The sequence below is a fragment of the Loxodonta africana genome, chromosome 3 (assembly GCF_030014295.1).
Source record: "Loxodonta africana isolate mLoxAfr1 chromosome 3, mLoxAfr1.hap2, whole genome shotgun sequence".
In the NCBI taxonomy this organism is placed as follows: Eukaryota; Metazoa; Chordata; class Mammalia; order Proboscidea; family Elephantidae; genus Loxodonta; species Loxodonta africana.
This window is the reverse complement of record NC_087344.1, coordinates 180,413,271-180,518,687: the sequence shown is the minus strand read 5'-3', so window position 1 is coordinate 180,518,687 and position 105,417 is coordinate 180,413,271. Positions and strand designations below refer to the sequence as shown.

The 105,417-nt window shown below is 46.9% G+C and overlaps 5 protein-coding genes and 1 long non-coding RNA gene across 30 annotated transcripts; 2 read left to right on the top strand and 4 right to left on the bottom strand.

Moving 5' to 3' along the window:
* Positions 1 to 17,261: 17,261 nt before the first annotated feature.
* MCL1 (MCL1 apoptosis regulator, BCL2 family member) lies at positions 17,262 to 21,269 on the top strand. 2 transcript variants are annotated; one of them, XM_003409494.4, is made up of 3 exons: positions 17,270 to 18,017; positions 18,372 to 18,619; positions 19,638 to 21,269. In XM_003409494.4, the coding sequence occupies exons 1-3, from the start codon at positions 17,357 to 17,359 to the stop codon at positions 19,752 to 19,754; spliced, it is 1,026 nt and encodes a 341-aa protein (XP_003409542.1). In that variant the 5' UTR covers positions 17,270 to 17,356; the 3' UTR covers positions 19,755 to 21,269. The 2 variants fall into 2 exon arrangements, with proteins under 2 accessions (XP_064138608.1, XP_003409542.1); XM_064282538.1 differs by lacking the exon at positions 18,372 to 18,619 and having other exon boundaries at positions 17,262 to 18,017.
* A 12,908-nt stretch (positions 21,270 to 34,177) lies between these two features.
* Positions 34,178 to 45,955, bottom strand: ADAMTSL4 (ADAMTS like 4). 10 transcript variants are annotated; one of them, XM_064282524.1, is made up of 18 exons: positions 45,842 to 45,955; positions 43,079 to 43,246; positions 42,815 to 42,872; positions 41,975 to 42,330; positions 41,134 to 41,830; positions 40,795 to 40,897; positions 39,712 to 39,860; positions 39,181 to 39,385; positions 38,760 to 38,932; positions 38,487 to 38,598; positions 38,200 to 38,385; positions 37,876 to 38,005; positions 37,163 to 37,367; positions 36,654 to 36,830; positions 36,102 to 36,308; positions 35,825 to 36,004; positions 35,392 to 35,536; positions 34,178 to 35,240 (listed from the first exon to the last, which is right to left on the bottom strand). In XM_064282524.1, the coding sequence occupies exons 2-18, from the start codon at positions 43,096 to 43,098 to the stop codon at positions 35,104 to 35,106; spliced, it is 3,240 nt and encodes a 1,079-aa protein (XP_064138594.1). In that variant the 5' UTR covers positions 43,099 to 43,246; positions 45,842 to 45,955; the 3' UTR covers positions 34,178 to 35,103. The 10 variants fall into 10 exon arrangements, with proteins under 10 accessions (XP_064138594.1, XP_064138593.1, XP_064138595.1 ...); XM_064282523.1 differs by having other exon boundaries at positions 43,079 to 43,301; positions 45,842 to 45,947; XM_064282525.1 differs by having other exon boundaries at positions 43,079 to 43,213; positions 45,842 to 45,944.
* LOC104845870 (uncharacterized) lies at positions 44,144 to 45,531 on the bottom strand. Its single transcript, XM_064279978.1, is given in 5 exon segments — positions 44,144 to 44,404; positions 44,406 to 44,453; positions 44,456 to 44,624; positions 44,750 to 45,054; positions 45,439 to 45,531. Coding segments are annotated over 5 exon segments (876 nt in total).
* A 14,886-nt stretch (positions 45,956 to 60,841) lies between the features above and the next one.
* LOC135230797 (uncharacterized) lies at positions 60,842 to 78,865 on the top strand. Its single transcript, XR_010321538.1, has 3 exons — positions 60,842 to 61,723; positions 74,801 to 75,021; positions 78,452 to 78,865. It is a non-coding gene; the product is annotated as an uncharacterized LOC135230797 (long non-coding RNA).
* A 961-nt stretch (positions 78,866 to 79,826) lies between these two features.
* Positions 79,827 to 86,838, bottom strand: ECM1 (extracellular matrix protein 1). 9 transcript variants are annotated; one of them, XM_064282535.1, is made up of 11 exons: positions 86,655 to 86,837; positions 84,427 to 84,489; positions 84,339 to 84,350; positions 84,161 to 84,250; positions 83,924 to 84,079; positions 83,745 to 83,822; positions 82,519 to 82,841; positions 81,884 to 82,258; positions 80,965 to 81,185; positions 80,723 to 80,810; positions 79,827 to 80,311 (listed from the first exon to the last, which is right to left on the bottom strand). In XM_064282535.1, exons 1-11 carry the CDS (start codon positions 86,722 to 86,724, stop codon positions 80,081 to 80,083), a joined length of 1,707 nt encoding a protein of 568 aa, XP_064138605.1. In that variant the 5' UTR covers positions 86,725 to 86,837; the 3' UTR covers positions 79,827 to 80,080. The 9 variants fall into 9 exon arrangements, with proteins under 9 accessions (XP_064138605.1, XP_064138606.1, XP_023403142.1 ...); XM_064282536.1 differs by lacking the exon at positions 81,884 to 82,258 and having other exon boundaries at positions 83,924 to 84,004; XM_023547374.2 differs by lacking the exons at positions 84,161 to 84,250; positions 84,339 to 84,350; positions 84,427 to 84,489 and adding an exon at positions 83,349 to 83,405 and having other exon boundaries at positions 79,994 to 80,311; positions 83,924 to 84,004.
* A 510-nt stretch (positions 86,839 to 87,348) lies between these two features.
* Positions 87,349 to 100,968, bottom strand: TARS2 (threonyl-tRNA synthetase 2, mitochondrial). 7 transcript variants are annotated; one of them, XM_064282526.1, is made up of 18 exons: positions 100,759 to 100,960; positions 100,268 to 100,464; positions 99,838 to 99,961; positions 98,039 to 98,163; positions 97,266 to 97,383; positions 97,071 to 97,135; positions 96,743 to 96,821; positions 95,415 to 95,561; positions 95,135 to 95,233; positions 94,602 to 94,822; positions 93,807 to 93,969; positions 93,102 to 93,239; positions 92,840 to 92,917; positions 89,892 to 89,992; positions 89,589 to 89,732; positions 89,333 to 89,405; positions 88,596 to 88,710; positions 87,349 to 87,675 (listed from the first exon to the last, which is right to left on the bottom strand). In XM_064282526.1, the coding sequence occupies exons 1-18, from the start codon at positions 100,831 to 100,833 to the stop codon at positions 87,527 to 87,529; spliced, it is 2,211 nt and encodes a 736-aa protein (XP_064138596.1). In that variant the 5' UTR covers positions 100,834 to 100,960; the 3' UTR covers positions 87,349 to 87,526. The 7 variants fall into 7 exon arrangements, 6 of the variants coding, with proteins under 6 accessions (XP_064138596.1, XP_010587775.1, XP_064138597.1 ...); XM_010589473.3 differs by having other exon boundaries at positions 89,589 to 89,690; positions 100,759 to 100,888; XM_064282527.1 differs by lacking the exon at positions 93,102 to 93,239 and having other exon boundaries at positions 100,759 to 100,964.
* Between the last annotated feature and the right edge of the window lie 4,449 nt (positions 100,969 to 105,417).

Below are 105,417 nucleotides of genomic sequence, written 5' to 3'. Positions count from 1 at the left end.
TTAAACAGTAAGCTGCTAACCAAATGGCTGCTGGTTCGAATCCACCAGCGGCTCTACAGGAAAAAAGTGGCAGTCTGCTCCCATAAAGATTACAGCCTGTGAAACCCTATAGGGCAGTTCTGCTTGGTCACATTGGTTCACTGTGAGGTGGAATCGACTCAACAGTACACAACAACATAGAACATCCCCAGGGTAAATGACCAGTAGGGTATTGGATTTATGAGACTCGAGGTTGGAGAAGTGAAGTAGGAAATACAGATTTTTGTGGACTTCAAGATATACTAGTAAAGCCATGGAAGTGAAAGCACATAAAGCAGGATTACTAGAGAGCTGACCCTTTTGAAGGTTAATATCTGAAAGGAATAGAGAAAAGGGCCCAACACAACAGGAGAATGAGGAAGATGTGGTGCCCAAGGACAGAGATTAAAGGTGGAACTGCATCAGTCAATAATGCAATATACTGTAGAGCGGTTACAGGAGATCGAGTGAAATTGTCTCAACTATGTAATAAAAAGCACCAAAAATAAAAAGACGGAAATGTACCAGAATGGTAGATGCTGCTAGTTAGCAGGATTATGGTTTGAGGTGTGGGTGTGGGTAGGTGTGAGTGTGGGTGTGAGTATGAATGTGGGTATGCACTTACGCACATATACCTTCTGTACTTTCCAAATTTTGATAGCACATATTATTTGATAATCAGAGATAATTTTAATTCTAAAAACAATAATAAAATCACAAGGTGTAAAAAAATAGGACTGAAGAGCATTCGATTTGGCAATTAGTGATGTTTTTAAGACCAGTTTTAATGGGTTGGTAGAAGTTGAATCTGACTTGTAGAGCCATTGTTGAACTGAATAATGTAGGAAGGTTGTTGACGTTTTAGGATGGGAAAGATTTAGGCACATTTATTAGCAGAGTAAAAGGAGCAAGTAAAAGCTGTAGCTCTAGAGAATGATAACCAAAAAGAAGAGTTCTGAAGAGAAGGGAGGGGATGGAAACAAGAGCACAGGTGAATGTGGTTCAAGAAGTCAACGGTCCAGTTCAGCAGGTATTTTCTGAGCACTTACTATGAGCCAGTTACTGTATTAGGTGCTGAGGGTTGTCTAGTTGGAAAGCCAGCTGAGTAAGAAGAGATTGTCTCAAGCAGGAGAATGTGTAGCTCATCCTGCTTGAAATTCAAGGTGAAGCTATAACAATGAGTAAACTCACAGCTAGTTGGGATTGGGGTAGATAACTGATAGAGTGCTTGTCTGGTAGCTTTATTGTTCTTTGTGAAGGACGATATGGGGTTGCTAGTTGAAAGGAAGGTGAGAGGCAGAGGGCTTAAGAAGAGTGACCATGGTTTGGAAGAGGGAGCTGACCAAAGATCCTAAGTGAAAGGGTTAGGGAACGGTGCTGAGGGCCTAACACTTTGGAAACCATTAATTAATGTGTAGGGGCATCAATCCATATATTTGTGCTATTTTCTGTTGCAGCACCCAGCAGAGTACAAGAGCAGAGAAGACTTACTGTGTAGATTCTGGGTCACGGTTTGTAGACACACGAAGTACTTTGGCAAGGGAGCAAGACAGAAGGTTCAGATGATAGTTCAAGGGATCCACCTGGTAAAGGGCGAGTAAGAAGGTAGTCTAAGAAAGGTGTGATAAATTCTGGTCAAGAAAAGGTCAAAGAGCAGGTCAATTAGAAGTAAAAGAAGTGATTAAGCTGGACATAGTAGTCACAGAATGATGTTAGAGTTTTAATATTTCAGAGTTGGAACTCTTCCAGGTAAAAGGTCATTGGAGTGTTAAAGAACTAAGGGAGTTCCCACATCCAGCTGTGAAGGTGGGGTGGCTTATGTATTTGAAACTGTGGGACTTGGAAAAAATCAAGGTGTGTAAATAAGTCAGGAGTTTTGCAGGACTAAGGAGGAGAAGATGAAGCCAAGTGCCACTCCTGGTATAGAAGTGACCAGGAATAGCTAAGGATATGAAGGAGAGTTTAGCCTGATGGAATGAACTCCAAAGCAGGAGAGATTGCACGCAAATATTTTGGAAGAATAAAGGTCTGGAATTTAAACTAGGGAGCTAGGAGTATCTCAGTTCCCCTACTTTTTGATATTTAAAAAAAAAAAAAAAACAACTCATTGCCGTCAAGTCGATTCTGACTCATAGTGACCCTATAGGACAGAGTAGAACTGCCCCATAGAGCTTCTAAGGAGCGCCTGGTGGATTTGAACTGCCGACCTCTTGGCTAGCAGCTGTAGCACTTAACCACTACGCCACTGGGTTTCCGCTTTCTTATAAAGGAGGGGGAAAGAATCCTCTAGGGCTGCAAATAAAGCAGTGTACTGGGAGAAACCTAGACATAATTTGAATGAGTTGGTTGATGGGTATTGTCTAAAGGGGAATTTCTATATGAGAGAAAGAGGCAGGGAGAAGCCATCAGAAAAATAAGGAGACCAGGAATAAAAGGTTAAGTGAGTAGGAGAGTCCTGCATTTGGGGGAGGGCCCGAAGATGGCAGATATGGGAACCATGTGTGCCGTAAGTTAGCCTTAAGGTTCCCAACTTTGGTTTAAAAGTTGTTTGGTACCAGTCTTGACTGAAGGCCCCAGATGATTATGAAGCCCAGACTCCTCTGGGTGCTGAGTGGTAGGTTAAGTGTTCCACTTCTGAGAAGACTTTCTAGGAAAAAGGGAATGGAACAATAGTTTGAGCAATGGTTACAAAGAAGACCAAGTAAGCTAGGCTAAAATAACAGGAAGAGAGACCTTCTTCATTCACTCATTTAACAAATATTTACTGAGCTCCTACTCTATACCAGGCCCTTGCTAGATTCAATGCTGAACAACATAAAGCCTCAAAACTAACAAAACAACAAATAGGGTGTAAGGAAAATCATTTTGGATGGCTTCAGCAGGCCTTGGCTTCTGTGCTGTTGGGTTCAGCATCTGCCCTCACACTCAGATCCAATCCTGGACCAAATTGTCTTCAATGGCTTCTGAGCTCTCTGTTCACCCCTACCCCCATTAAGAACCAATGCCCTTTGCTACATCTTTCCTCTTAAGGAGATGACCAGCCCAGGATTGCTTTTGTGGAGGTGGTATCCCCATAGGCAGGTTCTCCAGGCTTGAATTTTTTCTTCAGGTCTTTCAGCTTGGGAAATGCTGAGCGTATTCTTCCCTTTTGGTTATGTCATCATAATACTTTGCCTTCTTGAGCCGGCCTTTGAAATCTTCTTTTCAGCTCTTTTACTTCATCATTTTTTCCTTTTGCTTTAGCTACTCGATGTTCAAGTGTCTCTTAGAGTTGTACACAGTAGGTGGCTCTTGGCCTACTTTGAACTGTCATAAAGAATCAAATCGACTAAGGTGCGAAGGCTTGGTGAACTACCCTTTCTTAAACAAATTATTGTATCTCAGCCTTCCCTATTTTTATCAATGTCACTACCATTCACTCTGTTTTTCTGCAGGCATTCTTGACCTCTTTCTTGTCCTCACATGCAGTATCCAAACCTTAATCCCAATTATATCTGCTTCTCGCTATCTCCATGCTCCTGTCAACCTCTCACTTCAATCATAGCAGTAACCTCCTAACTGGCCTTTTGTTGCACCTCTACAGTTTATTCTCTATCCAACTGCCAGTGCACTTTTAAAAATATACATCAGATCACATCACTCCCCTGATCAAAACCAAACTTGTTACCATAGCCTCCAAGGTCCTTGGTGCTCTGGCCTGTCTTCCTCCTCTGGCCTTATTTCCTACCAGTTTTCCTTATTCTGCTCTAGCTGCACTGGCCTTCTTGCTCTTCAACCACAGTAAACTTATCCCTAGTTCAATGACTTTACTCTTGGCTTTCCCTTTACCTGGAATGTGCTTCCTCTAGATTCTTGCTCCTCTACATCAATCAGACTCTGCTTCAATATCCCTTCCTCAGAAAGGCCATTCCATCTATCTTATCAAATCACCCTACCATCATCCCTTTCTCTGTCCTTAGTCTGTTTACTTTTCATAACATTTAAATCACTACCTGAAATTATATTGTTTTCCTGTTTATTGTCTCTCTTCCAGGAGGACAGAGGTTTTTCTCACTCACTGCTATATACCTAGCATCAGGACTGGTGCTCAGAACATCACAAGTGCTCAATAAATATTTGTTGACTGAAGGAATGAACTGTTCACCATATTCAAATAAATCTGTAAATATTAAGGGGCAGGGGAGGGGAGTTTGACCTCCAAAAGTCTCTGAATGGCAGGAGCAATAGATAAGCAGGGAAATGAAACCTCTAATGAGAGAATATTATTGGAAAGTCACTCTCCAGACAAAGATATGTCTCCATTTTGGAAACTTAGATGACTAATAATAGGTAAAAGCCAAGTACTCAGATTATTGACCAAGGATGGCTTTTTTTTCTGTAAGAAATTTCAATTTCCTCTTAATAGGAAAAGAGACAGAACTAAATACTGATAACCATATTACAGTTTGGTATAAACTGAAATTTAGTGCCTAATGTACTTAGTGTATTTAGGTGGACTTTTTTTAAACCTTGTTCTAACTTATATATTGTACCACGGGTGGTGTGATGCTACCTGTGCAAACTACTACAGAAGGGGCACAGTGGACAAGCCCTACCTTCATCACAAACTGCGTGGTAAGCATCTCCATAAATCCAGTTCCCACCTGGAAATGAATCCAGGCGTTACCTTTCCGCATCTCCATTCCTTGCCACAGGCCACTTGCATGGCACTTCCTTCCTCTGACCCTAACCATTCAGACTTAGGTCAGACTTTATCCCTAGGTCAAAACATCTCTGGCCACTGGGGGCCAGGTCATCAGGGACCAGCCATGGGCTGAGAAGTCTGCACAACCCTCTGCACTTAGACTAGCCAGCCTCTTTCTCTTTCTCTCTCTTCCTCCTATACTACAGGGCTAGTTCACAAGCTAGAAGGATAACTCAGCACTGAGTCTTCACAGATCAACTGACTGTACAACCCTTTCTCTGAATTAGCCACTGTGAGCTAAGTCAGTTTCACTTTTTTTTTTTTTTTTTTGCCCCTGAGGGTTCATTAATTTTTTATAATGGCTTATAAAATTCACGTAAACTATTACCTATACTACAGTTACCCATTTATTACAACCAGAAAGGACACAAGTAAAGAGACAATCAGGCAAGGCCTGGGAGGGGTGCCAGCACAGGGCCTCCATTGTCCCTAGAGAAGTGCCACACCCTCACCCGTATATGGATGTTCTCAACAATCCCGGAAGCACCAAAAGAGGAAGCCATAAAGTCCAGGGTTCCTTAGTCACTGTGGCCTTGATAGATAAGCTTGGCTGCATCATGCACCTCTCCCTTTCTGACATTAGTTCCCAGGTTTAGTTTTTGGGCTCCCATCTGATTTGCACACATTTAAGTGTTGTCTGGCTATTTTAAAGAAAAACAAAAGCACCCTGATTGCTTGAGAAATTCCAAGGGCTATTTTTAGGAACCAGAGACAAAAGGCCATTTTGAGTTCTTTGTCCTACATGGGTAGATACCAGTGATTAATGCAAAATATGAACCCAGTTATTAAGTCTTTATTGTAATATTGAGATTGAAAAGCAAAACTGAATGGAATTTATGTGGTACACAAACTTTTCTCAAATTATTCACACAAACTGCCTAGGACTGCATTCCTACCAATAAGGATCATTCTCTGTCTAGTGCCAGCTGCCTACCTTACATTCCCAAACCTAATTAGTCATGCCAAACTGATACCTATTCAATATTTCCATTTTTAACTGAAGACAAAACTCTCATAGCAGAAATCAAAACATCAGCAGACCTATGGGGAAATTTTTTTAGCAGAGGCAACTTATTGCTAAAATTACCCTCTGTGGTGGATACCACCTAGTCACATATACAAAGGAAAGCCCTGGCATCATTCAGTGATCATGAGGGGCCTAGTTTGACATTAAGGTATGCGTCTGAAGTGCGTTTTATACTTAGGGAAGTCTGAGTCACCCCAGGTGGCCTCCATTGCATTTCTGTCTCATTTCCGTTTCCTTGACCTACACTAGGTACAACTACTTAAAGGAAAATTTTCATTCAAAAATGAAAATTGAACCAAACAAAAACTCAAAATTACAGAATTTTGGAACTAAAGGGATGTTAGAGATCATTGAGTTCATATCCTCATTTTACAAATGATGAAATTAAGGCCAAGAGATTGTGCATTTTGCCTTGTTGCACAGACCATGTCAGACAACTTTTCCTATACCGAAGGGCCCTCTTCTCCAGAAGCCAGTTTCACAGCAAATTTGGACTCCAGCTTAGATTTATTTTTGTTAGAAATAAACAGACTAAATTGGGCTGGAAATCTGAGAGGAATCTCAAGGCCCAGGGGGACTAGATGGCATCAGTGGTATCCCCTCCAAGTAATTTGACCTATCACTGGTGCTTCTGCAGTGGACCAACTAGAAGCTTCACATAGGACCAGCGTCTCTTAACTCACTCAGGGTTTCTCTGCCTCGGCACTATTGACATTTGACCAGATAATTCTTTGTTATGGGGTCTGTCCTGTGCATCTTAGGATGTTTAACAGCATCCCTGTCCTCTACCCACTAGATGCTACTAGCACCTTCTTGATAGGGACAATCAAAATTCAAGTCTCCAGACATTGCCCAACGTCCCTGGGTTTGGGGGGGTGGGGGGGGAGGCGGGATTTTCCCAATTGAAAACCACTGTGCTGATCTAGGAAGGGGTTCTCATAACTGAGGCTGGGGTCTGTTTAGTCTTCACACCAGTGCCTCTCCTTTTTCCTGCACCCCTGTGCCTGGCTCCTCTGCCACCTCTTCCCTCAGGGGCTACTGCCCCTTCATCAGATGGGGTCCTCCAACCTCTCTCTACCCTCAGTACTCCCGAAAGTGGCACCTGGGGTGAAAATGGGAAGCAAGAGCTTCTACTCTTCCCCTCTTACACCACGGGGATCCCCTGATTGACTAGGAATTTACATAATTGGTAAAAATAAGACACAATGTGTGCAGAGCTCAGCTCTTAACTGACTGCTTTGAATCCAGAAAAGATCAGGGCCATAAGCCCTCTCATACCTTGGGGATAGGCTGAGGGTGAGAGTGGAGGACACACCAGAGGAATGTGTTTTTCTGCATAATTTTCCCCTTGACTCAGCGGTCCCACTTCCCCTCCTCAGCCCACACCCACCCTCCGCATTGCGCATATTTAGCTGTGTTGTCAGAAACCAGATGATTGCTATGGAGACGTGTTTAAATGCACGCACTGCACGCACAGAACTAGGATGTGGCCCGGGCTGAGTGATGGGGTGAATGAAACTTCTTGCCAATGCCTTTCCCTCCTAATTTGATACTACCTTACCTCTTCTCTTCCTCCACATTTTCACGTGTCTCACTCCTGCTTCTGGGTGCCATTTCCCACTCATCAGCACTGTTCTTAAACATCTTCTGTGCCACAGGAAGCCACTGTTTTAATGACAAAATTATTTAACCTTTTTGAACCTCAGCCCCTTCATCTGTAATATGAGTATAATGATAATATAAGCTTTATATGGCTTTTATTAGAATTAAATTAGATAATGGGTAAGAAACTTGTATCATCACCAGCAAAGTAGATGCTCAATAAATGGAGTTTGCTCTTAGGTTACAATAAAATCTTTTTTCAGGGCACCTGGGAACCAACCACTGGTGCCTTTGGAAATCTTGGTTTGTACTTCCTTTCTGGCAGTTGAAAAAGCTACTTTGGGAGTGTCACTTGTCCTGTGGAGTGATGGAAGAGCCTAATTGTGGGGAAGCTTTCTCTTTTTTTTGAACTCAGCTAGAAAGCTGTTTTGGGGGGCAATCTGGGTATATGATCTTCTGCAATTTGAAATGAAAGCCGCAGGGAAGAGAAGACACAAGACTCAAAAAAATCATTCTTTCCTGGCTAAAAGGGCAAAGGATTAAGGAGGCAGAATGCTCTCTGGGCCTTTGGATCGTGCTGTCCTCGGCTTCACGGCAACGGTTCGGGTTTTTTTTGGTATACATACGTACGTACACGTATATATATGTATATACATTGACACACACATCTATACATGCATATATGTTTATATAGGTATATGTGTATAGATACCATTTGTATGTCCTGTGTTTTAATTGCCTACTTTGACCATATTTCTGTTGGGTCTCCTAGGTCATTTTCGAAACATTATGCTATATCTTCCATGTCATGTATGGTTTTGGGCTCCCCCCCCCCACACACACACCCCCTTTAATCTTTAGGCTGGCTTAACCCATTTAAAGTAAATATTATTAGATTTGGCCCGGCCTGCCAAAATCTTTGTGTTCTGATCCTGTTATCCAACATATTCATTATCCCTCTCATGTTCTTGACAGCTACAAATGTGATCGTCTGTCAGCAATGTTCTTAACTAAACCATTTGTACAAACCTTGAACAGGACAGCACCCAGGTCAGATTTTGGTGGAAGGCTCCAGAGCTCTAATTTGGTATTAATCCATTATCAGTTAATAGGATTCTGGGTATCACTCACATTGCCTGCTCAGCCAGCACCAATTAGTAGTCTGGTTCAGTTGGAACTTGCAGCTGCAGGCCCCATTGCCAGACTTCACAAGAGAGAAGTGAGTTCCATGTCCCAGGCCAAAAGGAGAAAAACTGAAACTGAGTAAGAAAGTAAGTTTTCAACACAACCGCTTTCCTGGACTTCTGTCACCTGGGTCAGTCAGCTCCTCTGTGGATCTGCTTTTCCCATTTCAAAACCCACAGGTTTTCTAAAAAATTATAAATTGGTATTTGTCATTCATTCTTCAATTTTCTTATCACCTAGTTTGGGCCAGTTACAGTTCTAGTCTACAAGATCTTTGTGGCTTTACTTCTTTCCCTATCCACTTTAGATTGCATGGGCAATGACTCAAAGACACTCCCACTACACCTCAGCTACCTTTGTTTCTTGTTTTTTGATCCCATCTGCCCCACCACTCCCCAGTTCTAGATCAGTCTAACTTTTATGTTCATTTATTCATCCAGGAAATATTTATTGAGTGCCTACAGATGTGTCAAGAGTTGTTCTAGTACTAGGTATACAATTGTGTCTCCACTTCTGAGTGTCGGCTGCTGCTTTATGGAGAAGGTTAGTCAAACACCAGTCAGAGCTGGTGGTTTCCAGCCTTAGCTTCGCAGTCCTCACGGGGAGCCAGATGCCGTTTGAATTTCCCATAGCTGCTCTCCTCCAGAAAGGAGCCCTGGTATCATAGTGGTTGAACACTCGGCTGCTAGCCAAAAGGTCAGCGGTTTCAACCCATCAGCTGCTCCGTGGGAGAAAGATGTGGCAGTCTGTTTCTGTAAAAATTAAAGCCTTGGAAGCCCTGTGGGGCAGTTCTTCTGTGTCCTGTAGGGTCACTGTGGGGCAATGGATCACTTTTATATAGCCTTTCTCACCATGGTCTTATAACACCCACCAAATGATTGGGTGGGACTATGCAAATTAGGTGCTCTTGGCCCACCAAGAGGACTGGATAGCTTGTTAATAATGTAAATAAGGTACGTGACACCGTTGTGGGGATGAGACCATGCAAATAAGGTACATGGAACCCTAAGAAGGGGATTAGTCAGTTTTGCCATCCCACCAGGCTTAAAAGAGCAGTCAGTCCCAAAGCAGGGGGACCTACTGCCACCAAGAAAGAAGAGCTAGGAGTGGAGCACATCCACAGGACCCGGGATCCCTGCACTGAGACCTCCTAGGCCCAGGAGACAGAGAGAGAGGAACTATAACACAGAAAACAGAGAGAGGCAGCAGAGGCTGCAGAACCAGAACAGAGAGAGAGCTGTAAAATGGGAGGCAACGAGAAGCAGTGACAGAGAAATGGTGGCAGCAGAACCAGGAGAGCGGCAGGATATGTAGTGGGCTTCCTGGCCCACGGGGAGAGAAAGCTGAGCACTTTTGGGAAGGAGGCTTCCTGGTGGAGTGGGGCACCCCCAGGCACTTACTGTTGGAGCTAAAGAGCTTTGTAACAGTTGCCCGAGCTGGGCAGAGGCAGTGCCAAGGGGCTGAGGGCCAGAGAGAGACCTGCCTGCGAACAGCTGAGAAGAGGCTGTCCTGATAGAAGAACTGTATCTTGAGTATTTCCTGATCCTGAATTGTATGTAACCTGTTACTTCCCTAATAAACCCCATCATCGTGAATATGGTCTGTGAGTTCTGTGTGGCCATTACAATAAATTACTGAACCCAGCAGAAAAGTAGAGAGTGCCATGGAGGAGGTCAGATAGTGTCAGAAGTGGAAGAAAGATTGGAGGATGCAGGAATGTTTAAACTCTGCCTCATCGGAGTCAGCTTTGGGCTGTTGATCTTGATTCTCCTTCCCCTTTTTGAAGTTAGAGGAGGTCAGACGCCCCGCCACATCATTTTTATAGTCACTATGAGTCGGAATCAACTATATGGCAATGGATTTGTTTTTGTTTTTGGCTGTCCTTAAGCACCGTCTCTAGTCCCAGCCTCTTGTAGACTGCCTTGCATTCCATCGGAAGAGGAAAGGAGACCCTTGAGCACTGCACTCTTTTTAAGAATTATCTATACGAGGTTAAACGGACAACAGTAACTCTAAACTACAGATGAGAACTTTAAGGGGCAGAGGGTCTAAGTAACAGTGGTGTGAAACAATATGGGCAGAGAGAGAGAGAATGCTGACACCCTGTAAAATACGTAACATTGTCAACGAACATGTAAATATTGTTGAACAGGTGTATGTTTTGTTGTGTATATTTTCATGGGGGAAAAAAACAGGAAAGGAGACAAGTACCAAATCCCCCAACATTCCTCTTGACTTCTAAACTGACCTGTGAGGACACCCATCTGTATGTTCCTGCCTAGCGAAAGAGGAGGCACCTTCTTACAGAGGCTTTAACTTGAACCTCTCTCTGCCCTTCCATCTGTCTCTTCTGGATTACTATGCCCTATCACTTACCGCTTCTCTTGCCCCAAATATCCTTCACTCCACAAGACCATTCTCCTTAACCTACAAATAATTTGACTCCCTCATTTTAAAAAATCTTTCTTCAACCCAACTACTCTTCCTCTGCTTTCTCTTCACTCTCAAATTTCTTGAAAAAGGAGCTACACTTTGTCCTCACTTCTTTAACTCCTATTTACTCTTCAACCCACTGAATTTCATCTTTTTCCCTCATTTTTTTTTTTAGATTTTTTTTTATTGTACTTTAGATGAATGTTACAGAACTAGGTTCTCATTAAACACTACCCATTGGTTAACAACCCCACAACATGTCAAGACTCTCCCTTCTCAGCCTTGGGTTCCCTATTACCAGCTTTTCTGTTCCCTCCTGCCTTCTAGTCCCTGCCCCAGGGCTGGTATGCCCCTTTAGTCTCGTTTGCCCTCTTTTTTTTTTTTAATAAATCTATTATCAAAATAGCCTAATTGCCAAGTTCTAAAAACCAAACCAAACCAGTTGCTGTCAAGTTGATTCCGACTCATGACGACCCCATCTGTTAGAGTAGAACTGTGCCCATAGGGTTTACACGCTGTGACCTTTCAGAAGCAAACCGGCAGGCCTTTTTACTGAGACACCTCTGAGTGGGTTTGAACTGGCAACCTTACGGTTTTTAGCTGAACACTTAACCATTTGTGCCACCCAGAGACTCCTGCTTTGCCAAATACAGTGATGTATTTTCAGTCTTTGTCTTGATTTTTTTTACTTTCTTGCCTTCCTGGGACCGCCTGACTTTCTTCCTACCTTCATACAGTGAACAAATATTTATTGATCTATTGATCTGTCTTGCATTTTGAATGCATCTTTTACCCAAGCATGATTTTGAAATAATGCATCAGTCATTTGAAAAATATTGGTTCACTCAGTTATGAAGAAATTCCAAATGTTGGCACATTTCATTATCCAATAAAAAAAAAATCTTACTAATATTAAAACTAATCCCGTCAGAAAAGTCCATAAGTGTTGGGAAGCTGTGAAACAAATTTTCCAAAATTAAAATTTTCACCTATCTCAAATTTTATTATTGGCAATAGATACACAAAGTTGTTTTCCTTAAAGTGACAGGCTCATGTTGTTCATTTTTCAGGAAATGTCAGCCCAATACCCAAGTCTAAATAACCATACCTTGATTGTCAATTGTTTTGGTTTTCCATGAAATGGAAAATGGTTTTCCATGAAAAAAGCATCCAGTTCAGCTCACAATTCAAAAATTGTTCAATTGCTTTTCTTGGAGACACCATCATACTTTGATAGAAAGCAGAAGTGCCTTGTATGTGCTTCTTATTCTGTCAAACAGAATATTAAAAAGCCATGTACTTGAGGGTTGAGATTTAATAAAATAATATTTACTGCTTCATCAAGGTCATTCTTAAGTGAAATTGGCTTTTTTTTTTTTAACTGAAAATGTATAGCAATAAAGAATACAATGATTACTAGTACAGTTTTGTGCCACTGCCTGGATTTGTGCTAAGATGGCAACAGTTTTACTTGATTACTTTTGCACAATCAGTGCAAATGTCAACACAGTGAAAAAGGCAAGTATCTTAGTATTATTGTGAAAATGGTTTTGACCTAACGAACCCAGAGCTTCAAGGATTCCAGGAGTCTGCAGACCATGCCTTGAGAACTGCTTTCTTAGATCCTTACAGCTTCATAAGGAAGGAATATTAATTACTCTTACTTTATAGACGGGCAAACAGACTCAGAGACTAAAATAATTTGCGCGTGGTCACTGAGCTGGTAAGTGGAAGTGCTGGGTTGATTTGCTGTGTAGAGCAGGGATGACAGAATTGGAAAACTGGTGTTCTCTTGCAGCTCCTCTATTGTACATCTGACTGCTTGTAGTTCCTTGAATACACCACACTGCTTTGGCTCTGTAGCTTTGCAAATGTTCTGCCCTCTGCTTAGAATGTTTTGTCCCTTGTTCTTCTGATGAACATTTACACACAGTTCAGTACCCAGCTCAAAATCACTTTTTCCCAAGGCAGAGTTCATTGTTCCCTCCATTGTGTGCACATGCATTTTGCTCATACATCTAATTTTGTCACTGAACATGTTTTCATTTAAATGTTGTCTCATTTGTCAGTATTTTCCTCTATGGTTATTGCTTTTTAAATCTTGTTTAAGAAATTGCTGTAGGTTTTTGGGGGTTCTTGTTAGCTGCCCTTGAGCTCCAATTCATGATGACCCCACATATAACAAAATAAAACACTGCCTAGCCCTGCACCATAATCATAGCCACCGGCATGTTTAAATCCATCATTGTGGCCACTGTGTCAATCCACTGCACTGTGTCAATCCCTCACCCCTGCCATCACCAAACATGTTCTTCTCCAGCAATTGATCCCTTCTGATGACGTGTCTAAAGCAATCAAGTCAGACAATGTTCTGTTGTGATCCATAAGGATTTCATTAGCTAATTTTTGGAAGTAGATTGCTAAGTCTTTCTTCCTAGCCTGTCTTAGTCTAGAAGGTCCACTGAAACCTGTTCACTACGGGTGACCCTGCTAGTATTTGAAATACCGTGGCATAGCTCCCAGCATCATAGCAACACACAAGCTGTCACAGTAGGACAAAGAGATGAGTGGCTGAGGTTCTTGGTGACATTCTTTAATTAGGTTAAAGAGGTCCTCTACTAAAAGTTTTTTTGTGTTGTTTTATATCATAAATGAATGTTGAATTTTACTGAATACCATATCGAATTATATTGTTTTATAATTATTAATTTATTTACCATTATGCTTGGTAAAATGGATTGACACAGTGGCTGCAACAGTGGGCTCAAACATAGCAATGATTATGAGGGTGGCAAGGACCAGGCACAGGGATCGATTACCCAATAAGCAAGGTACACTCAGATTTAATTGTGCTTACTTACTAATCTGTAGTGCACCAAAGATGTGGTGAAAACCAGGTGAAATTGTACACTACAGATTAGTAAGTAAACACAAGCCCATGCTACATTGCTTACTATAAGCCAGTACATACTGTGCTTACTGGTTAATCCGCCCCTGACCGGGCAGTGTTTTGTTCTGTTGTACAGAGGGTCACTATGAGTTGGAAACCAACTCGACAGCACCTAACAACAACAGTTTATGTACCTGAGAGACAAGGAAGCATGTCTTGTTCACCTTTTTTATCCTCAGCTTAATAACTGCCAAATGAATAAATGACATTTACTCCTGCTTCTCTCCAAACCACGACGTCACGTCAGTAAAAAGAAGTTTATCAACATTTTCAGGATGGCAAGGGAGCTCTGGAAAGCTGAGCACATGGTAACTCAAAAAAAAAATTTTGTCAGAAAGAAGGGAAGGGAAGGATGAATATTGGCTAAGGTAATTAGCAATACCTGTCACATCTTTTAAGTGGCTGCTGAACCCTAGTTATATGCTAGTGTTACCCGTGGAGACAAGGGCCTGAAATTATGATTTTGTGGGCAAAGATGATGGATCATAATATTGTGCTGGGAGGGAAGGAAGATGCTGATGCTGGAGGCACAGCACAAAAGAGTATGGTATGAAGAGGCCTTGGAAAGAGCTTAAAGGCAAAAAAAGATTAGCCTCAGTTTAGAGGAGGAAAACAGGGTACTCCAGTAGTTCTGGAAATTTCTATCAGCAAAGTTGAGAATCACTACTGTACTTATGGAGCTCAAAATTGGTCCCTAACCAGCAGCATTAGCATCGCCTGGGATCCTGTTAGAAATGCAAACAGGGATTCGAATCTGAACGAACCAGTTTGAAGCCCGATTTTTAAAGATATGAGATAGAATGTCAAGTTTTATGCTGATGGGAATGATTTGACAGAGGGGGAGAAATTAATGGTGCAAGAGTGTAAACAGATAACTGCAAGTACTTGAGTAGGCAAAGGAGATGTGATCCAATGCACATTATGATATTAGATGGCAATGAAGATTCATTTATTTTAACCATATTGGAAAGGCAAAGGGAGTGGAAATAGAAACATTAAATTAGCAGATTTAATGGTGGAACATGAGGCTATTCTCTTCTGATTGCTTCCATTTTTCAGTGAAACAAGTCGTCAGCTGAGAGTGATGAGGAAGGAGAGGATATTAGAGGTTTGAGGACAGGACAGAAGGTGTGCAACAGTCATCTTGGAGCATAAGAGTGAAATGACTAAGGAAATGCAATAGGATGGCTGAGCACTTGAGCTTTCTGACTATAAATTAAAACTTGCAATGCAGTTCCTTTTTCAGAGGCTGAATGCCTTTGCTCTTACCTCAATCCCTCTCCCTCCACTACCTGATAAAATTGTATTTTAGAAACCCAGCAAAAAAGCTACTTCTTCCATAAAGCCTTCCTTTAGCTCTCTCAGCTCAAAGTGAATTTTCCAACCTCTCAGCACCAATATTACTAAATTACTGAGGCCTGGTATACAACATACATTCCATCTCACATTATGGTTAGTTGCTGTGCCAGAAGTTCCTTGAGTAAAGAAACCGTTTATCTTATTCATGAATGCTTTTCTCCATCCTCTCTTGTCTGCTACATATTATAGATTTCTATGGTTCTGTTGTTGTTGTTAGGTGCCGTCGAGTCGGTTCCAAGTCATAGCGACCCTATGTACTACCAAATGAAACACTGCCCGGTCCTGGTCCTGTGCCATCCTTACAACCGTTGTTATGCTTGAGCTCATTGTTGCAGCCACTCTGTAAATCCGTCTCGTTGAGGGTCTTCCCCTTTTCCGCTGACCCTGTACTTTGGCAAGCATGATGTCCTTCTCCAGGGACTGATCCCTCCTGACATGTCCAAAGTAGATAAGATGCAGACTCGCCATCCGTGCTTCTAAGGAGCATTCTGGTTGTACTTCTTCCGAGACAGATTTGTTTGTTGTTTTGGCAGTCCCCGGTATATTCAGTATTCTTCGCCAACACCACAATTCAAAGGCGTCAATTCTTCTTCAGTCTTCCTTATTCATTGTCCAGCTTTCGCATGCCCATGATACGACTGAAAATACCATGGCTTGGGTCAGGTGCACCTTAGTTTTCAGGGTGACATCTTTGGTTCTAGGTCCTGCTCTTTTTTCCTGAATATGTCCCTCAAATACTTTGCTCTTCAATTTTAGCTATTATTTTTACAAACCTTTTTGCAGAAAGGGAGTCCCTGGATGGTGAACATGGTTAAGCCACTTGGCTGCTAACCAAAAGGTTGGAGATTCGAGTCCACCTAGAAACACCTCAGAAGAAAGGCCTGGTGATCTCCTTCCAAAAAAATCAAGTCATTGAAAACCCTATAGAGCACATTTCTCTGACATATACGGGGTATGACACACATGGGATCACCATGACTTGGAACTGTCAATTTTTTTTAACAGAAAGAGCTTGCTTCAATTAACAATCGAACGCTAACTGACTAACTGACATATATGGCAGGATCTTGGGAAACCCTGGTGGCATAGTGGCTAAGTGCTACGGCTGCTAACCAAAGGGTCTGCAGTTCAAATCCACCAGGCACTCCTTGGAAACTCTATGGGGTAGTTCTACTCTGTCCTATAGGGTCGGTATGGGTCGGAATCGACTGGATGGCCCTGGGTTTGGTTTTTTTTTTAACAGGATCCTTTCCCGCAAATGGATTACACCTCAAATCAAATGTGCCTTATCATCAATAGACAAAAATAAGGCTCAAGAAGAGGTGCTGAGGGAGAAAGGTTTATATGTAAATAGAGCCAGGGACTGTGTGTCAAAGATGGCGGATGGGAAAAGGCAAGCAGGGTGACATGAATGGTTTAGCTAGGGCAGAACTATTTCATTTAGTCAACTTACATATAGGTTTTCTAGAGCAGCCCATGGAGCAACCTCATTTTCTAACGTTGTTGGAATGGAAGTAGACACCTGATGATGTGCAAAATAACCATTGGCCACAAGAGTACCCTCTTACTTGCCTCTAATACCTAAAGCTTCCCATCCATAATGTAACCTTCTCATTCATTCTCCTCCATCTGGGTGATTCAATAGTTCAGACTTTGGTGTGGGGAAATAAAACCCTGGCACAAAGGCAACAGAATGGGTTTGCAAATCAGGGATCAGGGAAGCCACGAGACAGCACGAAGGAGCTCCGAACCTGGCACAGGGCCAGAGCCCGACACTACGCGCGGAGGCGCAGTTACGTAACCGAGCGCGGCGAATCAGCCGGAACTAGCTGGTAAGTGCCGTGTGCAAGGCTCCAGAAGCCCCGCCCCTTTCTCGTTTTGGGGCTGGCGACGTCATGACGCCACCGCGTAAGCCGGGCCCTAATATTGCGGTCTAGGAGGGCCTCACCCACTGCTCACTTCCGCTTCTTTCGGATCAGGAGCCGGTGGCCCCCCCCCAACTTCTGGTCACCCTAGGCGACTGCAGCAGGGGCTCGCGATGTTCGGCTTCAAGAGAAACGCAGTAATCGGACTCAACCTTTACTGTGGGGGGGCCGGCTTGGGGGCCGGCGGCTGCGCCACCCCTCCGGGAGGGCGACTTCCAGCTCCTGGAAAGGAGGCCACGGCCCGGCAAGAGGTAGGGGGAGGGGACGCCGGCGCGAGCCCCCCGGCCGCTGTCGCTCCGGACGGCCGGAGGGTCGTGCGGCCGGCGCCCATTGGCGCCGAGGGCCCCGACGTCACTGCGATTCCCGCGAGGCCGACGTTCTTTGCGCCCACCCGCCGCGCGTCGCCGCCTGTGGAGATGGAGGCTCTAGCCGCCGACGCCATCATGTCGCCCGAAGAGGAGCTGGACGGGTACGAGCCGGAGCCGCTCGGGAAGCGGCCGGCTGTTTTTCCCCGGCTGGGGCTGGTCGGGGAGGCCAGTAATGGCCCCGGTACCGACGGGTCACTACCCTCGACGCCGCCCCTAGCAGAGGAGGAGGAGGACGAGTTGTACCGGCAGTCGCTAGAGATTATCTCTCGGTACCTTCAGGAGCAGGCAACCGGCGCCAAGGACACCAAGCCAATGGGCGGGTCTGGGGCGGCCAGCAGGAAGGCGTTAGAGACCCTCCGGCGAGTCGCGGACGGGGTGCAGCGCAACCACGAGACGGCCTTCCAAGGTAAGGGGGTTAGTCACGAAGTCCGCGGTGTCCTTTTTTCCGTGTTTCCCTGGATTCAGTCGCCAAGGGAGGGTGGAAACCAAAACGAGTCAGCGTTGAAACGAGTCTGATCCTATTTCTGAGACCAGAATATTCTGACCATTAGTCATTGTTTCCGCCCATCTTTATTCTTTGGGAAATGGCAGCGCTGTTCCAAAGCCCGGAAAGGGTGGGGTGTAGGTTTTCAAACGGGGTCGCCCTGAGATCTTTTGAGCCCAAACTAGCGATTTCCCCCGCGGTGGGTGGGCTAGGAGCATCGTGCCCTCGTTTAGACAAAGGAGACCGTGAGAACCTGCGTGCATTTCTTCCTCTCAGGAATGCTTCGGAAACTGGACATCAAAAACGAAGATGATGTCAAATCTTTATCTCGAGTAATGGCCCATGTTTTCAGTGACGGGATAACAAACTGGGGCAGAATTGTGACTCTCATATCTTTTGGTGCCTTTGTGGCCAAACACTTGAAGAGCGTAAACCAAGAAAGCCGCATCGAACCATTAGCAGAAAGTATCACAGATGTTCTCGTAAGGACGAAAAGGGACTGGTTAGTCAAACAAAGAGGCTGGGTAAGTTTGCCTTAAGGTATTAAGGGTGAGGGGCTTGGAGTGGAAATGGAATGGAGAACTTTGTAGATACGGTGGGAGAGTTAGGTTGTTGTTTTTTTTTTTAAATAATGCACAACTCAAGTTTTCAGTCACTGGTGAGATTGTCAGTTTTCAGCTCTTCCAAGTTGCTTGCTGTTGGTTTAGGTAGTGGTAGGAAAGTCTTGAATTGCTGCATCAAAAATCCTGGGTTTTTGTAACCTGTATTGCTGATTGTTGAGCTTTTTGCTTTTGATATTTTGATGTAGTTTATCTGGATACTGTTTACACAAGTGGATTCAAACTATGAAAAAATAAGAGTCAAGTGGGGATGATAGATAAAATACTTTCCTAATCAGTCCTTCCTTAATGATTTTGATTGATAGGGTGGGACCCAGGAATCTGCATTTTAAACATACACCCAGGTGATATAAAAATTACAGTGACACTGCCTCTCTGCAGTAAATAAATTAGACGATGGGAATTTGAGGCCGAGAACTCTCAAAGACCCGTTTTAGGTTATCCTAATATGACCGAGATTCTAGTGCCCTGGTGGCGCAGTGGTTAAAGCGCTTGGCTGCTAAACCAAAGGTTGGTGGTTTGAACTCACCAGCCAATCCACAGCGAGAAAGATGTGGCAGTCTGTTTCCATAAAGATTTTAGCCTTGGAAACCCTAGTGGGGCAGTTCTGCTCTGCCCTGTAGGGTCATTATGAGTCAGAATCAACTGACAGTGGCAGTGAGTTTGATTTGGTTTGGAAAATGACCAAGATTCTACTGTAAAAGCAAGTTTAACTATTAGAGGTGGCCCACTTATGAACTGTTGTAATGAACTGAAGAACTAGGGAAATGTCTCTTTTTGTAGCCCAAGAGTGAATAATAGTAAATTTCATCATTGTGTTTGTTTAGGGGGACCTTAGCTGTTTTAATTCTTTTCTCCAAAAATTGCTTTTAAGCCAGTGGAAACCCATACTTGAAAAATGTGTGTCTTCTTTGTTTTCTAGGATGGGTTTGTGGAGTTCTTCCATGTAGAGGACCTAGAAGGTGGCATCAGAAATGTGCTGCTGGCTTTTGCAGGTGTTGCTGGAGTAGGAGCTGGTTTGGCATATCTAATAAGATAGCCTCGTAAGTGCAATAATTGACTCTTAACCAACTCCAGCCACCAAAACCACACACTTCTGCTGTGAAATCCGATGTATTTATGAAGACGGACATCAAGCTGCCCAGGCTATAACCTCCAAGAGTCCTACTCTAGCAACCAAGCCAGAAAAGCAAGTGGCAAGAGGATTATAGCTAACAGGAGTAAATACATGGGAAAAGCAGTCTTGCTTCCTTGAAGAGTCATTGTCTGAAAGGAGTAAAGTTCAGTTTCAACAGCAAACTTTGGGAGGCCACGGAGGAGGACTTTTAGGTTTAGTGAAAATGGTGGGGTGGAAAGGCTTAATTTGCTTGTCTAGAAAAGTGGCCAGTAGCCCCAGGCTAGTCATAGAATTCAATTAACGTGCCCACTGAGTTCAGTAACTTGCTATAGTGTTGAAAATCATTAACGATGTCAGTGACTTGTGTAAAATGGATTTAAGCTACAAGTAGTAAGAACTATGACTAGAAGTCTCAGTACTGTACAACAGAGTGTGCAGGGAAGGTTTTTTCCTCTCTTTGATTAGCTTTCCCAAGTATACTTCTTGATGAATAGAAAGTCTAAATATTCAGGACTATTTTACCTGTTCCACTTTGGCTTGGGTTGAGTTTATTAGCCTAGTTATGGCCAAGAATACTTGACTTTAGGCTCACTAATTGCAGTTAACAAAAATGGAATGTACTTGGTTTTTTTAAGAAAACAACCTGTAAATGTATTTGTCTGTAAAAATTGTATATATTTTTACAGGAAATTTTATTTCTTGGAACGGAGAGAAGTCTCAAATTTACATTACCAGAGGTTTTTTTTTTTTTTTTCCCATTTTTGAGATTTGCGCTTCTGGAGTTAGGAATTCTTTCTTACAGTTTTTCTATTCTAAACTTTTACCTGGTCAGTTCTAGAGTGTATACAAAACAGTGATGTAATTGTATGCAACTCTTTTGTGGTGGAACAATTCTGATTCATGACTATGCAGGTTTTAATTTTCCTATCTGATCTTGGTAAGTATTCCTTAGATAAATTTTTTTGTTTTGCTTTTTTGAGAAAACCTGGGATTGAGAGGTTGAGGAATGGGAATTAATTCTTTACTTCATGGATATGTAGGTTTTCAATAATTGAGTCAAAGTGGAGTTTTAAAGGTTTTTTTTGGGGGGGGTGTTGATGGCTTAGTGGGCTCTGATTGGGCAACTGTTCTGTGAGTTCTGTGTATTTGACCTAATTTAACTAGTGAAGTTTAAACTGAGTTCATGAGCTCATCTTTAACGCTTTTGCTAAAAGATTTTCAGCTGTTGCAAATGGGACTTACTAACAATATGTGTATAAGAAGATTCCATCAAGTGGATGAGATAAATCTGAACACTTGTTTGTTTAATGAATTGTAAAATGATGGCTTGGAAAACCAGGCTAAAGTCGAACCATGGTGCTATTATTAGGCTTACTTGTTAAATACAGGTCTAGGCCTAATATGTCAATAAAACAAATGCTTATTGTTTAATTTCTATTAATGATTCCCAGATTTTATTTGAATATTTTACATTTCTTTGAATTTCAGACCTGATGTTCTGTCGAACTTGCGTTTTATTTCTGTCAGTTTCTCCATCTTTGCTATCCTTGGACTCTTACTAGCCCTTTTAGTTCTGGCATTATGAACCCCTCCTGGGAACCTAAGTGAATCCCCCCTAGAAGTCCTCAGACCTTCTTTCACAAATTTCATCCTTTTGGGAAGTCCTGGCACTGTGGGTGTTATGACAGTAGCTATCCTGGGGGGGGGGGTTCCTTTTCCCTTGGTTCCTTTTATCCTATCTTTGGAAAAAAATTTCAAACTCCCCCTAGGAATTTTCAGAGGAGGAAACAATAATGAAAGTTTTTTTTTTTTTTTTGCATTTTGTTATGCCCACTTAAAACTTATTGAAAGGGGTGGGCACTGTTAAGCCTCAGAGAAGTTACATAAAACCTACTGGTAAACCAGAGAATACTTCTATAGTGGAACTAGGGTTGTTTTGAAAGCTTCAGCCTCAGAAAGTGACCTTTAGTCTATGGACTCCAGATAAAGATAGGCATGAATAAAATGACTAAGAATGTAATAGGGAAGAATTGCCCCACCTGCCCATCTCCGAGCCATAACATCCTGCTACAGCTATTTTTACCTAGGCATTTATCATTCTTGCCCATAAACCACTTATTTATATCATGTCGGTTTCTAAGGACCTGAAAGCACTTTATGTAGTTTTTATAATTAATCTTAAGACCTGAGTAAGGTGACTAAAAGGCTGGTTTCCCCACATCCAGTCCTGGAAATAAGTGTGTAGATGTAAATTGGTGGAGTTTAGGGTGCCCCACTCCTAGATGTGACTGTTGAAATATAGGTGAGGATCTTAGCTGATATTTTGGGTTGGGGCAGTGAGGGCATAAGGAGGCCAAGTACTTTAGGAAGGGATATTGATTTATGGGGGTAGGCACTAGGTCTCTGTGCTGACTAGCTGCATAGTTCAGGCAAATCCTCCAGTGGAAATGGAGGGGCTACTTAGAAAGATGGCTCTCTCAATGACTTCTGTTTGTCTTATGCTTGCTTCTCTCAGGGAGAAACATGAGTCCTCTAGTGTCATTCATGTGCATTCTGTAGGGAGTAAACACCTTGGTCCTGGTTAAACAGCTAGTGTTTTTGACAGCTGTACTGGGAAGGGTTAGGACCAACTACAATTTAATGTGGGTTGTAAAATGTAGTGTGTTACGCTAACTTCCTGTTTTTCCTGAGAAGAGAATAATAAACCTTTTTATTCAAATACAAGGTGTGGTATGGGTCTTTTCTAATTAACGCTTGTCTTCCCCCTTAGGCAAGCCTTGTAGGGAAGTCAGCCGAGCCCCAATATTCGAATTCACAGTGATCCTATAGGATAGAGTAGAGCTGCCCCATAGAGTTTCCAAGAAGCGCCTGGTGGATTTGAACTGCAGACCTTTTGGTTAGCGGCTGTAGCTCTCAGTCACTACACCACCAAGGTTTCCACAATACGTATAGGTTAAATTCAAAGCCCAAGTTCCGTAAAACTGCTTTGCCTTAGAGCGACAGTTCCCTTCAGAATACGTTTCATTAAAATTAGAATTGTTGGGTTTTCATTTAAATACATTACTACTGTTTAGAGTAATTCCAGTATATTTTAATAGTGAAGTCCCTGTACTGATTTTTCTCTTAGGCACTGAGTGTGGTATAACTTTGAGGTAAAAAGGTTCACTATAGCATCGTTATATTTCTTGGTACTAATGTTTCAGTGCTTTCAGCCTGCATTTATTTCAGCTACCTTGAAAGAACAGCATTCACCATGGAAATGTGCAAATGTGAGGTTTGCATATTGGTTTTAAGCCCTAAGCACCAGCTACTAATCATGCAAACAGGGTTCTGTACATTGCCAAGAAAGTTGTGAGTGTTATAAGCACACTCCCAAGCAGAGGATTGGAAGGGATGGGTAGCACAGGACACAAGGCCCCATGTCTTACTCTTGGTCAAGTTCTGTGCAGAGTTGTTGCTCCCACTGATGTGCTGTGAAGCCATTTCTCTGGCAGAATTTCATAGTTTAACACCTTAAAAACTTAGGTAGAATGGTAAACGAGTAACATGAATCACTTACAGAAGTCAATAATTAACAGCCTCCATTTGATCAAACCAGGCTCTCTCTTTCAGTTCCTGTTCGTGACTTAAGAGTCAGCTCTTACGTTATGCTATTTCAGAGAACAGTTGGGACAGCTGAGAGTTTCACGAAAATTAAGTGAAATACCTTGCACAACTGGTGTGTACAGTGGCTCCAGCCAGATGCTCAGAGCATGGTACATTAGTTCCTTGAGTTCAGGGTGATCAGCTGAGTTTCTCTGTTTACCTAGTTCTTTTTGTTCCGCTTGTTCAGTGATTGGTGATTACAGAACTTTGTCTTGAAGCCTCCTACACTGTTGAAAAGCTTTTCAGTTTAAGATTTGAGAACTGTCCCTCTTTGTTAGTTTCTAAGTTGTATTACCTTAGTTATGTGACGCATGTGGGTAGTTGGGAGTTGGGTACTGGAGGCAGATCTAACACCTCCAAGAATTCAGTGGTCTTTACTGATAATTTTTGTGAGGTATGAGAAAACAGCATTTCGTTTCCACACTATACCTGGTTTCTGTTTTGCACTATACTGACCATTGTAAAATATATTAGGGCCAAGAATATTTCTCCGTATTTTACTCCAACAAGTTTCCATGGCTAGTTTCTGCCCTTGGCTTCTGTATTCCTCGTTTTACCTTCTCCCCTTGTCCCCGGTCCAGGGATTCCCTTTAGAATAAGAACTCTTTGAACACTGCAGTGAGTTGGGACATTTGACCAGTCTTCTAGGCAGCCAGATGTTTTCAAAAGTCCATTCATATATTACACGGCAGTGGACTGCTTACTATGTACTGTGCACTGTTGGATGCTGGAATTTTAAAGACAGAATAGGCCTTCCCCTGAAGCAACTCTCTCAAAAAAGGCTGGCGAACAGTTCTAAAAAAAACGGTGACTAAAAACAATGTGACTTTTTTTTTCTTAATTGGATTCTGGATGCAAAGGCTATAAAGGACATTATGGGGCTATTTCACAAAATTTGAGTATGAACTATAAGACAGCACTGAAGAATTTATGCATAATGAATTTATAGAGTGAAAAAGCAAATCCGGTAAAATATTAAAAGCTCAAACTAGGAGTGCAGACATGGACAAAAATAACGCTACACAAAGTGCTATAACAAGAGTATTCTAAGATATGGTGTAGGACAAAGCAAGGTGATAACTTAGGGAAGTACAGAGTAGTCAACGTCACAAGAAACATTTGAGGTTGGACATTAAAGGATGTTAGGTGCCCTGGAATTGGTCCTGACTCATAGCAACAGAATGAAACAATACCAGTCGTACGCCATCCCCGCGATCCCCACTGTATTTGAGCTAATCATTGCAGCCATTGTGTCAGTCCCTGTCCTTGAAGGTCGTTGTCTTTTTCCCTGACCCTCTACCAAGCATCACATCTTTCAGGGACTGGTCCCTCCTGATAACATGTCCAAAATACATAAGACAGGGTCTCGCCGTACTTGTTTCTAAGGAGCATTCTGGCTGTACTTCCGAAACAGATTTTGTTCTTTTGGCAGTCCATGGTGTATTCAGTATTTGCCAACACCATAATCCAAAGGCATCAGTTCTTCAGTCATCCTTATTCATTATCTAGCTTTTGCATGCATATGAGGTGACTGAAAATATCATGGCTTGGATCAGGCACACCTTAGTTTTCAAAGGGACATATTTGCTTTAACACTTGAAATCTTCTGCAGCAAATTTGCCCAATGCAGTACATCTTTTTTTTTTTAGTTTAACTTTTTGTGCGTGTGTACTTTAAGTGAAAGTTTATAAATTAAGTCAGTTCTCATACAAAAACTTATACATGCCTTGCTGTGTACTTCTAGCTGCTCTCCTCCTAATGAATACCCTGTATTCCCTGTGTCCATTCAACCAGCTCCTGTCCCCCTCTGCCTTCTCACCTCGCCTCCAGATAGAAGTTGCGCACATAGTCCATAGTCTTATGTCTACTTGAGCCAAGAAGCTCACTCCTCACCAGTATTATCATTTTCTGTTTTACAGTGCAATCCAATCCCTGTCTGGAGAGTTGACTTCAGGAATGGTTCCAGTCTTGGGCTAACAAAGGGTCCAGGGACCATGACTTCCCAGGTCCCTCTAGACCATTAAGTTTGGTCTTTTTATGAGAATTTGAGGCCAGCATCACACTGTTCTGCTCCATCAGGAATTCTCTGTTGTGTTCCCTGTCAGGACAGTGATCGGTGGTAGCCGGGCACCATCTAGTTCTTCTGGTCTCAGGCTGATGTAGTCTCTGGTTTATGTGGCCCTTTCTGTCTCTTGGGCCTTTGATTTCTTGACTCCTGCTTCCATGGGCATCAATTGTGGATCCAAGTAAAATAAAATCCTTGACAACTAACATTTTCTGTGTTTATCATGATGCTGCTTATTGGTCCAGTTGTGAAGATTTCTGTTTATGTTGAGGTGTAATCTGGGCACCATCTAGTTCTTCTGGTCTCAGGCTGATGTAGTCTCTGGTTTATGTGGCCCTTTCTGTCTCTTGGGCCTTTGATTTCTTGACTACTGCTTCCATGGGCATCAATTGTGGATCCAAGTAAAATGAAATCCTTGACAACTTTAACATTTTCTCTGTTTATCATGATGCTGCTTATTAGTCCAGTTGTGAAGATTTCTGTTAATGTTGAGGTGTAATCCATACTGAATGCTGTAGTCTTTGATCTTCATCAGTAATTGCTTCAAGTCCTCGCAGCTTTCTGCAAGCAAAGTTGTGTCATCTGGATATCAGAGGTTGTTAATGAGTCTTCCTCCAATCCTGATCTTGTATTCTCTGCTTTCAGCCAAGATCCATCTGACATCCGCAATGATATTCTCTTTTTCCAAGGCTGCTTCTGAATCAAGCTTGAATTTCTGGCAGTTCTCTGTTGATGTACCACTGCAACCATTTTTTAATTACCTTCAGCAAAATTTTAACTTGGGTGTGATATTAATGATACTGTTCAATGATTTCCACATTCTGTTGGATCACCTTTATTTGGAATGGACACAAATAATGGATCTCTTCTAGTAGGTTGGCCAGGTAGCTGTCTTCCAATTTTCAGTTCTTTCAGCATGAGAAATGCTGAGCATGTTCTTTCCTTTCGGTTTTCTAACTCCAGGTCTTTGCACGTTTCATTATAACTTTACTTTGTCTTCTCTTCTGACATTTTGGTCCTTGATGTCATCACACAACTCGTCTGGTTATTAGTGTTCAATCTGTTCTTGAGATGGTCTCTAAATTCAGGTGAGATATACTCAAGGTCGTATTTGGCTTTCCTGGATGAGTAGGAACAAACATAACCAAAAGTATGGCTTTGAAATAACTGGGAGTGTATGTGGACATGTGATATGTAGATAATTTTTTCTTTACATTTTGTCTTCTCTCCCTGCCTTCTTTCCCCCAAACCAGACTTGGCCAGTGAACATAGTATCTCCTCTCCAATTTCTCCCATTGTGAGGCCGAATATAAAAAAATATTGGGAAACATGTTGGAAAAGAGATGATTGTCTGGTCTAAGTCTGAATTGGGCATATATGACACTGGGGTGGATGGGTTGTGTTTATTTAGGAAATAAAGGTAAACTCCATGGATTGCCTCCTTTATCGTGTTAAAAGTGGTGACCCAGAACATGGCTTGAATAAAGTTGCTCTTACTGATATGTTGGAAGGAGCCTTTGTGGTGCAGTGCTTAAGCACTTGGCTGCTAACCAAAAGGGTCAGCAATTTGAACCCACCAGCCTTTCCATAGGAGAAAGATGTGGCAGTATGCTTCTGTAAAGATGGCAGCCTTGGAAACCCTATGGGTTGTTTCCAAGGACAGAGTAGAAACCCTACGGTTCTACTCTGTCCCATAGGATTGCTGTGAGTCCAAATTGACTTGATTGTATTGATACATTAAGAGCAGTACACATCTCACCAGCCATCTTGTTCACCCACCCAAGTTCACATAGCCAAGAAAGAACCAATTTTTGAATATAGGCCTAGAAGTCCTATCCTCTCTGCGGAACAGAATTTTAGTAAGGGATAGCCTCCAAAAGTTATTTAATTGGACCCCAAGATGCTGAATGGTAGCTCCCACTCTCCCTAATCCTGTTCCCATGGGAGACTGGATTATTGCTATTCCCATCCTGATTTAAAAACCAGTTTGCTCTGACCGCCCAGACTTCCCCATGGGCTGCATTCTTGCCCATGAGCTCATTGTTTTGGCTTCTCGGTTGTATAAATTCACAGCCAGTGCCAGAGGTCCCAGCCCAAGCCCCCTAACTAGCTGGGGCTGCATTCCATTCAGAATTTCACCACCCCCACTTCATGTTCTTCCCACCCTCAGTGGTCACATGTGTATGTTTATTCAAGTTAGCCTGGGACAAGGTGTGCTGGGAAAGAGCCAAGGAAGCAGACAAGGAAAAAAGAATGTTTAACTGTTGGATTTCATCCCAGATGAGTTTTCCACCTTATTGAGATTAAGAAACACTTTCAAAGCTGTACCCCTAAAAAAAAGTCAGTTTTACTGTCTAGTGGGAAGAGCTGGTTTTGGAAGTTTTGCTACATTTCTTAGTCTTCCCTACAGGGTTGGCTATGACTCAGGTATTCAGATTTAGTGGGGGGACCTCCTTAGGAAACATTGCTTTCATAGCATTTTATTGCTGAAATCTCTTGTCTTCAGACCTATCATGCATTCCTTCCTTCTCTCCTACCTCCATGCCTTAGGTTGCCAGGAGCAATTCCCACCCATTTTCTGTCCTTGGTGGGGTTGGGGGCAGGGGAGACAGCTGGGTTGCTGCCAAGGAGTGGCTGTTAGGTTTCACCGCTTTTGTTACTGAAATTTCCTGAGGGGAAGATACTTCCTTTTGACCCTGAAAGCCAGGATTTAATGAAAGGTGGGGCACCCTAGAGGTAAAGAGTACACTTTTAGTGGCAATGAATCTTAAATTTTAGAAGCATAGCCTTTAAAATTTTGGGTTAAGACTATATTCTTAAGCAATATACTCTTTTCCTCTTACCCCCTCCATTAAAACAAAAAGCACAGGCTATGAGGTTCCATTTTCGTTTTCTCAGAAAAACCGTCATGAGGCAAACAAACAGGAAATAACTCCGTGTCGAAATGAATGTGTGTGTTGGCAGTGAGGTCTTTTTCAGTTCTAAGGAACAATGAAAAGCTCTGCAGAGGAGCTTGATGCTGGTGAGGAGTGGTGGGTTATCGACTTCCTTGCCCCTTCCCCCCACTTCGAAGCTTGGTAGTTGGGGCTGGTCTGAAGCCCAATGGAAGTCTCTGTATCTTTCTCGTTCTGAATTCAGTGTTATGAATGAAAGAAAAACTAATACAGGATAAGGAGTTGCTAAGAAGTCCCAGACAAATTATTTCAAAAAGAAATGCCCTTGCATTGCTCTTAAATAAAAAACGTATTACCATAACACACAATTCTGATTGCTAATAAAGTTTGTCTTAGAAAAAAAAATCTGACTCAGTAATGCTTGTTGTATGACCTATGTTTGTATGGCAGTGTACTTTAAAGATAATGTACACTGTATGGTATTATTTTCTGGACCCAAATATTGAATGCATTTGAAATAATTTTTTAACTTCTTCAATCTTTAGGTTGAAAAATAAAAGAGAGGATTTTCCTAAAATGCCAAAAAGTCAGGAAAGACATTTGAAAACAACAAAAAACACTTGCAGCCATCCAAGTTCTGGATCACTGTGGCCTAAATTTCTGAGTATTTTCATAGCAGGGTGCCAGAAAGGACTGAAAGTAAATAGTGGGACAAAGGAATTTACCCATTGATGTCAAGTCAATTCCAACTCATAGCAACCCTATAGGACACAGTAGAATTGCCCCACATGGTTTCCAAGGAGCAGCTGGTGGATTCGAACGGCCGACCTTTATGGTTAGCAGCTGTAGGTAGTTCTTAACCAGTATGCCACCAGGGTTTCCAAACTGAATAGACAGGTCTTAGGCCTTAATTTTCTCCCCTGTAAACTGAATTTAACAATACTGTTTTCCCTATCTTGTGAAGCTGTAGAGGTTATTTTATACACACACACACACACACACGTAAGTCCTTAAAACATTACAAGAAGTTAAGGGATTTCAGGAAATACCCATTAAGGATATTTTCAAGTTGTTAAATTCCCTGGGAGGAGTAACTAAGAACCAGTCATCAGTAGACAGTATGTTGAATTAAAGGTGCTACAGGTATATTTTGAGGCCCAAAGGAGACACAAACAGGACCTTCCATGGGTGGACAGAGTAGTACAGTCAGATGGGAAAAATCCTGGGGGTTGGCAGACTACCTACTGGCCAAATCTGTCCCACCACCTGTTTTTATATGGCCAATAAGCTAAGGATAGTTTTTATATTTTGAAATGGTTGGAAAAAGAAAAATCTAAAGAATAGTATTTGTGACATGAAAATTATATGAAACTCAAATTTCCCTGTCATAAAGTTTTATTCGAACTCAGCCACACCCATTTGTTTACATATTGCCTATGGCTGCTGCCAGAGACTGTACGGCCTACAAAACCGAAAATATTTACTATCTGGCTCTTTAGAGAAAAAAGTTGCCCGCCCCTGTACTAGAACTAAAAAGAAGTTTCATTACGTGATGAAAGAGGCAGGCAACATGATGAAAGAGGCAGGCAACAGAGAATCAATGGTAGGGAGGGGAGGGAGCTAGAGATGAAAGAGAGAAGGGGTGCTCTGGTTCCTGGGGCAGGTTAACTCTGAGACCTCCAGGTCAAGGGGGAGGAACTTAGGGATACAGCCTGTTCTTTTTCTGAGTAACAATGCCCTCTTCCCCAAGTTTGTTTTTTTTTTTTTGTCACTCAAAGTTCTGTAGGGGTGTCTCCTAAGACATTCAGGCAAGGCTTAGGTGAGTGTACCACACCCTTCCCCCAAGCTGGGACCTTCCTGATATTGAACCCATCCCTCCCCTAACAACTGAGGTTGTTTCCCAGTGCTCTGGGTGCTCTGGTCTGTCTTGTTCCCAGGCACCATCCTACCTCCCCTTCAGCTGATGTGGCTGATGGTTCCCTAGGATCTGACCACACCATGTCTCATGCTGGAGTCCCCTTCCTTTCACCTTGTGTTCAGTCTTCATTCCTCCCTCAAATCCTTTCTACCTTCAGACTTTAGCCCTGAAAGGCCCTCCTATTGAGTTTTTCCCAATTTCCTATGTCAAGGAACCCAAAATCAGATTCAGGATTTGTTCTGGCCAGCTTAAGTTTAACTCAGACTGTTTATCTTTCTTGTTGACAGACTTAGACTTAGGTACTTTCCTGAGTCTACTTCCTGTAAAGGTGCCTTCTTGGTGCCCTTTAAAGTTAACACTTCTTCCTTTAAAGTTCACACCTTCTTCACCTGCCTGTGACAAATAAGCCCCCTCTGCTGTAATTTTCTAATTTACCCATCCAGACTGTACTACAGATGGATTCTAGCTGTGTTGGTAGATTGTGGGAATTCCCCTCCCCCACACACTCCTCCCAAACCAAAACCTCTACTCTCCATGATTCTCCAGGGTTCAAGGAGAGGAAAGTTCTCCTTATTCATTTACTTTGGCAGGGAAGGGTGTTAAATTAAAATGAAGCCTTCCTATATGAACCATAACCTCATCTAGTCTGAGAGCAAAATAACTAGATGGTGCCGGGCTACCACTACCAACTGTTCTGAATAGAGACACAATAGAAGGTCCTGGACAAATAGGGAGAAAAATGTAGAGTAAAACTGAAACTCCTAAAAAAGACCAGACTTACCAGACCAGTAGAGACTAGAGGAATCCCCAAGACTGTGGCCCTAGATACCCTTTAAAACTGGAATTGTAGCTACTCCCAGTGGTCACCTTTCATCCAGACAACAGATTGGCTTATATAATAATATCACCATGTATATTGTGCTCTTTAAATAACTATGAGACCAAATGGTCAACATTTCCCCTAAAACAAAGCTGAGAAGCCAAGGAGAGGCAGGGAAGCTAGATTAATGGAAACAGAACAAAAAGAATGGGAATAATGAGAATGTTGATACATCGCAGAAAAATGTAACCAATGTCATGGAACAAGTTGTATAAAAATTGTTAAATGGGAACCTAATTTGCTGTGTAAACTTTCCCCTAAAACACAACAAAATATTTAAAAATAAATGGAGCCTCTCTTTGTAAAACCGGGGAGGAGGGGAAAGCAAGCAACGAAAGAGGATCTGGTTGGAGATAATCAGGAGGGGAGTTTCTCCTTGCATTTTGCTCTCAAAGTTTCCTCTATCTCCCACTTCCCTCATGTCTGTCTAGATCTTCCAAGTGAATTCTTACAGGTCTCCTGAGAGAGGGTGGTTTAAGGGTGAGACACTTATGCACTGGACCAGCAAATGGGTTCCTGGGCTCTGCTTCACTCCTAGTTACCAGAGGTCTAATCTAGACAAGTTGAGGGGAAGGATATTTAAAACTCTCCACCAGACCCACCCCTGCAGCTGTTCACAGCTGCTTACAGGGAGGCCCAGGGGGTTGGGGCAGTCTAGGAGCTAAATTTAGTCTGAATACTATAGTTTAAACGGGTGGGTATTTACCCTGGGGAAGCTAGGCATGGGGGAGGGGAGAGGGAGGAATCCTCACCAGCTGGACTGAGACTCACAAACCTGCCCTTGAGAACACTGATACTGGAGCTACAAGCCCTCCATGCCCTCCACCAAGCCCTCAGAAACTAGGAGCCTTCAGCAACTTTGCTGGCCTTTTGCCCACTTGATCTCTCTCGGGCATACCGAGATTGTTCCTTTCCCACCTTCCCCCTTCTCAATTCTTAGGGGTCCAGTTCCTCTGAGTCCTTCCCCAAATTTCCCTCTGTACACCAAACCTAGGAGCCCCTCCACCACATCTCCTTGCCAGTGGGCTATAGCTTCCTCTCTCCCAGGTCCCTCCAGAAGGTTTCAGAGGTCAGTAAAAAGGTGTCTGGCCAGATTACTTTTTTTAAGGGGCCAGGAAAGGGGGTTGCTTAGGGTCAGGTTCCCTTTCCTGTGAACTTTCACATTGACCCCATACAACCTCAGTGACCAGAGGAAAGAGTCCTTAGGGGCTGCACTGAACGCTAGTTTTAATGGGGAGGAAAAAGAGGGGCAAACCCCCAGGTTAAGAGCCCATGTCGTGTGAAGTCAGAGACTAGAGGCTGTTAGAGGCTGGGGGGTAGAAGTGGAAAAGATACTGAACCTGGGGAGCCATAAGAGTGGCTGTGCTCCATTCCCCACCTGTGATTGGCTCTCAGGCTGAGGCCTAAACTGCAAACCTGCCCAGCAACAGCCCAGAGAGGCAGTGTGCGGGGGAGGACACTGTGGGGAAGTCAGCTGAGCCCGGCAGGCTGCCCAGCAGAAGCTTCCAGGAATAGCTGGGAGGATCCCTGCTATTCACCACCACCCCTTCCTGGGCCGAAGGACACCCCCTTCAGTCTTCAGTATCTACACGGCTGGAGCACGTCCCCCATGTCTGATTTCCCTATAGGTTCACCAGAGCGAGGAGCACACTGTCTGACGTCCTCTCCTTAGGCTGCGCAGAGACACTGAGGCTGGGCTTTGGTTGTATCACCTTTCCTCAGGCCCTGCTCTAAGCTAGTCAGTTTTTTTTTTTTTTCCCCTCCCTTTCATTTGCACCCTTCCTCACACTCTCTCCCAAGATGTTTTCCAGTTTATTCTCAGCCACTTTCAACCAAAGGAGAAAGCCTGAGTCTCGAGACAAGAAACAGTATGAGTAGCGAAGACTGCTAGAGTGGAGAAGTCCGGTCTCCTAAGGCAAAGTCAATGTCCTTCACAGGGACTAAGTGTACTCAGGAAATAGTAGTCACTGAGTTAAACTACAGGCCCTTTATTAGTGGTCTTATTTTTTTTTTACTCAGCTGGACCTGGGCAGGTACAGAGAAGCAGGAAAGGATACTTTCGATGGGAAGGGGCGTCTGATTCTGTTGCACCCTCTCCCCTCCCTAGGCACGGGGAACCTTGGAAAGTGCAGCTTCCGGAAGCAGCAACTCAGACCTCAGATTTGGAGGAATCACGGTGAGGATACGTCACACCACCTCTAGCAAGTTATTTACCTTGGGAGACCAGATGGGCGGGGGCGGGGTGCAGGAGGGAGGAGACCGGGTGAGACGGCTCTGAGGAATGTCTTTGGCAGGACATCCAGTACTGCCTTAGCCCCTCCCTCCACCCGCACCAAGACCTCGGGAGCCAGGCCAGGTTCCAGCTCCTCCAGCCGTTTCCGCTGAGGGAAGGAATGGCGGGGGTGGGGGTGGGGGTGGGGGTGAGGGGGTAGTTGGGGATAACTTTTTCCCGTACCCCAAGAAAAGTAATAAACCAAGCTTAATAAGGAAACAGTAGCAGAAAGAATGGGGAAGGCAGGAAAGCAGGGCCAAAGAAATGGAAAAGAAGACAAGACCCTTGAAAAGCCAGTGGCCATTCAGCTCAGGCCCCAACAGAAAGGACTGCTAGATTCCAAGAGTGTTTACAGAAGGATTCCACCTACCAAGAAACCCACTACAGGCCCTGCATTTCTTTTTGCTGAGCTCTGGACCCAACTCCCAACTCCATACTTAAATTGGGAGAAGTAGTGACCTCTAGTGGTCAATGACTAACTTGCAAGGCCTAGGGTCTGCCAGGATCCTCTCCCTCTGACCAAGGTTCTTGATCTCACTCCATGGCCCTTCTGGGCCCAAACTCTCTCCTCTTGGCCTCTAAATGCTGTTCCCCTTCCCAGTTTTACATTGAGCTCATGCTGCTTTGGTGGTCCCTATGGCTGGGTTCCCATGAAGACAATGAAGAGCCTGTTTCTGATTCGTCATAATCATCTTTAATAGAAAATAAATTAGTTCTGGGTGGGAACCATTTTAGAAGGTGGGGGTGGGAGCAGGGCATAGGGTGTCTTATTGTAACATTTTTCATTTCCATCCTCTGTCCAGCTGGTCCCTGCTCTGGGGAGGCAGTCTCTCTTCTTGGGGAAAGGCAGGATTGGCAGTGGCCAAACACCCCCACCTCCAAAAAAAACCAAAACTGTTGCCTTCAAGTCGATTCTGACTCATGGTGACCCCATATGTTACAGAGTAAAACTGCTTTATGGAAGCAGGTCACCAGGCCTTTTCTTCTGCGGCGCTGCTGAATGGGTTCAAATTGCTAACCTTTAGTAGTTGAGCACAAACTGTGCCACCCAGGACCTTCAGTTGACCTCCCTCCGTAGCCAATTATGAGAGGTCAGGGTAGACTAGGTAAGGGCACAAGGGGTCTGAGGGCAAAGGGTGGATTAGAAGATGTGAGGCCTGGGATATGAGAAGTGAGGTTTAGGACACAAAGGTCGGGATTGACAGGGAGTGCACGCTCTAAGTAGCTCAGAATAGCAAGAAGCTGCAAACCTGCTTTCCTCCCAGCCTAGAAAAGTCTCAGGGAACAGGCATTGTCCTGTCCCCATTCCTGCTCAGTCTGTAACTCTGTTTTGATAAGTTATGCACATGTATGAGCACACACATCCATGCTGCCCCGATACACATTTGGGGGCATATGTGCACACACACCATGACACCACCACTCAGACCTAACAAACATCTTGAGAGTCACTGTCAGTCATCTCTTCACCCTCGGGGACAGACATCCCTGGTAAGACTGGGGCAGTTGGAGAGCCAGGGGGTACAGAGTGGGCTGATGGATGAGTGGCCACTGGTGGCATAAGAAAACCACGAGGAGAGGGTCTCCCGGGCCCATTTCAGGCAGGTTCCGGTGGGGACCGCTCCAGGACGTGGGTGCAAGAGCGGCAACAGGTGGCTGTGTAGTAGGGGTAGACGCAGAGCCGGGCCTGTACCACCAGGGGGCAATGTGGAGAGCTATCCTTACATTGGTCATCTGAGGAAAGAGGAGGCCAGTGGGCACAAGAGGGTTGTTATCAAGCTTCTCCAGAGGTACGCTGTTCACTCACGCTGATCTCTTCCCCTCTCCACCCACATTTCAACCTACTCCACTCTGTGGGGGGAGGGGATGGGGAAACGATTGTTACCAGGGCGCTGGCTGCACGGTTGGCTGTTACAGGGTTGTTTCCTGGAGGGCCGCAGGTGAGGAGGGCATCGGGTGCTGAGAGTCTGGTTGGTGGTCAGGCACTGGACCTCCCTTGTCTGTATCCCCCCCTGGCAGGAGCGAGAACACTGGGGAAAACCAGCTGTCATGTCAGACCCTTGCTGTGCCCCAGGCGCCTCCCTAACCCCAGGCCTCCACTTCCCTCCATGAAAGGGGGAGGGCTAGGACTCTCCTGGATCATTACGAAATCCCAACTGGAGGGGGCCCACTTGTCCTCCAAGTCCACAGGATATGGGATAGTGTTAAGCCTCAGCTGGACTTATCCCTGGGCACAGAGACCTGGAGGGGGATGCAGTGAGAGGCAACTCCCCTTCCCTGGAGGTCCAGGTGAGCAGGGCAAGGAGCCAGACACTCACCGGACTCCAGGGTGTAGAAAACCATCGGTCCTGGCAGCCCCGGCCCTGACAGGGCTGCAGGGCAGGGGGCCTGGGCAGGTGGGAACAGTTGCTAGGAGAAGTCACGTTGAACTCAGCCCCCAGTTTTGACACACAGATGATGTCTCTACGCTGTGTGCCAGGCCCACATTCTGAGGAGCACTGATGAAGGGGAGGGGTAGGGATATATGAGGGGAATGGGGGCCAATTCCCCACTGGGACCAGCACCCTCCGGCCCCCCTCCCAGCTTTCCACTCACCTCGCCCCAGGGCCCTGTGTACCAGCACCACGTCACCTCACAGGGCCTCAAGCTGCAGGCACGCATGTCAGAAGGGCGGCTTCCTGGTGGGCAGCTCTGCTCACTGGTTCCAGCCCCAGCTTCCTCCTGGCCAGCCCCGCGGGCCTCCCCGCTTCCAAGGCAGACCACAGAACGTCGCTGGATTCCCGTCCCACACTCAGCTGAGCACTGTCGACAAGCAGAGGGGACTGTGTGATGGGAGGCAGATGGTGACTGGGGAGGCATGGAGGGACTGGAAGTGTCATTGGTCCTTATCCTAGTACTCAGAGAAAGCCCCAGGGGTCTGGGATTCAAGGATACCAGCCAGGTAAGGGAACCTTTGCAGGGGGGTCCAAAGACCAGGACCCTAATATAAGTTTTCCTCACTTAGTCCAAGTTCCCAGTGCCAGCAGTGTCCAGCACAGTAGGTGCTTGCTCAGCAAATGTTTATTGGACTGGGTTGGAAAAGGCCCGAGAGGGTGCCTGGGGGTGCACCAGGGACCTGGTACTTGGTGAAGAGGGTGTGGGGCCCACCTTGGAGCTCCAGTCGCTGTGGAACCAGGCTGTGGTACAGGGCCCCATGTCACAGGCCTCTCTGCTGGGGGGCCGTGGGGGACCCGACATGCACTCCCGCTCACTCACTTCATCACCATTGTTTCCAACACAGCGCACCTGCCGGCTCCGCTGGCCCCGCCCGCACCGCACAGAGCACTGAGGGGATGAGGAGGAATTCGGGGAGCTAGGCTTCCCAAGCCTTCCCACCCAACCTCCAGCATCATGGTTCTGAGCTGGGATCCACCTTAGATCCCCAGCTCAGGGGTTACATGGCTTTGGGGGCTGAAGAGGAGGCTAGCATGGGGCCTGGGGCCCGCAACCCCTAGTGCAGTCTTTCATCTGACTTACTGGGGTTCCATATGAAATCTAGTCTGTAAAAACCCATCTGATTAAAATTAAAATTGGAAAACCCAGCTCTAGTTGGCTGGTGCCCCCTCCCACGTGGCCCTCCTTGGCCTCTGAAGGCCTTCTTGCCTGGTCCTGCTTACCTGGCTCCAGGGAGAGCGGACCTCCCAATGGCCACAGAGCCGCAGCTGGCAGGGTTGGGTGATGTTGGGCCGGGGGAGATGTCCACAGCGCTCTGGAGGCACTGAGGAGCCACCCCCACCAAACTCCTGCCGGCAGCGCAGCTGACGTTGCTGGGTGCCAGGGCCACAGGAGCGGCTGCAGGACGTCCACTCGCCGGCCTCCCAGCTGTGGGCATGGACAGGGCAGAGGCAGAGGTATGGAGGGCAAGACAGAGCAGATGTCTGAGGCTGCTGTGTGTGGGGAGGGGTACAATGGGGGGACAGCGACCCTTCAGAGGAAAGTGGGCATATTTAACACTTGGAGTCTGGATCCCAGGCTTCTCTTGCTGTTTATAGAATGTCAGCCTCTCTAATCTGACACTGTTTTTCTGCAGCCAGGAAAATCTCGTGTTGAGGGCAGAGTCCAGGTGACATCTTGTGAGCAGTGAGGGTGTGTTTGCCCCAGGGGCAACTGTTGTGTTTCTGGTATTTTAACCCCTCCTGTGGGTCATAGAAAGGCTGGTGGTGTGGTGGTTAAGTGCTACAGCTGTTAACCAAGAGGCTGGCAGTTCAAATCTGCCAGGTGCTCCTTGGAAACTCTTTATCAGGCAGTTCTACTCTGACCTATAGGGTCACTATGAGTCGGAATCGACACAACGGCAACAGGTTTTTAGTGGGTTATGGGTCATACTCACTATGGGGGACAGGGAGGGCCATGGCAGGGCTCTGGGGAGGCCGGGGGTCTAGCGCCCGTGGCACAGCTGTGGTCATCCAGTTCCTCTCCGGACTCCCGAGAAACGCAGAGGAAAATGGGGCGCCAAACACCTGAAGGGGGTGAGAGGGAAGCCAGGGGAGGTGGGATGGCCTGGGAGGCCAGTTTCAGCAGGGTCCCAGGCCCTGGAGTTTGAGTTTGGCACACAGTCAAGGTGTGGGCCAGCAGTTGCCAGGACTGCAGCTAAGATTCAGGGTGTGGATGAGGAGGCCGAAGGTGCGGGAATAAGGCGGTACGGAAGTCACACCTTTCCCACAGGATGCTGAGCACTCCGAGTGTCCCACTCGTTTCCAGTATCCAGCTGGAGACCCCAAGGGTGTCCTGGGGTGGGGCGGGGCAGGCATCTGGGGGATCCGCACCTGACGCTGGAGGGTGCCTGGGGTCCGGGCAGGGCGGGGCACTGAGGCGGGCTGGGACTCCACCCTCAGAATCTCTGTGCGGGGTGTCAAGCAGGCAGATCAGTTGCTGTGTCCCACAGCCTGGGAGCTCCCCTCTCAGTGCTCCTCCTCCTCTAGGTCCAGGAATTAGACTTACCAGGCTGAAGCTGGGGGTTAGAGGCTTCTGGGGTGGGGCTCTCATGGTTTGGAGGAGGTGAAGAGATGACATACTGATAAAAAACCCCTGGGTTTTCTTCCTGAAAGATCATCTGGAAGGAAAAGAGTAAGGGAATTTTGGAGTAACGTAAGGTTTGGGAGTGGCACAGGGGCATACCACCAGCCTGCTTGGCCATCTTGAGACCCACAGCTTTGCTCTTAGAGGGAACAGCTTCCCTCCCACCACACCAGCTCCCTTGGACCCCAAGCTCACATAGACATCCACAGGCTGGGTTGTGGGGCCTTCAGCTGACAGACTCTCTGCTGTGCCCTCCTCCCGGGGAGGGCGGTTGTACCGGAAGATTGTTCCACCGGCTGTGTAGGACCCAGGGGGATCCACAGCCCAGTTCCCATTGATGATGGACCGGCCTCCAGGGCCTCGAAGTGCTGGAGGTGGGAGATGAGGAACCACAAGGTTAGTCATACTGTCCTCCTCTCCCAAGGCCTTCTTAACCTAAATAGGTGCATCCCACCCAGAGCCCAAGCTCTCTCGGGTTCTTCGCTATCTGCACAAAGGAAGGAGCCCCTCAACGTCTCCCCGTTTGGCCTGTTTGTTGAGTGGGGTGGTAGGGAAGAGAGCCAAGAGACCAGGAATGGAAGCGGGATCTAAGACTTAGGGAAGCTGGGGTGCTCACCAAGGTAATTGGCGCTGGGCTGGAGCTGGGCAATGTGCAGCCGGGAGGCTCCAGCAGGAATCAAGAGGATCTTCTGATAGCCCAGGGGGCCCCCCCGGTCAGTGAGGTTCCCCGAAATGACACGACAGGTAGACTCATCACCCCCACAGACGCCACAACCATCTGGATGCCGGCCAGAGCCGAGGATCCCATCACAGCCGGGGCTCTGGGGGACAGTGAGGTGAGGCAGGGCCATAGGAAAGACAAACACCACCTCAAACCCACCCTGGTCCACCTGGGACTCTACAGCTCACCTCATGTCTTGCTCTTCACACTACAAGTGAGAACATGTTTCTCTCTCAGCCCCACCATCCCCAGCCCGCCTCAGGCAAGCTTATATGTGCCTGAGAGGAAGGTCCTTCTTGCAGTTCGCCTCTTGGCTCTGCTCAGCCCAGCTTGGCAGGTGAGAACTTTGCCCTTTGCGAACTCTTTTTGGCGTTTTTTTGTTGTGATGATGAGTGAGAAAGAGAGAGAGACTGTGTGCATGCATACCCCAGCCCTCACCAGACAGCGGCCGGCCACACAGATGTCTAGGGCGCCAGGCTGACAGAGAGTCCCATCCTGGACTTTTTCCGTGTGACGGACATAAAACCGGAAGCCACGGGGGCGGCAGTTCAGTTCGCAGCGTTGGGAGCCCTGAACTAGGAGAGAGGGTAGATGGGTGGTTAGCTGGGGTCCCTGGTGGTAGGTCAATTGGGAAAAGCCCCAGGACCCTGACTGCAGCTTTGCTAATGTTCACTATGGACCATCCTGAGGCTGCCTAGGTCACTGTGGATCAAGGAAACACGACAGTTCCATACTCCGAAAGGTTGGTTAGAGGGTCACACAAGAGTTGGGTCAGGTCAATTGAGGTCACTGAGACCAGCAAGGGGGTTACAAACTCTGAAAGAGAAGAAATCCTTGAAATCTATGTTTATATGAGTTCAGAGCTCATGAAGGCTTATCTCAATGTCAGATTGATCTTGGTGTCAGATCGATGTAGGCCTAAAATTAAGTAGATGGGAACCGGGGAGCAATTGGCAAGATACCACTCAGGATCCATGGCACACCTCTACCCTGTTGTTACTACTGGACAGGATCTCTCTGACCAGGGCCCTCTCATGCCACATCCAGTTCACACCTGGGACGGCCTTCTTCCCAGAGGAAGCCAGCCAAAAGGCTGCTTCTAGGCACACCCCTCCTCCAGCCCAGGCCCTCTGCTGATCTACCATCTGACAGTTCAGGCCTCTGACCCCCTCGCCTTTCCAGACTTGTGCTAATTCTCTTACCCCAGCCTTGGGGAGTGGGAAAGAAGATATGACACCGAGGAGAAACAGCAGCAACAGAAAAAACCCAGTCACCATCAAGTTGCTTCTGACTCATAGCAACCTTACAGGACAGAGGAGAACTGCCCCACAGGGTTTCCAAGCAGCAGCTGGTGGATTCAAACTGCAGACCTTTTGGTTAACAGCCTCTTAACCAAAACAGAGGGGCTGGAAATCTCTCAGGGCTGGGAGTGAGCAGAATTTTCCCTCTCCTTCTCCTGCCCAATCCTGAGCCCTTCATGGGTGGAGCTTGGGGGGCTGGAAACCTTACCTTCAGTGAAGGGCTCCCATTGGTACAGCTGGCCCATGAATTCCTGGGAGTCAAAGGCTGCACACTGCAGGGCCCGGGGGTCTGGCTGCTCAGGGGGGCAGGGCTGAGGTAGGGGAATACAGAGGAGTCAGAGCTGGGGAGGAAAATGGGTTTTGGCTCAGGGCTGGATTTGGGGAGGAGGAAGGGTCAGGTCTATGGGAGAGCTCCCAGGCTCCTACCCTGAGGAGCTCAGAGGTCGAGTCCCTTCTCCCCCACGTCCAGATGGGGCAAGCCAAGGATGCAGGGTCAGGGAGGCTGAACTGAAGTCTGGGGTGACAGGGTGGTCCAGGGAAAACTCACCGCCTGGCTGCAGGCTCGCAGCTGCTCATTCTCTCCAGAACATCTTGGGACAGGGCTACTGGGAGCAAAGAGGCTCCAGCGGGAGCTGGAGTGAGGGCCAGCACTCAGGAGAGGCAGCCAGCCGTTCGGGTGGTGAGGGGCAGGCTCCATATGAAACCCAGGAAGACTCCCCCCGGGTCTCCAATGCTCCCAGCTCTGCTGGCCTCGGCCCCGAGGGACAGTGGTTAAAGGATTAGGGCGTCTCCCTACTACCTGGGGACTGGCCTGCCTCTGGGGATTTGGCACTCTTGGCTGAGGGGACACATGAAAGGAGATACTTCCTCCTGGAAAGGGGGTGGGCAAGAGGGGCTCTGTGTCAGAGGCCTGGTTTCTGGGGTGTGGTCCTGAGGCGGCAGGCCTGGCTCGGGATGGCACCTCTGTCTGAGAAATCGTGGAATTTGGGGGCTCTGCTGGGGGGGACTGGGTATGGGCAGACAGTTCTATAGTGGGGAGCTGAGTTTGAGGGGTCTGGTTTGGGGAGGATGTTTCTGCTCCTGGAGTCAGGGATGGAAGGGGAGCTTCTCCTCTAAAAGAGGTCTGGGGAAGCTCAGATCTGGGTGGTCTCTGGGGGTGCCTGCGGTTCCGATGCAATGGCAAGGCAAAGGGCACTCTCCCGTAACCAAACATCCCTGGCTTGATGGGGTCTCGAACCCGGGACCTGAGAAGGGGTTGCAGACACAGGGTTACAGCTCTGGCCATCTCTGATCCTACCTCCCCAGTATCGTCCTGGTATCAAAGATAACCCTCTGTTAACCTCAGGGCTTTTGCTCCCCTTTCCTTCCTACCAAGCCCCGCCCCTCACCTCCGGGCTCCTTGACTCTCTTGGGTCTCCTCTCTCCCAAGCTGGGAAGCTGGACTTTGAAGTGGGCCACCTCTTCCCCGAGGCTCTGGTCTGTACAAGGGGAGGGTTTTTCGGGAAGCCTGGGGCCTGGGGCCCTGACCCCGAGGAGGTTGGGGTTCTGGATGTCTTGGGGGCCGGGGTGGGAGGGGCAGGCCTGGGTGGAGTTGAGCTGTGGGGAGCTGACATATCCTGCTCCTGCGCTGCACCCCCACCCCACAGGGCTGGGAACAAGAGGCCCACTGGTCCCAAGGTCCCCAGACGCCCTCAGGGCCCTGGCCTTCCTCTGGGGGTGTATGAAGAGAGTGTCCAGACAACACCTACGTAGAGAAAAAGACCAGAGAGAACGAGTTTAGAGAGAACTAAGAATAGTATGGCGCCCTGGTGGCATAGCGGCTAAGAGCTCGGCTGCTAACCAAAAGGTCTGTAGTTTGAGTCGACCAGCCGTTCCTTGGAAACACATGGGGCAGTTCTACTCTCTTCTATAGGGTTGCTACACATTGGAATGGACCCCACGGCAACGGTTTTGTTTTGTTTTTTAAATGAAAAGTAGCTATCTAGGCCAATGCCCAAGGCTCAGAGAGGTTAAGTTACCAGCCCCAGGTCACATTCAGGAGTAGGAGATAGGACTGGAACTCAGCCAACTTGATGTTACTGACAGGCAGTTAGCCAGGGAAGTCTAGGACAAGTGTGAGTGAAAGGGGTCGGGGGTCAGCAGAGGCTGAGGGAAATGGAGGCATGGGCCTAGAGAAGTGGGTGGGAGGTCAGGGGGAGATGGCAAGCAACCTCTTGTCCCTCGCTCACCTCCTGATCCAGGCAGAGCTGAGGGAGGGACAGAAGCAGCATCAGACAGAGCCAGGGCCTGCACACCAAAGGCAGGAGAGGGTAGGTCAGACAGGAGCCGAGGTGTTACACCACCACGCCTACCCACAGCAGCTCCCCACATCCTGACCATCAGCCTCTCAGAAAGCACAAGTTACTCATCACTTCCCCTGCCTCTCCCTGTGCTGTCCCCTCCCTCATGTCCAGGGACAGAGCTCCCCCCACCCTGGCAGTCCCACCTCTTACCTGCCGGCCCACTTCTCCATCACTTCTCCCTGATTGCCCAGGGCTAGGGAGAAGGGGACTGGAGGTAAATGCACTACTCAGGCATCTGGGCGTGGAGGGGAGGGAAGCCTCGTGGTTACTTCAGTCTTCAGAGAGCTGGGGCGTCGGGATGGATGAGCCCTCAGAAGGCTGTCTCAGAGTGAAGATGGAGGGGTGGGAGAGACTGGCCCACCTTTTTATGATTCTAAGGGTGGGAGCAGGGAGTCATACTGCCTTTGTCCATCTGCTGAAGCTAGAGGGTGGGGGTCTGACCTCAGCCTCCCAAGTATTGGCTCAGTCCCCTCCCCCTGGCCCTGTAGGAACCTCTGACTCCTCCCTAGACCCAACTTGGGTGTTTCTAGGCCAGCACAGAGTTTTCTTAATATGGGTTTCATCTGGGTCTCCCTCCTGCCCCCTAGGGGTACCTGGAAAGTTGAGGAAGGAGGCTCAGGTGAGGATATGCCAGACGTCCCCTCTGAGGATCTGACAAGGAGCCCCTTGGGTTTTCCAGAAACAAGAGCCTCCCCAGCCATCTCTGTTTCCTACCTCCCAGCTTTTTCTTTCCTTCTTAGCTAAGCTCCTTATGGAACAGTCAGGCACATCTCTGCCTGCCTCAAAAACTTTCGAGCCAAGGGATAAACTAAGTGGGTTGATGGTTTAATCTCAAGAGAAACAGATGATTTTCCCACTGCGATTTACGCTCCACTCTGGCCAGAGGTCCCTGAATGGCACAAACGGTCTGTGCCTGACTACAAACCTCAGAGTTGACAGTCTGAACCCACCCAGCAGCACTGTGGAAGAAAGTCCTGGTCATCTGCTTCCATAAAGATGACAGCCAAGAAAACCCTATGGAACAGTTCTGCTCTAACATACGAGGTTGCCATGAGTTGAAATTGACTCAATGGCAATGAGTTAATGGACTGGGTGCCAGGATCCTGGACTGGTTCAATGAGGGCTTGTTTCATGTGCAACTGTGACAGGCTAGGAGAACCTGAGGAGAGAGGCTGCCAGGGCTGCCCTTGCTCCCCAATCACAGGCCTATCATTCTCAAGATTCAGGAAGTTCTCCCTGAAGTCTAGCTTTGAGGGTTGGGGAAGTGGGGGTTGGAACCCTCCCCACCTTAAAGCCTGACTCTGCCCACCCCTCCTTGCCCTCCAGCCCCCTCCTTCTTCCTTTGAGCCCTTCCCATCCCCAGCCCACCATTTTGCTTCTAGTTCTGCTTTCCAGGAAAAAAAAAGTGTGTTTCTGTTGGAGCTGAAAGGCACCCAAAGAGGAGTCCAAGGAGCCAGTGCTGAGGTGGGCCAGCTCCAGGGCAGGAAAATGACAGAGAGGAGGGCAGGAATGTGCCTGGGGGTAGCAACACCCAGACCCACTCCCCTCTCTAAGACCCCAGGACTTGCGAATTTGAGGGAGAGACCAGAGTGGTCAAGCAGGGTCACCTCTGCTGCTCAGGGTTGGGAGGGGGGAGATAGGCCGATGGCAGCTCCTTCCCCTGGCTAGGCCAGCCACTGAGGTCAGAGACTACACCCTGATGGGCGGGACGCTGGGGGCTCCCGAGAAGGGCCTACGTTCCACCCAAATCTCCATATCTCTGCCTGACTCTTGAAAACCCTAACTTGAGGTCGAAGCGAAGGAGAGATGGAGGAAGACCCTCACTGCCCTTCTCTGCTGCCAGGTCCCCTCTGTACTCCCTCTGTCTGTGCTTCTGTTACCAGAGGTTTGTATCTCGCTGTCTCTCTCCATGGGTCTACCCAGGACACATAATCCCGTCCTGAGCTGGGTTTGGCTTTGGCATATCCCTAGAGAAGTGAAGGGTGGGGGGTGGAGTGACGTGAGCTCCTGGGGCCCAGGCCAGGCCTGGCTCCCTCTCTGGAAAAGTCCCACCTCCCCCACCCCCCTGCACAGCTGGGCAGGGGGCAGATATCCCCTTCTCTCTGGAAACAGGCACACACCCCTTTTCACGTCCCTCATCTGGTGTCTCTCAATGCCCAGGGTGAGGAAAGGAGACGTCAGAAGTGGACACTCTGGTGCCAGGCTGGACGCTGCTCTCGACAACCTGGGCTCCTCCTGGCCACACCTCCTCACACTGGCCAGTGAAGATCAAGGAGCAAGACCTGGGCAGGGCTAACTCCTCAACACCCAGAGGGACCCACCTCTGGGAAATAGGGAGCCGCTGAACAGTATGTTTCTGGGCTGGTGGTGGAGAGTCCCTGTCCTGTGTCAGAACTCTTCGGTCCTCATCATGTCCTCCACTCTTGGGTCCTGGAGGACTGTACCAACAGGTGTCCTTCCTTTGGTCGACCTCTTCTGCCCTCAGGCTAAGCTGGATCAAGGGCACCCACCTGCATGCCTCCCAGCGCCCCATTCCCCTCAAAAAGTAAAAGGCGGAGTGGGGGGCACACATTCTCGGAGGAGGGGAGGCGGCGTCGGCGCATGCCGGGAGGTCCTGGGTATGTTTTCCAATTTTACTATGTGACTGAGTAGGAATTTTGGCTTATTCCCCGCCCGAGTGATGGGGCCAGAGTTCTACAGGATCAGACTGCGCACCCCCCCCCCCCGCCCCAGGGAATTCGACCCCAGGGTCTGGAAGATCTTCCGAGGCTCTAAGTGCCGGGGTCGGGGTCGTGGCGGGGGCGCGACCAAGGAGCGCGAGGCGCGGGGGCGGTGCGCGCGTTCGGGGCGGCCGGTCTAACGGGACCGGGAAGAGGGGGCGGCCGTGGCCGGGGTCCCAGGGAGGGTCTGTACCTGCTCTCCGCGCCCCCAGGGGCCGGTTAACCCTTCTGCGCCCGGGCGCTCTCTCGAGACAGCCTTGCTCCGCGGCGGCCACTGTGGCCCCAGAACAGGGCTCGGGACACTGCCGCCTCCAGCTGCGGCTCCGCCCCTGCGCCCCGCCCCGCCGCCGCCCCGCCCCGCCGCCGCCACGCGCCCCTCGGCCGCCCGGGGTGGGGACGGCCGACCTCCGGCTGCCTGTCGACCGGCCGGGGCCACCCACCCGGGGCCGCTGGCCACGGCGACCCCTGAGTGTCGGGCACCCTCCGACGGTTCGAGGAGCGAAGCCAAGGCAGTCGCAGCCTGGGCTGGAGGCAGCCGTCTCTCCCGGGCACTGTCGCCGGCCCGCGCGCTGGGCTCGGCTGGGGCTCGCGGACTCGCGGACCCCCGGCCCAGGGCCGGCTCTGGGTGGGCGGTGCGAGCGCGGCACCTGCCCAGGCGGGGCAGCCTGGAGGGGCGCCAAGGGTCCAGCTGGGTGGCGTAGGCGAACCAGCCCCGGGCCCCAGATGGAGGCTGTGCACCGGGCCGAGATGGCCCCGTCCAACCCCAGGTCCGTGTCGGTCAAAGCTCCTTTCTCCACGCAGCCAACGGTGCCACCCAGTCACTTCTGCCTCTCCGAAGTTGGGTGGTGAATCATAGTGGTTCTGACGGCTCGGGGACCTCTAAGAGCCTCGGTTTCTTCATCCATAAAATTTTACACACTGGGCGTAGCGGAAGGAATGCGCTGACTTAGGAGTCACACTGACCTGGATTTGAATCTCAGCCCCCAGCACTTGTTAGCTGTCTGGACTCGGGGTGAATACTTTAACTTCTCAATGCTGCGGTTTCCTCATCTATAAAACGGGGCTAATTTGATATCTATGATAGGCTCGGAGATACATCTATCTATTAATTATAGCTGGAAGAATGCACCCCAAACTTGTAGGGGTGGTGACATCTGAGGAGGGGTTTGGGATTAGAGAAGGGATGGAGACTTTTTGCTTTTTACTCTGTATGCTTATATGTTGTTTGAATTTTTTTTTAACTACAAATTTTATCCGTATATTGTTGTTATTATTTACCATCCAGTAGATTTGGACTCGGACTCATGGCGACCCCATGCGTGCAGAGTAGAACCGCTTCATAGGGTTTTCAAGGCTGTGACCTTTCCGAAGCAGATCACCCGGACTGTCTTCCGAGGTGCCTCTGGGTGAGTACAGACTGCCAGCCTTTGGCCTAGTAGTGGAGTGCTTAACCATTTGCACCATCCGGGGACTCCATCCATATATTAGTTATGTTAAAAATGAATAATATTTGTAAAATGGCTGATGGGAATAGATAATAAGTTGTCACTACTATTTTTTTTTTTTTTTTGCCATTTACTTATGATGTACGGTTATGTTTTGTTGGGTCTACTTGGTGTTTTGAAGGTTTTTTTTTTTTTTCCAGTGACTTGTCAGTATTTTAAAAGCAAGATATTTTATAGCTTCTCTTGACAAACAAAAACGCAAAAATAGACGCTCTAGCAACATTGCTGTGCATCCCCACAAAGAAACAGGGATCTCGAGTGCCCCCACCTAGCCCTGAGCACCTTTTGCCCTTGGTGCTGAGAACACAGTTAGAGGACAATCTCTTGCCTCAAGAGTTGGTCCAATGGTGGACAGATGCTGCGAGCCGGCGGGGATAAGTGCTGGGCTCAGCAAAAGCAACCATTATCTCGAAGACTATGCAAGTGAAACTATAAAATGCTTTTAAAATGCAAGGATTGTATCCTTATTTGAGTCACCATGCACATTTTGTTTTCTCAATAAAACCGTTCTTTCAGGACAGAGTCTATTGATGGTGCTTCGAATCATCTATATTTCTTCATATTTTGTATTTGTGTCTGTAGGGTTACAAGAAATATCTGAATTGCAGTGTTATGGAACAGGCAAATGAGTCCCAGGTGCCCAGGCCTGCCCTCCTGACTTTTCCCCCTGAACTCAGAGGCCCCGGGACAGGCAGGTGGGCTGGCTGGGGCACCAGAGACCCCGGTTACTGAGTCGGGGTGTAGGACGGTGTTGCTAAGGCTCCTATTTTTGTTTTTGCTTTTCCAAGAGCAGCTGTATTCTGGTTTTAAAAGTCAGTGAAAACGAACTTGTAAACACCAAGTTGTTGTTAGCTGTCATCGAGCTGGCCCCTACTCATGGTGACCCCATGCACAACAGAACAAACTACTGCCCAGTCTATCATAGTCTGGAAGGTTCCCCGAAATCTGTTCAGCATCATAGCAACATGCAAGCCCCCCCAGGTCTCCCACATGGAAAGCAAGAATTCTACCACTGTTCCACCATTGCCTCAGAACTCCAAGCGGACCCAACAAAACACACCTGTGGGTCAGATTTGCCTGCAGGCTTTTGGATTTGTGCCTCTGCATAAAACCTCCTCTGTCCATCTTCCTAAAGGGTTTAGGCAGATAATAGGTTAACAGCTCCCTCCCAGGAGTGGTGTTTTATCTGGAGACTCCTGATGACACAGGGTCCTAACCCAGAGGCTTATATATAGATGCAGATTTGGAGCGGGAAGCCCCTTTGCTCAGACCTCAGAGTATAATGCCTATGATGAACCACCCTGCTTATGGGGGAAGACGAAGATGTTTTAGGCCCGGGACCTTTTAGCGTCCCCCAGATCACACTCCATCAGCATCCACTTATCTACAAGGAGGTGAGCTGTGGGAAAGGAAGGTGGGAAGGAAGGCAGGAGAGTGAGAAGGGAATTTCGGAGGGGGGAAAATGTCCACCTTTGACATTTGTAGCTGCCATGAACTGAAGGTCAGAAATAGTCTTTTCTGTTAAGAAATGGCTGCAGACCAAAGAGCTCACAAGATTTACTACAGCGTCACCTCTCATGGCTTGATGTTCTGAAAATATTGTATAAAGAAAATAATTTCCTATGCCTCAGCAACTTGTGAAGTACCAGATTAAATTTGTGGACATTGTCTCAACGATAAAAAGAAGTTTCCTAAAAGATTAGGTAATAAGTAGAGGGAGAGAACAGATAAAGGACAGAGGGAGGGGGACAGGCTGAGTATTGGTCTGCCTTTTAGCTCCACATAGTGATTTAATAATAACAACATAGCTAAGGTGAACACAGTGCTTCCTCCGTGCCCGGGGCTGTTAGAAGAACTTTATACCCATTGCCTACTCGGTCCTCCTAGTAATCCTGTGAGGTGGGGACTGTTGAGCCATTTTATAGATTTGGAAACAAAGACACAAAGAGAAGTTCAGTAACTTGCCGCAAATCTCACAGCTAGAAAGTATGAGAGCCAGGATTCTAAATTTAGGCACCATCTGTATATGTTTTGTGCAAGTGAAATTTTCGAGAAAAGTTAGTTGAGCTCAATTAAAAAAAAAAAAATTTTTTTTTCAGGCAGTAGAGTAAGGAAGTTGTATTTGTGCTGAATGAAATAACATTTTTAAAAAATGTATCGTTAAACACTTATTAAAAGTTGGGGTAAATATATAGGTAACAAACATTTGCCATTTCAACAATTGTCACACGTACAATGCAGTGACCTTAAATATGTTCGTTATGTTGTAAATAACGTTTTTAACTATGACTTTCATGTTTCACGTGAGACGTTGCTCCTATTCCAAGATAATGCGGATGCTAAAACTGATGTGTAAGGGGGGGTCCAGAAGCTAATGTGAAACTGTCTTTTGGTTAATAGTTATAACAACCATTTTCCAAAAGCCTGATGTTTGCCTTTCTGCCTCAGAATCATGGTTTGCTCAACTCCTTTGTTCCAGAAGAGCCACTCCATTCCCAGTTGCTAAACGCCAGGCTGGTCCCCGGGCGTTGATTCCCAGTGGCCTGTCACGTTATCTCACACTGTTTTTCGTTCTTTCAACTGATGCAGCTCTTCGGATCATTTGACTTTGGTTTGCCCCCGTTAGCCCACTCCCCACAGCAGTTACGAGAAGGGCATATTGTTACCTGTTCTCTACAAGGAACCTGGAGGTCAGGGAAGCACCTTCCATGTTTAGCTTTGTTTCCACCACTCTGCCGTGCACATACCAAAACCAAAAAAAAACCCAAACCGACTGCCTTCGAGTCGATTCCGATTCATAGCCGCCCTGTAGGACAGAGTAGAACTGCCTCATTGGGTTTCACAGGCTGTAATCTTTGCTGAAGCAGACTGCCACCTCTTTCTCCCCTGGAGCAGCTGGTGGTTTAACCTGCTGACCTTTTGGTTAGCAACTGAGTGCTTAACCACTGTGCTACCACGGCTCCTTTGCCTCGCATATAGTAGGCATTTAATAAATGTTTGTGGGATAAGAAGTGGTGAGTACTGCCTCAGCTCTGGCCACATTCCAGCACTGTCTGGTTGTCATGGCTGGGGTGGCTCTTGGGTGATGAATGATGAAGAAACAGGATGTGAGCCATTTGGTAACATGAGTACTGGGATGTGGACGGGCTGTTCTAGCCTCCCAACCACCGTTCTGTAGACTAAATTTGGTCAGAAATTCCCGAAGTTGGAATTCTTCTTGATTGGATTTCTACATTTCAATCTACCAGTGCCTCGCATGTGGGTCCTGGGATCCATGGTGACAGACTTGGCCTTGGTACTGCCCTGAGCAGTGTGTTTGATCAGTGTTCTGGAAACGAGAAGTGCTCAGTAATTGTGTATGGAACTGAGTGAACTGATGGGACATGACCTTGGAAGCTGTTGAGTTTACCAAACCCTCAGCACTTCAACAACAATGTTAAGTGGTTTGAACTCATGTGTACATCTCCCTGCATATGTGCTTGGGAAATATGGCCATAAACTAGAGCTTCCAGACTAGGTCTGTACAGCATTTGAGGATGTTCATTGTCTAGTGAGTTGGAAAGGCTTCTCAGATGATGTTATTGACTCTACGTAAGTGTTTTACAGAGTTAATGAAATGGTGGGTAACGGTTAACCAGGACTTCATCCTTTTGACACAAGCCACCACTCAGTCCTATCCTTAGGGCCTTAGGGAACATTTCAGAGTAGCCACACTCTCTCATGGCTTCCAGGGCAGAGGGGAGTCCAGGGTGGTACGTGCTGTTGCTGCTGCTGCAAGGTGGTGAGATCCAGCACTGGGGCCCTGAAGGGACCAGAGTGGGAGAGCCAGCACTGATCCAGGTGGCAGTCCCAGCCTTGCAATTTGGGGGCTGTGTGACCTTGGGCACACTAAGCCTCTGTGTCTTCATCTGTAAAATTGGAGTAGTAATAATAGCCACTTTATCTACTTCATAGGTTATTGTTAAGACCAAAATAAAAATGAGAACATGTGTGCGAAGGCTGTAGAGTCATACACAAAAATAAAGTGGTGTTATTACTAATGATGGAGTCCTGGTGGTGCAGTGGTTAAGAGCTCAGCTGCTAACCAAAAGGTCAGCACTTCAAATCCACCAGGCGCTCCTTGGAAACCCTATGGAGCAGTTCTGCTCTGTCCTGTAGGGTTGCTATGAATTGGAATTGACCCGATGGCAATAGGTTTATTACTTAATGATGTTGTTCGACAATTTTTTTTTTTTTAGCTGATGTGCCGTGAACATCAAGACCCTGGATTGTGTCGAGATATAAAGCTGCAGTAGAACAAAATTCAAATTCATAAAAAGACCAGACTTACTGGTCTGATAGAGCCTGATGGAACCCCGGAGACTATAGCCCTTAGACACCCTTCAAACCTGGTACTGAACCCACTCCCAGATATCACCTTTCAGCCAGACAAGACACAGGCCAATAAAGTGAACAATAACACCCATGAGGAACATGCTGATCAGAACAGTCAACCATAAGTGACCAAAAGGGCAGCATTTGCCCAAAAACAAATGTCAGAAGTCAGGAAGGGGCAGGGAAGATGAGCGAATGGAAACAGGTAACCCAGGGAGAAAGGGGGTAGTGCTGTCCCATTGAGGGGCTTGCAGTTAATGTCACGAAACAAAATGTGTATACATTGTTAAATGGGAAGCTAATTTGCTCTGTAAACTTTGACCCAAACCGTAATAAAATGTTCAAAAAAAAAAAAAATGTAAAGCTGCCCCATGGTGATGCCAAGAGTTTATTGCTGAGAACATTCTCTCAGATGCCAGCAGGACTCAGGTCAGGGTTTGCTAGCGATAGAGAGTACACGAGTATGTTTTCAAAGCAGATTGGCGATAATGGCCTAGTGTCTGTGCAAGGGCTGGGAGGATAAATTATGTTGCTGTCTGGGCAGAGCCTATTTTCCTTACTGAGAAATCTGGCAGCAGATCGGCCACCAGGACTGAGTTCTGTGATGTCTCCCCAGCTTGGCAGGCTCCTTGTGTCTTGGGTTCCTGGACCAGAATGTGAGGTGTCTGCGGACGGGCGGAAGCTCAGCAGCTGCCGAGGGCAAAGGTGCTTGGGAAGATGCTCACGGCAAGAGGGGCAGGCGCTGCCTAGCGTGGGGGAGGGCATTTGAGAAAACAGAGCAACCTATTGTTTCTTTCTTGGGTCTGGAATTGTACTTAATATACTGACCACACGTGGTGCTGTGACCAACTCTGAGATGAATTACAGATGCTGAATTAAGAGCAGGAAATCATACATTTTGTCCCAAGTAAGGAAGGTGACAGAAATTCATCCTGCCTCCCCTAAGAGGCTCCTGTGAGAGCACAAAGGTCCGTGTGATAGTTGGGCCCAATTTCCAACCTTTTGTCTTGTTCCAGAAGCAGATTAAGAGTTTTCCAAAGCAGAGCAGAGGCATACAGGAAGCAAGCTTTAGAGCTGCCATGGGCCGGCCCTATTTGTGGTTGAGGAAAGGGTGTCTCTTTCAGAGTGACGGTACAGAGCAGGTAGGGTCGGGTGGAATGTCACGTTGCATTGGACAGAATCGGAGCACGTTATTCTACCACCTGAGCCTCAAGAAACGACTGCTTTCTCCAGTGGGCCGTCGCTGGCAGTGAAACAGACGACTGTACTGCTGGGATTGCCTTAAGAAAGGAAGGGGTCGTGGTAATTTTCCCCAGACGAAACTCGCTCTTGTGCCTAGAGGTTTCCTTGCAATTCTGAGAAAGCCAGTTTGATGTCAAACTAATCTTGACAGATTGTGCTGAAGGCCTAAGAAAGGCAGACATAAAAGGGTAGGAATAGGGTACAGAGCGTCGTAACTGTGGCCAGGGAGGCGGGCAGGGCAGCCAAAGGAGAGGCAAGAATTTCATACATACCAAGGCCTTGAAGTCAGAAACAGAAGAGCTGGGGCCTGCTGTGAAGGAAACACAAGTTGAGGCAGGAGGTGATGTGTGTGCATCCCTCTGACCACAGGCACAGGCTCATCTCAGGCACCCCGAGGGTGCCTGGGGACAAAGACGGCAACCTCATCAGTACCTGGGGCTGGAAAAGATCTCCCTTCTCCGCTCCTAGCAGCTTCAGGATCCAGTCCAGCTCTTAGCTCGCCATTCAAAGCCGTTGCCCTCGGGCTTCGGCCTGCCTCTCTAGCTTTATCCACCCTTACAGGCCGGCACCCCCAGCCTGTGGGCTTCCCCTGCCTTGAATATCCTCCCTGTCCCTGAGTTCAGAGTCCCAGCTCCGTCTCTCTCTAAGTGAGTCCACAGCCACCTGGGATCACCTCTGCCTGTGCCTCCCTGGCCTGAACCCCTCTGGGAGGTCTGACCACACCGGAGTAGCTCTCCCTATGGGGTGCCTGATAGTCATTTGCCGAGATTATTAAAATACAGGTGCCAGGTTCCCACCTCTGGGTATCCTAGTTCGAGAGCTTCACAGAGGTTCTTACGCACGCGCAAAGGTCAGGCCCCTGCTCTAAACCACTCATTGGGAAGTTTGCCTGGGAACCAGGTACTAATTTGGGTCCTCAAACACAGGTATGCAAGAACTGCACCGTTAATTATTTCTCAGTAACAATCCAATTTCTATTTCAAGTGCCGATTCCCTTGGGGTGATGGAAACGTAATTGTCGATTTTGGGAATTCCACGCCACTGACGAGCACTCGGGCGCTAGGCAGTGCTGCAGGATTCGTAGCCAGGTTGTGTTGTTGATGAGAAGGTGTATCCTCCCTCACTGAGCGGGAAGCTGACAGGCCATCATCTGGGGCAGAGGTCCCCTCCTGGTCATTGCTTTGGCCTTGATGCAGCTAGATCCACGCCACCGACCGGAGGAGAGGAACAGCGAGTGCCCCGAGCAGCCTCAGAACAGATAGTCTGAGACCATGGTGACCAGAACCCAGGGGAAGGAAGGGTCATGAAGGGGTCCACTCAACTGATCTAAAACTGAATCCTCATCCCCAGCCCTGCTCCTCTCCTGACTTCTCACCCCATTATTGGTACTGTTCTTCAGAATTCTACCATCATCTTTTCTCCTTTCTCTCTTTATTCCAGAACAGTGAGGAACTTTAGAGGTCATTGTGCCCAGTCCCCTTATTTTACAGATAAAGAAACTAGCTCAGGGAAGGAATGTGACTTGCCTTGGGTTTAGAGGCAAACCCAGAATTGGACTCCAGATGGTCATAGATGTGAAGACCTGGCCTCAGCCCAAAGACTTCCTCTCCTTCACATACTTATGTGTCCTTGTTTATTCCAGGGTCACCACCTGACTAAGCTCTCCTCACCTCCTACCTGGATGACAGTGACACTGATCAAAGAAAATGCATGACCTTCTTCCATGGCATCTGTAGAATACCTTCTTCCCATCCCTCACATTCTACTCATCCTTCATGGTTGCCTCAAATGCCACGTCTCCCAGATTCCAGCTCCTCTCCTCTTCCAACTCCTCCAGCACTTGTAATCCACATGCTCATGGCACGAGGTGGTTGTAGACAGGCTACACCTTTTAATGTCTTTAATTTTTCGATAATTAGATCATAAACTCCTAAGACTTGGGGGCTTGTCTTACTCTCCTGTTTCCCCGGTAAGGCCTGGGCGTTCATTCCCCCTATAGTCCATTGAGGACGACATGGTAAATTTCAGTCAGTGCTTGGGTAGTGGCTCTTAGAGGGGAACTTTAGCAACATGCTTAGAAATGTCCACTGAGCCACTGGCCCTACTGAAATGGGGACCCAAACTGAGAAGGAAATGTTAAATTTCCAGGTTAGCAAGCTCCCAAGACTGGCTGAAAGGTAAAGGAAAGAACTGGTACATCAGTCCAGCAGGCGTTTTGTTCCAGACCAAGGGGAAAGACACTGAAAGGACCTGGAGTCAGAAGGTGGGGAGGGTTGGGGCTTGCTACAGCAGAGATGCAGGTTGGGGCAGGAGGCCAGACGAATTCACCCCTCCAACCACAGGCACAGACTTCTCCTCGTCCACAGATCCTGCGGGCGGACGTGGCTCTCTGGCTGTCCACAGGGGCCCCTAATGGGGTTTCTGGTGCTATAAGCTGACGCTAGTCTTCCTGGGGTTAAGAAATGTGTCCATCCCGTTCCACATCCTTCCCTGGCCCCTGTGGCCCTGTGTTCAGTCCAGGAGCTTACCTGGCTCCCTCGCCCAGCTTTGGCACACCTCTCCAACTCCTTTCTCTTTACCACTCGTGTTCCCAGATAGGTCACAACGTTCCCTTAATCCCGCTGGCTCAGTCAGGGCCCTACCCAGCTCCTACACTCAGTGTCAGGGGTTCTAGACTGGGCACTGTGGAGCTTTTTGTTTTCAGGTGCCTGACACGGAATAAGTGCTCAGTAACATTAACAAATGACTCTTCCTGTCTGGGATCAACTCCCCAAGGAGGCATTTCTTTGGAAGCCTTGATGAGCCAGCCCAGGGCCAACATCAGAAGGAGAAATTCTGCTTCTGAGCTCTTGGGTGCCTTCTTGCCACACCTCAGGCACCTTAAGGCAGTGTAATCCATTGTTTCTTCCCTCCCACCCACTGGGAAGGGCCTGGTAGCACAGGAGGGGCAGCCTGGATACAGATGGGTGGATTGTTCCAGAAGGAGTGAGGAGGGATGGTTTTGCTCAAAACGCCTACTGTTTTCTCTCACTTCAGGTCCTGCCTTTATCTCAGAAACTGGGAAACACCAGTGGGAGAGGCTAACAGATGGCGGGGCTGAGAATACCTCAGCTTTTCACAGTCTGCAAGGGTTTTTAGTTCATCGCATTTGATCCTCCCAGAAAACCTTCTGAGATGGCAGTGGGCTGGTGGACATTCCTTCCACTGTCAGATGAGAAAAAACGAGGCATTACCTGACAAGTGCTGGACTTTGGAGGCAGAACCGGAACCAGAAGCCAGGTCTCTGGTCTCCTAGTCCAGCTCCTTTCCATCATGCTGGGGCGGGGGGAGGGCTTGAGAGGCCCAATCTAGGTTTCATATAACTACTGTCCCAGCAGGAGGAAGTTTATGATCTTCTCCCAAGTAATTTGTAGCATTTCAGAGCTGGAAGGAACCACACAGAGTGCAGCCCAGCCCTTTTTTACAGAGGAAATGAGCCCAGGAGGTTGTGAGCTGCCCAAGGCCACATGGTCAGTGGGTGATAGAGCGGGTAGAGGAGCCCAGCGCCCCTGATTTCAGCTTCCCAGGCCCCCACTGTGTGCCCTAAGCCCCAAGTGCAGAACAAACTGCCAGCACTTGGACTTCGGTTCTCCAGTTGCTGGGCTGCAGATCAGGTCCCATTTGGTGCAAGATTCTGGGGCTTTCTGTAAATCATTTGGTTTTTATTCATGAGCAGCTATGAGCATAATGTTTCCAGACTGCCTGGGCTCACATCCCAGCTCCCTCTCTGACTGGCTGGGTGAAAGGCAGATTTCAGTGATACCACCCCCATCAGGGTTCTGTGGGATTTAAATGAGATGATAACACAAAGCGCAGAACTGAACAGTGCCTGGCCCACAGTACCAGTTATCAGTTGCCATTGAGTTGACTTCAACTCATGGCTACCCATGTGTGTCAGAGTAGACTTGTGCGCCATAGGGTTTACAATGGCTGATTTTTCAGAAGTAGATTGCCAGGTCTTTCTTCCACGGGTGGACTTCAACTTCCAACCTCTCAGTGAGTACCACCCAGGGACTCAGGCCCACCATGAGAGCCTCACAAATAGTGGCTGGTATTATTATTTAATTCAGAATTAGATCCAGTGTTAAAATTCTATTTGTCTATGCATGTCGTGTGTGTGGAACTGCTCTGACACCACAAAGGAGGCCATGCTACAGCCTTCTTCCCAGGAAGAAGCTGTGTCTTGAAAGGTCTGAATTGTTGTGCAGCAGGCGAGCAGCTTTTCAGTCTTATTGACCTGCTGAGAGCCGCCCTGTGCCCTCCCCGAGTGCAGGGCCAGGACGTTTGATCTGCGTTCTGCCAGGGACCTGTCATCAGCAGATGACTATATTCCCCGACTCATGGCCCCAGATTACTGGGGATCTAAACACCCTGCCCACTGGCTGATGGCTGAGAACAGGTGGGTTCTGAAGCCAGGCCAGAGCCTATTTGTGGGGAGGTGAAGCAAATCTAAGCCAAGATTCTGGAAAGAATTAGAGAAAACAGTCCCATCTTGGCTTCCTGCTGCCTGGGCAGGGCCAGGCAGGGATACCAGGCAGAGCAAGGTGAGCTCTTTGCTCAAAGCCAAATGGCCAACGAAGGTGTTGGGAAAAGCAACTTGAGACTAGTTCAGATCTGAACTAAGAGCCCCCGGTGGGGCCCGCAGGTGCTGTGCTCAGGGAGGCCTGGGCTTCTCTCCGTCAACATGTGGGCTCTAAGGGGACTGGAAGGAATGTCCAGGGGACCTGTTGGGCCACTCACCCGAGCAGGGCAATTTGTACTTGCTAGACTGCCCACCCCTGGGGGGCTCAGGGTGGGAAGCTGCCTGCACCCTGCCTCTCCGGGCAAATTCTTGAGCATGGAGGCATGTGAACACAGGTTAGGGGTGGGGTGAAGCAAACATCGAGTTAGGACCAGCAGGTTTGTCACTGCCCCACCCTGGCCTCAGAAGGCTGGATTAAGAAGAGCTGGGAAGGGATATTTTCCCCAGGTTCCCCCAGCCCCAGATCTGAGCACTTTCTTCCCTCAGCTCACATCCACTCTTCTCAGGCTTGAGCTCCTTTACAGGAAACCAGTTTACCTTTTTTAAACTGGTAAAGCATGCACGGGGTACCGATGAAAGGTGAATCTCCTTCTCCCCCAGCCACCCATCTATCTGCTCTCCTCAGAGGCAATTCCTGTATCCTTACCAAGGCGGTCTCGGCGTGTGCAAGCACATATTAATACACCTTTTACATCGAGGGTAGTATGCTGTACACATTGCTGCTCATATGCTCGTTGCTTGCTCTTTTGGTCATAGGGACTCCTTTTAGAAGCTGATAAAAGCTCTGAGATCTGGGTTCTCTCCCTGAAATAAGGTACACACAAAAATTTCAGTGTGTAATCTCAGGTGTTTACATACTCTGTGTAACCCACTTTGCCTTGAAATTAAAAATCCATGCTCACCAGAAGACATGGCCCCCGGACTCTCTGTTAACCCAGAACAAAAATTACTTCTGAAGCAACTCTTCAGACAAAGATTAGACTGGACTGTAAGACCTAAAATGATACTCGTGAAGAGAGTGCTTCTTAGTTCAAGTAGACACATGACACTAGATGGGAGGCTCCTGTCTGGAGGCAGGATGAGAAGGGAGAAAGGGACAGGAGCTGGTTGAATGGATGTGGGAAACTCGGGGTGGAAAGGGGGAGTGTGCTGTCACATTATAGGGATTGCAACTATTGTCACATAACAATAGGTGTATAAATTTCTGTATGAGAAATTAACTCAAGCCATAAACTTTCACCTAAAGCACAATTAAAAAAAAAAAAAGATAAAGGAGTGGTGGAAACTTGAAAATGTTTATCCTTGTGTACAACGCTTATTCCCATTCTGTGTCCATATTCAGCCCCTATAATATACTTTTGGTACATATTAATGTATTTGTTTGTTGTAATAGAAATTAAAGGATAGATGATAGAGTCTCTTTTTAGGATGTCAGGCTCTATTAAAAAAAAAAAAAACAAAAAACCCTGCTCAACAAGGAGACCCTTCCGGCTGTACATGGCTGTGGCTTATAGCAACTGGGTCTCAGCTACACTCTAGCTGCTTAATGCCCTCACCCATATACACGCATCACCTAACTGCCTGAGTCTGGACAAGATCTCAACAAGTAGCTCCTCAAAGGCCTTGACAAGATGGCCAAGGCAGGCCAGTCATTCAGTGTCTTTTTTTCCTATTTATAAAAATTTATACATACATATATACCCACTGCTGTGGAGTCAATTCCGACTCATAGCGACCCTATAGGACAGAGTAGAACTGCCCGATAGGGTTTCCAAGGAGCGCCTGGTGGATTCAAACTGCCAACATCTTGGTTAGCAGCCATAGCACTTAACCACCATGCCACAGGGTTTCCTTTTCCTATTTAGAGTAAAATAAAATCTAAACTCTTAAATGGTTTCTAAAGCCCTTCTTGGTGTTGGCGGAGAATATTGAATATACCATAGACTGCCAGAAGAATAAACAAATCTGTCTTGGAGGAAGTACATCCAGAACGCTCCTTAGAAGGCAAGGATGGCAAGACTTTGTCTCACATACATTGGACATGTTATCAGGAGGGAGCAGTCCCTGAAGAAGGACATCAGGCTTGGTAAAGTGAAGGGGCAGTGAAAAAGAGGATGACCCTCAAGGAGATGGATTGACACTGTGGATGCAATAGTGGGCTCAAACATAGCAATGATTTTGAGGACAGTGCAGGTAACATTTTGTTCTGTCGTACACAGGATCGCTATGAGATGGAGCTGACTCAATGGCACCTAACAACAAAAAGGCCTTTCATGCGTGGTCTGGTCCAAGCCCAGTCCCACCATTATCCTTTGCTCACTCTGCTGTAGCCACATTGACCTTTGTACTGTCTTAATTGAACGTATCAAACTTGGTCCTACCTCAGGGCATTTGCTTAATTTGTTCCCTCTGCCTGGAAAACTCCTCTCTTGCTAGTGGCATTGCTGGCTCCCTCTGGCCATTTGGGTGGCAGCTCAGATGTCATTCCTCCTTCCTTCCCTGGCCGCCCTTCTACTGCTGTGCCCCATCCCTGCACCTCTTCTCTCTTACACTATCCTATTTTATATTGCTCATTTTATTTCCTCATTCTCCATTTTCCTTATTGTTAGCTGCTGTCTAGTTGGCCCCCAACTCATGGCAACCCCATGTACAATGAAATGACAAGGTGCCTGGTCCCGTGCCATTCCCATGATGAGTCCTGGATCTCACCATTGTGATCCATAGGGGTTTCATTGGCTGATTTTTGGAAATAGATCACCAGGCCTTTCTTCCTAGTCTCAGTTTGGAAGCTCCCCACCGAAACCTGTTCAGCATCATGGGAACATAAGCCCCCACTGACAGACGGGTGATGGCTACGCATGAGGTACATTGGCTGGGAATCAAACCGGGGTCTCCTGCATGGAAAGCAAGAATTCTACCACTGAACCACCTGTTCAGAGCACTTAAAAAAAAAAAAAAAAAACCTGTTGCTATCGAGTTGATTCTGACTCAGAACAACTGTACAGGATGGAGTAGAACTGCTCCATAGAGTTTCCAAGGAGCAGCTGGTGGATTTGAACTGCCGACATTTTGGCTAACAGCCAAACACTTAACCACTCCACCACTGGGACCCTGCTCAGGACACTTACCTCTTCTGAAATGACCTTATTTTTTGTCATTTACTCTGTCTTTCCCAGCACCTCGCCTGTCTTCTATCCAGCACCTAGAACAGTGCCTGGCACACACTGTGTGGACTAAATAAATACATGTGGAATGAGTAAAGACTCTTAGTGGAGGTTAGATAAGAATCTAGACTCAGTTTTCCAGCCCTCGAGGCAGCCGCAGGCATCCTTGGCCCTTGTTCTAGGCAAGGTTCCTGCCTTTCCCTCATTTCTCTATTCCCGGCTGTCCTACTCCTTTCCCAGGTCTCTGGAGCCCCTCCCTCCCAATCAGCAACTAACAAAAACTCTTTTGTGATTTTATGCCGGAGGTGGGGCGGGGGTGGGGGGGGGGACTTAATCTGAGTCAGTTGGCTTCTCCAGCTCTAGCTCAACTGAGTCCAAAGGTCTGATCAGCGTTTCCAGTGACACAAGCCAGCAACTCTGACGTCTGCGAGCTGGAGCTCCACCCCAGGCAGGAGGCGGGAACTGACCAGTCTCTGCTCCAGGCGTTTTCGTTGCTGGGGCTTCCTTCCTTCCCTTAAACTTCAAATGCCTTGAAATAGTAGAAACGTCTGTTTATTTAGTAGCTCTTTACTGAAAGGCATTCTCTGCAGAACATAGGCTATGTCACTCAATTGGTCCAGGACAGGGAAAGACAATTTCTGATTAGGGGTATTAGGAAGGCTTTCTGGACTGCAACGGAGTCCCCCTGGGTGGGGTAAATGGTTAAGCTCTATGAGTCAAAATAGACTGGACAAAAAAACAAATCCATTGCTGAGGAGTCAGTTCTGACTCATGGCAATCCATGTGTTACCAAGTGGACCTGCACTCCACAGGGCGTTCAAGGCTGTGACCTTTTGGCAGCAGATTGGCAGGTCTTTTTTCCGTGATACTACTGGTTGGTAGTGACGTGCAAAGCATTTGCACCACCTAGGGACCTACTGACTTGACAGCAACTGGTTTTTTGGTTTTCTGGATGGTGTGGTTTCAGAGTTTTGCTTTGAATGACAAAGGGGATTTCTATAGGTGGAAACTGGGGAGGGGGAGAGAGGGGGTCTTCTTGGAAGGGGATACTATGAGGGAAGGTGGTGGGGCCTCGGTTTAGCCGTTTACTCTCTTTGGGTCTCAATTTCTTCACCTGCAGAACTGCTGTGAGACAGGCGTGATATGTGTGAAGGTGCCTTGTGAATTGTGAAGGTTTCAGTGTGAGGGAAGGTCAAGAAGAGGAGTCTGGACACCACCCTGTGGACGGGGTAATAATAATATCAGCATTTGGTGAGAGCAAGTCACTGCTCTGAGGCCGTACAGACCCCTGCGGCAGAGCTGGGAAGGGACTGGCCTAGGATAACACACTAAGCATCAGAGGGGAGACAGCAGATAGATCTTGTGCTTTGCATTACTTTGCTGCAACTGTGTTCCCCTCAAGTGCTGCCTCTCTGATTCAGCATCTTGGGCCTTGACTGTGTATCCTGCCACGCCAGTTCCCATTACTCATAATACAGAGCAGCCCTAATTAAGTGACAGGCATGGTCCGGTCCTAACCATTTGCATGTGTTAACTCATTTACCCTTTACAACAGCCCTCTGAGCTAAGAGCTGCGATTAACATCCCCATTTTATAGAAGAAAAAAATGAGGAGCTAAGTAACTTCCCCAAGGTCGCATAGCCCAGGTCCCTGGCCCTGGAGTCCCACATCTACCGCTGTGCCAGGTCCCTGCTTGACAGTCAGCCATGATCCTCAGCAGTGTATCCATACTGTGACCCATGGCAGGGGCCAACCCCAAGTCAGTGGTTCTTGATTTTTTGGATCAGAGACCCCTTTAAGAATTCAATGAAAGCTGTAGACACTCTCCCTCAGAAAAATAAATGCACACCCATACACTGAATTTTGTACACACTTGAGGAAATTCACAGACCCCTCCTATAAAGCCTTTCCCTGGACACCTGGTTAGGAAGGCCTATGGAGCTCATAAGCTCCGCCCCTTACCCACTAAGCAAGCGGGTGATGGGGGAAGACTTTTGGGGTGAGTGCTTCAGCCAAGAGGATTTTCTCCAGTCTGGAGCCAACAGGCAAGCCTTTCTGAGCCCTAAAAGGTTTCATTTATGGAGAAGACGAAAACAAAATTCCACATCTACTTTCATTTAATTTGTCTGAGAAAATAGAAAGCAGCCTGCCCTGCAAGTCCCCGTCTTTGGATCAATCTCATTATCCAGCTTCTTCCATACCCAGACAGCTGCACCCTGCTGGAGGAAATCTCCTTCTGCAGACAGACGTCAAAGCACATATATGGTTTCTAATCCCAGCTGGGTCTTTAACGCCACTTGGCAGCTCTGACTTGTACCGGATAAACACGCACATCCAGTTCCGACAGTGGCCATTCTAACTCTTCTTTACCAGTTCTTTGAGCTTTCAAAGTTTTCCTCTATAGGAAGCATATTTGTACAAACTTTAATTAATGCTCTCCACGATTTTTATCCTGTTTCTCCCTCCACCTGTGCCCTCGCTCTTTTATCTTTCTTTGGTTGTTACTTAGAGGTTACTGTGTCGGCACTGGAGTCCCTAGGTGGTGCAAATGGTTAACACACTCAGCTGCTAACCAAAAGGTTCATGGTTTCAATGCTTCCAGAGGTGCCTTGGAAGAAAGGCCTGGAGGTATATTTATATTTTTTTGGAGATCGACTTTTAAAAGCCTTATGGAACACAGTTTCTACTCTGACGCACGTGAGTCCCCGTGAGTTGGAATAGACTCGACAGCACCCGGTTTTACTGGGTGCCTGGCATTGGTCTAGGCTTTAGGATACCTATCACAGTTTCTGTTTTCATGGAGTTGACAGTCTGGAGAGTAAAACATCATTCAACAAAAAATCACAAGTATAATGAAGGGTGCTAAAGGGAGAGTAGAGGGTATCCTAAAATGTGTTGATTTAGAGGCTTCAGGAAGGCCTCCCTGAGGAAATGACACTTAAAGCTGAGTCTTCAGGATGAAAGGAAATGAGGAACCTAGGACGGAAATGAGGAGAGTGCTGACACATTGTGGGGAATGAAACCAATGTCAGCGAACACTTTAGGTACAAACTATTGAGTGGGAAACTAATTTGCCCTGTTAACTTTCACCTAACGCACAATAAAAATTAAAAAAAAAAAAAGTTGAGACTCAAAGGATGATATGTCAGTTAAGAATGCATTGGGCTGCACATAACAGGAAACTAACAGTGAAAACATAAGGATGTTTATTGTTTTCTTAAGAAGCCCGCTGCAGATGTATGTTTGCATTCCATCACAGAGTGAAACTGCTACGTTATCTGGTAAATGCGTGTTTAACTTTTTGAGAAACTGGCAAGCTGTTTTCCAATGTGACTGCACCAATTTTTATTTCCACCAGCAACATATATAGAAGCTTCTTGTTTCTATACAATGTTAACCACATTTGTTATTGCCTGTCTTTTTTTATTATAGTCTTTTTAGGGGGTATGATGTAGTACCTCACCATAGTTTGTATTTCCCTAGTGACTAATGATATTGACCATCTTTTCATGTGCTTATTAGCAATTTCTATATCTTCTAAGTGAAATGTCTATTCAAATCTTTTGCCCATTTTTTCATTAAGTTGTTTGTCTTCTGCTAATGACTGAGGTATAATAGTTCTGGATAGTCTCTTCTGAATATACACTGTCTTAGTTATCTAGTGCTGCTATAACAGAAATAACACAAATAGATGGCTTTAAAAAACAGAAATTTGTTCTCTCACAATTTAGGAGGCTAGAAGTCTGAATTCAGGGTGCTAGTTCCAAGGGAAGGCTTTCTCTCTCTATTCTGGGGAAAGGTTCTTGTCATCAATCTCCCCGTGGGTCTAGGACTTTTTCAGCAAAGGGACTCCAGATCCAAAGGACACGCTGCACTCCTGGACCGTCTTTCTTCATGGTATGAGGTCCTATTCCTCCCTGCTCACTTCTCTCTTTTATATCTCAAAAGAGATTGACTCAATGAAGAAAACCAAAGACACAAGGTAATTATGAGCCCAAGAGACAGAAAGAGCTACATAATCAGAGATTACATCAACCTGAGACCAGAAGAACTAGATGGTGCCTGACTATAACCGATGACTGCCCTGACAGGGACCACAACAGAGAACCCCTGAAGGAGCAGGAGAGCAGTGGGATGCAGACCCCAAATTCTCATAAAAAGACCAGACTTAATGGTCTGACTGAGACTAGAGGGACCCCAGAGGTCATGGTCCCCAGACCTTCTGTTAGCCCAAGACAGGAACCATTCCCGAAGCCAACTCTTCAGACAGGGATTGACTGGACTACAGGATAGGAAATGATACTGGTGAGGAATGAGCTTCTTGGATCAAGTAGACACATGAGACTGTGTAGGTAGCTCCTGTCTGGAGGTGAGATGAGAAGGCAGAAGGAGACAGAAGCTGGCTAAATGGACACGGAAATACAGGGTGGAGATAAAGAGTGTGCTGTCTCATTAGGAGGAGAGCAACTAGGGGTATATAGCAAGGTGTATATAAATTTTTGTATGAGAGACTGACTTGATTTGTAAACTTTCACTTAAAGCACAATAAAAATAAAAAAAAAAAAAAGCGGATTAGGCATAGACGCAAGCACAGATGGGAGAAGACAGATGCCATGTGAAGATCTCCAAGGAACCGAGGACCAGAAGCTGAAAGAGACAAGGACCTGCCCCCAGAACTGACAGAGAGAGAGCCTTCCCCTAGAGCTGGTGCCCTGAGTTCAGACTTTTAGTCTCTGGAAGGGTGAGGAAATAAATTTGTTAAAAAAAAAAAAGAGAGTTGACTCAAAATACAGCCTAATCCTGTAGATTGTGTCCTGTCTCATTAGCATCAGTGCCTCTAATCCTGCCTCATTACCACCATATTGTTGTTGTTAGGTGCCATCCAGCCAGTTCTGACTCATAGTGACCCCATGCACAACAGAATGAAACACTTCCCCAGTCCTAAACCAGCCTTACAATCCTTGTTATGCTTGAGCCCACTGTTGCAGCCACTGTGTCAATCCAGCTCCTTGAGGGTCTTCCTCTTTTTCACTGACCCTCTACTTTACCAAGTATGATGTCCTTCTCTAGGGACTGGTCCTGCGTAATACCATGTCCAAATTACGTGAGACAAAGTCTGGCAATCCTTGCTTCTAAGGAGCATTCTGGATGTACTTCTTTCAAGACAGATTTGTTCATTCTTCTGGGAGTCCATGGTGTATATTCAATATTCTTTGCCAACACCATAATTCAAAGGCATCAGTTCTTCGGTCTTCCTTATTCATTGTCCAGCTTTCACACGCATATGAGGCAATTGACAGACATATGGTGGGTTAACATCATAGGGGTTAGGATTGATAACATGTAGGATAATCACATCAGATCACAAAATGGAAGACAACCACACAATACTGGGAATCATGGCCTAGCCAAGTTGACACATTTTGGGGGGACACAATTCAGTCCATAATATATATCCATGTTGTTTTCAGTTTAATTTTCTCTTAAACACAGCTGTTCAGAATTACCACAAGGGGATGGCATTAACAAACAGAAACTTAATTCCCTCACAGTTTAGGAGGCTAGAAGTCCTAATTCAGGGCTCTGGCTCTTGGATCTCCCTATCAGAATGATGTTTTGTCATTGCCATCTTTGGTAGTGGTAATCTAGTTTTCCCCAACAACTTTGATAATGTGCAGTAACCCCCTGGAAATTTTTATTGAGTATGTGGGGTGTATAATATTAATTTTTAAAAAATTTTAGATTAACACCGAGTATATTAATTTCCTGTGGCTGCTGTAAAAAATTGCCACAAATTTAGTAACTTTAAACAACACAAATTTATTCTCTTACAATTCTGGAGGCCAGAAGTCCAAAATGAGTCTAAGGAGCTAGAATCAAGGCGTTGACAGGGCTGCTTCCTTCTGGAGGCTCCAGAGAGAATCTGTTGCTTGCCTCCTCCAGCTTCTGGTAGCAGCCAGCATCAACCCCTCCAATCTCTGCTTCCATAGCCTTTTCCTCTTCTGCTGTCAACTCTCCTCTGCTGCCTTTTTTTTTTAAGGTTTTCCTGTTGCTTCTCTTTAATTGCTTTAGGGTTCCTGGTAGACATTCCTTTCTCACTCCTGTCTTCATTCCGCCCTTTCTCATCAATGTTGCACCCGGCAGCCATCTAAAATTCAATGTGTAATTGTATAGCGTCTTCCCTGAAGTCACTGGAGCAGCTGCACAGGCCCTCTGTGAGTAAGCTCAGACTGTCGCCGGCAGGGCTTTGGATCCAGCCGCCTGCTCACCCTATGGCCTGCACTGTCTCACTTTCGTGAGGTCAGCCTCCATTTTATAAGGACCTTTGTGATTACATCTAGGGCCCACCCAGATAATCCAGGATAACCTTTCCACTTCAAGGCCATAACCTTAATCACATCTGCAAAGTCCCTTTTGCCACATAAAGTAACATTCACAGGTCCAGGGGTTCGGGCCCTTGTTCAGCCCACCACACTATTCAGCTATCGGCTGCAGTCCAGTTAGTTCGGACTCACGGCGACCCTATGTGCATCAGAGTAGAAGTGTGCCCCACAGGGTTTTCAACGGCTGACTTTTCAGAAGTAGATCACCAGGCTTTTCTTCCCAGGCACCCTAGAGTGGACTTGAACCTTCAGCCTTTGGGTTAACAGCTGAGCAGGTTAACAATTGTACCAACCAGGACTTCTACACTGTCCAGTAGAAATACAATGTGAGCCACAAATGCAGGCTTCATATTTAATTTAAAAATTTTTAGAAGCTACAGTAAAAAAAATAAATGGAGACAGGTGAACTTAATTTTAATAATAGATTTCATTTAAGCCAATACATCTATCTTAGTCATCTAGTGCTGCTATAATAGAAATGTGACAGGTGAGTGACTTTAACAAAGATGAATTGATTTTCTCACAGTCTAGTAGGCTAGAAGTCCAAATTCAGGGCATAAACTCCAGGGGAAGGCTTTCTCCGTCAGCTCTGGAGGAAGGTCTTTTTGATCAATCCCCCCACCCCGGACTAGGAGCTTCTCTGCGCAGGAATCTCAGGTCTAAAAAACACACTGTGCTCCCGGTGTTGCTTTCTTGGTGGTATGAGGTCCCTGGTCTCTCTGCCGGCTTCTCTCTTCTGTATCTCAAAAGAGATTGGCATAAGACACTATTCGACCCTGTAGATCTCATCAGTGTAACTGCCAGTAGTCCATCTCATTACATCGTAGTGATAGGATTTACAACACATTGGGAAATCACATCAGACGACAAAATGGAGGACAACTACACAATACTGGGAATTTTGGCCTAGCCAAGTTGACAGATATTTTAGGGGGGACACAATTCAATCTGTGACAACATCTAAAATATTCTCATATCAAAATATACCAAACCCAAAAACCAAACCCATTGCTATCAAGTCAATTCCGACTCATAGCGACCCCACAGGACAAAGTAGAACTGCCCCATAGGTTTTCCAAGGATTCCAACTTTTTGGTTAGCAGCCAAATGCTTAACCACTGTGCTACCAGGGCACTGTCAAAATGTAAGCAACACAAAAATTACTATTGTTACTTTTTAATAATTTATTTTTATTTTGTCGTTGAGAATAGACAGAACATACACCAATTCAACAATTTCTACATGTACAATTCAGTGACATTGATCACATTCTTCAAATTGTGCAACCATTCTCACCCCTTTTCTGAGTTGTCCCTCCCCCATTAACATAAACTCACTGCCCCCTAAGTTTCCTATCTAATCTTTCGAGTTACTGTTTTTAGTTTGATTCCATATAGTTCTTTAAAAGAACGCAATGCTCAAGGCAGACATTCTTTACTAACTAAGCTAAACTATTGTTTAACTTAACTAATAAAGGGATATTCTCAGGGCAATAGTTTCGGGGTTTTATCCAGACTCAATGGCTCCAGAAATGCTGGATTCCATGCGAATTTGAAATTCTCTTCTGCGTTTTCCTCCTTTTGATCAGGATTCTTCTATAGAATCTCTGATCAAAGTGTTTAGAAATGACAGTCAGGCACCATCCAGTTCTGGTCTCGTGACAAAGGAGGCAGTTGTTCATGGAGTCAATTAGCTAAGCATTCCATTTCCTCCTTCTCTTCCTGACTCTCCTTCTTCCTCTGTTGTTCCAGGCAAAAAGAGACCAATTGTTGTACCTCGAATGGACATTTGCAGGCTTTTAAGACCCCAGGCATTTCTCAAGGAGCTAGGAGGTAGAACAGAAGCTCTAAACACAATACTAGGCCAAGTAACTGGGATGTCCCATGAAACCATGACCTTAACCTCCCAACCAAGAAACAAACTGCATGAGGTGTTTGGTTGTACGTACACAGCCTCAGCGGCTGCTCACTTATTTTTCTTCTCTTGTGTTTTTTTTAAACATCTGTCTTAGTCATCTAGTGCTACTACAACAGAATTAAGAAAGAGAAATTTATTTTCTCATAGTCTAATAGGCTAGAAGTCCAAATTCAGGGAATAGGCTCCAGGGGAGGACTTTCTCTCTCTGTTGGCTCTGAAGGAAGGTTCTTGTCATCAATCTCCCCCTGGACTAGGAGATTCTCCGCACAGGAACCCCGGGTCCAAAGGATGCGATCTGTAACCAGCACTGCTTTCTTGGTGGTATGAAGTCCCCAACTCGCTGCTTGCTTCCCTTTCATCTCTTGTAAGATAAAGGGTGGTGCAGGCCACACTCCAGGGAAACTCCCTTTACATTGGATCAGGGATGTGACCTGAGCAAGGGTGTTACAATCCCACCCTAATCCTCTTTAACCACAGGCAGAGATTATGATTCATAACACATAGAAAAATCACAAAATGGAGGACCACACAATACTGGGAATCATGGCCTAACACGTATTTTGGCCTAACACAATTCAATCCACGACAGTATCTATCAGGCAGCATTTATCAGCTTTTACAGGTATACAACTTACTGACATCAATCATATTAATTGGCTGTGCGATGTTTATTTTTAAAATTTTTATTGTACTTTAAGTGAAAGTTTACAAATCAAGTCAGTCTCTCATACAAAAACTTATATACACCTTGCTACATAATCCCAATTGCTCTCCCCCTAATGAGACAGCCCGCTCCCTCCCTCCATTCCCTCTTTTCCTGTCCATTTTGCCAGGTTCTAACCCCCTCTACCCTCTCATCTCCCCTCTGGCAGGAGATGCCAACAAAGCCCCAAGTGTCCACCTGATCCAAGAAGCTCACTCCTCACCAGCATCCCTCTCCAACTCATTGTCCAGTCCAATACCTGTCTGAAGAGTTGTCTTTGGGGCTTTGGGAATGGTTCCTGTCCTGGGACAAAAGAAGGTCTAGGGGCCATGACCACCAGGGTCTTTCTAGTCTCAGTCAGACCATTAAGCCTGGTCTTTTTATGAGAATCTGGGGTCTGCATCCCACTGCTCCCCTGCTCCCTCAGGGGTTCTCTGTTGTGTTCCCTGTCAGGGCAGTTATCGGTTGTAGCCAGGTACCATCTAGTTCTTCTGGTCTCAGGCTGATGTAGTCCCTGGTTTATGTGGCCATTTCTGTCTCTTGGGCTTGTAGTTACCTTGTGTCCTTGGTGGTCTTCATTCTCCTTTGCTCCAGGTGGGCTGAGACCAGTTGATGCATCTTAGATGGCTGCTTGCTAGTGTTTAAGGCCCCAGATGCCACTCTCCAAAGTGCGATGCAGAATATTTTCTTAATAGATTTTATTATGCCAACTGACTTAGATGTCCCCTGAACCTATGGTCCCCAGACCCCTGCCCCTGCTATGCTGGCCTTTGAAGCATTCAGTTTATGCAGGAAACTGCTTTGCTTTTGGTTTAGTCCAGTTGTGCTGACCTTGCCTGTATTGTGTGTTGTCCTTCCCTTCACCTAAAGTAGTTCTTATCTACTTAGTGAATACACCTCTTCCACCCTCCTACCTTCCCCCCCTCATAACCATGAAAGCATATTTTCTTCTCTGTTTAAACTATTTCTCCAGTTCTTATAATAGTGGTCTTATACAATATTTGTTCTTTTGCAACTGACTTATTTCACTCAGCATAATGCCTTCCAGATTCCTCCATGTTACGAAATGTTTCACAGATTCATCCCTGTTCTTTATCGATGTGTAGTATTCCATTGTGTGAATATACCATAATTTCTTTATCCATTCATCTGTTGATGGGCACCTTGCTTCCATCTTTTTGCTATTGTAAACAGTGCTGCAATGAACATGGGTGTGCATGTATCTGTTCGTGTAAAGGCTCTTATTTCTCTAGGATATATTCCAAGGAGTGGGACTGCTGGATCGTATGGTAGTTCTATTTCTAGCTTTTTATGGAAGCGCCAAATCAATTTCCAAAGTGGTTGTACCATTTGACATTCCCACCAGCAGTGTATAAGTGTTCCAATCTCTCCACAGCCTCTCCAACATTTATTTTGTGTTTTTTTTGACCTAATGCCAGCCTTGTTGAAGTGAGATGAAATCTCATTGTAGTTTTGATTTGCATTTCTCTAATAGCTAATGATCGTGAGCATTTCCCCATGTATCTGTTAGCTACCTGAATGTCTTCTTTAGTGAAGTGGCTGTTCATATATTTTGACCATTTTTTGGTTGGGTTATTTGTCTTTTTGTAGTTGAGTTTTTGCAGTATCATGCAGATTTTAGATATCAGGTGCCAATCAGAAATGTCAAAGCTAAAAACTTTTTTCCCAGTCTGTAGGTAATCTTTTTACTCTTTTGGTGAAGTCTCTGGATGAGCATAGGCGTTTGACTTTTAGGAGCTCCCAGTTATCTAGTTTTAATTCTGGCAATACTTACTCTTACTCAATGTGAATTTTCCACCACTGTAAACAGATACTCGGTGCTCCATAAGCAATAACTTCCCCCTTTTCCCTCTCCTGCCTGCCCCTGGTAACCACTAATAAACTTTGGTCTTCTATATATTTGCCTGTTCTTGTCTTTTTATGTAAGTGAGGTCACACAATATTTGTTCTTTTGTTATTGAATACAAAAGTTATTATTGAGATATCTTGCAGTCTTTTTCCTGCTAAGTCTTAGAAATCCAGTGTGTATTTTACACACTTACAACACATCTCAATTCAGACCAACCACATTCTAAGCATTCAATAGCCTCATGTGGCGAGTGACAACTGTACTGGACAGTGTGACCAACTTCTAAGCTGGAAAGTCACTGGAAAAACTGTTCAGAACAGGATTACCACAAAATGGCTTTTCCATTTTTTTCAATAACTTATTTTGCTTTTGTTGTTGAGAATGTACATAGCAGAACATTCCCCAATTCAACCAATTTTACATGTACAATTCAGTGACATTGATTACATTCTTTGAGTTGTGCAACTATCTCACCCTCCTTTTCTGAGTTGTTCCTCCTGGCTTTTCTATTTTTAATATTTGCATAAAGAATTTGTATAAATTTCATAACGTTTATGTCTGTTCATTAAACAATATCCAAGTCACTCTTGAAGAGCAAAGTGGGAGGACTCACCCCATAGATATGACAATTTATTATAAAGCTACAGACTGTGGAAGGATAAACAAGTAGTAGCACAGAGCATCCAGAAACAGACTCATGCAAATATGGACACTTGATTTTTGACAAACATGGCTCCGCAGAGCAGTGGGGAAATGACAGTCTTTTCAACAAATGGTGCTGGGATACTGGAATCTCCAAATGGAATAGAATATGAATCATGACTTCTACCGCCCAGGTGGATACTAGTCTTAATGAGCTAAGCAAAAAAATAAAGCTCTTTAGAAGATAGAATTTGAGAGTATCTTTGCAACCTTGGAGTAGAAGATTTTAAAAAAACAGACCCCAAAATGCACTCAAAATAAAAGACTGATGCATTTGATCATATTAAAATTAAGTCTTTTTATCAAAGATACTATTAAGAAAGGGAACAGGCAAACCACAGAGTGGGGAAGATATTTCCAACGTATTACCTGCTGAAGGGCTCATATCCACTGTCTTGGTTAGTTAGTGCTGCTATAATAGCAATACTACAACTCGGTGGCTTTAACAAACAGAAATTTATTTTCTCACAGTTTAGGAGGCTAGAAGTTCAAATCAGGGCACCAGCTGCAGGGGAAGGCTTTCTCTCTCTGTCAGCTCTGGAGGAAAATCCTTGTCATCAATCTTCCCCTGGTCTAGGAGCTTCTCAGAGCCTAGACCTCAGGTTCAAAGGACACACACCACTGATGGCTCTTGTTGGTTGGTGGTAATGAGCCCTCTCCTCTCTGCTTGCTTCTCTTTTGTATCTCAAAAGAGATTGATTCAAGATACAACCTAGTCCTGTAGATTGTGTCCTGCCTCATTAACATCAGAGGTTAAAATTTACAACACATAGGTAATTACATCAGATCACAAAATGGAAGACAACCACACAATACTGGGAATCATGACCTAGCCAAGTTGACAAACTTTTTGAATCCATAACACTTTCCAAACTGTGAGAGAATACATTTCTGTTTGTTAAAGCCATTCACTTGTGGTATTTCTGTGGCAGCAGCACTAGATGACTAAGACACCCCTTCTACCTTTTATTACCCCCTCTTATTGCCCTTTCTCCTACCTGTTCTCTGTACATGCTATTTGGCATGTAAACATGGCTGCCTTGTTAGTATTTAATCCCAATTCTCCTCCCAAGACATGAACTGGGGCATGCCTGGATGCACTCTAACCCTGTGGATGGGAGTCTAACTTCGGTGAACCTAGTCTGATGATGATGTGTGCTGTTCTACTCATCCCTGTCCTTTGCATTCTGTTAAGTAACAAACGTCTATTGATTGCGCCATTAGAAGTGTCTGGTCTGTGCTCTGCTTCAAATGGTCCCTCACTAAGAACTTGTGAGCGTAGTGACATTGCATGCATCTTCTGCCAAAATTAGGTTCTAAGTTAGTACATAGGATAAAAATCATATAATCAACATAGCTTTTGAAAACCTCTTAAATCACTTGTAAAATATCCATGGTTTTGTGTGTGCAACTCTGTACACAAAATGTATGTATAAATACATACACAATATGTATATATGTGTGTATTGTACATAGTAAGGTGCAGTACATAATAGGGTACGTATACACCATATGGAAAACCTGGTGGCGTAATGGTTAAGTGCTATGGCTGCTAACCAAAGTGTCGGTAGTTCGAATCCACCTGGCGCTCCTTGGAAACCCTATGGAGCCGTTGTACTCTGTCCTGTAGGGTCGCTATTGAGTGAGAATTGACTCAACAGCAATGGGTTTTTTGGTTTGGTATACATAATATAACATTACAGGATTTTTAATTACATAACAATGAGACAGTGCTGCAGCTACACAGCTAAACAGAGTTGTTACATACAGACAGAGCTGTGAAATACTACACTGTATTCCTCATCTCTCCACTGACACCACCCTAGTCCAAGCTTCCACCAACCCTCAGGATTATTGACACAGCTTCCTAACTAGTCTCCTGGCTCCTACTCTTGACCCTGCCAGTCCACTTCCCACACTCAGGCAGAATGACTTCCTGACTTGATCAGGTCACTTGCTGCTTTAAAACTGCTCAGTGCCTCCCCATTGTCCTCTAAGAGCAAACATTCCACAGGGCTCTCCAGACCTTCTGGCCTTATCACACATGACTCCCCCACCATGTTCTCTAAGCCCTAGCAGTCCTGGGGCTGGTCAGCTCTTCAGATTCACCACAGCCAGGGACTTGCACGTGCTACTCTCTCCACATGGAGCTCTTTTCCCCCCTTCACCTCACAGGGTGAAACTCTGTTCCGCTGTGGCCGGCACTTCTTGTCTAGTCAACAAGCCATGCTCCTCCAACCCCTGATAGTTTATTCTTGCTAATTCTTAAATTAAAAAAACAACAAAACTATATTGTGAAAGACAACACACATTTTTAAAAGCATGCAAAAACAAATATATTGTTATAAAATGAACCTCTTCACAACAACTGCCCAAGGTAAGAAATAGGACACTGGCAGCCGCCCCCCCCCAAGCCTCTACAATGCTGCTTTCTGATCACAGGCTCCTCCCACTCCCATAAAGGTAACCACCCTCCTTCCTACTGTCCTGATATTTATGGAAATCATTTACTTGTTTTTTCTTTATAGTTTTACCACCTAAATATAATCATTTAGTTTTGAACTTTATAAGAATGGAATCAGAGAAAATGAATTTATTGTGTGTCTGGCTTTTAAAGTGTGCTTTAGTGTTATTTTAGGGACCTGCAGTTCTTTCATTTTCATACAGAATTCCATTCTAGAAATATACAATTTATCCATTCACCATTGATGGATATTTGGTTTGTTTCCAGTTTTAGGCTCTGTCAAGTATGCTACTATAAAAAGCTACAGACTACATCTCACAGACTTTGGACATGTTATCAGGAGGGATCAGTCCCTGGAGAAGGACATCACGGTTGGTAAAGCACAGGGTCAGCAAAAAAGAGGAAGACTCTCAACGAAATGGATTGACACAGTGGCTGCAACAATGGGTTCAAGCATAACAACAATTGTGAGGATGGCGCAGGACCAGGTAGTGTTTTGTTCTGTTGTACACAGGGTCGCTATGAGTCAGAGCCGACTCGACGGCATCTAACAACGTGAATTTTTGTTGGCTACATTTTTTTTTTTTTTTTACATAGCTAGGAGCTGAATTGCTGTGTCACAGAGTCTCTTTAACTTAGCTAGACAGTGCCCAAGTAGTTGTACTAATCTTTACTCCCACCAGCAGTGTATGAGGGTTTTCGTTGTCTCACACTCCGACACTCTTTGAGGCTGTCAAGTCTTTTTAGCCATTCTGGTGACTTTGTGGTTTTATCTGAGTGTGATTTTACTTTGCATTCCCCTTACTATAAATATTACAGTCCCAGCGTGGCACCATCAATTAAATGCTCGACTACTAACCAGAAAGTTGGAGGTCTGAACCCATCCAAAGGTGCCTGGGAAGAAAGGCCTGGCAATCTGCTTCTGCCTTGAAAACCCTATGGAGCAGTTCTACTCTGCACATATGGGGTTGACATGAATTGGAATCAACTCAATGGCAAATGGTTTGGTTTTTGGTTTTTAGTATAAATGAGGTTGAGCACCTTTTTACATGCAGATTGATCATTTGGAGATCCTCTGTGCGGTTCCTGCTCAAGTCTCTTGTCTACTTTTCTACTGTGTTATGCCTTTTTCTTACTGATTTATAGTTCTTTATTTATTCTGGATGTTATGGATTGAATTGTGTCCCACCCCCAAATGTACGTCCACTTGGCTAGGCCATGATTCCTAATATTGTGTGGTTGGCCTTCATTTTGTGATCCGATGTAATCACCTTAGGTCTAGGAGGTTCTCAGCAAAGGAGAACCCCAGGTCCAAAGGATGGGCTCACTCCTGGCTCTTCCTTCTTGGTGGTACTGAGTTCCTCGCCGCCGCCCCCCTTACTTCTCTCTGGTTTTATCTCTTGTAAGATAAAAGGTGATGCAGGCCACACCCCAGGGAAACTCCCCTTACATAGGATCAGGGTTGCGACCTGAGTAAGGCTGTTTCATCCCACCCTAATTCTCTTTAACATAACCTAATTGAAACCCTGGTGGCAAAGTGGTTAAGTGCTACGGCTGCTAACCAAAAGGTCAGCAGTTCGAATCCACCAGGTGCTCCTTGGAAACTCTATGGGGCAGTTCTATCCTGTCCCGTAGGGTGACTATGAGCCGGAATCAACTCGAAGACAGCGGGTTTGGCTTTAGTTTTTTAAATCTTGCCTCATTAACCACAGGCAGAGATTAGGATTTACAAAGAATAGGAACAATTACATCAGATCACAAAATGGAGGACAACCACAGAATACTGGGAATCATGGCCTAGCCAAGTTGTCACGTATTTTTGGGAATTCAATCCATGACAAGGAAGTAATAAAAGTGGAAAGCCTTCTGCAGGCCAGGGACATGTTTATTGCCCCTGTTCAGGCTATTCTAGAATTTACTGGTGCCAGATAACAGCTCTTCCTCCTTTACCCCACTGGGTTTCTTCAGAGGGCAATCATCTCCCCCTAAAACACATACTTTATGGCCATTAGTAGCTATTATGTCCATTAACACCTAGGGAGACGGTGATGGGACAATGATAATATAGCACACTTGTGCATCCAGCAAGTAACTCCACTGTCAATGAATTTAACAGATATTTAGAAAACCTGGTGACTTGGAATAGAAGGGAGAAGAAGGATTAACTAAAGAAATGATATTCCCAGGTCTCTGGTTTGAACAACTGGGCACATGGTGGTTCTACTTATTGAGATGGGACCCACTGGCGGAAGAATAGCTGGAGGGTAGAAAGGATGAGCTCATTTTTTAATTCAATATTTGGTATTATTTGTTTTTTAAACTTTTTATTTTGTTGTTGAGAGTATACTATTTCATTTAGAAAAATTTAAAAAATACAGAAAAGTTGACCGATTATCCAGTCACCATCCATATTTCCCATCGCCCAGATTCTACACTTACTGCTATATTTTCTTTATTGCATCTTTCCATATATCCGGATGGGCTCGTTTCTGAGCAAGCGGGATTTGTGGTGTCTAAGAAACATCCAAGTGCTGTGACTAATAGGCCACTGGTCTAGAGAACAGAAGTACATTTAAGGAACAGACTACCCTGCTGCTTCCTCTTCTTCACCTCCCATTCCATCTCCTAGAATTTGGCTTTTGGTACCGCCCTTCTGCAGGGGCTCTCACTGAGGACACCAACTACCAAGGACTCCAAAATTGAACTCATAATCCTCCTCCTATAAAGCCTGCTCCTCCTTCTTTATAGTCTACCTTACAGTTATCCGCACCTCAAACTTGGGAGTCATCCTACACACCTCCTCCAGCAAACAGGTTCTGTCAATCCTATGTCCTCAATACCTTTAAAAAATGTCCCCTCTCTCTTCATTCCCCTATGCCAACAGCAAAGTTCAGGATTTCAACCTTTCTCAGTTTCACTGATAACAAGGAATTTCAATTTCAGCCTCTGAATGGGTCCCCCTGTCTCTCCAGCTCTTCTCCTATCCACCTGTCTTGTCTGTACATTTATCTTTTTAAAAAGATCACATCACTCACGCTGGCATGGCTTCTACAGTCCTTCAAGATCTTCCAGAAAGTGGACTACGCCTGAATTTCCAACTGCATGCCTAGCTCCTCCCTCAGTAAAGCTTTGTGCTTTATTGCCTCCTCCGGGAAGACCTCCCTGAAGGCCAGGCTAGGTGGCACTCACAAAATCCTGGGAATACCTCTCTCGTTAGACACGGGAGTCTCCACCGAGGCTAAGCTCCTTGAGGGTAGGCTCTGTTTTGGTCAGCATATTTGTAGGCAGAATCCTCACCATTCTGCCTATCACAAAAGACACTGTTTACTTTAGCCGAACGTTGCAGACATCCAATATTTTGTACATCCTTCCATCCCGTTTCAGCAAAATCCTACACAGGCTTGATTCATGAAGCTTTCCCAGGTCCCTCCAAGTAGTTAGGAGCTCTGACTCCTTTATCCCTTGCCCCTGAACGTACTAAATTATATTTTAATAGTTTATCTGTATAACTAATTGGAGCCCTGGTGACGCCATGGTTAAGAGCTCGGCTTTTAACCAAAAGCTTGGCAGTTTGAATCCACCAGCCCCTCACTGGAAACCCTATGGGGCAGTTCTACTCTGTCCTACAAGGTCGTTGACGGCAAAGTTTTTTTTTTTTTTCTAATATAACTAATTGCTATTAATGTTGACTTTCACCTTTTCTTGCCAACTTACAGCAATCCTGGCCATGCCTCTGGCTTTGCCCCAAGCAACCTCCTCCACGGAAGAGTTCTCTGATCCCAAGAGAGAATTCTTTTAACTTTCAGCACATGATGCTTATGTCTACTTAGCATTTGTTATTCTTTCATTATAGCTGCTTAACAGTTCTTTCCTGCTTCCCTTCCCTTCCTCCTCGATGGACCTACCCTCACCCTCCAGCACTTGGCACTGTGCTTTGCAACTGCAGTCCTAAGACGTCGCGGGGAATCTCGTGGAGAGAAGAGCCCTTTGGAGACGCCTCTGCAGGCAAACCCGACTGGCCCTTCCAGTGCATGTTCCGACCCAGGCACAGAGGGCGAACCAAGAAGCTGGGGAAACAGCGGGACCGGCCTCGCCCCACCCAGCGCCTCAGTCCCAGCGGCAGTCAGGCCTGCGCAGGCGCAGTGGCTCGCCGAGCGCGTGACGCCAGCGCCTTTGGCTCGAGGACCGCACCGCCCACGGCTCGAGCGGGCGGGGTTGCCGGCGCGTGGGCGGGGACAACGCTGTTCTCGCTCGCTTATTGGTCCCCCTGCTGACGGACAGGTAGGGCCAGATGGATGGAGAAGCAGCTTAGTCAGAAAGAGCTGGTGGTGCTGGGGGGGGCGGGGGGGCGCTGTCAAGAGGAGGAGCGAGGGCGGGTGTCGGCTTGAGCTCCTGGGCCTCGGTTTGTCCCCGGCTGGGGCAGGACGGCGGTCCTTGGGTCACCGTCTTCTACCAGGACTGAGTTGAGGAACTCTTGCAGAGCCTCAGCGGACCGGTCCCCATGGGGCACAGGTCTTCATTCTCAGCTCCAGCCTTAAGACCCCTGGCTCCCAGAGCAGCTGCGTAGGGCTCGAGAGTCCCCGTCACTACCCTTTGGTCCACAGCCGCTCCCCTCTGGCATCGGCAGTACTCTCCGAACTGACCTTCCAGGCTTCTGTCTGGCTGTCTGCCGACTATTCCAAAGGCAAGTCTAAACACGTCCTCTGCTTAAAACCTCCACTGACCTCTCGGGCCAAGATCCACTTTAAACCCTAAGGATGAGGCATTTGTGATGCGCTCCTGCTTATCTTTCCAGCCACATCTCAGAGGAAGACTCACGATCGAACCTTTCTGCTTGGCGCTTCTGCACAAACTGTTCCTTCTGCCCGGACGCACCTGCCCCTGGCACCCTCTACTTCTCTTCTGGGGCAACTCTAACCTCATGCCCAGAGCGCCTTCTCCAGTGCACCCACACTGCCCCCACCCTACTCCCGCCTCCGGCCAGGCCATCTGGCTGCCCTACACCTCAACACTTAGCACACCTCCTATGAAGAACTTCAGGGCAGAGACTTTTTTCGATGTGTATCCCTGGGCTCTAGTACAGTCTACATAGATAGGGGCTCGATAAATGAATATTAAATTAATTAGGGCATGGATGTGAAGGATCAAAAGTGAATGTTAAAGAAATGTCAGGCTAGGCTGAGGCATTTTTGTGGGCTCATCAGGAACATGAACTGTATCTCTTTACCTTTGAATCCTGATAACAAGGTGATGCTCCTTTTAAAATATGTGAATAAATTCAAGATGACAAATAGTGAAGCGAAGTCGTTTAGCTATAATCCCATCACAAGCCTGTGCAACATTTTCTGCTCTATTAGTGGGGGCAGGGCAGTGGGCCTCAGGGGCCAGTCCCTGAAGAAAATCCAGGCAGGCTTACAAGGGTGTGTTTGTGTGTGTGCTGTCACAAAGAAGACACCAAACTCAGGAGGTGTTTACTGTAATGAATGCTCGAGGAGGGTGGAGTGGGGTAGGGTTCCCCCATCTGCTCCTCCAAGGCTCTGGGGTGACTCACTCTTCACTGGGCTTTTGGGTGGGGCTGATATTTGTTTCCTGATTTGGGTCCTGCTCCCCTGGGTCCTTGGCATCTCCAGTGTCTCCAGCAACTACAGCCACATTCCTCAGATATTGGATGTTGAAGCAGTTGGTTTGTTTGTCCCCAGGACTCAGGTCACAGCAGCGGGCAGGGTCTTGCCAGGAGTTATGTCGGGGACCACATAGGTTTTCAATGAAGGCTGATTTCTAGGCAGGAGAAGCAGAGTAAAGCAAAAGTCAGGCATGAATATTTGGGTGTCCAAAGTCCCCCTTCCCTTGGTTTCTACTCCTACCTACCCCCTGGACCTCCTGGAGTCCAGAAAGGGTGCAAGGCTGCCTCCTTGCACAGCTGGATTCCTTGTGACTGACAGATATGGATACGTGGAAATGCCAGAAGCTTGAGGGCCAGAGAAGGCATAATGGGAATTTAGGGCTGGGAGCAGTTTAGGTCAGGAATGAAGACTTCTGGCACCAAGAAAGATTCCCCCACCAGTCCTCGTTATTTCTGTGGGCTGGTTTGAGGTGCGAAAGAGGAGGGGTGGTCTGCTGTTATAGCCCTTTCCCTCCCCTCCCCTGTATTTTCTGGGAGTCTGTGATCCTCCCTCTGCACACACTCACTTCCTCCTCGGCACAGCAGGCCTGCTCTGGAAATGGCAGGTCACAGCATCGGGCAGTCATGTTCTGGATCAGCCCAGGAATCTGTTTACTGGGTCAGTGGGAAACAGGCAAGGGTCAGGGGCTTTGGGCATCCCTAGGTATCAAAATGGGGCTGGAAGACCATGATTTTGTTCTTCCTAAGGGTGTCCCAGAAGGGAGTTTTTTGGGAAGGGAAAAGAGTTGGAGAACTGGGCAAGACTTACTGCTTGGTGAAAACTCTTTGGTTTCCACAGAGATGGCCCATGAGGTTGGGGGTGACTTGGCTGACGTCAAGAGTCAAGATGTCCCGGTCATAGTTAGGGTAGGGAGCCCAACGGGCAAAGCACTCATCCCGGGCAGGGCTAAGGGGGTGGCGGCAACACGAGTGTTGGTGGGTCTTTATAGCCTGCTCCTTGTCACAGTATCTATCAAGGGCATCCTCCCACTGTGGGCCAGAAAGAGGGAAGTCAGAAGCCTGGGCACTTGGCCCCTTCTTGCCTGGCCCTGTGCTTCCCTTACTGCTCCAGACTATAAGATAAGGGGCTCCCAGTCCCAGGTTCCAGGAAAATCTGTTGGCATTGAATCGATTCTGACTCATAGAAACCCTACAGGACAGGGTAGAACTGCCCCATAGGGTTTCCGAGGCTGTAGTATTTATGGAAGCAGACTGCCACATCTTTCTCCCGGGAGTGGTTGGTGTGTTCAAACTGCCAACATTTTGGTTAGCAGCTGCGCGCTTAAACCATTGTGCCAGGAGGGAAGGGCAAAGAACCAGAGGGCAAGGGCAGGTGTGGATGTGTGGGGTTGGGAAGGTGGAAGGGTGGAAGGATGGAGTTGGCCACGGGAGGAGATTAGCTGAAATGGCAGGTGGAGAGGGTCAGGTGAGGCCAGAATTGGATGGATGGACGGCAGACAGGTGCATGGGTGGTGCCATGGGTGGACGAGGTCAGGAGTATAGGATGAAGGCTCAAGACGAACAGACTCAGGTGATGAACACAATGGATGGATGAACAGTCATAAACAGATGAACAGGTGTACATGCTCACAGCGGGGAGGTACATGGACCGATGGACCAGTAGAATCAGAGATCGGAGATGGGCAGGCAGGCAGACAGGTTCTCGGAGTGCTGGGACACCCACTTACAGCCTTCTGTGCACAGGTGTGGTTGTGTTCCTGGCGGCAGCAGCGCTGGAACGCCCGTTCCAGCTGAGTCAGGGCCTGCAGCTGCCTTTCGATGTGGCCAGTAGCTTGGAGGTTGCGTGGTACAGAGTGGAAGCGTCTCAGGAGACAGATGTTCCTGACATTGTCCAGTGTGGGGACCCCAGGGGGAAAAGGTAGCTCGGGGCCCGAGGAAATACCAGGCTGCTGGCTAGGGCAAGCCCGGGGTTGGTACTGTGGCCAGGGAGCTTCCTCCTGGAAGCAGGAGAATCGAGCCTCCCCCTGCTGTTTGCAGCACCCGTAGGCTCGGGTCTTGACCGAGAACTCGGCCTCACAGAACTGGGTCATTGCGTCCTCCCACTAGAGCAAAAGGGGAGGGTCAGCCCAGAAGTCCATCGTTCACATTCCTGCCTCCCGCCCAGGCTCCAGAAAAGGATCCTGGACAGGTGGACAAAGCACCCAAGGTTCTCCTCAGCTCTCCTGGAATACTGGGGAGGCCCGAGGGAGGGCCAGCAAAAGAGACCTGAGGTTCCTCCACACCTAGGCCTAGACCTCTAGCCCCTGTTTGGGGATCAAAGGCCCACCCCCACACTGCTCAGAATCAAAAGCCCCACCCTTACCGCAAGTTTTGCACAGTCCAGGCGGTTTGTGTGGCTGCTGCAGCGGCAGCAACGGGAATATCCAGTCTCCAGCAAATTGAGGGCTTCACCCTGGCGAATGAGGTGGGAGTAGCCAGTCTGGGGTAGGTTCCAGGGCCCATATACCACATGTTGACGGCCAGGGAGGCAGATCTGGTTCAGATTGTCTGGAGAAGGTCGCCCAGGGGGGAAGCCATCCAGCCGGTGGCCCCAGCCCCCTCGGGGTCGACCTCGTTGACAGTGCTGGGCTGGATTCCAAGACTCAGGCTCTGGGTGGCCCTGGCCCAGGGAGTGCGCTGGCTTTTCTGGAATGGGAAAAACAGAGTGGGAAGGCTGAACAAGTGGAGGAATAGACAAAGGCTGGGGGAGCTGGGGGAGCCTTGGTGGTGCCCTAGTGGTTAAGCGTTCAGCTGCTAACCAAAAGGTTGGGAGTTCAAATCCACCAGCCACTCCTCAGAACTCTATGGGGCAGTCTTCTCTGTCCTATAGTGTTGTTATGAGTTGGAATCAACTCTCGACTAGATGGCAGTGGGTTTGGTTTGGTTTAGCTTGGATGAGTTGGCGGGATTGAAAGAACTTGGGTTTGGGGAGAAAGGGTAGGGGAGATATAGGGGAAATGGGGAAGAAATGAATTTGTGGCTCTTACCTTTGGAATGACTGACTGAAAGTAAATGAGAATTGAGACATGTAAGGTGAGACCCTCACAGCCCCCTTCTCCAAATCAGGCCCTGCTTGCTGTACTACTTCCCAAGGCTCAGGCTCCCTGCCCTGCTCCCCAGGAGAGGAATGGACGGACCAAAGCTGTCACTCACTTTGTCTCTGCTTAGATCCGAAGGTTATTTCCTCCTGCTGTGGGAAAGGTGGGTCTACTGGGGTAGAAAGAGATGGGTAAACAAAGGTGATAGCCCACCCTACCCCATGTTGGGGTGGGCATCTCTACAAGAGGGGGACCTGACTACGTCCCATTTATAAAGAGGAACTCATAGAGGAGCAAGTAAAAACAAATGCTATTTTTTAAAATGTTATATAAATGTATAAAAGATATTATTTCCCCAATTTTACAGGTGAAGAAACTAGGGCTTAGAGAGGTAACATACCCAAGGTTCCATGGCTAGTAAGTCAGTGGCAGAGCCCACTATCTTGTCTGCATCCCAAGCTCATGTTCATAAGGCCATGGGCAGGTGAGAGGGTAAAGAGAAGTCACTTACCTTCTTTTTGTTCAACAGGGAGTTGGGGAGGGGGCAGCTCTTCTTGAATGGGGATGGCTCCATGAGGGAGAGGGTGATCTGTTGACAAACAGAAGAATGAGCACAAAGGAGCAAGGATCAGCCTGGTGTCAGAAGGCCCCATGGTGGGGGCAGAGGCTAGGGAAAGGGCAGGCACTCACCTTTCCTTTCAACAGGGAGCTGGCGAGGGGGCAGCTCTTCTGTTTGGACAGGAATGGCTTCCTGAGAAGGAGGGGTCTGCGCTATAGAAGGGGAAGTGTGTGAGCAGGTGATCCCTTCTCCTAGACAGGGCAAGGAGAGGGGAGGGGGTCTTTTCCCTCCGCCCTATCTGAAGAACAGAAGTAAGCCTGAGTAGAAATTTGGAGGGTAACTGAGAAGGACATGTGGTGGGGACTTACCTTCCCTCTGTCCCTCAAAGCGAGGGCCATGCTGAGATGTGTCAGGTTTATCCATGGGGAGGGTTTGGGTCAGGGGTGGGGAGGGTTTGGGTCAGGGGTGGGGAGGGTTTGGGTCAGGGGTGGGGAGGGTTTGGGTCAGGGGTGGGGAGGGTTTGGGTCAGGGGTGGGGAGGGGGTTGCTGCATAACCAACTAGAGGCAAGAAGGGAGACGGTCAGAGACTGTAGTTCCTCCTGGTCCCCCAATCCCATGCTGCTCTCCCAAACACCTTCTTGAGGGTGCTGGGTGAGGTGCTCTGGCCTCAATTCTCTCTGTCCTGGAGCCTTGGGGCCTGGAGGCAGGAAGGGGGACTCAGAAGCAGTTTTGAAGAGCCCCTTTCTGGCCCTGAGCAAGGGATGGGGAGGCTGTGGAGCCTGAGTGTAGGGAAAGATGACCAAGACACCAGGAAGCCCTCTGTATTGCTCCTGCCCTGTGTCCCCTACAGTGGTGTCACTACGGTTGGTGTCACCCAGTGTGGTGTCACCCCCCCATGGATACACATGTAAGTTTATTATAAATCTTAATCATAGAATAATATGTGATATAGTTGTAAATTGGTTAAATGTAATATTTCTTAACTTATATGAATACTAACAACAAAATTGTTTTGTAAAATCTTTCTACATTGAATTATATTATTAGTAATTGAATGGAAGCCTTTTTTGATTTTTCTCCTGGTTGTCTTTTAATTACTACTTCATTCTCAAAAGTTACTGATATAGGTTCACAAATACCAATTACAATATTATAGTTAAAAAAACAGAAAATCTGACAAAATCAGCCACTATAAAAAACGCTGGCAGCAATGAAAACAATAGTGCCTGCTTGTAGCACTTGCGAACAAAACCACGTGATTCACTGTAATTGGGTAATAACGACAGCTCTGACCGATTGCATTAGACGGTTCAAAAAGTAAATCAGCATACAGTTTTAGCTTTGCAGGTAGAGTGATACATGAAAGCTGGGCGTATGAAAAATACTTTTATTGTTATAACTACCTACACGGATATTTTTATAAAAAATAATACATTTTTGTTGAAACACTGCACAGAAATTTTATAGTCATTTTGGTGTCAACCTCTCTGACAGTGTCACCCAGTGCAGTCTGCACCCCTCTAGGGACGCCACTGACCCCCTAGTCCACCCCAAACACAGTTAGATGTGATCAACTGGGTTCTGACAAAGCCTGTGATATTCTGATAGTCCTGTCCCTACAAGGCTCCAAGGCTTCGGTCTGCTGAGTCTGGAAATGTGACATACGGGGCTGGGGAGTACAGACCCTTACCTAATCTGCTGTTAGTGTCTTTCCCTCAGGGCTTCTGGGTTCTCCTCCCCACAGCCTCTCTGTGATGCTTCTCTAGTTTTCAGAGGAGAAAGTCTAGACCCTGAGCAGGTTGAAGCCTCATCTGTCCAATGCCTCCACATACCCTCCTGCTCCAGGTCCTTTCAACCTCTTCGGTTTTCAGATAAGGAGCCCAGTCTGGAAGCTTAAGTGCCTTCCCTTCAGCTAGTCCCAGCTCCTCCTACCCAGGCTCTGTTTAGGACCTGAGGGAGTGGGATGATTCATGGTACCTAAGGCAAATCATGCCCACAGCCACAGGGAACTGAACCTCTCGTAGTTGATCTGCAGGCACAAGAGACTAGGAAGAGAGAGGGTGAGACAGGGCCTTTCAGAGATATGAACTAGACATTCTCTCAACAGTTTCCTTCACGTGTTCCCTGCTTTGCTCAGGCACCAAAGCAGATGAACAATGTGTGTGTACTAGATGGTGGCTGTGCCTGGTGGTTCACCTGTTCCTCTGTGGACAGACACCCTGTTAACTCTTCCTTAAACGGGCAACAAGTCAGTCAAGGCTCCTGGGTCAGTAAACGGGTTTTGAGTAGCCTGAGGGCCCCTTCCTTCTCCCTTCCCTGCCTAGAAGTCTTTCATACACATCTTCAGACAGAGGCCCCCTATTCTGTGACTCTACCCACCCACTCAGGAGTTGCCCATTTCACTCCAATTTTGTGATTCTTGGCAGCAATCTTTAGAAACCCCTCTCTTCTCAGGAGGGACTAGTCCCTGAAGAAGGACATCACGTTTGGTAAGGTAGAGGGTCAGTGAACAATAGATCCTCAATGAGATGGACTGACACAGTGGCTGCAATGATGAGCTCAAACACAGCAATGATTGTAAGGACAGCACAGGACCAGGCAGTGTTTTGTTCTGTTGTACACAGGGTTGCTATGAGGCGGAACCGACTGGACGGCACCTAACAACTCTCTCTTCCTGGCCTGATCCTCCCTCTCTGGTTAAAAGCTCTAGTGCCCCAGCCCTACAATAGACCTGCCTAGAAAAGGGAGGCCGAGGGGAGCATCACCCTGCTGGTGATGAGCTGTCTAGAATGCCTGGACCCAGGTTCCAGGCCCATGCTAGGCAGGACCTCTTCCCAAGTGATTACTCCAACCCCAACTCACCTCCCTCTGAGGCTGCAGAAGCAACAGCCAAACAGGCCAAGACCAAGGCTGCTCTGGACACGGTCCCCATCCTGGGGCAAGGACTGGTCACTGGCCACCCAGGAGGTGCGTTCTCTCAGGCAGATCTGGATTTGAAGGGCTGGGCTGCTGAGAGCCTGCTCCTCTGGTTGCTGTTACTGATGTTGTGAACTTTAGGGCCAGTTCTTTCTCCTTTTTATACATCTGGCAGGGATAGGTCTGGCTGTATCTCCGCCCTCCCCAGCTTCCTGCTGTGACTCAGTCCCAGCTGCGCCTCCTCTGGCAGCCACTCCTTCTCAACTCACCCCAAGGCCTCCTCAGAGGACTGAGAAAAATGGGGATGACAGGGGAGCATTCTTAGGACCCCAAGAGAAACTGACTCTGAGAGTCATGGAGCAAGAGCTGTTTGGGACCTTATTTTGTGCCTCAATTTCTCCTTCTGTATGCTGCCTTCTGTGGAGAAAGGATTTGACAATCATCTGAACTGGGGTTGGGGAAAAAGGGCACTAAGAAGTGTACAGTGGGGAACAGAACAGCCATTCCTGGGGCCCTCCTGACCAGTGAGAGGCTCGGGCTGTCCTTTTTCAATTTTCCCAACCCCCTGGCACAGAGAAGAGAAAGACAGAGTCCACCTCCCTTTATCCTCCCTCTCAGGAGTCAAAAATGAAGACACATACCTGGTAGCTTGAAATTTATTATTTTTAGTTTCACTCTCTTCACATTCAAACAGCTACAGCTTTTCCTCCCTCCTCTCTAGGGCCACCAAGCCAAGTCTTGGTTCAAAAGAGAACTGAGGCAGCAGGAGCTATGAAGGCTCTGCGGGACTCCTGGGGGCCTCATCTACGTACAGGGGCTCAGAACACTTCTTCAGCATTTGGGACCCTGGTGTTCTGCAGCTCCAGCAGCCGCCCTACTGCTTCAGTCAAGCTGTGCTCTCCAAGTCGATGATTCTCTCGAGTCCGAATGTTCACCGTTCTCTCACTTTGCTCTTTCTGGCCGACCACTGCCGGGACAGGTGGGGAGGTTTGGGAATTTCAGGGCAAATTCATCCATATGGAATATTTTTTTGCTGTGCAGAAATTAAACTTAAGAGACCTAAATCTTCAGGAGGGGTGGAAATATGGTTCAAAGAAAGGATAAATTTAGCTGTCCCTTGCTCTCCAGTTCTCTGCTCATCCTAAGGTGATAAGAACATGTCCCATGGCCATTCATTCCCCTATGGCCTTATCACTTCCAGTCAGGAGCCCCGGTGTGAGCCCCTAGGGTCAGCCAGATAAAGACAAACAGATCAAGAACCAGACAGAGAAACTATGCGTGGGGGTTGGGGCATGAGAGGAAGGGGAAGATGGCAGGGGTAGAACACACATGTGCAAGGCCATGAAGATATGAGATTATGGGGCAGCCTGCTTGAAGTACTGGCAGGGCGAGTGGGGCGTGTAAAGCTAGACAATCAGGGAAATTGGCTGTGGAGTTTGTGCTCCTTGTCTTAAAACAGAGCTCTGAGCCCTGGAAAATTCAAAACAGCAGGAGTAAGATAGGACTAGATTTTTCTCCCTAAGATCTTTCTCCTTGCGATGACTCTATCTGGGTTTAGGATAAACAAAGCTAATTAATTAATACCCTAGTAACCTTTTGTGGTCCTTTCTCTCTCATGCTACCTTGGTTACTTAACCTAACCAACACCAAGAGTAGGGCAGGGGTGAGGAAGAGGAAAACTCTTCTAGGGTGGGAGGTGGTGGTCAGGGGGTGAAGGAACCTGGTGCCCAAATGAGTCAGGTGTCCTGAATTCTGGCTCCTTTTGATCAGGTAATGTACCCCAATTATGGAGTTAACCATACTTAACAGACAGGAAAGAAGACTGCAGAGGGCATGTGGGAGAGCATAGGGCTGAGGTCCTGGGCTTTAGCTGCTCCACTCACTCACCAAACTGAAAATTGTAGTGGGCAAGCTGGGACCGGCGGACCCTCCGGCTGAGGGTTAGTCCAGAGTCGGCATCCAGGTCACCAACCAATCCTGCAGCCTGTAGGCTCCGTTGTACCTGGGGCAAAGGTTTCGTGATAGGAACTTAAGTTAATGGAAGGCTGATGAGCTACAACAGTGTGATGTCAATCTTCCCGAAGTCTCCCCAGCCATTCCTCTTTCCCATCTCAGTGTTCTCTGGTTCCCATCAACAACCCCTCATTTCATCCCCACACTGAGGCCTCCACCTCACCCCCTGCAACTTTTTCACCTGCCTCCTGTTGGGAATGAGGCCCTCTCCCGAATTCCTGGACTTTGCCTGCTTCTAGCCACCAATCTACCCAACCAGCTGTTCAACTCTGGTGCTGTCTACACCCTCAATTCTCTCTAGAACGGAAAAATAAAACCAACTTCACCTTACCCCACTTTTGTGCCAAGTACTGATAGTAGTTTTTAGCATTTTTTAATGTTAAGTGTTTAATTTTCACACATCCCAACATGGAGGGATGATCCCTGTTTTTTAGATGTAAACTTCCAGGCCACATCATGGGCAGCATACAGGACAGCTGCCATTCAAGCCCAGCCTGGTGGCTGCAAGTGCTGTGCCCTTCCCACTACCCTGTGGGGCCTCCTCCCACCCACTGCTGGGACCGACTCCCTACTAGTTCTGGTGCTGCCTCGGCACTGGCCCCACTCCTTACCTCCCGGGCATATCCCTCCTGCTCGGGCCCTACAGGGATGACCACCACCTGGAACGGGGACAGCCACAGTGGCCTGGTTGGGAGAGAACAGAGGAGGGCCAGTGACTGATTCTGGCTCTGGTCAAAAGTGTGGGAATGCACTGTGAGGCTGAGGTGCAGAGAGCAGATTTGAGAAAGAAATATAAGCTAGGTTTGAAGGGGAGGAACCATCTGGTTTGAGGGCCAGAACAGAAGAAACTGGGGTCAGAGGTCTCACCATTTTCCCCCACAGCTTTCCGCCAGGACCGCCAACATTCTTTCCACGGAGCCTAGTACTGCTCGGTGAATGAGGACTGGCCGCTCCAGGGCCCCGGCCTGCCTTGGAGGGAAATGGGGGGAATGCAGTGGAATGGGAAGGGTCCTAAAAATTGCACAATCAATGTCAGCTTCCAGTTTTTGAGAAATATCCTGTCCCCAGTAGGGGAGGGTGTGGAGGACTTGCTTTAGGCTTTAGGGTCAAAGGTAGAAGAGGGAGGCCATTGGCTGCCGAGGGAGAAGGGGACAGGGCAAGGTTCTATACCCTCTGTACTGCAGGCCAAATCTCAGGGGCAGTTGGAAGTCGAGCTGGATTGTCCCACACTGATGGGGCCGACCCAGGGCATCCCGGAGGTGCACGTCAATCTGGAGGAGACAGATGGGAGGCATGAAACCAGAACCAGTATCCTCCACTATGCCTGCCACCCACCCCCTCAGCCTATCCATGTCCCCAGCTGTTTTAAGAGTCATGTCACCTAGCTATATCATGCTCTACCCCTCACTGCACTCACTGGGGACTCTGGCAGTGGCTCCCCCTGCCTAAGCCCTATATAACTTCAGGGACATCAACATTCACAGGATGACCCACCCACACTCTGGCCTCTCAACTTATTGAGTGCCTCATCTCAGTGACCTTTATCCCCACCCACACTGTGGCTAAACCCTCCATGCTGTCATCACCCAGAATGGCTGTACCTCTGGAACTGTCCATCAGACACCTGCTCTGGTTACCGCCTCTCAGCCTTCCAGCTCTGACAATTATTCCTACTACTTGTTCTTCAATCTATAGGTTCCTTAACTCCTCTTTTTCCTTCCCATCCACAGGCCTCTCCCACTTTTGTTTCTTCCCCCATGCGGCTGAACCCACTTTCCCCGTTCATTTTTCTTCTGTCACACCCACAGGGCAAAGCCTCAACCTGAGGCCACCCTAGCCTTCCACCTCCGTGGCCCTGCAAGAGAACTGCTTGGTGCTGCCCAGCATGTCACATACATGTTGCAAAAACAGACTGATGCCACTACGGATGTCACCATTTCCAACCTTAACTAGACCCTCGCTGCTGCCAGCCATCCTCTGACTGCCCCAATTCAGCTCTTGTCCAGTTCTCCTTGGGGATTTTCAAGCTTTCTCTTGTCTTTATATCTTCGAGCTCCTCACTGACAACTCTCCTCTCCCCCACTTCCCTCTCAGGAAATGATCCTCCTATCTCATGGAGAATTCGAATTATTGATATTATGAGATGGAAAAATGCCTGGACTTCCTGTTTCCACTCTTATCAACTTCCTTGCATCCACCTCCAGCCTTTTCTCCTGCCCTTATACAATGGCAAAGGTGGTACCTTCTGTGGAGGGCTCTTGATTCCACCCTTCCAGCCTCCCCAGGAACTGCCCTCTACTGTAATCCCTTCTACAACTTCAGCTTTTCCTCCACCCAAACAGATTTCCTCTCATCATAGCATTTAAACATTCCCAAGTCTCTCCCTTCAGAAAAACCTCTCTTTTAATCATCCAGGCTCCTTCTGTTATCTTCCTTTGCCTTTATCAGAGCCAAAATCCTTTTTAAAAAAACTTATTTATTTTTTGTTGTTGGGAATACACACAGCAGAACATTCAACAATTTTTACATGTATAATTCAGTGACGCTGATGACATTCTTCAAGTTGTGCAACCATTCTCACCCTCCTTCTCTGACGTGTTCCTTCCTCATTAACATAACTCACCGCCCCCTAAGTTTCCTACCTGGTCTTTGGAGTTGCTGTTTTCAATTTGATCCCACGTAGTTCTTTAAAAGAGCATAACGCTCAAAGCAGACATTCTTTACTAATTAAGCTAAACTATTTTTTGATTTAAAGAAGACTTGAGGGAACGTTCTTGGTTTAAGGTTAAAGATCATCTCAGGGCAATAGTTTTAGAGATTCATCCAGCCTCAATGGCTCCAGAAATGGATCCCATGAGAATCTGAAATTCTGTGTTGCATTTTCCCCCTTTTGATCAGGATTCTGCTACAGAATCTTTGATCAAGACATTCAGTAATGGTAGACAGGCACCATCCAGTTCTTCTGGTCCCGTGACAAAGGAGGCAGATGTTCATGGGGGCAATCAGCCACAATTCCACTTCCTCCTCCTGTTCCTGACTCTCCTTCTTCCTCTGTTGCTCCAAGTGAATGGAGACCAATTGTGTAACTTGGATTATAACCTCCTGTAAGCTTTCAAGACCCTGTAGCCAAAACTTTTTTTTTTAATTGTGCTTTAAGCGAAAGTTTACAGTTCGAGTTAGTTTCGCATATAAAATTTTACACACATTGTTACATGACCCTAGTTGCTCTCCCTATAATGTGTCAGCACACTCTTCCTTTCCACCCTTAATTTCCCATGTCCGTTCAACCAGCCCGTCTGTTTTTGCCTTCTCACCTCATCTCCTGACAGGAGCTGCCCACATAGTCTCAAATATCTACTTGGACTAAGAACCACTTTCTTCATGAGTATCATTTTATGTCTCATAGTCCAGTCTAATCTTTGAAGAGTTAGCTTCAGGAATGGTTTCAGTTCTGGACTAACAGTCCGGGGGCCATGTCTTCTGGGGTCCCTCCAGTCTCATACTATTAAGTGTGGTCTTTTTACTAGAATTTGAGTTCTGCACCCCATTTTTCTCCTGCTCCACCATGGACTCTCTGTTGTGTTTTGTGACAGGGCGGTCAACGGTGGTAGCTGGTCATCATCTAGTTCTAGTCTCAGTGTACCCAAAACTTTCAGTTATGTTCATTTGCTCACTTCTATCTGGCTACACACCCCCACTTTACCAAAAATGGCCCTTGGCAACTTAACACCTTTTTACTAAATCCAGCAGACACTTTTTGGTCCTTTTTTCCCCTTGACTTCTTTCACTTCTTCCAACTTACCACGTGAGTTGGAATGTCGTTGGCCAATAATTATTCAACTTTCAGACTGGAAAGAGGTTTCTGCAGGAATTCTTTCCTGACCCCTGGTGTTGCACTCCCTTTGTACCTACACAGCACTGGCCCCACCCGGCTGACAGGGCTTATTTCACTTCCCCACAGCTCTCACTAGACTGTAAAGGCCATGGGTGGCAGGAACCGCGCAACTCTTCTTTAAAATCTATACAAGTTAAAAAATATTCCTTTGTACCTACTTGATATTTAATACAACAAAATGAAAAAAGAATAAATAAAATTCTAACCAGAGTCCCTAGCTTACCTTAGGCCCATAGAAGGCACCATCTCCAGGTCTGAGGTCCCAAGGTTCCCCAGATTCTTCCAAGGCCTGGTGAAGGACCTATAAAAGGAATAAGATACAAGAGAAATGTGTCATCTTAGATTTTATAAGCAACATATTCCTCCAGTCCCAAAAAATGACCCCCTCAGAATATGGCTCTGTCTGAGGATCCTGGCTCCTATCTCTCCCACCCCTTCCACTGGAGAGCAGTTTATCTGCCTTTGCTTCCTGACCTCCTACTTACCTGCTCAGCCTGGTCCCAAAGACAAGACTCCCCTAGGAACCCAGATGGCCGGGTGGACAGTGCCAGGCGGAAGGAGAAGCCAAGGACAGCATAGACAGAGTGGAGGAAATCTAGGCAGTCTCGGATCTCTGCTTCCAGCTGCAGGCAGGAAACAAGGGTGAGCTGTGTGTCAGCTGGAGATGGAGGGTGATGGTAGTTTGGGGGAAAAAGAGGGCAGAGGCATAGAGAGATAGCAGAGACAAGATGGGGGTAGAGCTGTAGTATGTAAAGAGGGCAACTGAAGGGCAGGGACGTTGGGAGCTCAAAGGGAGAATGGAAGGCAGTTATAAAACGCTTTGGTGGAAAAAATATCCCCTAAAGTCTTCTTTAAACCAAACGACAGTCTAGTTTAATTAGTAAAGAATGTCCGTCATGAACACCGCGTTCTTTTAAAGAACCATCTATATGGGATCAAACTGACAACAGCAGCTGGAAAGGTTAGACAGGAGGCTTTTATGTTAATGACGGTGAAATAATTTGAAAGAAAAAGATGAGAATAGTTATACAACTTTAAGAACGTAATCAATGTCACTGAATTGTACATGTAGAAATTGTTAAATTGGTGTATGTTTTGCTGTGTATATGGTCAATATACAACAACATCAAAATAATCAAAATAAACAAATAAATAAATAAAATGCCTTGCTCGAGGTGGGGAAGGACCACCTGATCCGGGGCACAGAAGATGTGAGCGTCATCCTGCTGGAAGCGTCGCAGCCGAGTCAGTCCCCCCAGACTGCCAGAAGCCTCAGCGCGGTGCAGGGCCCCGAAGTCTGCCAGTCGCAGGGGCAGCTCTCGCCAAGATCTGGGCCGGTGGGCGAACATCAGGCTGAGATTGGGGTGGGGAAGGGTCAGAATCACAGGGAGACCCAGCCCTCGAAGATGTCTCCTCTGCCCGATCTGCTTGCCTGTTTTCTCTGCACCGCCAGTTAACACCCTTCCTAGCTTTAGCACGCCCTGCCACTGAGTCCTGTCAACACCACTTATCGCAGCCTGAGCCATGCCTGCTTCATAAGTGAGTTTCCCAGAAAAAACCCATATAGAACTTGTTGCTGACTCATAGTGACCCTATACAACTGAGCAGAACTACCCCACAGGGTTTCTAAGGAATGACTCATGCATTCAAACTGCTGACCTTTTGGTTAGCAGCCTAGCTCTCAACCACTGTGCCACTAGGGTTCCAGTAACAGCCATTAACTCACTGTGCCCTTGTTCTGTGACAGGTAGTGAGCTGAAAGAGGAACCTTAGATAGCAAATCCAAATTCTTGATTTTACTAATTAGGAGGCCGAAGCTTAGAGAGGCACAATGATTTTCCCAAGTTTCCGTGGCTACCTACGGAACAGACTGAAGACTCAAATCTAATGTCGCAATATCCTTTCCCAGACTCTATTAATATTTAGCAACTCAGTTGCCTCATCCTAACCCTGGGAGGAACCAGGCTTCCTTGCTCTCAGCTCACCAGTGTGCAGGGCAGTTCATGGGCTTGAGGGCGAGTGTGGAGTGGGCTTGATGGCTGGTGGAATGGTCACTCAGGGAGCTGGCAGGTCTGTCGGAGCCCTGGCGCTGCAGGGCAAATATGTCTTCCCTGTAATGCTCCCAGTGTCCTGACTGTTCCCAGAGCTTCGTAGAAAACAGTGTTGGGGTTTTTACTTCTGAGAAACCACGGCGGGCATACTCAGCCTGGAGATGAGGGTACAGACATGGAGGGCCAGAATGACTGGGGGAGAAGAGGCCGAGTGGCAGCTGTCTCATTCTCCTGAGGCCCTCAGGCCATGTGGATCCCAGTCACAACCTATTAAATACCATGTTCCCTCTCTCTGTCTCCTGCTGCAGATTGCACATTCTAGCACCGGGATCAAAGTCACCAGCACTTTAGGATGCTTATATCCACGCTTCCAATCCCCCTCTATTGACTCTCACACCCCAGCTTCTCCTAGGGCCCCAGCCCCACCCTGGTCTCTCTTCTCCAGGACTCGGTTCCCCCTTACTTACCCTGATAAAAGCCATCAGTGCATTATACACCCTCGTCCCCCGGGGCAGGAAGAAGCAGCTCCCAGGGCTCAGCTCATGGAAGAAGAAGAGCTCCTGTTCCTGGGGTCAGGAAGGGCAACAGTCAGTTCAAGAGGAAAGGGTTGCTTTGGGACCTAGAAGGAACACCTGACAGCTGTTCCACCTGTTTGATTCTGCATCTGCTCCCAACATCGCAGTCAGATTGCTTCCATCCCTCTCTAGCCCTTGGCATCATCCCTCCCTATCTTCCCAATCTCTGTACCTTGCCAATGCGCCGGTGATCCCGCAACTCTGCTTCCTCCCTCCACTTTTCCCAGGCCCGCAGCCCCTCTGCCGTGGGGAAGGAAATCCCTGACACTCGCTGCAGTGTCTCTGGGACCCCTGAAGACCTCCACAAGGATGAGGAGTTCTGTGGAAGGACACGGAGAATCAAGGGGAAGGTGGGGAGGACTGAAGTCACCCCACACCCCCACTTTCAACCCTCACATGGAACTCTCAGTGTGAGCATCACAGGTATGCTGCTCAACAACAATCCCATCTCACCTCTCTCTACTACTTTTCCTACCATCACCACCAGCAGGGTGGACCTCTCTCTCCTCTAGACCCCCTTGCCATGTTAATAGCCTTAGAATTGCCTGACTCTTGATTTCTATGGATGTCTTGTCCTGGTCAAGCCTAACCTTACCCTGTCACCTCTTTTTGTCCCCATTTTTACTACCACTGTAAGATCCCCTGCACTTAGTTCCTTCCCCTTCTAGCCAATGGCTGCTCAGGAGCGTAACTCTTAGCTCTGGTCAAATGTTAGTCTACCCATCTCCTTATCAGTCTCCTGAACAGCTGCTAGAAAACGCAATCTCCCACACACAGAAACTCAAATACCTTTGCTTGTTTTTTAGGCTCCTTTAATAACAGTAATAACGAGAAGCAGCCTACCTCTTAGAGCACTTTTAACTCCTCCTCAGACACTTTCTCACGCATTAGTTGGTTTTCATTGTCTCTATGATGTGGACTCACTGGTAGGACAGGATTTCACATCCTCACTTCACAGATGGAGAAAATGGCCACAGATCTCAATCGTGGCAGAGCCAGGACTAAGTGAGGATGGCTAGGTTCTCATTCCAGGGCTTTGTGCTCTACACATCTGCCTCTCCCTTCACGCCCTGCTCCCATCCCATCCAATAACTCACCCTGTCCAGGAACAATACTTTCATAAAAAGCATGCCCTTGACTTAGGGTATTCTCCCTGTGCCTGTCAAGTGGTGTCGATCAACCTGCTGGACCATACCCCCTTTCCCAGGACTCTTCTCAAGTGGCCCTATCCAGCCTGCTCATGCCCTCCCCCGCTTTCTCTCTTAGCACTGATGTCCAACTGTAGAATTTGAATTGGCTTCTGGGTCCTCACAGGGTGTTCAGCATTTGCTATCAGTTTGGTAGTTTCTAGAAGGCAGGGACTGAGTTTCTTTCTCCTTCTAGATCCCCCCCTCAGCTCTCAGAGTAGAGAAGGGACTGAGAGAGAGAATCATCTCTCCACTCCTTTGCTCACGCCAGCGAAAACAGGAGTCTCAACCTAACCCTGCCTTCACAACTGACCGCCAGCAGCTTCAGTCCTCCAATTTGTCCAGTATGCCGAAGGTGGGGGCCCTGGCAAAGGTCAACCAACATGCCACACCTGGGAGAAAAAAGGGGCCAGTTAGTGGTTCCTAAATTCTTTGAGCTACTCGTTTTCACTCCCTCATAGCCTTCTGGTCACAGAAAGAGGAGGTGAACAAGACTTGTTCTACAGTCAGAGCAATGAGAGATAAAAACTAATTCCTGCTCCCATTTCTCTTTTTGGAGACATACAGATTACCTTCTATCCTCTGACCCCTATCTTTGCTTCCCCACCTCTCCCTGTCTCCCCCATCTTGACACCACTCACCCGTACACTGTTGTTGTTGGACCTGTCACTTTCTCCTCAATCAGGCGAAGCTTAAAGGGGTTATCCTGAAAGAAGACAGAAGGGAACAGAAGAGGGAAGACAAGTCTTCATTCCCACAAAGATGTCCTGGGAGACAACCAGCCCTTTCCTCATGCTTCTGAATCTTTCTTCTAAAACTGTACATCTCCACCCTACCTTGAAGAGCTGGCGAAGCTGATCCTGAGAAGCCTCTAGCCGCCGGAAGGGTTGAGTAGCAGCTGCAAGTTCCTGGCAAATCCGCTCCAAAAGAGGTAGCTCTGAGCCTTGGACAGTCCTGGTAAGAGGAGAGTTGGTGGGCCTGCATCACCTGGGTGACAGATCTGTGGCCTAGAGGGTGGGAGTGGAAGTCCTGCCCTCCAGAAACATCTAGAATTATCGATATAAAACAGACTCAGAGAAAGCAAAAATAGAAAACCAGATAGATTTTACAGCTGGAGAAAAAGTTCTATGCATGAAATTAAAAGCTGAGTGCAGGTAATATGGCTGGACAAAATTAGAGCAACAATAATGAAGAGATGAAGTAAGATTCCAAGATTTCTAAAAGCTAAAGAAGATAAGTTTTAAGCAGGGTTAGACACAAGAGAGGGACATGGACTAGTAAAGAACTGGTACCATTGTCACAGTTGAGGCCTGGATAGCAATTATAATAACAACAATGATAAAACAATGACAGACACTGAGTTTCTATTATGTACCAAGCACTGTATATGCACCTTATAGGATAATGATAGGGGGTGGGGTAAAGGGCCCCACCTCCCAAGCCTGGAGACTATGTCAAACCGAGTTACACTCTCAATTCTGGCAAAGGTGCTATGCAATGCCTCAGCTATCTGTTAGACTTCTTCTCTAAACTGAATGTGCCCAAAGCCCCAGAGAAGGGGCTCCTAAAGCACTCCAGAACCATGCTCCTCCTTCCGGACACTACTCACCGCTCCTTTCCCAGGAAGAAATCATGGTAGAAACCACATTCTGTACTTGGACCTTGACAGAGGACAGCGCCTAGGAGTTGTTCAGCTGCTGCCCCCAGGACATGAGCACTGGAGTGCCAGAACACCTGGGTTCAAAAGAAAGGAGTTCACAAATTCAGAACCTTCTCCCTTTCCCCAAGCTCTGATTCTCTCCTTAGGGAAGCTGGTGGGAAAACTGGTATTGCTCTTCTAGGGATAACTGCCCCAAAATGAAGAACCTAGACCTTGGCAGTGGCTGCTAAAAAGTGAAAAGTGTAAAACCGACTCAGAAAAGAAAGTGAAAAGCCAGTATCCTGGAGCGTGGAGGCAGGCTAGTCAGTGTTCCTTTGTTCCTCCTATAACATCTCCTTTTAGGGCTTCAGAGTAAACTGCCTTCCTGTGACAACGGTTCCCTAGGGCTCTGCTTGGTCTTTTAGTCCTTTTCTTTTCCTACCCTAGGATTTCAGTGTGATGTGATACACCTACTTGTATGGGTTTGGTCGCCATCTATAGAAAACAGATCTCCATTTTTCTGGATTCTAACAGATGAGGTCTGCGTTACCTGAGCTGACATGAAGGAGACAAACTGGGGAGGTGGACAGGTTGTGTGCTCGGTTGTGGAAGCCATGTTAGTATTAAATATACATCTGGATAACCTACAACATGTGTGCTCAAGAATTAAGGGGGCAGCTGGCGTACTACCCTTGTGTTTTTTAACTTGTTATTTCTCCTTTTCATTAGTACATATGATGTCTGTTTAATAGATCCAGGCTGTCTATATAAAAATTTTCATCACCAGGTTCCAGCTTAGGCGGGAAGGGTTAAGATAAACACAGTCTATTGGTCTCCACTCATCTAGAACAAAAAAGAAAGAAGAAAACCAAAGACTCAGAAAAGAAAGTAGCCTACAGGACTAACAGTCTACATGAATCACAGCCTCAACTACTTTGAGACCAGAAGAACTAGATAGTGCCTGGTGAGTGTTCTGCTCAGGGCACGATAGGTGGATTCTTGTAGAATGGGAGAAAAATCTGGAACAGAACTCAAATTCTTAAAAAGGAGAGACTTATTGGACCAGTTGAGACTAGAGGACTCCCCAAGACTGTTGGCCTGAGATACTCTTTAAACCTTAAATCAAAATTATCCCTTGAGGTCACCTTTTAGCTAAATAACAGATTGGCCCATAAAATAAAGAATATCACTCATGAGTAAATGACTTTTTAAAAAAAATCATCTATATGGGACCAAATGGTCAAAAATTATGGCAAAGATGAGAAGGTAAGGGAGCACGGAAATTAGAGTACTGGAAATGGTACAACCAGAATGGAATGAATGAGAATGATGGCAGTGTGAAAAATGTAACCAATCACTGAATAATTTGTGTAGAAACTGTTAAAAGGGAACCTAATTTGCTGTGTAAACTTTCACCTTAAACACACACACACAAAAACCAAACCTGTTGCCATTAAGTCGATTCCGACTCATAATGACCCTATAGGACATAGAACTGCCCCACAGAGTTTCCAAGGAGTGCCTGGTGGATTCAAACGGCGAATCTTTTGGTTAGCAGCTGTAGCACTTGACCACTATGCCACCAGGGTTTCCTTAACCATAATAAATTATTTAAAAAGATAAAAATAAAAAAGACAAGCAGTCTGTGGTAGGTCTCCCTCTCAAATGTAAACGCAGAAACTGAGGCAAAGAAAATAAATGCTAGAAGCCTCTGCTTGCATATCTTACAGTTTAGTAACCACCATATTTCTGATAAGGAAGGAGCTTACCGCCTTCCCCTCTGGGGAATCAAATGTCAGAAATCTGACGTTGGAATCTGTCTCCAAGGGCCGATCCATGTCATAAGGTTCTCCATTCACTTGGGCAGCCACCGCAGTATTTGCCAGTGTTGAACTTTGGGGATGGGGAGTGGGGGTGAAGAAAAAGACAGTTACAACCCACAGGGGTAGAGAGGGCCTAATCTCTTGGTAATTCCAAATTTGCAATCCTGGAGAAAAAGAACCTAGCATTTCTTTTCCCAGAAGACAAGAGAGAAAGAGCAGACTCCGAAGCTAATGCAATAAAACAAATTTACGAGAAGGGCTGTCTTGATGGGGATCGAACAGAAATAAGCAGATTGCATTTTCGTTCCCCGCTCAGGTCCAAAGAAAACACAGAGGCAGGAGGATGATCCTAGGAGGTACAGGATGGGCCTGGTACCTGATCTGCTGGGCTAGTTGGTAAGGGGTTGTGTTCCATGCCACAGCATCCACTTTCTGGCCTCCAGGAAGGGATATTTTAATAGTCCGACGTTCCTTCTGTGCCATGCTTGCTAACCTTTTTACCTGAGCAGCCCAAAGCTCCTCGAAGAGACCAAGTCGCTCTGCCAGCCAGGGTGCAGGGGTCGGCACGGCTGCCTGAAGTGAAAGATACGTTAGGAGGTAACACAGATCCCATCATTCCTTCTTGGGACCGGGTGTGGCGGGAGATGAGGCTATTTAAGTGGACTTGGTCCTGGGCCGTAGGCCGGGGCCCTACGGGGTGCAGCACTCCCCAAGTCGCTGACCCTTGGAAGCAGGCAGCGCGTCTAGGGCTACGGTAGCCCGGTCCGGGGACTCTCAAGGTACGGAAATTGCATCAGGCTGGGTTGAGAGTCTACACCTTAGGCTTCGAGTGGGGTGAGTCCGACGCGGTTCGGAAACTTTGCGTACCTCATGCACCGTGCGCAGCCCGCAGGCTTGTAACCCTGGGAGCCGGAGCCGCGGCCACATCTGATACAGCCCCATGTTCCTTCAGACCCGTGCCTACATCCCCAAACAGATTATCGCCGCTTTTCCTTCACCAGGTTTTCATTGGCTTCTGGACCAACAACGTCCCTGCATATTGGCTGCTGCAGCTGCCACTCTTATCTGGCCCCACCTCCAGGAACTCCGAAGAAGTACACCCCACACAGCACCAGCAGCGATGCGGGTGGTTCCGCTTGCCCGGAAGACCCAAGCTGTTACACACAAGCCTGTTACTTTTTAGCTGAAAGCCCAAAGTAGCAATACAGTATCCTGCGGCCTTGAGTTCAGTAGAACTGGTGAGGGCAAGAGTGGTTGAAAAACGGCCCGGAAAGGGTAGCTGGTAATTTTTTCTTAACCACAAATTTTCCTCTACATGGCCTTTACTGACACGTTGAAAACCCTGGTGGTGTAGTGGTTAAGTGCTACGGTTGCTAACCAAAAGGTCAGCAGTTGGAATCCACCAGGTGCTCCTTGGAAACTCTATCGGGCAGTTCTACTCTGTCCTATAGGGTCGCTATGAGTCGGAATCGACTCGAAGAAAACAGTTAAGAGCATGGGCTTTGGAGCCAGACAGACCTAATGTATCTGCCATTAACTAGGTAATTTTAGGTATTATTTCTCTGTCCCAATTTCTTCATCTATAAAATGAGAATAATAATAGTATCTATCATTACCAATTGTTGAAGTTAATTTTATGTAAATAATATAGTATAGTGCGTAGTATATGGTAACGAGCAACAACAAGCTGTTAAAATAAATGAATATAACAGTTCAGGACTGGAGCAAAGAATCTGCAGAGGGCATCGCTTAATTTTACAGATAGGAATTTAAGCTCCAACAGTAAGTGCTCATGCTGGCTTCTGAATCTAAGTCTTGTACTCATCCACTGCACCATGCTTTTTCTGGTAATGGAGTTTACTCTCAATGTGTTCCTCCATTACCTCAGAAAGAGAGGTGCCAGACCCTAGAATCTTAGCTCTCTGCCTCCTATATATGTCCTTTGCCTCTCACTCCCACTCTAGCATCCTAGCTCTCAACTTCCTTTATCTTCTCTTCCCTCTCCCTGCTATATCTAGTACACAAGACTAGGTATATGTGATTAATTTCACACAGTAAAAACAAACAAGGTCAAGCTTGTAGTAGATAAAGAATGAGGGGGATGGATTGGGGGGCAGCTGTGAGGTTCTCAGTTATTCCCACTAGTCCCCTCACCTGGGGGTGGGGATGGTTAGTTGGTTCTCAAGTTTCAATGGTGATGGGATCAAGGGTTGTGGAGGAAGAGCTGTCAGAGAAAGCTGTTTAATTTAGATCTCTACAGAAGCCAGAGGTTCTGTCTGCGGAGGGCAGCAGCTGATCCGAGTCACAGGCACCACTCTGGATCTTGGCTCCATCTTCTGGTATGTTAGACATTCTGAAACACAAAGAGAGAGACAAGACTGATTGTGGGAGAGGAAGATTGTGTGTGTGTGTGTGTGTGTGTGTGTGTGTGTGTGTGTGTGTGGTGGGGAGCAGTAGTGAGAATTTATAAATGGCATTCAGAAAGTGTGGTAAAGGCAGGGCTCTGCAAGGGAGTGTTATATTGCAGGCAATGAAATGGTAGGTGCCCAATAAATACTGAAGTATTTAAGAATGTACCTATTACTATATTGACTTGAAGCCCCAAAGACAGTGACACACCATTTATTCACCTGATTTTACCTTGTACTCTTTTGTTAGGCTAGTAGAGGGATGGTGGAGTAACAATTAGGTTAGACTGAGCTGGTAGCTCCTTACACTCATCCCTCAAACATTTGCCATCTGCTTACTGTGTGCAGTAAGCACTTAGCTGGATGCTGTGGGGATGCCAGTCAATAACTATTACATCCTCACCTATGTAACTTGTGTTGCAGCGGAGGAAGGGCGGAATGCCATCCTTCCTCCTTCTGTGGCAAGCAAGCTAAGGCCAAGTCATCAGTCACTGGTTCTACAACTTCTGACTTCTGACTAGCCTATGCCTCAGCCTCCGGGAATTTTAACCCGTTAGCTTGCCTGGGAAACATCCATCCATAAAACTTCTCTTACACCTCCCTCCCCAGCCCAGAATACCACCGAACACCTACTATGTGCCAAATGCTGTGCCTTGACTATCTTGTTTAATTCCTAAACAACGGTGAAAAGCAGTAGCTATTTTTATGCTCCCTTTAAAACATGAAAATCGAGCCTCAGAGAAGTCAAGCCCGGCCCAACTGAATTCGAAGACTGCGTTGTTTATACCATGCCACGCTGCCTCTGGGGACCAGATGATTAGTATGTTTAATTAGTATAATGTTTGGTAGCCCGGCTCCCTTTTCCTCTTCAGGGTACACTACCCGGAGGCTTTAGGGCCAAAGCCTTTAATATGGGGTGAAGAGACAGGTCCAATAAAAAAGAAAAGAGGTGTCATAACAACTTTTCTCTACCAGACTAAGGAACAAGAAGTGTCCATGAAATAATGTCAAGATTTCGTAGAAGTCGAGGGAAAAAAGGAAACTCAGTAAAGGGTGTCCTAGGTCCTTAGTAAAAATTTGAGAAATTCTCAGCCTTAATCAACTCTTACGAGCCTAAAGCCTTGGTGAGGCAGTATTTTTTTTTTATAGGCTTAAACCACATATAAGAATGTTCACCACTGAAAGTACATTTCCACTGGTAACCAGATCAGCACACACTTCCAAATCTACCATAGACTCTTAGAAGCAAATTCCTCACTTCCCTTGCACCAAAGAGACAGAAAAAATATTAGAGCTATATATATATATATATAGTAAAAGATAAGGTTTATGTCATTAGCACCAAATGCTTTTTGAGGCCCAAAGTGGCTAAAAGCACAGTAGGCGGTGTGGGGATTAGGTTAATAAAAACTTGCCTTAGTAAGTGCTTAGATCTAGGATGGGTCTTTTACCTTACCTTTGCTTGAAGATGCCTCAAAGGGATAGAATACGATTTCCCATCCCCAAGCCATCTGAGTCTGACAGAAACAAGGAAACAAAGCCCCACCTTTTAAACAACCCTGATATATCAGGCCAAGGGAAAAACATAATGAAGTCTCCCAGATACAGGAGCCAGTGCAGGGATGTGTCAACTCAGGCGTTCCTGGACTCTCAAGGAAAAAAACAAAACAACAAAAACATACACAAAAAAAACAAGAAACACAAAGAGAAAAGTACTTAAAAAAAGGGCCTAAATCTATCTATAGAAGGTAATATACAACTAAGGCCTACTCCTCAATAACCAAGATTTTAAATGAATCCTTTACTAATCTCTACTGCCCTGGCAATAACTGGCTTCCTAGAAATTTGGGACCTTAAGTGTTATATTTTATAGGCACAAAGGAGACTTCTAGCTAGGGGGGGAAACAAAAGGAACGGAACCCTGTCTGTCCATCTTTCTACCCATTCCATTGGAAAGGCCCAAACAAAAATGCAGTAAATTTCAAGTCCTCTAATCTCCTTTCCCACAAATTATGGGGCAGAGGACTTAAGTAATTCTCAGGAATAAGGGGGTACAAAGGACAGAGGTGCAAGAAGTTGTTGGAACATCCAATTTGCTATGAACGTGAACGGACCCACTCTGGATTGGTTTAACCAGCATCCTTTGAATCAAACATAAACTGCTGCCTGTATTTGTTTTCTTGATTGGCAGTGCAAAGAGCTCATTAGCCCCTCCACCCACACCTGCTTTTGACTCTTGCTAGGGTGAGGACAACGAAGGCAAAGTTGGATAGAAAAAAAATAGGTAGCCATACTATCGATTTCTAAATAATTTCAGCCTTATCCCCTTCCCTCAACCTTGTATCTAAGCATAAAGTTTTTTACCCCCCAGTGTTAGTCAGAAGTAACTTGGATATTTAGTTTTTTATTCCTTTTGCTCCTTTAAAGCCTATCTGCTTCTCTTCTACATAAGGGGAGAACAGGATGTTTACTTAAAAGCCACTGTCTCATGTAATGGTGGCCCTCTAGTAGATCTGTCTATGCAGCCTCAGTGAGTTATTACTCAGCAATTGTGAACAGGTGACCAGGCTTGTCTACACAGTTACTCATAAACAAGTATGAGAAACGCCCCAATACCCTCAAGAGTGCTAAAACTCATTTTGATGGTGTTACTGTGTCTACATACATGAGAAGGTAACTCATCCCTCCTGTATAAGATTGGCTTAAATAAAACAATTTAGGGGAAGTGCATTTTCAACATGCCCAGAAAGGTTTCCTTGGGGTCAAAGAGAGGAATCAGGTAGACAAGTCAAGGTCCCAAGAGGGGATAAAGAAGAAAGGGTGAGCCAGATTCCAGAAGCTGCCAGAACCGGGGTACACCCTACGTGCTGGGTGTGTTCCTAGGTCACTGCTATTTCTGCAGTGTCTGATGACACATGTATGGAGCTTCACATAATCAAGGCTGCTATTTAGAGCCTTCTACCTGCCAGTGACCCAGACCTGGCCCAGATACAGTGACTATCACTCTTCACTTCTTAAAGGAACATTCCATTTATTAAGCCTCACTGGGTTGTGAAAAATGGGGTAAAAGAAAAGGATTAAGCGTGGCTTCTGTATTCCAGATTACCAATATGTAGTG

Bases quoted from the DNA above. Each gene is read 5' to 3' on its own strand.
- MCL1 (XM_003409494.4), top strand. From the start codon at position 17,357: ATGTTCGGCTTCAAGAGAAACGCAGTAATCGGACTCAACCTTTACTGT. The intron at 18,018-18,371 runs GTAAGGGGGTTA...TCTTCCTCTCAG, and splicing joins CCACGAGACGGCCTTCCAAG to GAATGCTTCGGAAACTGGAC. The intron at 18,620-19,637 runs GTAAGTTTGCCT...TTTGTTTTCTAG, and splicing joins TAGTCAAACAAAGAGGCTGG to GATGGGTTTGTGGAGTTCTT.
- ADAMTSL4 (XM_064282524.1), bottom strand. From the start codon at position 43,098: ATGGAGAAGTGGGCCGGCAG. The intron at 37,368-37,875 runs GTGAGTATGACC...CCATGCCCACAG, and splicing joins GGCCCTCCCTGTCCCCCATA to CTGGGAGGCCGGCGAGTGGA. The intron at 36,309-36,653 runs GTGGGCCCCACA...GCTTGTCGACAG, and splicing joins ACAGCGACTGGAGCTCCAAG to TGCTCAGCTGAGTGTGGGAC.
- ECM1 (XM_064282535.1), bottom strand. From the start codon at position 86,724: ATGGGGACCGTGTCCAGAGCAGCCTTGGTCTTGGCCTGTTTGGCTGTT. The intron at 83,823-83,923 runs GTGAGTGCCTGC...GTTTGTCAACAG, and splicing joins GCTCCCTGTTGAAAGGAAAG to ATCACCCTCTCCCTCATGGA. The intron at 81,186-81,883 runs GTAAGTGGGTGT...TCTGGCCCACAG, and splicing joins ACACCTGTGCACAGAAGGCT to TGGGAGGATGCCCTTGATAG.
- TARS2 (XM_064282526.1), bottom strand. From the start codon at position 100,833: ATGGGGCTGTATCAGATGTGGCCGCGGCTCCGGCTCCCAGGGTTACAA. The intron at 93,240-93,806 runs GTGGTCCTTCCC...TCCTGCCTGCAG, and splicing joins TCTTCTGTGCCCCGGATCAG to CTGGAAGCAGAGATCCGAGA. The intron at 87,676-88,595 runs GTGAGTGAGTGG...CTGTCCCGGCAG, and splicing joins CCACTACAATTTTCAGTTTG to TGGTCGGCCAGAAAGAGCAA.